We start from the raw sequence: 144179 nt of genomic DNA on the forward strand, positions 1-144179 counted from the left end.
GAATAAGGGACAATTAAAAAAAAAAAAATATATATATATATATATAAATAAATGGATAGGATAAGGATAAATTTAGTACAAATACAGGGACTCAACAATAAAATACAGTAATGGACAAAGGAAGACAATCAGTTATACAACACAGTGGGAAAAGCTAATAGGGAAAGTTAATACTTATCTGCTCCACTGATCTGTGCACAGAAGTTGTTCTCCCCGGCTGCAGGCTCCCTTCCCCACCGGCTGCTGGCTCCCTCCGGCCGCTGCTTCCTTCTGGCTGCTGGCTCTTCCTGGCTGCTGGCTTCCCCCTTGCTGCCGGCTTCTGGCTCCCCCGGCTTGCGGCTCTAGCACCTTGCCGCTCCGTCCTTGTGTGCGCCCTTATGTGTGCGCACCCAGCGTCACTTCCGGTTCCGGTCGCTCGATGCTCTATCTCAGTAATAGGTTTCTCATACATACTTGAAATGTATTTGTAGTTGATTACGTGCTCCTATTACTTATTATACTAATGTATATTGCCTGTGATTGCTGCATTTACTATAATTCTGTCAGTTTTTTCTGTCTATTCCGATCTTTAATGCTTGTACAAAGCAGGGTAGGGTCGGATTTTATGTCACTTTGACAACATTTAAAGTGATTACAGCACAATTTGTGTAGTACACTGTGCAAGTGTGTGATTATTTATCATGTCTAAGAGCAGCAAGGGTGAGGAAAATACACTCACAGCAGCACCAACACATATCATGTCTGTCATGCAAAACTGGGTTGAACTCTCAGGATCTAGTTCAGAATAGTTTGTGTGTACATTTTTTTAGCTTTCACCTAAGTATCTTGAAAAATCCAAGGAGGACACAGGTGCAGGTTGAATCACCATGGGCTACCTTTGTACAGGCATTATCCAGTATAGCTGAGTGGATAATTCCAACTCCTGTACCAGGGATAGGTTACACTATTAACCCTTACATGCAGCATTCCACCTGGGGTTTATCACATCCAGCAGGGGAAGCAGCAGCTTCTCAACAAAAACAGGCTGAAAGGCCAGTGGTAAGTAAAAGACATAGACATGAAACAACATCTTCACAGTCTACACATGTTTCAGATGAGGATTTGTTGGAGAATGAAGACTCATTACACTCCGGTTCTGCATATGAAGATGAGGAAGGAGGTCTCAGCTAAGTGGACATATCTGAGTTAATTTGTGATGAAAGCCATTCTATCCTTAGAAGAATCAGCAGAGCCTGTGTTAAAATCCAAGACATCTGTGTTTAAATGTCTCAAAACAGAACTGTGTTTTCTGGGTCAGAACAGCTGAAGGAAATTATAGAAGTGGCTTGGGCTACTCCCAGTAAGAAATGTAGAATTCCAGCAAAATGGAATTCCAATTATCCTCTTCAAGCTGAGGACTGTTTAAAGAGGGAGGTGTCTCCTAAAGTAGATACGCATGTCATTCTATTAGTGGGAATATCTATATTACCTCTGCCTTCAACATCATTAAATGTCATGGATAGGAGAGTTGATGGTTTTCTAAAAAAACATTTTTTCGCTGTCTGGGGCAATCATAAGACCAGTTATGGCTTCAGCCTGGCTGTCAAAAGCAGTGGCTGCCTGGGCTGATGCATTGGAAGGGGATCTTTCAATTGCATCTAGAGAGCAAAACTCTCATGTAGCACATATTAAACAGGCGGCTATGTTTTTGGAAGAAGCAGCCTTGAATATGGTCACAATTGCCTCTCAGGCATCAGCTTCAGCAGTAGCCGCTCGCAGAGTGGTTTGGCTACGTACATGGAAACCTGATTCAGAATCCAAAAAAGGTTTTGGAGTCTTTACCTTTTACTGGAGATATTCTTTTTGGTAAAGAATGAATCAGTATCTTGGAGTCAGAAGCAGACTCCAAAAAAGTGAAGTTTCCTTCCAAATACAATTCAAGCCTAAAGTTCTGGATTTTCAGCCCTTTCCATCTCAAGCAAAAACAAAAGGAAAAGGAGATGGCAAACAGTCCCAATACAAGAAGTCTGGTGTAAAAGCCTAATTATAATAAATAATAATAATAGAGAGTTCTCCATTGTGATGATATTCAGCATATAGAATTTATTATCAAAGAGGGAACCGCTCCCAATATTCTGCGCAGAGGAGCGTGGACCAAGACAGAATTCATCAATGAGCCTGTGTCTTTAGAACACTGACTTTACATTATTTATACCATAACATTATACAATTATTCAGAGCTTATTTACAAACAAGGCGTACATATAGATTAAATCATGGAGATACATTGGTTGATGAACAATAAGGGGAAATGCCAAATATGGTCAGATTAGCTAATTAAAGAGAGTGGTTTTATCCATAAGATGGCAGACTTGTCCATGAATCTTGAATCTCCTATATATAACAATTAGGTTCTCTGATAGGCTTCGTTGTCATAAAGGTCATTTTTGTTCATAATAACGTGTTGTCTAAAGTGAAGGTCCATCAGATATTCTATAATATGTCCTTGTTCTGCCACAAAGTCTCATACAATGTCATTGAGCACTCGTTATCTACACAAAGGCCTTGCTACTAGCCACATAAACACCTAATCAAATGATGCTCAAGGGTTGTGGGAGAATATTACTCTGTGCATAGTAACTCTATACTAAAAGAAAACACTGTTTAAGGGAACATTAGAATATCAAGAATCATAGCACAATTAATGAGACAATACAGGATATTTGATGTTACTTTAACATTCCACTGTTTTGTTTAATCTCTAAACAACTATCATATAATAAATCAAATACTCACCATGTGTAAATGATTTGTCTGGTGATGAGTGGAGTAGTGTGAGATGTGAGATAGAATAAGGAAAACCCGTTCTCTGGATACAATCGCTGGCACTAGTCCACTGAGTATCGATGCGAAAAGTCTCAACCCTCCCGAAAACTTGTGTAGATAAGAGAAATGGAAGAGATAGCGACAGAATATGTTCTGTTTCTTTACCCTGGCTATAGGTTGAGGTTCTTCTTGCTATGTGTGTGTATGAAGCAAAAGCATGTAAGCACCTATTAAGTGTATATTTCTGTCAGTGTGATCATGTGTGGGCTACCGCAGTGTAGGTAACCGGGGGCATCACCATAAGATTAGTTTTTGGGTTTCTTTGGGGTGTTAGTATTTTGCCACACTGTTGACCAAGGGCCGGAAGACATTTGATGCTTACATAGAGTATGAGAATTATAAAAATTATCATCATGACATTATGTAACACTTGATATAGCCACTTAGAAATACTAGCCCCCATCCATCCAAAAAGATCCCAATCAGCCGATTGGTTCATGTGTTCCTGTAAATCTTGTAGTAATTTAACCTTCTGTTCAATGGGATTGTAATTATCTGAGATATTAAAACACATTCCTTAAATTGTTCCCATCCGCTACCTTCTCTGAGCAGTAACTAATGGATGGCTACTGGATATTGAATCATACCTTCTCTAATGTCTCTCATTTCTTCATCAATGAGTCCTATAGAGGTGCTTGTAGCCTTTATATTTTTTAGCTAGTCCATAAAAGTAAAACTTCCTAGGTCTATCACAAGTCTATATAGTAAGCCAAAAGGCATATCAGTAAGGGTATTTTTTATAGTAAATTAATTGTAAATCATAGTATTTTAGCTCTATAACCACGAGATATAAATAGATACTTTCGGTAAGCATGTCTCAATTGATAAGTGATATATTTCTTCTTCTGCTCAAGTACATATTCATCAGTATCTTATCAAAACATCATTTTGTACATATTCCTAGTGTCATTATATCTTCATATGCCATGGTCAGTGTGGGGAACATACTATATGTTTATGTTATTTTCCTTAAGCCATTATGGCTCATGGTGTAGGGAAAGGTAAGAAAGAGAAGATTGTCTCTTTGTTGGCGCACTAAGATAGAGAGAAAATTATTAATTTGTATAAAATATAACTTTTAATGTTAATCATCCCCAATCGTAGTATATCAACTATCTCAGGTAATACCACCTATACAATTCTAGGTCCAACACATTACTGTGGGATAGATCACAATATTGAGCAAGTTATTCGGATCCCACAATATGTCCTAAATCCCTTACAGTATGTCTGTAATCATTGTTATATAACCTATAGTTGTATTAATGTACTGTAAGTCCAAACCCCTTGAGTAATGATCCCACAATCCCACACTTAATATATGAATTGACACAAGTAGAACCACCTATGCAGTTCTATGTTCAATAGAATATTGTGGGATGTCACAATGTTACATTTACTGTTATATCTCTTCCCTTAGGATTGGATTATAATATATCATTAGTACCTTGTGGTATACCTGTGGTCATTGTTTTATATATACCAAGGGGTGACAGTCACATTCATGTATGGTGTTTTACAGTATTGAGTGATTAATCCAGCCAAGTAGTTATCTATAGTCTCTTAATATTGGGGTATATTACCATTTCTCATTATGGGGTTCTCAACCTAATTGGTTGTCTGAACTGTTTAAATAAACAGCTCATAAGTCATTCTTAACATATCATTTCATTTGTGGATGACTCAAATCGTGAGATAGTGTAAATATAAATGAAGTGGACTTCCGGTTCCGGGACGCATGGAGTAGGAAGCTCACTGCAGGAGCTCCGTCCCCGCCGCCTGCTTTTAAACACCTTTACAAGGCTATTATAGCCTCTACACCGCCCGTGACACCCCCGCCGGCATTCGCGATCACAATGGACCGCTTTGTGACAGCCGTGACAGCAGCCCCACAGGATCCTGCAGCCGCGCCGAACAGGCAGGAGAAGCGCCGCGCGACAAGTGTCATGGCGCCGGACCTGAGGTGCTTTCCCCAGCTTCCAAAAAAGCTGCAGCAGAGGGCGCAGACAACACAGGCTCCCAGGTATGCCGTGACCCCACAGCCCCTGTCACATACGGAGACGTAGTGGCTGCAATCACTGCTACAATGGCACCTCTCCTGTCCCAAGCAGTAAGTGACATATCCAAACAATTGCAGCACCTGACACAGAGGGTTACCCGCACTGAAACACAACTTCAAGCAGCTACCCATGACATAGAAGGGCTTCACCATTCAGTAAAAAATCTCACTACAGAAAATTCCCAAATATGGAATAAATTAGACGATATTGAAAATCGTTCGAGAAGAAACAATATAAGATTAGTGGGACTGCCAGAATCTATTAAAGGCACGGCACTGGCACAATTTGTACGCACTACTCTTCCCTCTCTATTGGGAATTGATCGGGACTGTAGTGATCTCGTGATCGAGAGAGTCCACCGAGTAGGACCAGTTCCCACCCCCAACAGACTGCACCCACGTGTAACTTTGTTCCAATGTCTGAACTACCTTCATAAAATGATATTTTGGTCTGCTTCCCGTAAAGTGAAAGATTTACAATGGGAGGGTAACAAGCTTTACATATTTCAGGATTACTCAGTGGAACTGACCCGGGCCCGCAAGGCTTTTTCACCAATTTGCACGCAACTCGTGTCTGAGGGACGCAAGTTTGGTCTGCTCTACCCCGCACGCTTGCGCATTTATGAGGTTACCTCCCACAAGGACTTTTTGTCACCCGCTGATGCAGCAGCATATCTACGCAATGTTGCAAAAGAGGATAGCGTGGACATCACAGATCGCCCTTCACCGGCATTGTAATCTCATGATCTCACTCGGATACTCTCAAGCACCCCCCTCATGGGTAGTGCTCTCTTGACTCTGTCTGCAGACCGTTCAGTGACTGCCACTGCTGAACTCTGATTATACATATTCTCAGTTATATGCACCCATTTCTCTGTATTTTCTTCACACGATTGCATCTAGGAATATAGATAACTCAGCTCACTTAGATATGAGATTATCTCATACAGAGTGATGTACAATTTAGCTGGACATATTTCTAGTCTGCAGCGATAGCTGAAGTTATCTTTTGGTAATCCCCACTCCCTGATTGCCACTCGTGACATATTGCTCCTCACAGATTAGTTTATATATGGGGACTCTTCACTTTTCTTCTCGGGCGGGCATAGATACTTATGAGAGGACGGTGGGGGGGGAATCCTACCTCACTATTGCTTTCATGTCCTCTAATGCTCATACACGTGGCCACTGTTATTGGTCCTTGTATATGACCGTTAGCCGGAGGTCGCTGGTCAATGCTAAAATGGTTATTAGTACGGTAATGTTTATCATATTGTACGACCTGTTGTTTACTTTTTTCTTTTCTAATGCTTCCCCACCCCTTATATTGTCTCTATCCTCCCCCCTCTCAACTACCCCCCTCCCAGGATGTGACTGTCATTATCTGGATAAAGCTGATAGTGGTTGGTGCATATGTTTAATCTTTGACACGACAACATGCCTGACTTAGTAGTGGGAACTTGGAATGTAGGGGGATTTAACTCCCCAGAGAAGAGACGGAAAATAATCCTTTATCTCAACAAACAACGGATAGATCTGGCTTTCCTGCAGGAAACGCACCTCACACAGGAGGAGACGGTGAAATTGAACACCTTAAACTGGCAGGTACTGGGTTTTAGCTCATATAATTCTAAAGCTAGGGGTGTTGTCGTATTGGTAAAAAGTCATATTCTCACGGAGGTGGTTTCCACTTTAACTGACCCAGATGGTCGTTATGTTATATTATCTGCAAAGATTAATGGTAAAATGTACACCATATGCAACGTTTACGCTCCTAATGTTTATAACAAGATGTTTTTTCAGTCTCTACTAGCTAAATTGACCCCCTTTTTAACAGAACCTTTGCTCCTAGGTGGTGATTTTAACCTTATCTCTTCCTCCTATCTAGATAGGTCTCATCTTCCTGCGAGACATCTCACACTGCCCAAACTTGGAGTTCCCTTTTTAGCAGAAAGATTGCAAGCAGTAGATATCTGGAAGGCTCTGCACCCCACGGAAAAAGAATACACATGCCTCTCCGCTGCACATCACACACTATCCAGGATAGATTACATTTTATTATCCCATTCTTTACTTCCTCATGTGTCTGACTCCCAAATTGAGACCATAGCCCTCTCGAATCATGCCCTGGTAACTGCGACCCTTCACTTTCCAAATGTCTCCTCCCCATCTCCTAAATTATGCCGATTCCCGTCATATCTCGCAAACTCCCTAAAATTCTAACAGAAATTGGAATCCTCCTGGGAATCTTTTCTGAGACTAATAATGTATCCCATCTAGAAGAAGATCCTATATTGTTCTGGATGACTGTGAAATCAGTTCTCCGGGGTGATATCATATCATACGTCTCAGCTAATAATAAAAAATATGCCACTCAATATTTAGAGTTTCAGAGGCCCCTGTCAACAGCCTACCAGCAATACAAATCCTCCCCTACCCCACAAAACCGCCTCATTTATCTTAACTCTAAAACTAATTTTGACGAAATTCATGTCATCTATGGGAAGTAGATTCTCCTTTTCCGTAAATTATAAATTCTTTAAATTTGGCAATAGAACTGGAAAATGATTGACGACTTTACTAAATGGTTCTCGTCCTCCTATGGTCACGCACCCACTTCGCACATCCACTGGTGCGCTAACCACTACTAACCAAGAAATCTCTGACATTATGAGATCCTTTTATGAAGGCTTATACTCCCCAATTCCACCTCCTTTGCCCGAATCTCCCCCTACAGTCTCCCCATGGCCCTCTAACTTTTGGGACACTCTTCCTGTTCCACGATTACTCCCCAATATGGTTCAATCATTGCTAGATCCCATCACACTTGAAGAAGTCAGAAATGTCATTGGACAATTCGGCAGGGACAAGGCACAGGGTCCTGATGGCTTCAGTGCTGATTTTTATAAGATTCTTCTACCACGTTTTGGTGAGACTTTGGTGTCGTTCCTGAATGCGGTTTTGACCACTGACACTCTTCCCAGACATTTTAATACAGCCATTCTCAAGGTTCTTCCTAAACCCGGGAAGGACCTCTCTCAGCCGGGATCATACCGCCCAATCTCTTTACTGAATCTCAATTACAAGTTACTTACCAAAATATTAGCGGATCGGATTAAACATTTACTCCCTCATATTATACATAAGGACCAAACAGGATTTATCTGGCGAAGACACTCTGAGGTCAACGTACGACGGGTCCTGTCAGCTATGTATGCTTCCTCCTCCTCTTTTTCTCTCGCCACTCACCCAGTTATCCTATCTCTTGACGCAGAAAAAGCGTTCGATCTGGGTGACTGGGATCATCTTTTCTCTTCTCTTTCACTTTTTGGCTTTCCTGCCCCTTTTGTAAATCTCCTGAAACTCCTTTACACTACTCCTCGGACGCAGGTCTGGTGTAATGGAGTTCTATCCCCAGCTTTTGAGATACATAGAGGAACCAGACAGGGATGCCCCCTGTCACCCTTTCTCTTCGCCATAGCGCTGGAGCCTCTGGCGATAGCCTTACGACAATCCCCAAGATTTAAAGGAATCAAAATAGGGGACGTGGATCTCCGCCTGGCCCTTTTTGCTGATGACATTGTCTCAGACCCAGTGACCTCCATCCCAGAGATCCTGGACCTGATTCAGACATTTGGAAATTGGGCAGGATATAGGATTAATGTAGCTGAATCAGACATGTTACTCTTAGGCCCCACTACAAATGTCCTATCAGATCTCCTTTCATCACTTTCTTTCAAAATTGCCCCCACAAAAATCACATACCTAGGGATCCAAATCCCGGCGAATCTGTCTAGATTGTACGAGGAGAATTACTCCCCTAGCCTGACACGAGTAACAACACTTTTGGATAGTTGGAAATGACTTCCCTTGTCACTGTTGGGGAGGATAGCAGTGTTACAAAACATCATCTTCCCCAAACTGTTTTACCTTATGCAAATGCTCCCAATCCGACTTAATAATCGAGACATCCAATACCTACGGAAAATGATGTCAAAATTCTTGTGGAAAGGAAAAAAATCATTCATAGCTTTAGACAAGCTGATGGCTCCTAAGTTGGAGGGTGGGTTCGGGGTCCCTGATTACGCGTCTTATTCAATGGCTTCGCTGTTTCGTTGCGCTGCTGACTGGCTGTTTGATAGGGAACTCTTCACTGACTCCGCACTGGATGAGGCCTTGTTCGCTCCTTATTCCCCGGGAGCTCTGCTACTTTGAAACATAGAAACATAGAATTTGTCGGCAGATAAGAACCACTTGGCCCATCTAGTCTGCCCCTTATTTTTTTTTTTTATATTATTTTTTTATCACTAACCTTATTTGATCCTTATTTCTTTGTAAGGATATCCTTATGTCTATCCCATGCATGTTTAAATTGCTCTACTGTCTTAGCCTCTACCACCTCTGATGGGAGGCTATTCCACTTGTCCACTACCCTTTCTGTGAAATAATTTTTCCGCAAATTTCCCCTGAACCTCCCCCCCTCCAGTCTCAGTGCATGTCCTCGTGTCCTATTGCTTCTCTTCATTTGGTGAATTTTCCCTCCTGGACTTTGTTAATACCCTTCATATATTTGAAAATTTCTATCATGTCCCCCCTTTCCCTTCTCTGCTCCAAACTATACATATTGAGATTTCTTAGTCTTTCTGGGTATGTTTTGTGATGTAGGCCATGCACCATTTTAGTTGCCCTCCTTTGTACAGTTTCTAATGTATTAATATCCTTTTGAAGATATGGCCTCCAGAACTGAATACAGTATTCTAGAGGAGGCCGTACCAATGACCTATACAGTGGCATTATTACTTCTTTCTTTCTGCTGCTGATTCCTCTCCCAATGCAGCCAAGCATCTGACTAGCCTTCCTCATTGCCTTGTTACATTGCTTACCTGCTTTTAAGTCATCTGAAATAGTGACTCCTAGATCCCTTTCCTCCTCAGTAGTTTCCAGTATAGTGCCATTAATACTGTATTTAGCTTTAGGATTTTTGAGACCCAAGTGCATGATTTTGCATTTTTTGGCATTAAACTGTAACTGCCAGACTCTTGACCATTCCTCTAGTCTACCTAGATCCTCAATCATTTGTTTTACCCCACCTGGTGTGTCTACCTTACCTTACTTTGTAAACCTTCTTTGATCCCCTCATCGATTCGCAATAATCCCCTTTTCCATGATATCTATTATAACTGGCGCTCCCTACACAAAAAATTCAGGAGTAATCCAGAAATCTCACCATGCATCCCACTATGGGGCAACCCTGCATTTCCCCCATCTCTTATTAATCCTAATTACCGACTCTGGAAAGAGAAGGGTCCCTCTAACTCCTCCAGGGTCTTTGATCCGGGAGGCTCAATGCGGTCTTTTTCCTTCCTCCAAGAGAAGTTCAACCTACCTCACACCCACTTTTACATGTACCTACAAGTCAGACACTATTTAAACCCCACAAATCCCAAACATAACCACCCCCAAGACAACTCTTCTCTTTCCACCCCACTGTCACTTTCACTTGCTGCACACAGAGTTGGACCCACACGCATCAGACAGATATATAACATCCTGACTTCTAGATCAACAGAACACAGATGGAATAGATTATTAGACCAATGGCGAAAAGATATACCCAGTCTAACTTCCCATCAGCAACTCAGTGAGCCCTATATCTCCTCTCTGAAAGCCTTAGCCTCCCCGTATTTACAGGAGGTACATATTCGCACCCTACAGAGGGCATATATTTCCCCCACACAACATGCCCGATTTAATCCCACGGAATCTGGGGAATGTCCCAAATGTCATGTCAGTGTAGCCTCGTTTTATCACATGTTTTGGGAGTGTGGTCTGATCCGCCGCTTCTGGCATAAAGTAATGGCCTTTATTAACCAGCTATTACACATCCATGTGGAAGCGACGCCGCTATCTTGCCTGTGTGCAAATTTCTCAGAATGGGACTTAGGACCAGGGAGATGGAAAATACAACCATTTCTAACCATCCTAGTAACGGTATCAAAAAAAATTATCCTGTCTCACTGGCTCTTGTCCACATCCCCGACTCTGCCGGAGGTGCACAGTAAACTTTTGCAGATCTTATACTATGACAGAAAATCGGCCCAAATTAATATTGAATCAGGAATTAAAACCTTTTATAAAAAATGGGGTGTATATATTGATTCACGGGATCAGACCACACAGACTCAAATATTTAAGGTTTTTGAACACACAAAATGGTTCTTGCATAGGAAATTATTGGAAGACACCTTGCCGTGACACTCCACACTAATATCTACTAGTACCTTTGGGACACGAACACCATGTTTCCTATAATTGTGCTACTACATCAATTGCGATTCTTCTCACTATATATTTATAGATAGGACATCCTTATATTCCCCAATCATTCACCCTCATGTGTTACCCTCCTCTTCCCCTTCCCTCCTCTTTTGAGCACTCACTTTTTACTTCTCTTTCTTTTCTCTTTCCTCTGTTTAGTGTTATATATATGTCAGGATACCGAATTCCAAGAGAATGGAACCTCATTATTATGTTTATTGTTATTTAGGAAAAGGTAATCTGGTTATAGAGGTGTATACACCTTTCTTTATGATTCTGATGATAAAGCGTTGATGGAGACCCCTACGGTTTTGACCCCACAGTTTTGATGTACAAGACAGATTCACATAAACACTATATCCCTTGGTTAATGTTAGTTCAATAATCTTGTGACAAAATACGGATTATGGTTTGGAGTCCAGAAAGTCTAGATTCTACGGATTTGAACTGTCCCCCTCTTAACAGACTATAATGTATTTGTCAACTTTAGCCTTAACTTCATAATCTCCATTGTCTGCTACTTCGTTGTTTCATATTGAATTTATATTATGTGAAAATCCTAATAAACAGATTTAAAAAAAATATATATATATAAATGAAGTAGTAGAAGCACATATCATGTAAAAGCCTGTTATTGAAAGGTGGATTGAAAAGAACCTCACTGTAGCCGATTTATTTATACATTGGTGCTTATCCAATTGCTACATACTCTGACATTGATTGTAGCTGATACGGCTTAAATCCTTCCCTTCACAGAGGGAGAGCAGGCTGCGGTGTAACAAATTTGTTACAGTGTTGCTATGCAGTTCTCCTGCTGGCAGTACTGTAATGATGGGGTATATGTAATTGAGGTCGAATTGCCGCAAATGTCGAAAAACGGGGCATTTTAAATTCGACATTGCAATACAGTACTTTTCCACAAAAAAACGGACGTTTCAGATTCGACTTTTGGAAATTTGACAGTTCTTAAATTCAACATGTCTGCAGTGGTAAAAATGCTGCTTATCGACAAAAGTATATTCAATTGAAGAAAGTCGATTCGACAACAGTCCTTTTCTACAGTAATTTTGTCAATTTTATTCCGCCTTACTTTGCTGGTGGAATCTAATAAAAAATGTAAAAACATGTTTTTTTTGTGTTTTTTTTTTATTGCTAATAGCATATCTATTTATATTAGAATGGATTATGTACCTGGTTTGTCTATTAGGAGCCACAAGTATTATTTATATATTTTTTTAACTGACTAAAATAGAGAGAGCATGGTTTTCAGTGGGAAGGGGTGGGAATGGGTTAAAACCAAGAAAAAAAATGTGTGGGGTCCCCTCTCCTAAGCATAACCAGCCTCGGGCTCTTTGAGTCGGTCCTGGTTGTAAAAATACGGGGGGAAAATTGACAGGGGATCCCCCGTATTTTTAGAACCAGCACCGGGCTCTGCGTCCGGTCCTGGTGCAAAAAATACAGGGGACAAAAGATGTAGGGGCCCGCCGTATTTTTAACACCAGCACCGGGCTCCACTAGCTGGAGAGATAATGCCACAGCCAGGGGACACTTTTATATAGGTCCCTGCGGCCGTGGCATTAAATCCCCAACTAGTCACCCCTGGCTGGGGTACCCTGGAGGGTAAATCAAAGGTTCCCCCCTCCACCCGAGGGCCAGGGGTGAAGCCCGAGGCTGTTCCCCCCATCCATGGGCTGTGGTGGATGGGAGGCTGATAGCCAACTGACACAAAGAAAGAATATTGTTTTTTGTAGTAGAACTACAAGTCCTGGCAAGCCTCCCCCGCAAGCTGGTACTTGGAGAACCACAAGTACCAGCATGCGGGGGGGGGGGGGGGGAATGGGCCCGCTGGTACCGGTAGTTCTACTACAAAAAAAATACCCAAACAAAAACAGTACACGCACACCGTGCAAGTAAAACTTTATTACATACATGCTGACACACACATACTTACCTATGTTCACACGAGGCTCGGTCCACTTCTCCAAGTAGAATCCATGGTGTACCTGAAAATAAAATTATATTCACCAAAATCCAGTGTAGCATCTCATCTTCTTTTTTGTAATCTACGTACTTGGCAAAAAAACAAACCACATTTACCTGGACCACGCTCTGAAAGGGATTCCATGTTTACACATGGGACCCCTTTCCCCGAATTCTGAGACCCGCTCCATTATCCTCAATGGTGGGAACTTTGCGGTCAGCAGTGAGGTTACTCGCGCCTTCGATACAGTGCCTCACAGGAGACTGATCAAATTAAGGGAACTTGGTCTAGGATATACTATTTGTACATGGATAGGTAATTGGCTTTACAATAGAGTACAACGAGTAATGGTGAACGGGATGTTCTCCAGCTGGGCACCAGTAGTCAGCAGAATACCACAAGGGTCCGTACTTGGCACGATACTGTTCAATATATTTATCAACAATCTAGGAATAGTCCTGGAAAGCACAGTGTCAATCTTTATGGATGATACTAAACTGTGTAACGTAATTCATTCAGATAGCGATGTGGAGTCTCTACAGAATTACTTATTTATACTTGAAGCCTGGGCGTCTAAATGGGGAATGAGGTTCAATATAGAAAAATGCAAAATGATGCATTTTTGGAAAAAAACACACAAGTATCGTACACTCTAAATGGGGAAATTATAGGGTAACTGTGGTGGAAAAAGATTTGGGGGTGCTCATGGATAATAGGCTTACAGTACACAATGTCAAAATGCTGCAAAAAAGGCAAGGTGCTCGCATGCATAAAACGGGGCATTGAGACAAGGGACGAGGATGTAATCCTGCCACTGTACAAATCATTGGTACGTCTACACCTGGAATATTGTGTTCAGTTCTGGGCACCATATTATAAAACAGATATAGGAGAACTAGAAAGGGTTCAAAGGCGGGCTACTAAACTGATTAAAGGGTTAGAGACACTGGAGTACGAGGAAAGGCTTGCTAAGTTACATATGTATACACTAGAAAAGTGGTGACTAAGAGGTGACATTATTATCTTCAGATATGTAAAGGGTCAGCACAAGGAGCTAGCAGCGGATTTGTGTAGTAAAATAACCCTGTATGGGACACGTGGGCACTCGCTGAGGCTAGAGGAGAGGAAATTCCATATAGAACGTAGGAAAGGGTTATTCACGGTAAGAGCATTAAAAATTTGGAACTCCCTGCTGAAGCAGATAGTAATGGCAGACTCTGTAAATGTATTTAAAAACCGATTAGACAAATTCCTAACAGGAAAGGGTATCCAGGGTTATAGCATTTATCACAGTGACATTAAACTGGGAGTTGTAAGAATCATTGTTGTCAATTGGTACTAAGCCATTACATCAGCAGGTACATTATAATATGATCAGCTGATCACAGAATACAGGTTGAACCCGATGGGCATTTTGCCTCTTTTCAGCCTCACTAATTATGTAACTAGGTAACTATTACCTTATATAGGAGTTTAACCGTATTCAGACGCATAGCAAAAGAAACAACAGTAATAATTATTAGACTCGTATGCATCCGGCACTTATCCAACTATTCATACTCAAAAGGTAGATAGAGACTTAGTGCTGTATTACCCGGCTCAATAGAGTGGGATACAGAGAGACTCACCCCGCTTCCAGGACCGATAAATATGTTAGCAAACGCTGAGCGGATCCAGACGCTAATAGTGTAAACACTCGCCCCATGAACCTGCAGTGATCAGAGACGCACCAGTCACAGTCGCCTATGCTGCGACTGGGTCCTTTTAGATACACAGCGTCTCAGACAGAAGCGGGAAAACGGTTCATGGTGGGAGACTTGGAAGAAACTGGTCATGAATCAGGGGGAGGGGCGACCAGGGGCGCTTCTGACTCCCCACTACTGATACCAATACCAGGTATTGTGGCCTCATACTACCTCTGGAGCCTATGATCCCTAAGGCCTTGCGCTGGTGCACCCTAGGTGGCAGCCGTGTCAGTGACTGGTAGTCTCCTCCAAAACAGTGCGGCTTTGTCAGTGTTCCCCCGCTAAGAAGAACCCATGCCTTACCTTCTCCCCGTGCTCCGGCCACAGCCTGGTAACTTCTGCTGGACTTGCTAGTATATTCGACACAGACGCTCCCCAACAGTGCCGTAACTAGACATTTTAGTGATGTGTGCAAGAAACAGCATCGGCGCCCCACCCCTTAATGCAAACCAGCGGCAGTGCGCGTCGTAGGCGTGCGCAAAAAATATAGGGGCTGGGCTTCACGGGAAAGGGGTGTGGCCACAAAATACCACCAATTCACACACTGGTCTCCATTATTCAAATGACGCTGCACAGTAGTGCCCCTTTTTCACATTACGGCAGACAGATTCCCCTTTTTACACAATACGGCAGACAGCGTCCCCTTTTTTTTTTACACATTACGGCAGACAGCGTCCCCTTTTTGGCACATTACGGCAGACAGCGTCCCCTTTTTTACACATTACGGCAGCCAGCGTCCCCCTCTTTTACACATTGCGGCAGACAGTGTCCCCTTTTTCACATTACAGCAGACAGCGCCCCCTTTTTTACACAGTACGCCAGACAGCGTCCTCCTTTTTACACATTGTGGCAGCCAGTCCCCCTTTTTACACATTACAGCAGACAGCGTCCACCTTTTTAACACATTACGGCAGACAGCGCCCCCTTTTTACACATTACGGCAGACAGCATCCCCCATTTTACACATTACGGCAGACAGCATCCCCCATTTTACACATTACGGCAGCCAGTCCCCCTTTTTACACATTACGGCAGACAGCGTCCCCTTTTTACACATTACGGCAGACAGCATCCTCCTTTTTACACATTGCGGCAGCCAGTCCCCCCTTTATACACATTACGGCAGACAGCGTCCCCCTTTTTACACATAAGGGCAGACAGTGTCCCCCTTTTTACACATTACGGCAGACAGCATCCCCCTTTTTATACATTACGGCAGACAGCGTCCCCTGTTTTACACATTACAGCAGACAGCGCCCCCTTTTTTACACAGTACGGCAGACAGCGTCCTCCTTTTTACACATTGCGGCAGCCAGTCCTCCTTTTTACACATTACGGCAGACAGCATCCCCCTTTTTACACATTGCGGCAGACAGTCCCCCTTTTTACACATTACGGCAGAAAGGATAGAGAAAGAAAGAGAGAGATACTTACCATCTCCCCGCTGGCAGTCAGGCTCCTCGTGCTGGAAGCGTCCTCGGTGCAGGCAAGGGAGAAGGAGGGAGGGGGACTGAAGCCGCAGCAGCGCTATGTAATTGGTAGTAGCGCCGCTGCAGCAGTCCCCTCTCCTTCTGTAATTGCTGCCCAACGCCGCTTTGAATGCTGGGATGGAGGAACCGCATCCCAGCAGCGCAGGCAGCCAATACGGAAGGAGAGGGGGCTGCTGCAGCGGCACAACTACCAATTACATAGCGCTGCTGCGGCTCCAGTCTCCCTCCCTCCACCTCCTTCTCCACTGCCCGGCACTGATCTCTCCTCTCCAGTGCGGCGTACAGCACACAGCAGAGGCGGCATGTAATGGGTCAATTTGACTCATTACATGCCGCTGAGCCCTCAGGGCAACTGCGCTGTGTGCCAGGCACACCTGGCACACACGTAATTACACTCCTGCTCCCCAAAACAGCGCTGTACATGTGGGTAAGCGTTGTCACGACCCGGCAGGGAATTGTTGGAGAGACTCTTTCTAAGGTGCGTATAAGACACTTTTTAGAAAGATCACTCAAGAAAAATGGTCTATAAAAATAAAATAAGAAAGCTTATGGCTGATAAAAACCAGCAGCCCTCCTGACATGGACTGGCTCCTGCCACACACCAAACAAAAAACTGATGTGCCTGAGCCAGGAGGTGGGGATATAGGGACAGGCCCACTGCATGCTGGGAGGCCAAAAGCTTTGACCGCTGTCATGTCATCATATCCCAATGTTATCCTGTGGATATCCTGTGGACCCTGCAGGAGAAAAAACTTGCAGCTGCTGGGAGAGAGTTACATGAAATGAGGAGCTGGTGCAGCTGGTTAATAAGCTGGAGGAAATCACAGGAACTATACAGCAGCTGCAGCAAATAAAGAGTCAAAAGTTATCATAATGCTGATTCCATGGACCTGTGTGTGGCTGGCCGGGATGCTGATGCAAAGGAGATCAAAGCTGGTGGTGAAGGAAAACTGCAGAGTACCAGCTTAGATGTGGAGAGGTGGCTCTCTAGGAGAAGGTAGATCTGGTGGCGGGTAACAAAGTGCCAGATGTGGCAGCTTCTAGGTACACATTGTGGATCTGGTGGTGGCTGTGGTCTCTCAGGGTCTGGTCTAGGATTGGCCATCAACCATTGATGACCAGGAATCTTTGATGGTCTATACCTGATGATAACTAGATTTACCATCAAAGGAAGAGAGCCAGGTAGTTACCCACCATCGATAGTAGCTGTGAAGATACTAGGTTCCAAATCACTCAGGCACAGTGGTAGATGAAAAACCAACAGTGGTTTATTGAACAGAATGTATTATAAACAGCTCAGCACACCTCTGTAATCCAATTCCACATGACAATTCCCACCACAAACTGCTGACAGAACATTTATTTTTAGTCAAGGAGCATAGAATCTCTCTTTCAGCTCTCTGGTTAGCTCTACTTATACCCCCAGAAGCTTCATATTACATGGGGTGTGTGTGACTTCTTTGTCTAAGGATCTTACAGCATTGGAATACAATACATATTCTAATCAAGGTGATTACATCAGCCAGAGAGCAACCATGGCCCCCATTCCGAGTTGTTCGCTCGCAAGCTGCTTTTAGCAGCTTTGCACATGCTAAGCCGCCGCCTACTGGGAGTGAATCTTAGCTTCTTAAATTTGCGAACGACGGATTCGCAATATTGCGATTAGCACACTTCTTAGCAGTTTCTGAGTAGCTCGAGACTTACTCTGCCATTGCGATCAGTTCAGTCAGTATCGTTCCTGTTTGACGTCACAAATACGCCCAGCGTTCGCCCAGGCACTCCCCCGTTTCTCCAGCCACTCCCGCATTTTTCCAAAATACGTTAGCGTTTTTTCACACACCCATAAAACGCTCAGTTTCCGCCCAGTAACACCCACTTCCTGTCAATCACATTACGATCACCAGAACGGAGAAAAACCCTCGCAATGCCGTGAGTAAAATACCTAACTGCATAGCAAATTTACTTGGCGCAGTCGCACTGCGGACATTGTGCATGCGCAGTAAGCGGTAAATCGCAAAATAACGAAAATCGGCAACGAGCGAACAACTCGGAATGACCACCCATGTCTGGTCAGCTCACTGTTGGACAATAGGGAGTAAACAAAAAGGGACAATGGTACCTTATATGACTCACCCTTTGAGTGTCCACTGTGGTGGTAGTAAACAATAGAAAACTAGGTCTAACATGAATACATTATCCAAAGGGTAACAGATAAAGTAACACAATTGGATATATTAACAATATTAAGGTTGATTTAAACACAATATTGGGTGAGCAGTAATGGACATGTTATGGAGAATGAGGAAACAGATGAATGTATAGGGATATGGGGATAAAAAGTACATATCTGACATGAGAAATGAGGCATAGTTATATTGTCACAGACCTCTAATTTCCTCACAGTAGCCATGGGCCAGATGTTATTTCCCATCATTTACAGACTTCTGCCGCTGCACCGAGATGCTAGGCTGTCAGCCAGTAGCCCTGCACCGCTCCGGCTCTTACATATAGTGTGCTGTTCCAGCTGGGAATGGGATGCCCCATCCACCTCACTGACGATCATAATTCTTATCATATAGAACTAAAGAATACTTCGATATAGTGGCCAATATAAACTGCCAGACAACATTTGTGGTTTATGTAATCTCCTGCATTTGCGGTTGCCAATATGTCGGAAGAACAATACGCTCTCTAGGTTTTTAGAACATAGAAGATTAATTCTTAAAAAGTCAACTAAACACAGCGTACCTAGACATGTTTGCTCACTCCATGGAGGAGATTGTGGGGTTCTGTCCATACAGGGAGTTGAACATATAAAACAGACATTCCCAGGTGGGGATAGATATAACCTCCTCTGTAAGAGGGAAGCATACTGGATTTGTATGATAGATACTTTGTTCCCTCTAGGGCTCAACGAAAACATTGAGCTGAATAATATATGAATCAATATCTGTATGTTATTCTATTTTATCCTATAGCTTCCTTTTTTTTCTTCTTTCCTCCCCCTGTTTTCCATTGCTGTTTTCTTATCCTTCTGTTAAGAAACTTAGTATATACATACATACATATATATCCTTTGCGATATCTATGGAGTATATTATACACATGGTACTTTGTATCTATCTCTGGATTATTCTTTGTCTAGTGTGATATGAGCAACAATAGACTCATATATATATATATATATATAAACAAGGAAATCCCTCCAACAAGCCGATGCATTACCGGGTGGAAGAAAAGCAGGCGGCACTCCAAGGTCTTGCAAAATAATCTTTGTATTGAAGATTTACAACATGATGCAGTGGCAACGTTTCAAGACCATGCTGGTCTTTTCGTCAGGCTGTGCATTTTGAAAACAAAAACTAATACAATTGGCATAACAGTGATTAAAGTGCTTACCTGCCTTATGTACCAGTGTGCATGACATGCGGTGTCTCGCGGAGTCCCGGGCCGTCGGCTTCTGGGTGCGTCAGTCCGTCGCTCCGTTCATGACGTCACGGTTGCTGGGCAACCCTGTGAAGCCTCGGGTCCCGTCGCGCCGGGAGAGCTCGCAGTGCTAGAAGAATAATTAAATTGTGAATAATTGGTGCAGTGACATAAAATGATATAATGTCCTATGACAGTGGTGTGTAATATTATAACAATGTATATATTGAAGTGCAACATTGATTTTAACTAAATAAACGGTGCATTAAAAATCACAAGATAGTAGCTCTATCTAATTGACTAGTTAACGCATGCAAACGTTTTATTCTCTTAATGAAAACTGTTATGTATACCTCTGATGAATAATGATAATTATTATAAGTGCATGCTAATATATTATGTGATGAGCTATTATCAAGTTAAAAAGGTGTTCCAGGTGAATTTTTCATTTAGTCCATTTGGTGCAAGAGCTCCCAATAGGAATATCCATTTGGATTCACACTTGTTTAGAAGTTTCTGACGATCTCCTCCTCTTGTCAATGGTGGAATATGATCTATGATCTTGCATCGAAGATCTGATAGATGATGTCCCTGTTCACGGTAATGCCTTGCTACAGGTTGGTCTATATTCTTTCCTTCCAATGCTGCCTTAACCGCTGATCTATGTAGAGCCATACGATCACGTAGATTTCTTATAGTTTGTCCTACATAGATGAGTCCACATGGACACGTGATAGTGTACACTATAAAGGCTGTAGTGCACGTTACCACGTGTTTTATTTTATATTCTTGTCCTGTTAGTTTGTTAGCAAAAGAGTTTCCTGGTTCCATGTATTTGCAGGTAGTACATGATATACATTTATAACATCCTGGTTTTTTGGTCATGCCAAAAAGTGTGGTATTTGGTTTTGCAGTGACATAAGTTTTTACTAAGCGGTCCCGGATACTTCTGCCTCTTCTGTAGCTGGGCATGATGCGAGTATTCTTGAAAATTGGTAACTCATTGTCTCCTGTGACTATGGGCCACAGGGCTTTAGTAGCTTGTGGGATCACTGCACTGGCTGTGTTAAAGGTAGTTACAAATGGTATCTTGTTCTTAACTTCTTTGTTTTGTTTGTTCTTGGGTTGCAACAGATGTTCTCGTGACATTCGCTGTACTTGATTTTTTGTTTCTATTAATTCCTTATGATGGTACCCTCTGGAGGCAAATTTGTCCACCATGGTTAACAAGGCTTGTTCTAACTCTTTAGGGTCACTTGAAATCCGAGCTGCTCTGATCATTTGTGAGCGTGGCAGTCCTTTAATCAAGGCCGGTGGATGACAACTGCTGTGTAATAACATGGTGTTCCGGTCTGTGCTTTTGGTGTATAGGGAAGTTTTCAGTATTCCCTCTTTAATGCTTATAGTGACATCTAGATAATTAATGCTAGATGTACTAACTTGATGTGTGAATTTAATTGGATGATCCATTTGGTTGATATTGGAGATTAATGAAGTTAAAGTTAATAATGGGCCTGTCCATATTATCAGCAGGTCATCGATGTATCTAGTATACAATGATATATGTTTTGAAATTTCTGGATCCGAGAAGAAGAAAATTTGTTCTTGCTGAAACATATATACATTTGCAAATGACGGGGCCACATTGGACCCCATAGCGCAACCTTTGGTCTGAATGTAATATTGACCATTGTGTAAGAAATAATTTTTAACCAGGGTGCTTTGCAGCAACTCTAAAAATAGCGGAATAGGAATATCTGTGAACTTGTGTTTGTGTAGGAACAATTCCATGGCTATGAGTCCTTCTTGATGAGGGATCACCGTATATAGACTTTTTACGTCTAGTGTGCACAATATGGTGTTTTCTGGCAGTTGCGTTAGGGATTGTAACTTTAGTAAAAGTTGTGTGGTGTCCTTTAAGAAGGTAGATTGTTTGGAGATCAAAGGTTGAATAAGGCCATCTAGGAATTTGGATACTGGCTGCAACAAAGACCCTCTTGCTGAAATGATGGGGCGTGGGGGTGGGTTGTTCGCATCCTTGTGAAGTTTTGGTACTGTATATATTATAGGAGTAATAGGGTATTCTGTACTTAATGCTTTAAATGTTCTATTGTTGATTTGTTGTGTATCGTAGGCTTGTTTTAAAATGTCATCCAGTTGTGTTTTATACTTCTCAGTCGGGTTGTTGGACAATTTGCTGTAAGTGCTGGTGTCCAATAATAATTTGTCTATGTTGTTGATGTAGATGTCTGTGTCTTGCAGCACAATGCCTCCTCCTTTGTCCGCTGAGCGGATTGTGACGTTGTTTAGGGCCGACAGTTCTTTGAGAGCCAGGTGTTCTTGTTTGGTAAGATTCGAGCAAGTTTTGGGTTTTGCCCCTTGATATTTGCTTATTAACGTCACAATCCGCTCAGCGGACAAAGGAGGAGGCATTGTGCTGCAAGACACAGACATCTACATCAACAACATAGACAAATTATTATTGGACACCAGCACTTACAGCAAATTGTCCAACAACCCGACTGAGAAGTATAAAACACAACTGGATGACATTTTAAAACAAGCCTACGATACACAACAAATCAACAATAGAACATTTAAAGCATTAAGTACAGAATACCCTATTACTCCTATAATATATACAGTACCAAAACTTCACAAGGATGCGAACAACCCACCCCCACGCCCCATCATTTCAGCAAGAGGGTCTTTGTTGCAGCCAGTATCCAAATTCCTAGATGGCCTTATTCAACCTTTGATCTCCAAACAATCTACCTTCTTAAAGGACACCACACAACTTTTACTAAAGTTACAATCCCTAACGCAACTGCCAGAAAACACCATATTGTGCACACTAGACGTAAAAAGTCTATATACGGTGATCCCTCATCAAGAAGGACTCATAGCCATGGAATTGTTCCTACACAAACACAAGTTCACAGATATTCCTATTCCGCTATTTTTAGAGTTGCTGCAAAGCACCCTGGTTAAAAATTATTTCTTACACAATGGTCAATATTACATTCAGACCAAAGGTTGCGCTATGGGGTCCAATGTGGCCCCGTCATTTGCAAATGTATATATGTTTCAGCAAGAACAAATTTTCTTCTTCTCGGATCCAGAAATTTCAAAACATATATCATTGTATACTAGATACATCGATGACCTGCTGATAATATGGACAGGCCCATTATTAACTTTAACTTCATTAATCTCCAATATCAACCAAATGGATCATCCAATTAAATTCACACATCAAGTTAGTACATCTAGCATTAATTATCTAGATGTCACTATAAGCATTAAAGAGGGAATACTGAAAACTTCCCTATACACCAAAAGCACAGACCGGAACACCATGTTATTACACAGCAGTTGTCATCCACCGGCCTTGATTAAAGGACTGCCACGCTCACAAATGATCAGAGCAGCTCGGATTTCAAGTGACCCTAAAGAGTTAGAACAAGCCTTGTTAACCATGGTGGACAAATTTGCCTCCAGAGGGTACCATCATAAGGAATTAATAGAAACAAAAAATCAAGTACAGCGAATGTCACGAGAACATCTGTTGCAACCCAAGAACAAACAAAACAAAGAAGTTAAGAACAAGATACCATTTGTAACTACCTTTAACACAGCCAGTGCAGTGATCCCACAAGCTACTAAAGCCCTGTGGCCCATAGTCACAGGAGACAATGAGTTACCAATTTTCAAGAATACTCGCATCATGCCCAGCTACAGAAGAGGCAGAAGTATCCGGGACCGCTTAGTAAAAACTTATGTCACTGCAAAACCAAATACCACACTTTTTGGCATGACCAAAAAACCAGGATGTTATAAATGTATATCATGTACTACCTGCAAATACATGGAACCAGGAAACTCTTTTGCTAACAAACTAACAGGACAAGAATATAAAATAAAACACGTGGTAACGTGCACTACAGCCTTTATAGTGTACACTATCACGTGTCCATGTGGACTCATCTATGTAGGACAAACTATAAGAAATCTACGTGATCGTATGGCTCTACATAGATCAGCGGTTAAGGCAGCATTGGAAGGAAAGAATATAGACCAACCTGTAGCAAGGCATTACCGTGAACAGGGACATCATCTATCAGATCTTCGATGCAAGATCATAGATCATACTCCACCATTGACAAGAGGAGGAGATCGTCAGAAACTTCTAAACAAGTGTGAATCCAAATGGATATTCCTATTGGGAGCTCTTGCACCAAATGGACTAAATGAAAAATTCACCTGGAACACCTTTTTAACTTGATAATAGCTCATCACATAATATATTAGCATGCACTTATAATAATTATCATTATTCATCAGAGGTATACATAACAGTTTTCATTAAGAGAATAAAACGTTTGCATGCGTTAACTAGTCAATTAGATAGAGCTACTATCTTGTGATTTTTAATGCACCGTTTATTTAGTTAAAATCAATGTTGCACTTCAATGTATACATTGTTATAATATTACACACCACTGTCATAGGACATTATATCATTTTATGTCACTGCACCAATTATTCACAATTTAATTATTCTTCTAGCACTGCGAGCTCTCCCGGCGCGACGGGACCCGAGGCTTCACAGGGTTGCCCAGCAACCGTGACGTCATGAACGGAGCGACGGACTGACGCACCCAGAAGCCGACGGCCCGGGACTCCGCGAGACACCGCATGTCATGCACACTGGTACATAAGGCAGGTAAGCACTTTAATCACTGTTATGCCAATTGTATTAGTTTTTGTTTTCAAAATGCACAGCCTGACGAAAAGACCAGCATGGTCTTGAAACGTTGCCACTGCATCATGTTGTAAATCTTCAATACAAAGATTATTTTGCAAGACCTTGGAGTGCCGCCTGCTTTTCTTCCACCCGGTAATGCATCGGCTTGTTGGAGGGATTTCCTTGTTTGTATGCATAAATAGGAGGGCACCCGGGCACAACCAAGTCTATCATCCAGAGTGCCGGATAAATACAATCCTATATATATATATATATATATATTTTTTTTTTTACCAATTTACACTGAATATGACGATGCACATGGCTAACTCAGATGGTCTCTGTCACGACTGATGATTCAGAAAAGATTTTTCTGTTTAATTATTATTATTATCTGTATATCTTAGGAACATCTATTTGAATATTTTCTCTCCTACTATTTTGAATACAGTGGTTTGGTCCGATATGCTTTCGGTGGGTTATTACTTGTTTCTTGGAGCTTTCTAATTAAATTAATGGTTATACTCCTCAGAGATTCCTTTTTATATTGAATATATGTTTTCAGAAAGTGGTGGGAATAACTTGAAACACGAAACCCCTTCAAAGGAATAGAGAGGAGAATAAATATTCAAACTATATATAAAAATAATCTCTATAAAGCAAGACGTATTTAATGTCAAATTAATAAAGCAACATATTAGGTATCTGTATGTCCATTAGAAATTCTATCTGTATATACTTATATATGCGGATTAGTGTGTTCTTTGTTTTACCACCACTATCTACTATAAGTACTAATTTTATTGTTTAAGATTGATATTATCTGTATAGTTCCTTTTTCTTTTTAACAAAAGAGCATCTGTATTAATTACATCATGTGGATCAACTCTATACAAATTAAGCAACACCGAGCATTCACTCAGGTGTGCATATTACCATTCAAAAGCCAATTGGATACAAACGGTTTAAATACCCATTTACTTCTTCATTGGGTATTCATATCTCCTGAGAAAACCGCCGTTTGCCTGTGGCGGAGAAACGCGTTGAGTGTTGTAGCTACTGTCGGTCCATTGAAGGAGATTCATCCACTTCGTTTAACCCTGCTATAAACAATTTCATTGATCCTCACTGCTGTCACACGGGACAGAACGCTACCGCCCGCCCCAGTGGTGAGACACCGTCTGCAGACAGATCATCGGAGCTCGTGGCATCTCCCTCTGGTCCATCTGTGAGGGATACCTGCAGCCATTTGTAGCTCACACTGCACTTTGCTATTGACGGGAACCAGCGGAGATTACCAACATTGGGTGAGAACACTGACCTATAAGTGAGGATAATGAACTACTTAAATTATCCACTTTAATACCGTGGGATCCCTCTGGTATATACATAAATTGGAGAACTCCTACACTCTATTATGTTAATTAATGGACCGCAGTACTGCACATATCAGCTGATTCAGCTGCATTTAAATACAATCGATCTAATATGAGTGATTACAGCTGAATCTGTATACAGTTTATATACAATCAGAAATATTGTGGCTACATTTTATCTGGTTATTATTGGCATAACTGTTTTTATTGTGTTGAACTCTAATAAATATTAGAAATATTTTTATTTATATACCATCAGCGCTCTTTTATGTCTCTATTGAAACTTAAACAATCTATATCGTCTAAGGCATCCCGTTGCCGCATAGGAGCTGCTATCTAATAATCAATATTTGGTGCTCATTTAATACATGTAACATTGCATTAGCGCCTGATTTAGCTAGGTAATTATATCTTGCATTTTGTCACCTCACTGATGTGACAGGCTCAGCTGTCAGTGATGCAGCCCCACTGTGCCCACTCTCTCCGTACTCATACATACATACATGCCTTTCTGGGAGTGTCTCGTCCTGGTTGTCAGTGAGACAGTGTCTCTGGCACAGCTGTGTAATCATGATGTGAGTGTGTGTGCTGAGTAGCGAGTACTGCTAGCAGCAAGTCTCACAGCTTAACTGCAGTATAGCAGTGTGGTGGGGGTGGGGAGAAGGGGTTGCTACACCAATGAGTCAAGGAATGGAGGAGTTGGATGGGACTCACACAGCAGGTGGTGAAAAGCTTAAAAAGGAGGAGTGGTTGGAAGGGGAAGGAACTAGTAGGTTTAGAAGGGATTAGTGAGGGTAAGGACTCTCAAGGGAAATTGGAGTGGGATCCCACAGGTACCAAACTGGGTAAAGAGCAGCTTTTAGGAAGGAAATAGATGAGCCAGTCCCTGTGGTTGTCCCTTCTCTGCCTCATGCGGGGTGGATCCTTGGACTCTCCAGTTCCTCAGGAGGCTGTGGATTCTTCTTGCCCACTACCTGGTGGTTCTGTGGTCATCTCAGGCCATGAACCTCCCAGATGCCAGGCCTCCAGATAAACATGAAATGGTCATGGAGGTGGTCCTGGGCTCTGTAGAGGAGGAAGTGGAAAAAGCAAAGGAAAGTTGTGTCCCTTCTGAAGGGGCAATGGTGGACATTGTGAATGGTGAAGGGAAGGTTTTTGTGGGTGAAGAGGGAGTTATGCCATATATACCGTAAACATGGGTCTTCAGCCTATATGATGTGCCACCATTAATGTGGCTTCTGTCTTGTCCTACCAAGCTTGATTTATGGGCTTTGTCATTCTTATAAGCAGGATAAAGGCTGAGTTTTTTATTTCTGCAGTAGACTAGAATAAGCCCAGACAGTCCACTTCCATGATACCACCAGAATGTGACGGACAGTGACCGTCGTGCCATCACTTACCTGTATGCTTACACGAAACAGAATGATGGAAAACTTACACGGTTTCTTTACATCTTCTGGGGTCCACTCCGAGATTAGACATTATGGCATAATTACTCAGACGGGAATATAAAACAGAATAAAAATAAAAGCTTTAATGTAATAATTAGATGCAAACAAAAGCTTTTATTATGAAATCATACAGGGGAGTATCCGCACCATATAGATGTAACATACAACAAACCACCGCAGATGGAACCCGGGTGACTCTAATGCACATGGTAATATACAGGGTATATATGGACAGGATCTTGTATCAGAAAACACTCGACACTCCTGATCAAGATGAGTGTCTGCAACAAGTTAGGCAAACTAGAAGAAGTGAAAACACGTTCCAATGGCCGCCATATTGTCATGCAGCAATACAGATTGTGGAAACTGGCATTAGACACTCACATTTACACAAAGCACAAGATACAAAATAAACAGCAGAAAAAAGACCTAAGCATTTGGGATGTATTATTTAGGAAGTAAATAGAGGTACATTAATGAAAAGCGTGAGTAACAGTCATCAGCCTGCTTGTGAAGGTCTCTAGAGTGGAGGCCTCTTGGACTGTGCAAGGCAGTGAGTTCCATGGTCAAAGCTAAACGTTCAACCCATAAATGAATGACAGGAGATTCTTGGTACTGCTGGTAACAGTCCTTCATCTGTAGATGCCAGCAAGCAGGGCAGTAAGGAGGCAGAAGCTGCTTCTAGTACCTTGGACCATGTAATGCTGGGCTGGGAAGGTCATTTAGCTAATTATGAAATAGATTTGTCGTCTTACAGGCAGCCGGTGAAGGGAGTATAGAATGGGTGTTATGAGGCAGGAACGGGCTGGTTAGGTAACAGCTTGGCTGCTGCATTCTGTACTAGCTGCAAGCTCTGTCATTCTTTTGCTGGGTGACCCAGGTAGATGGCATTGCAGTAGTCTATGAACTTCTGAGTGAATCAAGTGCTTGATTCTGGCTATGGTCCACAGATGAAAGAATGAGGATTTGTATGTAGCGGATACCTGATGTATGTGTCAGCCACATACCAGGACAACACAAAGATTCAGCACATGTTCAGTATTTTGCAATTCTGAACACCAAAGCATAAATCCAGATGATTGGTAAAGCTGTAGTCTTGTCTTTTGTTGGTGAGCTTATATTATGTTTCACAAAGACTGAGTCACAGCCAACTGGCATCATCCACCCCTGGCGCTCAGCTAGACAACCATTTAGGATTGGTATTAGGTTCTCAGTACATGGAGCAAAAAGCAGGTCATCTGCATAGCAGTGGTAGACCAGGCCATGATGTCTGATTATATCACCCAGTGGTAGCATGTATATTTTATAAAGCATAAGAGATCGGATTCACCCTTGAGGAACATTGGACGGCAGTGATAATTATACTCCAGAAGACGTAAATGGTTCCGTACTTGGGTAATGTCTAATATGTTCAACAAGAGCAGATTTATTTCTCTCACAGCATGAAAATGGCTTCTCATCTGTGAAATCGCTGATGTTTGACAAGAACTGATGTCGATGAAAAACATTTCCCACACTCAGAACAGGAAAATGGCATCTCACCTGTGTGACTTCTCTGATGTATAACAAAATGTGATTTGTGTGCAAAACATTTCCCACACTCAGAACAGGAAAACGGCTTCTCACCTGTGTGACTCCTCTGATGTGCAACAAGAGCTGATTTCCATGCAAAACATTTCCCACACTCAGAACAGGAATATGGCTTCTCACCTGTGTGACTTCTCTGATGTATAACAAGATCTGGTTTCGATGAATAACATTTCCCACACTCAGAACAGGAATACGGCTTCTCACTGTGACTTCTCTGATGTATAACAAAATGTGATTTGTGTGCAAAACATTTCCCACACTCAGAACAGGAATACGGCTTCTCACCTGTGTGACTTCTCTGATGTATAACAAGAGCTGGTTTCCGTGCAAAACATTTCCTACACTCAGAACAGGAATATGGCTTCTCCCCTGTGTGACTTCTCTGATGACTAACAAGATGTGATTTCAATGAAAAACATTTCCCACACTCAGAACAGGAATATGGCTTCTCACCTGTGTGACTTCTCTGATGTGTAACAAGAGCTGATGTCTGTGCAAAACATTTCCCACACTCAGAACAGGAATACGGCTTCTCACCTGTGTGACTTCTCTGATGTGTAACAAGATCTGATTTATATGCGAAACATTTCCCACACTCAGAACAGGAATACGGCTTCTCACCTGTGTGACTTCTCTGATGTGTAACAAGAGCTGATGTCTGTGCAAAACATTTCCCACACTCAGAACAGGAATACGGCTTCTCACCTGTGTGACTTCTCTGATGTGTAATAAAAGCTGATTTATATGCGAAACATTTCCCACACTCAGAACAGGAATACGGCTTCTCACCTGTGTGACTTCTCTCATGTCTAACAAGATATGATTTATATGTAAAACATTTCCCACACTCAGAACATGGAAATGGCCTCTCACCTGCCTTAGCTGGCTGATGAGTAATACGGTTTGTGTTCTGTGTAAAACATGGTGCATCTATAGAACAAGGAAACACTGAATCTACTCTCAGAGCTGTAACAGATGCACCAATATCAGAGTGATCAGGAGAACATTTCCCAGGATCAGAGGGATCAGCTGATAGAGCTGGATGTATAATTGGGGTAATGGGGTTATCTCCTGGAGAATCCTGTCTACTGTCATTATCTTTTATGTCACAATCCGGGGATAACATTAGATGTCCTTCTGAGATATTCCTGCTTGTGTGTCCATCTCCTGGAAATAAAATACATTAATATATAAAATGAGTAGACAAGACCCAGGGTGTTACAGGATACAATATATAATTCTATAACTGACATTTTTACCTGTAATCATTGCTTTTATGTTTATTAAAAAACAAAAAAAGCTAGGATGCTTAGACTGGAGCTTGATCAACACTGAATGCTCATGTGGGATTACTAGAGGGGACGTGGACGCTCCTGTGGGATCACTAGAGGTGACGTGGACGCTCACGTGGAATTACTAGAGGTTACACGGACGCTCACGTGGGATTACTAGAGGTGACACGGACGCTCACGTGGGATTACTAGAGGTGACACGGGCGCTCACGTGGGATTACTAGAGGAGACAGGGACGCTCACGTGGGATTACTAGAGGAGACAGGGACGCTCACGTGGGATTACTAGAGGAGACAGGGACGCTCACGTGGGATTACTAGAGGTGACAGGGACGCTCACGTGGGATTACTAGAGGTGACAAGGACGCTCACGTGGGATTACTAGAGGTGACACGGACGCTCCCGTGGGATCACTAGAGGTGACACGGACGCTCCCGTGGAATTACTAGAGGTGACGTGGACGCTCCCGTGGAATTACTAGAGGTGACACGGGCGCTCCCGTGGAATTACTAGAGGTGACACGGGCGCTCCCGTGGAATTACTAGAGGTGACACGGGCGCTCCCGTGGAATTACTAGAGGTGACGTGGATGCTGACGTGGGATTACTAGAGGTGACATGGACGCTCACGTAGGATTACTAGAGGTGACACGGACGCTCATGTGGGATCACTAGAGGTGACACGGACGCTCATGTGGGATCACTAGAGGTGACACGGACACTCATGTGGGATCACTAGAGGTGACATGGACGCTCATGTGGGGTTACTAGAGGTGACATGGACGCTCATGTGGGGTTACTAGAGTTGACATGGACGCTAACGTGGGATTACTAGAGGTGACATGGGCATTCATGTGGGATTACTAGAGGTGACATGGCCACTCATGTGGGATTAGTAGAGGTGACATGGACGCTCATGTGGGATTACTAGGGGTGACATGGACGCTCATGTGGGATTAGTAGAGGTGACATGGACGCTCATGTGGATTACTAGAGGTGACACGGACGCACATGTGGGATTACTAGAGGTGACACGGACACTCATGTGGGATTACAAAAGGTGACATGGACGCTCACGTGGGATTACTGGAGGTGACATGGACGCTCATGTGGGATTACTATAGGTGACATGGACACTCATGTAGGATTACTAGAGGTGACATGGACGCTCATGTGGGATTACTAGAGGTGACATGGGCTTTGCAATAATAAAACAGCAAAGAAGAGAAAGTGCTGTCCTGTTTGCGCACTAATAAATAATATATAACCTTTATTAAGTACAGTAAAGTATGTAAGATAAATCAGTGATATATAAAACACAAAGGTAAATGTATAAAGGTGCATAAAGTAATCAAAAGACAATTGTATTTGTTGTTAAACATCGGCATGTATATTATATTGGGCGATAACTGATTCAGTGCTGGTAATCCTGTTCAGTAAGAATATATTAATATATTGCACCCATACGAGGATGGGATAAATTACACATTTAATAATATTGTGGCAGAGTTTCCTCCAGCGGTAATCTCAATGTAACATCATACTGTATGTATAAACATTTTATGGGGGGGGATTCAGTTCATCGCAAAAACTCCCTAACCAATTAGCCGCAAAAAGTTATTGGTGCAGCCGCCCAAGAAGAGCCCACCTTCCTTGTGGAGTGGGCTTTCACTGATTTTGGATGCGGCAATCCAGTCGCAGAATAAGCCTGCTGAATCATGTTACAGATCCAGCGAGCAATAGTTTGCTTTGAAGCAGGAGCACCCAGCTTGTTGGATGCATACAGGATAAACAGCGAGTCAATCTTTCTGACTCCAGCCGTTCTGGTTACATAAATCTTCAAAGCCCGGACTATGTCAAGTAACTTGGAATCCTCCAAGTCACGAGTAGCCGCAGGCACCACAATAGGTTGGTTCAAATGAAAAGATGACACCACCTTTGGCTGAAATTGCGGACGAGTCCGCAATTCTGCCCTGTCCATATGGAAAACCAGATAGGGGCTTTTACATGACAAAGCCGCCAATTCTGACACACGCCTAGCCGAAGCTAAGGCCAACAGCATGACCACTTTCCACATGAGATACCTTAGCTCCACGGTTTTAAGTGGCTCAAACCAGTGGGATTTCAGGAAACCCAACACCACGTTAAGATCCCAAGGTGCCACTGGTGGCACAAAAGGAGGCTGAATATGTAGCACTCCCTTAACAAACGTCTGAACCTCAGGCAGTGAAGCCAGTTCTTTTTGAAAGATAATGGATAGGGCCAAAATCTGGACCTTTATGGACCCAAATTTTTGGCCCATAGACACTCCTGACTGTAGGAAGTGCAGGAACCGGCCGAGCTGGAATTCCTCTGTAGGGGCCTTCCTGGCCTCACACCAAGTAACATATTTTCGCCATATACGGTGATAATGCTTTGCTGTCACGTCCTTCCTAGCCTTTATCAGCGTAGGAATAACTTCTCCAGAATGCCTTTTTCCGCTAGGATCCGGTGTTCAACCGCCATGCCGTCAAACGCAGCTGCGGTAAGTCTTGGAACAGACAGGGCCCCTGTTGCAACAGGTCCTGTCTGAGAGGCAGAGGCCATGGGTCCTCTGTGAGCATTTCTTGCAGTTCCGGGTACCAAGTCCTTCTTGGTCAATCCGGAACAATGAGTATTGTTCTCACTCCTCTTTCTTACAATTCTCAGCACCTTTGGTATGAGAGGAAGAGGAGGAAACGCATAGACCGACTGGAACACCCATGGTGTTACTAGTGCGTCCACAGCTATCGCCTGAGGGTCCCTTGACCTGGCGCAATACCCTTTTAGCTTTTTGTTGAGGCGGGACGCCATCATGTCCACCTGTGGCAGTTCCCATCGATTTACAATCTGCGTGAAGACTTCTTGATGAAGTCCCCACTCTCCCGGGTGGAGGTCGTGTCTGCTGAGGAAGTCTGCTTCCCAGTTGTCCACTCCCGGAATGAACACTGCTGACAGTGCTTGCACGTGATTCTCCGCCTAACGAAGAATCCTGGTGGCTTCCGCCATTGCACCCTGCTTCTTGTGCTGCCCTGGCGGTTAACATGGGCCACTGCGGTGATGTTGTCTGACTGAATCAGCACTGGTTGGTTTCAAAGCAGAGGCTCCGCTTGACTCAGGGCGTTGTATATGGCCCTTAGTTCCAGGATATTGATGTGCAGACAAGACTCCCGACTTGACCACAGCCCTTGGAAGTTTCTTCCCTGAGTGACTGCCCCCCATCCTCGGAGGCTTGCATCCGTGGTCACCAGGCCCCAGTCCTGTATGCCGAACCTGCGGCCTTCGAGGAGGTGAGCACTTTGCAGCCACCACAGAAGAGACACCCTGGCCCTGGGGGACAGGGTGATCAGCCGATGCATCTGAAGATGCGATCCAGACCACTTTTCCAACAGATCCCACTGAAAGATCCTCGCATGGAACCTGCCGAAGGGAATGGCTTTGTATGACGCCACCATCTTTCCCAGGACTCGCGTGCAGTTATGCACCGATACCTGTTTCGGTTTTAGGAGGTCTCTGACCAGAGTCACGAGCTCCTGAGCCTTCTCCGCCGGGAGAAACACCTTCTTCTGGTCTGTGTCCAGAATCATGCCCATGAAGGGCAGACGCGTCGTAGGGATCAGCTGCGACTTTGGAATATTCAGGATCCACCCGTGTTGTTGCAACACTTCCTGAGAGTGTGCTAGGCCGATCAGCAACTGCTCCCTGGACCTCGCCTTTATGAGGAGATTGTCCAAGTATGGGATAATTGTAACTCCTTGCTTTCGAAGGAGTACCATCATCTCCGCCATTACCTTGGTAAATATTCTCGGTGCTGTGGACAGGCCAAACGACAACGTCTGGAATTGGTAATGACAGTCCTGTACCACAAACTGAGGTACTCCTGATGAGGTGGATAAATGGGGACATGCAAGTAAGCATCCTTGATGTCCAGCGACACCATAAAATCCCCCTCTTCCAGGCTTGCAATGACCGCTCTGTGCGATTCCATTTTGAACTTGAATTTCTTCAGATAAATGGTCAGGGATTTTAAATTCAAAATGGGTCTGACCGGACCGTCCGGTTTCGACACCACAAACATTGTGGAATAGTAGCCCCATCCCTTTTGAAGAAGGGGAACCTTCACCACCACCTGCTGGAGATATAACTTGTGAATTGCCGCCAACACTACCTCCCTTTCCATGGGAGAAGCCGGCAGGGACGATTTTAGGTAACGGTGAGGGGGCGTCACTTCGAATTCCAGCTTGTATCCCTGAGACACAATTTGTATAGCCCAAGGATCCACCCGTGAGCGAACCCACTGGTGGCTGAAATTTAGGAGACGTGCCCCCACCGCTCCTGACAGCGTCACGCGGTGGATTTAGTGGAGGCTTTTTTTGAATGAAAGAACTGCATTTGGTAATACGGTGCTTTGGCTGTGAGGGAACATATGGCAAAAAATTCGACTTCCCAGCCGTTGCTGTGGAAACCAGGTCCGAGAGACCGTTCCCAAACAATTCCTCACCCCTGTAAGGTAAAACCTCCATGTGTTTTTTAGAGTCGGCATCACCAGTCCACTGCCGAGTCCACAGGACCCTTCTGGCAGAAATCGACATTGCGTTTACTCTAGAGCCCAGTAGGCAAATTTCCCTCTGGGCATCCCTCATATATAAGACAGTGTCTTTGATATGTCCCAGGGTCAGTAAAATAGTCTCCCTGTCCAGGGTATCTATCCCCTCAGACAGAGTATCTGTCCATGCTGCTACAGCACTACACATCCAGGCCGAAGCAGTTGCTGGCCTCAGTAGAGTACCAGAATGTGTATAAACAGACTTCAGGATACCTTCCTGCTTTCTATCCGCAGGATCCTTTAGGGCGGCCTGTGACGGCAGGGCCACCTTCTTAGATAAGCGTGTCAACGCCTTATCTACCCTAGGGGAGGATTCCCAGCGTAACCTGTCGGTTGGCGGGAAAGGGTACGCCATAAGCAATCTTTTGGAAATTACTACTTTCCTATCAGGGGAATACCACGCTTTTTCACATAATTCATTTAATTCATGTGAAGGGGGAAAAGTCACTTCTTGCTTTTTCTCCCCATACATATAAACCCTCTTGTCAGGGACAGGGTTTTCCTCTGATATGTGCAACACATCCTTCATTGCTATAATCATGTAGCGGATGGCTTTAGTCAATTTAGGCTGCAACTTAGCATCATCGTCATCGACACTGGAGTCAGAATCCGTGTCGATATCTGTGTCAACAATCTGGGATAGTGGGCGTTTTTGAGACCCTGACGGTCTCTGCGCTGTAGGATCAGGCATGGGCTGAGACCCTGACTGTCCCAAGGCTTCAGCTTTATACAACCTCTTATGCAAGGAGCTTACGTTATCATTTAACACCTTCCACATATCCATCCAATCAGGTGTCGGCGCCGTCGGCGGCGACCCCACATATCATCACTTGTTCAGCCTCCACGTATCCTTCCTCGTCAAACATGTCGACACAAACGTACCGACACACTGCACACAACCAGGGAATGCTCACTTTAGGACAGGACCCCCACAAAGGCCTTTTGGGGACACAGAGAGTATGCCAGCACACACCCCAGCGCTATATAACCCCAGGGATTACACAGTAATTTAGTGTTTACCCAGTAGCTGCTGTTTATGACAATTTGCGCCTAAATTTATGTGCCCCCCCCTCTCTTTTTACGCTTTTTCTACCTGGATACTGCAGGGGAGAGCCTGGGGAGCTTCCTCTCAGCGGAGCTGTGGAGAGAAAATGGCGCTGGTGAGTGCTGAGGAAGAAGGCCCCGCCCCCTCAGCAACGGGCTTCTGTCCCGGGTCTGTGTAAATAAAATGGCGGGGGCTCGTACATATATACAGTGCCCGGCTGTATATATGTGTCTTTTTGCCAAGAGGTATCCTAATTGCTGCCCAGGGCCCCCCCCCCCTGCGCCCTGCACCCTACAGTGACCAGAGTGTGTGGGTAGTGTGGGCGCTACCTCATGTGAAGACAGGAGTCTTCTGCCACCGATTTCGATGTCTTCTTGCGTCTGCCGGCTTCTGACTTTGCGAGGGGGACGGCGGCGCGGCTCCGGGAACGTACGACCAACGTACCTGTGTTCGATCCCTCTGGAGCTAATGGTGTCCAGTAGCCTAAGAAGCGCAACCTAGCTTCAGTGAGTAGGTTTGCTTCTCTTCCCTCAGTCCCTCGTAGCAGAGAGTCTGTTGTCAGCAGAAGCTCTCTGAAAATAAAAAACCTAACTAAAATACTTTCTTATTAGCAAGCTCAGGAGAGCTCACTAAAATGCACCCATCTCTGGCCGGGCACAGATTCTAAATGAGGTCTGGAGGAGGGGCATAGAGGGAGGAGCCAGTGCACACCAGTAGTACTAATTCTTTCTTAGAGTGCCCAGTCTCCTGCGGAGCCCATCTCTTCACCATGGTCTTTACGGAGTCCCCAGCATCCACTAGGACGTTAGAGAAAATTTGATTTACCTGCGGTAGCTGTGGAAACCAGGTCCGTCAGCCCATCCCCAAACAATACGTCTCCCTTATAGGGTAGGACTTCCATATGTTTTTTGGAATCCGCATCACCCGTCCATTGGCGAGTCCATAAGAATCGTCTCGCCGAGATAGACATGGCATTGGCCCTAGAAGCCAGCAATCCAATATCCCTTTGAGCAGCTCTCATAAATAAGACTGCACCTTTAATATGGGCTAGAATTAACAATACAGTATCTCTATCCATGGTATCAAATTCAGCCGTCAGATCATCTGTCCATGCTGAAATTGCGCTACATACCCATGCCGACGCAATAGTCGGTCTTAGCACAGCTCCAGTATGCGAATAAATAGACTTTAAAGTAGTCTCCTGCCTGCGATCCGCAGGATCCTTGAGGGCCGCTGTGTCTGGAGACGGTAGCGCCACTTTCTTGGACAGGCGCGTTAAGGCCTTGTCCACAGTGGGAGGTGATTCCCAACGTACCCTGTCCTGTTTAGGGAAGGGGTATGCCATATAAATAATTTTTGGGATCTGCGGTCTCTTCTCCGGAACTCCCAAGCTTTTCCAAAGAACTTATTTAGTTAATGAGATGTGGGAAAATAAATAATCTGTTTCTTACCCTTAAACATGTGTACCCTTGTGTCGGGGACCGAGGGTTCATCCTCAATATGCAACACATCCCTTATTGCCACAATCATACACTGAATGCTTTTTGTCACCTTAGGTTGCAATTTCACTTCATCATAGTCGACACTGGAATCAAAGTCCGTGTCGGTAGTAATGTCCACAATTTGTGCTAAGGGACGTTTTTGAGACCCCGACGGGCCCTGTGAGTCGGTCCAATCCGAGGATTGACCTCTTGATGCCTCCCTGGATTCAGCCTTATCAAGCCTCTTATGTAAAGATGCCACACTTGCATTCAACATATGCCACATGTCCATCCATTCCTGAGTCGGCACTACCGACGGGGACACACCACTCATTTGCTCCACCTCCTCCTTGGAGAATCATTCCGCCTCAGACATGTCGACACGCACGTACCGACACCCCACACACACAGGGATAAACCTATAAGGGGACAAAACCCCAACCAGGTCCTTAGGAGAGACAGAGAGAGAGTATGCCAGCACACACCCAGCGCCTAAATAACACCGGAAAAAATAAATGACCAGATTGGTATATATATATATATATATATATATACCAAACAAAAAACCCAGCACTCTCCTAAGCAGCTTCATTCACCTTAGGAGAGTGCTGGGTTTTTTGTTTGGTATATTTGAGTTTGGTGGTCACAGCCCACCGCACCCCAACCCCTGGGAATGGCGAGTGCAGTGGTTCCTCGTGTTTGTTTGTATATATATATATATATATATATATATATATATATATATACACACACAATTCCCACTCACTGCGTTACCAATGTGCCCCCCTCCTCTTTTTCCAGCCTGTGAAAGTGTTCAGCAGGGAGAGAGACCGGGGAGCCAGCGTCCTCATGCAGCTTCTGTGGAGAAAATGGCGCTGGTTAGTGGTGAGGATCAAGCTCCGCCCACCCGACGGCGGGCTTCGGTCCCAGTGCAATTGTAATAAAATGGCGGGGGATCTGTGATTTACTGCCTCCGCAGCCTAATCCTACTCTTTGTGCATCAAACTTTGAGGATTATTGCTGCCCAGGGTGCCCCCCCGCCCCCCCTCCCCCCTGCACCCATCAGTGCTGCCTCTGTGTGTTGTGTCTGGGAGCAATGGCCTTACCTCAAGAAGATCTGAAGTCTTCTGCCACCTGAGATGTCTTCTATCTTCTCATACTCGCCCGGCTTCTATCTTCCAGCATCTGTGAGGAGGACGGCTGCACGGCTGCGGGACGAACCCCAGGGCGAGACCTGTGTTCCGACTCCATCTGGACCTAATGGTGTCCAGTAGCCTAAGAAGCAGAGCCTATCAGTTAAGTAGGTCTGCTTCTCTCCCCCCAGTCCCACGATGCAGGGAGTCTGTTGCCAGCAGTGCTCCCTGAAAATAAAAAACTAACAAAATTCTTTTTCTACAGAAAACTCAGGAGAGCTCTCTGCAGTGCACTCATTCTCCTCTGGGCACAGAATCTAACTGAGGTCTGGAGGAGGGGCATAGAGGGAGGAGCCAGTGCCCACCGATAGGAAAAGTTCTTTTTAGGTGCCCATGTCTCCTGCGGAGCCCGTCTATAACCCATGGTCCTTACGGAGTCCCCAGCATCTTCTAGGATGTAAGAGAAAAAGGCTTTGTAGATGTTTACTACTGTATTGTCTTACTGACCTATAGTTTCCTACTGTATTGTCTTACTGACCTATAGTTTCTTACTGTATTGTTTTACGGACCTAGTTTCCCACTGTATTGTCTTACTGACCTACAGTTTCCTTTTGTATTGTCTTACTGGCCTATAGTTTCCTACTGTATTGTCTTCCTGACCTATAGTTTCCTACTGTATTGTCTTACTGACCTACAGTTTCCTACTGTATTGTCTTACTGACCTATAGTTTCCTTCTGTATTGTCTTACTGACCTATAGTTGCTTCTGTATTGTCTTACTGACCTATAGTTTCCTACTGTATTGTCTTACTGACCTATAGCTTCCTTCTGTATTGTCTTACTTACCTATAGTTTCCTACTGTATTGTCTTACTGACCTATAGTTTCCTTCTGCATTGTTTTACTGACCTATAGTTTCCTTCTCTATTCTTACTGACCTATAGTTTCTTCTGTATTGTCTTACTCATCTAGTTGCCTTCTACATTGTCTTACTGACCTATAGTTTCCTACTGTATCACTGTCTTACTGACCTATAGTTTCCTGTCTTACTGACCTATAGTTTCCTACTGTATTGTCTTACTGACCTAAAGTTTCTTCTGTATTGTCTTACTGACCTATAGTTTCCTACTGTATTGTCTTACTGACCTATTGTTTCTTCTGTATTGTCTTACTGACCTATAGTTTCTTACTGTATTGTCTTAGGGCCCTACACACTAAAAGATTATCTGTCCAATCTGGCAATGTCTGGGAGCAAATGGCAATTTACTATTTGCTCTCAAAGATTGGAAAACAGACAAAAATGGACTTTCAGACAAATTGGTTACATTTGTTTCATTAAACCAATTTATCTGAACTGTGTTTGTCCATTTTCTTGATTTTGGGAGCAAATGGTTGATTGTCATTTGCTCCCAGACATCGCCAGATTTTCTTTCCAATCAGCCAGATTGGACAGATAATCTTTAAGTGTGTAGGGCCCTTTACTGACCTATAGTTTCTGACTGTATTGTCTTACTGACCTATAGTTTCTGACTGTATTGTCTTACTGACCTATAGTTTCTGACTGTATTGTCTTACTGACCTATAGTTTCCTACTGTATTGTCTTACTGACCTATAGTTTTTTACTGTATGGTCTTACTGACGTATCATGGCTTACTGTAGTCTTACTGGTCTATAGTTTCCTTATTTATTGTCTTGCTGACCTATAGTTTCTTCTGTAATGTCTTACTGACCTATAGTTTCTTCTGTATTGTCTTACTGACCTATAGTTTCCTTCTGTATTGTCTTACAGACCTATAGTTTCCTATATACATAGTTTTCCTGTCTATGTATGGTAGGTATGGAAGGGAGACCTACCATACATAGACAGTATATATAAGCCTCAGCCTCTCCCTTCTGAAAATGATAATGAATAAGGTGTATGTGTGGATACCATGCACATGTAACTGATTCTATTTACAGGAAACAATAGGGAGAGCCCACGGCTGTCTGGCAGTGTTCTAGATGGTTAAGTATGAATATATTTCTTCTAAATAAAATATTTTTCACCCTGATTGATATAATACTGATAGTAAGACAATTCAGTCAATAGTAATCTTTCTTTTAAATAAGTAAGATCCATATATATGAATTTTTAGTGAATAGTTATTAAAGGTTATATTTTAATTGCAATTAAGTTAACAAGAGTGCTCCCAAAAAGGAAGTTTACTTCTTTCTTTCCGGACCGCTCTTCTATGCAGAAGGGAAATATCTGCTGTTTATTGAGAGATGCTCCCTGTAAGGAATTTACCACTTGCAGCTGAAATTGCAAAAGACCCCACCCCTTGCATCAGGTAAATTAATGTCTCCTATGATTATGACTTCTCCCTTTAAAGCCATTTTAGTGATGTCCAACAATAGATTCCTGTCCAAATCCTGCCCCAGGCCACGTGGTCTAGAGATCACCCCAATATGAATAATGTCCTTTTTCCCGGTTTCTGTGGTGACCAAAGGGGCCTCAGATTTGTCTTCAATATTTTGTATTAATTGAAGTAGCATTTATGCTTTTTTCCCACATACATTGCTACGCTTCCTCCTACACTGACCATTCTATCCTTCCTAAATAAATTGTATCCTGGTATAGCTATGTCCCAGTCATGATTCTCATTGCACTATGACTCTGTAATTGCCACAATATCCAGGTTATCCCTGGTCATTATCACAATTAGCTCTGGAATTTTGTCTCCTAATCTCCTAGCATTTGCACACATAGCTTTAAGAATTATGTCTGTGCATCTGTTATTAGTAGCCATGTCCAGACAGTACAAAATAAATGACAAGTTTAAAGTTGAAATTACCTGTTTGGTGATGTTGTTCAGTATTTGGTATTTGTTTTTTTAACTAATCAGGAATCACAAACTGTCCTTTACACCACGACTACACCTCACTAAATGAAAAGATATAGTAAACATGACCACAAATGGCCAAATAGGTCTACTATATACAAGGAGTTATTTAATACCTGCATCATCTAACAAAATGAAGGTTATTTAATAAATGGTTGCTAAACTGAGAAATTTAGATCCCATACAAATTACACACTACTACTTATATATGATCCCTAAAAACTTCTGCTTGTTACTTTTAATAACATTATAGTGTTGTGTGTAATAACTCTCTTCATCTGATGTTTGTCATGGATAACCTTGTGTTATAAACACCCAACTGAGAACTGGGATGATGGCAGAGGATGGTGTAGAATAAGAGATTGCTGTAGTGACTGAGCAATGAGAATATGTTACTTCTGTAATAAGTGTTTATTACTCACCTGTGCTGATATCTGTAGGGATCTCCTCCTCCTTACACTGCTGATCACCCCTCACATACGTTTCTTCTTCTCCCTCTGTATCTTCTGTCATCATATCAGTCGCATACGTCTCTTCTTCTCCCTCTGTATCTTCTGCCTTTATATCAGTCACATACGTCTCTTCTTCTTCCTCTGTATCTTTTGCCTTTATATCAGTCACATACATCTCTTCTTCTCCCTCTATATCTTCTTCCTTTATATCAGTCACATACGTGTCTTCTTCTTCCTCTATATCTTCTGCCTTCATATCAGTCACATACGTCTCTTCTTCTCCCTCTATATCTTCTGCCTTTATATCAGTCACATACGTCTCTTCTTCTCCCTCTATATCTTCTGCCTTCATATCAGTCGCATATGTCTCCTCTTCTCCCTCTATATCTCCTGCCTTTATATCAGTCACATACATCTCTTCTTCTCCCTCTATATCTTTTGCCTTTATATCAGTCACATATGTCTCTTCTTCTTCCTCTATATCTTCTGCCTTTATATCAGTCACATATGTCTCTTCTTCTCTCCTTATATCTTCTGCCTTTATACAAGAAAGACGTTCTACCTAAATAACCCAAAAAAAGATGATTTTGGTACTTACCGATAAATCCATTTCTCTGAATCCTCTAGGGGACACTGGAGTCTTATACAGTAGGTGTGTGAAGCTTGCAACCGGAGGTGTGGCACAATCTAAAATTAGCATTGTCTGCACAGCCGGCTCCTCCCCCTTCACATCCCTCCTCCCTCAGTTTGGAAAACGTGACTGAGAGAATAGGACATGATACTATAGCACTTGGCGAGGAACCGAACCGTACAACAAAGCAACAGCATCCAAGAAACTCTTAACAGAAAAACCAACGCTGTTTGCACGAACTGTTTGAACAAGAACTTTGAACACAGCAGGTTGACAGCACTGAGGCGGGCATCCAGTGTCCCCTAGAGGATTCAGAGAAATGGATTTATCGGTAAGTACCAAAATCATCTTTTATCTTTCATCCACTAGGGGACACTGGAGTCTTATACAGTAGGGGACGTCCCAAAGTTATCCCCAAGGGAGGGAGTGCTGTCGATGGCCTGCAAAACTAAACGTCCGAACTTAGAATTTCCGGACGCCAAGGTATCAAACCTGTAAAAGTTTGCGAATGTGTGGGCTGAGACCACGTTCTCGCTCTGCAAAATTGAGTAGTGGAAGCACCTCGAATAGCCGCCCATGAGGCACCCACTGATCTGGTATTATGAGCACCAGTCTGAACCGGAAACTGCTTACCACAGGAAATATTAGCTTGCCGATTGGCAAAGCTATTCCATCTAAACAAAGACTGCCTAGATGCTGGCCAACCATTCTTTGGACCAAACAAAATGGTCCGACCTTCTAAAGGACGACGTAACTTGTAGTATATTCGTAAGCTCGGACAACATCCAAAGACACGTCCCCTTCTGCGAATCCCTGAAAGGATGGGACCACAATCGGTTGGTTTACCTGAAACCCCGAAACAACCTTAGGAAGGAAATCCGCTCATGTACGGAGTTTGGCCTTATCCTTCTGGAAAATTAACAAAGGACTCTAACCTGATAGGGCTCCTTACACCGAAACCCTTCCAGCCGAAGCCAAGGCAAGTAATAACGTGACCTTCCAAGAGAGATATTGCAGGTCTGTTCTTTCCAACGGCTCAAAAGATGGTGATCTCAAAAATTCCAACTACAAATCTAAGTCCCACTGCGCAGTGGGAGGACGGAAAGGAGGTTGTATCCTCAGAACCCCCTGTAAAAAGGTTTGAACCTCTTGTAAGGACGCTAACCGCTGTTGAAATAGGATGGAGAGAGCCGAAACTTGAACCTTCAAGGAACCTAGTCTTAGTCCTTCATCTAGACCAGCTGGAGTGAAAAGTAGAAGTCTGGGTAAGTGGACGTTCGTCTAATTCTACCCATGTTCCTAACACCAGTCCATGTACTTCTTCTAATGTCTGCAGTCGTACATGGGTGTCACCGGCTTTTGAGCAGCGATCATCTTTAGGAATAGCCATTCTTGGTATACCTCTCACTCTTAAGATCCGGGTCTCAACAGCCACGCCATTAAACGTAGCCTGTTCAGGTCTGAGTGGAGGAACGGCCCCTGATATAGCCGGTCCTCCCTTCGAGGTAACTGCCAAGGGTCCTCCGCTAGTATCCCCCGTAAGTCCGAGTACCAACCTCTACGGGGCCAACTTGGTGCTATGAGAATTGCCCATACTCGCTCTCGTATTACCCCTTTTTGGAGAATTCGGGGTATGAGTGTGAAAGGCGGAAAAATGTAAACCCTTCTGTAACACCAAGGAAGTGTCAGCGTGTCCACTTCCTCTGCTGCTGGATCTCTTCTTCTGGACACATACCTGGGCAGCTAATGATTTTGTCGAGATGCCATCAGGTCCACCTGAGGTAGACACCATCTACTCACCATCATGTCGAAGATCTGTGTAAGCACCGCTCGCCTGGATGCAGTCCTGGCGACTGTGATAATCTGCTTTCCGGTTCACTGTTGACCATTGACTATATCTTCGGCTAAGAGAAGCGAATTGTAAACTGCTTCTCAGTTCGAGAATGGTTATTGGTAACCCTCTCTCCAGTAAAGTCCATTTGCCCTGAAAGTGGTGGGACTCTAGGACAGCTTCCCCAACCTCTGAGACTGGCATTTGTTATGAGAATCCTATAATCCAAATTATTATAAATTCCAAATTCTTGCCTGCTGCAAGGGTCTCTATAACCGCTTCTATAAGGGAATCTAAACTCCTGATCTAAGGCAGACTTCAGTATCTTGCCTCTTTATCTATAATAAGACCTTCTTCCTCCTTCGTGTAAGATGAGGATGGTTCTCTTAATCGACTTGTTCGCATTTCTTTATGCTTGCGCAGGAGGGATTAATTTAAATCAGAAATTCCTCCATAGTCTTTGAGAATCCCTCAGTCCTTTCCGACTGCTGTTTGCGGGATTCTGACATTTCCTTTGAAATACCTGTTAGGGCTTGCTCCCATGACCTTGGCGGAGCCTTCCTCCCGTGCTGGACGCCCTTAACTAGACAGGCAACGCATACCCAGGAGCCGCTCACCCTTGCTCATCTTACTACATTTTGTGGAAACATAATAAGTCTTAGTGTTGGCGACATTTGAAGCCGTACCCCATAGAGCGCTCCTCAGTGCTTCCCCCCCTTTATAATAGGAACAGAAAGACGGTAATGGGTGATGGGAGTAAAGGTACACTGGATCCCCCTAGCTGGATCTTTCTAAACACTACACACAAAACAAAAAATAACAATTTATAATAATAATATCACCAGCCTCGTTGCAACCCTCACACACCCAACTGTATTTCAGTTCTGAGGTCGGGGTTGTGATCCAGTCGTTCCCATCATTTCATCGGGATCTTTTGTTTAGAAGTCCCTTGAAAATCTAAAGCATAAAAATGCCTGTCAGAATCCATTGAAAATCCATTGCAGCAGAGTCCTAAATACAAATGTCCAGTAGAGGGAGCAGTTGCTCTATTATAATAACCCGTCCCTCTGCTCTGACCGGCCAGGAAGCCTGTCTATTCTAATGGTAATAACGCCTGAGAGAGTCCTAAATACAAATGTCCAGTAGAGGGAGCAGTTGCTCTATTATAATAACCCCTCCCTCTGCTCTGACCGGCCAGGAAGCCCATCTATTCTAAAGGTATGTCGAAGTCAGAAAAATGTCTCAATGCACACTGCCATATTTGCACCGCACACTGGTCCGTGCTGCGCGTGCGTACGCTCTCCCGTGGAGGCGCATACCCGCAATAGCGTGCACACGCAGGCGCGGTATGCGCATTTACGGTAGAGTTTATGTGATCGTAGCGTGCGACTCATTCGTTACAAATGTTCACAATTAATGTAGTTTATAGATTATGGTCCCTTTGATAGATTCTGAAAGTTTGGTTAAAATAGAACGTCCCTGAGCCGAGGAATCCCTCTTTACATCGTACGAAGGGTCTAACAGGAATCATACAGCAGTGTTTGGTACCCATCGGAAGAGTATTTAATCAGCAATATTCCGGTGTTGGTTTGGAGCGGATTAATCGCTCGTGCGAATAGTTATGGACATAACAAGTTATGTCTATTTTCTATTATCATTTGTTCTTACTTAGTCATGCATCAGTGGGTCTCAAATGGCTCTTTGACCTCAGAGATCCCCCAAACAATAGTTTGCATGTTAAGAGGGCCTCATATCTACACATGCATAAGGTAATCACAAGAATAGTAATTGAAGATCAATTGTACTCCAAATCAGTATCTTTCCCGCAGACGGAGTGCAATAGCCTTTAATTACATTGAGCTTTGAGACTCAATGGAGAAGACCAACACCTGTGTTTACAAATGGGGCTGGATTTGTATACAGGAAAATAAGGGCTGAGACGTCATTGTCTCAATTGAAAGTGGACATCATGAATATAGAGCAGAACCCAGACAGGATTCTGTTTTGTATTCGTCAAACAATAAGCTCTCCAGAAGACAGGAATGTGCTGGTCATCACCCATTGTGTTACCTAACTTAGGCCACTGATACAAGACAGTTTACCTGTATGAATCAACCTATGACCTTTGTTATAATGTGAAGCCGAATTCCTGCGTCCAATGGACAGTGAGACTGTAGGGACCATTAGATTGCATTGTGTGTGGGGCATAAATAGGCAGGCCGACCATATCCAAAGGCACTTCTCTTCAAACTGTTATCATTGCTGATAATCGGGAAGCTGGCTGTCCAGAGGCGCTTGCGATCGTTACCCTTTGTGCGTAAGTTCTCTCCATAATCATTGTCTTTCTGTGAGCCAATCTCTCTCTCTCTCTCTCTATCTCTCTCTCTCCTCTTTTCTCTTATATACCTCATAGTATTATAGTATTGTATTGTATTGCATTTAGGTCAGCGTAGTATTGTCTTTTTTGTATTTATTGTTTAGTTCTGTGGTTAGGAAGTCTTTGTTATATTGTAGTGTATCATATGTACTGTTTCCCCTTTTACAAGTATATTAGATATAATACAGTTAATAGGCCTTGGAACCTAAACCAGTATCTGTGTATTTTCTATAGTGTTAAGTGTTCACTTGAGCGTCGGTGACGCACAAGCAGCTTTGTAGATAGTCAGGTTACACAAGGTTGCACTTACACCCTGTACTCACATTAAGGTATTCTGTGTATTTCATCGGTATAAGGTTTTAACATAAAGGTATAGTGTTGTAAGCGTCTGCATCGCTGGTGACCTCCTCGTGGTCTCGAGCGTAAGCTACGCTACAGCGAATCATTTCCCTAGACATAACCAATAACGTGTCCTGTGATCACTGGGCCGCGAGCGAACGTGACGCTTGAGCGTCTCGCCTACGGCTGAGCGATCGTTACGCAAATAGCGTACCATTACGGTACTTCTTAAGTAAACAGCGTACAGTGTTCTTAGCTTCATAAAGGGTTGATTATTCGACAAAAGAATTTAGCATTGTCAATTGGGGGCGTGTCCTATCCTTCTCATATCTGCACTGGGTAGATCAGCAGACATTATCCCTCCAGCAAAGGGTGGGAGGTTGTCTCGCAGTTGCTGACGGGATAAGCGTCTGCTTTCGCTTAGATTAAGAGTGCTGAAGGAATCCGGGACCGGAAGTAAGAACAAAACGCTTGTGTCTTTTAAAACTGTTTATTTCTCTTCTGTCTTGTGTACACACGCACGCATACATATATCTGCATTTCTTTTTCAAAATTTCGTATATCACTATTCCTGTTTGCCAATTTTATAGTTGATAGGAAGTGCTAAAAGAGATTTGCTGTTATTTCATAGTAGAGGTAATAGTTAAAGTATAGACAAACACACAGCTTGTCAGTGTGGTGCGCGGTAGATGATAAAGGTAAATAACGCAAGGCGATAAATAACACAAATTGATTTCAGCTTTCCAAAACTTAGTTTAAATACCTTGTTTTACTGTAATACCTCTGGGGAGAGCTATCAGACTACGGGAAATGATTTTTCTGATCAGAAAACTATAAGAATGATATTGGGTTGAAAACGGTATGAGTGTATTGAATCCCGCTTTGTGGACTTTGTGATCTATGTGATAATCCCGCTTTGTGAACTTTGTGATCTATGTGGAATGTGATGAGCACGATCTGAGTGAAAACGTGCAACAGAGTGTGATAAAGTTTTCATTGTATTACGCTCTGGCTGTTTTGGAGCACAGTAGGGAGACTCCAATGATCCTACCATTTATGGGCAACAAGTGTCTATAAGTGGTACGATTGGACCGCACGGTTGTATGTGTGACCAATAACGCAACGGGATATGAGGTCGTATATCCATGCGTAAATCTTGCCCTCATACGTGTTGTAGGGAGCACATGCAAGCGTGATTTGTGTAAAGAAAAAGGAAGGGAATTTTCTCAGGAAAATCTCTAGAGATAGGGCCTGCAACGGCTACACGTATCTGCTAGAAGGCGGAACGGAGATACCCGGAGCAGAAGAAGTTCAGTGGAAGAGCTTTAAGGATTTCCAACGAAGTTCTGTGTTTGGTGCATTTTAGGAAGTTTTTTCTGTGTTAAAAAGGTCCACAATGGCAGCCAAGTGCACAATACAGAGACGGTCGGAGGTCAGGATTCAGACTCCAGAGGCTTGCAGACCCCGAGGGTCTGCTCGGTTAGTAATGTGGGGGAAATATGGTCCCCACTCTGAGACCTTTTGTGATGAATGGACACGAATGACTGCGGGGGATAAGGCACCATTTCCCGGGATAGGTAGTTTTGACTCAGAGGTGTTGCATAATTTAAGGCGAAGGATATGTCTCATCAAATCAGCAAAGAGACGAATCAAGCATTATGATTGTTTACAAATATGGCAACAGGAGAGTGAAATGCAAAGAAATATAACTTACTTACCTAACTTTCATCTTGAGAGAGGAGAGGTGGCAATGGAGGGGATTGTGGTTGCGGAGAGAAGCACAAGGGTGAACAATAAAAATGCTCTTAGCAACAGTAGTACAGATAATAAGAATAAGTGTAATAAATGTAACAAAGATAATTGTAATACTGTTGAATGTACAACTATTAACCCATGCAAGTCGCACCCCATGTTAAACTTTCCTCAGGAACACCAACCAGAAAGTGAACCAAGAACGATGTCGGCACCTCTTTCAGAAGCCATCACACAAGACGTCCAGGTGGACACGACCCAGTCGGTAAAAACTGTAATCAAACCCCCTAATGGAGGGTCAGGTGAGGTCGTGTTCACAGGTATGTATGGTAATATACATCACACACAAACAAATGTACCTTATATCCTAGAATCAATTCAGAATGACATTACTGGACTTAATCCTGTTAGGGTAATTGCAGTACCAAATGGGGAAACTGACTCTTCAGGAATCACTCCTGTCAGGAACATCGCCATGTACTGCCCTTTTTCCCGAACAGAATTAAGAGCAATTCTGTCTGAATTTCCTGATCCCAGGAAAGACTTAGTTGCTTGTCAAAGGTACATTAAAGTGCTAGGACATACTGCAGAGCCAAGTAACAAAGATTGGAGGACAGTTTTGAGGGCATGTTTACCCCCCGATGTTGATTCATTGAAATTTATCACTGATTGTAAGCTAGATGAGGAAGTGCCACTAACAAACAAGTATAACCAAGATAATATAAAAAGAATCAATCTACAGTTGAAAGAATATTTTCCTACAGTAGCAAAGTGGAATAAAATCTATACAATAAGACAAAAAGAAAGTGAATCCGCAGAAGAGTATTTTCACCGGGCTCTGCAGGATATGGCTAGGTACACTGGTATAGATGACATTGAAACTAATGTACACCACAGAGAGGTAGCTGTGTCCGTATTAGCGAGCAACTTGAAAGACACACTAAAAATTAGGGTACAAACTTCAATACCTCATTGGAGAGGTATCTCGGTGGCGGCATTAAGAGAGTCCGCTATCGAGCATGACCGAAATATCCAAAGAACCAGGGAAGCGCAGGGAGAGCGGTTGATGACACTGAACATCCAAGCACTAGAGGATGCATCAAGTCGACCGGAACCCCAGGCCCCTAGCACATGGAGAAGGCCAAGGATTTGTTACCATTGTAGAAGAGAAGGGCATTATGCCAACGACTGTAATAACCCACATAAAGTCAGACCCCCTAGACCAAGAAATGAGCAAAGTTACAACATACACCATTATAATCAGGGATCATATAGGAAGAATTTTGGGCCACACCCATAAAATATAGTCAAGAAAGGTGATCATTAGGACTGATGGTAAGCCTGAGGTAACGATTAATAAAGTGGGAGGTCATTCACTAAAGACACAGGGATGACCAGGTGAAACGTTGTAAATGTATTTGTGAAAAATGTTTTTTTCTCTCTCTCTCTCTATCCCCATCTATGACGAGTATTGGTAAGAATTCACACATTGCATATCAACTTGGTCCTTGCAGAAGTCTACCAAACCCCAGCATAACCTCCGCCACAATGTATTTCTGGCCAGATACAGACAATGGAGTAATGCAGGAGCTGGTGGGGAGGGACTGCTCAAGGAAACCATTAGACACATAGATATGACAGCCTAATAAGTCTGACAATGTTTTTCTAATGCTAACAATGTTTTCTTAATGTTGACAATGTTTAAAAATGCTTTGTTTCTCTTTTCTTATTGGTGGTTATTGTCGGGTTATGTAATGTATATATGCACATGAATTGTTCTCTATCTCTTTTGTTTTTTTATTTTCTCTCTCTTCTCACTCATGTTTCCATGGTTTAAAGATGCTATGTCACCCCTAAGTGTTAACCAATGGTAATGCCAGATTTTTGCTCCACACAGAAAGATCGCTAGTTAGGAAGAAAGATTACATCACCAGAAGGTTCATTCGGAAGACTGAAGAGACAGCACCTTTTGAGAGGACAGCAGAACAAGAAGAACAACAAGACGAGAGAACTTATTATCGTAACGAGTTCTCTCCCCCTCAAACTGATTTTCTTATACCCCATTTACAAATTTCTTCTTTTCTCCTCCTGTAAGATGGACTTGCCCCAAGAGACTGTGATATGGATTTTTCCCGTTAACCATGATGTTGACCAGAGCAGTCTGTTTCGGTGAGAGTACCAGTGAGGTCGAGAAAGGATCCAGAAAGGTCCTGATGACTGAGACGGAGGTGTAAATTTCCAATAGCAACCCAATCACCAAGCAAAGGCGAGTACCGGGCACGATCTAACAACCATGTTATTTGTAAACAACTGTGAAGGAATGTTAGTTCAAAAAGAAAGTTGTATCTGTAGGCTCTGTAACAAAGAAATGCCAATCTAGTTTTAATATCCATATGGACCGGCATCCATTGAGTGACTATCACTCCTTAGTGGGTAACGTATTAAACAAGACCGATTGTTGGGTATGCTCTCAAGTACCTCAGGGTCACAGCAAATCAGGGCTAGTACCATTTCCTTTAACGGTAGGGGAGGTACTTGAGCTAAAGGGTGGGAGTCCGGTGGACCGGAGGTTTAATATCTCCAGCCCTCCTAGTTTGAAGCTCCACCAGTACCATGTGGATAGGTCCCTCTTATGTTTTAACATCTCCAATCCTAGAAAACCGGGAAATTGGGAAGTGTCATGGAGCAACCAAACCATGACCTTTTCACATAAGAGCAGATAGAATGCCTACAGATACAGAACTCGTACGCCACATAGCCAGTAGAGGAAAATCTTTCCGGTATCGATATACCTTAGGAAATAGGATTACTAAAGTTGGAGAGGTATCACCAGGATACTGTGCACATATCGTACAAACTGATACGTGCATTAGACAGATGGAAGAATTAGGGTCAGGAGATTTCACCTGGAAGGTTTGTAACATGGTCATGTCCTTCTCCGTCCCATATGTTCTCCCCGATGATGCATATTTCATATGCGGGAGAAAGGCGTACAAGTGGCTTGCCCCAAACTCTGAAGGATTGTGTTATATTGGAAAAGTATTGCCTGAAGTGATGACTGTTACACATGACAAAATGAAGGACATACACCGTGGTGCCCAAGCTCCTTATACTCACACTCATTACGAGCACCGGGTTAAAAGACAACTGTCAGAAAGGTTAGAGCATCCGGCCTCTGATCTTACCCATGAATCCACCAGGATTCAGGTTCTGGTAGCGTTAGATTTCACTCGTACCGCTCGAGGAGTGATGAATTATAGATACATTTCCGCACTCGCCAATTTGTTAGATAATATCACTGAAATGTATGATGACACGTTTAGATACACTGGAAGAGAACTTCAAGCTTACAAAACAGAACTAGTTCAGCATAGGATGGTTCTTAATTACCTTACAGCAGTAACAGGCGGATATTGTGTTACTTTGGCAACACAGTACGGTATAAAGTGTTGCACGTATATCACAAATAGCACCGAGGATCCGGTAGAGGTCATAGACCAAAAGATGGACGACATTCTGCAATTAAAATGGGAATTTCGTCGAAAACACAATCTCACCCTTGCTGCTGTAGGTAATGAGCTGACTGGTTGGGTGTCATGGTTGAACCCGCGAAATTGGTTCTCCGGTTTGGGAGACTGGGCTCAAGGAGTCATAATGGATGTTGGAAAGTTTCTGCTATGTATCTTGGGTGTCGTTATATCGATTGGATTGATATTTAGATGCGGGCAGGCTTTAATGAGGTGCAAACAAAGTACAAGAGTGATGAGCTTGAGGAGTGAGGAAACTGTAATTAACCTGGATTTGATTTATGACCCAATGCTAGAAACCATGACGTAATGATGTAATGAGTATACGGTCCGTCTTTCACCCATTTCTATGTTTTCCTCCGAGGTACAAAGACCCACGTAGACGAAGGATTTGATGAGCCAAGGGGCCGACAACGGAAAGATGGAAAGAAGAAGAGCAGACGACCTGATATACAAGATTTTGATGGACAATGCCATGGGTACCCCAGTTTCCCTAGGAACTTTAAAATCACGCTAGCCCAACATTTTTTGTAAATCCATGGACGTTGTTTGCTTTACTCACGATTTATGAGCAAAAGCACAAAGAAGAAGACTCCAATCAACCGACACCAATCAAGACCTCAATCGACGAACGTACATTAACCTGACATAGAATATCATTGCATTTTCCGTAAGTGTTCTTTATCTTCATCTCTACAACCCTCAGGTAATGACACACATAGTCGATAGGGAATACAGGCACAGATATCAGCAACCACATACCTCCCCCATTCATGTATCATCAACTAAAATGTGCATCCCCATTTTGTTACAACTGTAAGCCGAAATGAGCTCGGTAGAGTTTGACAGCCCATCCACAGACCCTTAGTACGGGATAAGAAGGAATTCAAATGTATACTTCGCAATACCTCGAAGCTTGATTTACCACACGTACGGCACGATGATACATGACCCTCCAAACATGGACTCATACACACACGCTTCTACTCTCTCACTAGGTCATACCCTTTTCACACCTACTCCTCTCTCCTTCCTTACCCCACCATGGAAATCAATTAACCCCTGACTTACATTTTTCTCCTTAAAAGTTTTGTGGCAGTTATTATTGACTGCCAAAGGGTAGACTGTCGAAGTCAGAAAAATGTCTCAATGCACACTGCCATATTTGCACCGCACACTGGTCCGTGCTGCGCGTGCGTACGCTCTCCCGTGGAGGCGCATACCCGCAATAGCGTGCACACGCAGGCGCGGTATGCGCATTTACGGTAGAGTTTATGTGATCGTAGCGTGCGACTCATTCGTTACAAATGTTCACAATTAATGTAGTTTATAGATTATGGTCCCTTTGATAGATTCTGAAAGTTTGGTTAAAATAGAACGTCCCTGAGCCGAGGAATCCCTCTTTACATCGTACGAAGGGTCTAACAGGAATCATACAGCAGTGTTTGGTACCCATCGGAAGAGTATTTAATCAGCAATATTCCGGTGTTGGTTTGGAGCGGATTAATCGCTCGTGCGAATAGTTATGGACATAACAAGTTATGTCTATTTTCTATTATCATTTGTTCTTACTTAGTCATGCATCAGTGGGTCTCAAATGGCTCTTTGACCTCAGAGATCCCCCAAACAATAGTTTGCATGTTAAGAGGGCCTCATATCTACACATGCATAAGGTAATCACAAGAATAGTAATTGAAGATCAATTGTACTCCAAATCAGTATCTTTCCCGCAGACGGAGTGCAATAGCCTTTAATTACATTGAGCTTTGAGACTCAATGGAGAAGACCAACACCTGTGTTTACAAATGGGGCTGGATTTGTATACAGGAAAATAAGGGCTGAGACGTCATTGTCTCAATTGAAAGTGGACATCATGAATATAGAGCAGAACCCAGACAGGATTCTGTTTTGTATTCGTCAAACAATAAGCTCTCCAGAAGACAGGAATGTGCTGGTCATCACCCATTGTGTTACCTAACTTAGGCCACTGATACAAGACAGTTTACCTGTATGAATCAACCTATGACCTTTGTTATAATGTGAAGCCGAATTCCTGCGTCCAATGGACAGTGAGACTGTAGGGACCATTAGATTGCATTGTGTGTGGGGCATAAATAGGCAGGCCGACCATATCCAAAGGCACTTCTCTTCAAACTGTTATCATTGCTGATAATCGGGAAGCTGGCTGTCCAGAGGCGCTTGCGATCGTTACCCTTTGTGCGTAAGTTCTCTCCATAATCATTGTCTTTCTGTGAGCCAATCTCTCTCTCTCTCTCTCTATCTCTCTCTCTCCTCTTTTCTCTTATATACCTCATAGTATTATAGTATTGTATTGTATTGCATTTAGGTCAGCGTAGTATTGTCTTTTTTGTATTTATTGTTTAGTTCTGTGGTTAGGAAGTCTTTGTTATATTGTAGTGTATCATATGTACTGTTTCCCCTTTTACAAGTATATTAGATATAATACAGTTAATAGGCCTTGGAACCTAAACCAGTATCTGTGTATTTTCTATAGTGTTAAGTGTTCACTTGAGCGTCGGTGACGCACAAGCAGCTTTGTAGATAGTCAGGTTACACAAGGTTGCACTTACACCCTGTACTCACATTAAGGTATTCTGTGTATTTCATCGGTATAAGGTTTTAACATAAAGGTATAGTGTTGTAAGCGTCTGCATCGCTGGTGACCTCCTCGTGGTCTCGAGCGTAAGCTACGCTACAGCGAATCATTTCCCTAGACATAACCAATAACGTGTCCTGTGATCACTGGGCCGCGAGCGAACGTGACGCTTGAGCGTCTCGCCTACGGCTGAGCGATCGTTACGCAAATAGCGTACCATTACGGTACTTCTTAAGTAAACAGCGTACAGTGTTCTTAGCTTCATAAAGGGTTGATTATTCGACAAAAGAATTTAGCATTGTCAGGTAATAACGCCTGAGAGAGTCCTAAATACAAATGTCCAGTAGAGGGAGCAGTTGCTCTATTATAATAACCCCTCCCTCTGCTCTGTCCGGCCAGGAAGCCTGTCTATTCTAAAGGTAATAACGCCTGAGAGAGTCCTAAATACAAATGTCCAGTAGAGGGAGCAGTTGCTCTATTATAATAACCCCTCCCTCTGCTCTGACCGGCCAGGAAGCCCGTCTATTCTAAAGGTAATAACGCCTGAGAGAGTCCTAAATACAAATGTCCAGTAGAGGGAGCAGTTGCTCTATTATAATAACCCGTCCCTCTGCTCTGACCGCCCAGGGAGCCCGTCTATTCTAAAGGTAATAACGCCTGAGAGAGTCCTAAATACAAATGTCCAGTAGAGGGAGCAGTTGCTCTATTATAATAACCCCTCCCTCTGCTCTGACCGGCCAGGAAGCCTGTCTATTCTAATGGTAATAACGCCTGAGAGAGTCCTAAATACAAATGTCCAGTAGAGGGAGCAGTTGCTCTATTATAATAACCCGTCCCTCTGCTCTGACCGCCCAGGGAGCCCGTCTATTCTAAAGGTAATAACGCCTGAGAGAGTCCTAAATACAAATGTCCAGTAGAGGGAGCAGTTGCTCTATTATAATAACCCGTCCCTCTGCTCTGACCGGCCAGGAAGCCTGTCTATTCTAAAGGTAATAACGCCTGAGAGAGTCCTAAATACAAATGTCCAGTAGAGGGAGCAGTTGCTCTATTATAATAACCCGTCCCTCTGCTCTGACCGGCCAGGAAGCCCGTCTATTCTAAAGGTAATAACGCCTGAGAGAGTCCTTTTGGCGCCTCTATTCATTTAAAAATGGCCGCCATTTATTTAATAAATATATATTACTAAGGCTCTCTGGGTCCTTCCTAGGGTCACTCTACCTCCTTAACGGCTGCCCCAGGCCGGACTTACTAGCAAGAGGGTCAGTTTCTATTAATTTCCCCCTTTGTCGTCACACTCAGCCCTCCGCTGGCGGCGGGAAGGGACGAGAGATCATCTAACCGGGCGGTGGACGCACTTCCCAAGCGGCCGTAGTGTGTGTGATGCTGCTACTGACAGGCGCGCTGTGTCTCCCTCCGCTGGCGGTGGGAGAGAGCTAGAGACCATTTCAGCGTGTGGCGGGAGGTCAGTGCGCGTCCCCGCTGTATGTGAGGATGCCGCCGCTGACAGCCGCGATGCGTCTCCCTCCGATGTAGAGGGGGGGGGGGGGAGCTGACATGCAGCGGGAGAAGAAGCCGGCCAGGGAGTGTTTGAGCATGCGCTGTGTGTATAAAAGAAGTCGGGCGGCGGGGGAGCTGCGCTGCTAGTCTGCCAGGACTTAAGTTACAGGAAGCCTGGAGGCAGCAGCGTGCACACTGGCCAGATAATAATAATAATAATCATTTTTTAAACCTCAAGTTGTGGGAATTGGAAGGAGTCTGCTAATAGCCTCTGCCTTTCTATCTAAGGCCCATATTACCCACCAGTACTCACTGCCCATGGAAATGCTGACTCTGTGCTCCGGACTTTCCATAGAGAGATGCAGATCCCTTTATATGGGATCATTGTCTCTCTAATTCAAAGGCTTTTGTCCCCCTTTTCATTAGGTTGACGCAGCCTGAGTTTTCTGTAATGTTACCGCCTAGGCACAATTTTTCAAACTGAGGGAGGAGGGATGTGAAGGGGGAGGAGCCGGCTGTGCAGACAATGCTAATTTTACATTGTGCCACACCTCCGGTTGCAAGCTTTAGACCCCTACTGTATAAGACTCCAGTGTCCCCTAGTGGATGAAAGAGAAATACAATGGCATTTGCATACAGTCAGATTAGACTGAGGTGAATCAGTATAATGTCAGTGTATAAGACACACAGCTCCTCTACACATTATATAGTGACAGTCACTTTGGTATATTGGATGAGACCCTAAATACCGCCTACCTGATCCTCCTGTGGGATCCTGTGATACTCCTCTGTACAATCCTGGGAATACAGAGGACGGGGACATCTCTCTGGGGTATCTCTGTTACTGGGCCCATCTGTAGGAGACACACAGTGACTGAGTACAGTGTATATATGTGATTATCAGATGATGTGTGTATATAGGGGGCCCCATACCTGCTCTCCCCTGTACAATACATGACAGTCTCCTCTTACCCAGTGATGTGAGGGGCCGGTGATTCTCCATCATGACGTCCTTGTACAGACCCCTGTGTTCCTCTATATACTCCCCCTCCTGCATGGAGACATAGACAGTGACATCCTGACACCTTATAGGAACCTGACACACACAGTGATACAGTCATCACCCAGACACGTCCACTGGTGTTACTGTATAATGTCCCATTCCCAGCAGTCACCTCTCCAGTCATCACCCGGACAAATCACCTTGTGTTACTGTATAATGCCCCATTCCCAGCAGTCACCTCTCCAGTCATCGCCCAGACACATCCCCTGGTGTTACTGTATAATGTCCCATTCCCAGCAGTCACCTCTCCAGTCATCACCCAGACACATCCCCTGGTGTTACTGTATAATGCCCCATTCCCAGCAGTCACCTCTCCAGTCATCACCCAGACACGTCCCCTGGTGTTACTGTATAATGTCCCATTCCCAGCAGTCACCTCTCCAGTCATCACCAATACACATCCACTGGTGTTACTGTATAATGCCCCATTCCCAGCAGTCACCTCTCCAGTCATCGCCCAGACACATCCCCTGGTGTTACTGTATAATGTCCCATTCCCAGCAGTCACCTCTCCAGTCATCACCCAGACACGTCCCCTGGTGTTACTGTATAATGCCCCTTTCCCAGCAGTCACCTCTCCAGTCATCACCCAGACACGTCCCCCGTTGTTACTGTATAATGCCCCATTCCCAGCAGTCACCTCTCCAGTCAGCAGCTGAATGATCTTGTTGGCGAGTTCCAGGATCTTCTTGTCATTGTGTCTCTCATGTGTCAGTGAGTGAGGTGGAGGCACCGTGATTGGGCTCTGGGTTCTTCTCAGTCCTCCTGATACATGGGGATGGCTGCTGGGTGTCTCACACCCATTGGATGTCTTCTTCACTATTGTGTAATCCTGTGTAAAGGTGGAGACATCAAATATCAATATATACACTCCCAGATCCCCTCACCTCCCCAGTCATGTCCCTGTATTATTACTATAGATATAAGTGACGTCACTATGAAGCTCCAAGATCCCTTAACCTCCTCAGTCGTGTCCCTGTATTATTACTATAGATATAAGTGATGTCACTGTGAGGCTCCAAGACCCCCTCACCTCCCCAGTCACATCACTGTATTATTACTATAGATGTAAGTGATGTCACTGTGATGATCCCAGATCAATTCACCTCCCCAGTCATGTCACTGAATTATTACTAAAGATATAAGTGATGTCACTGTGACACTCCCAGATTCACTCACTTCCCCAGTCATGTCCCTGTTTTATTACTATAGACAAAAGTAACATCACTGTGACGCTCCCAAACCCCTCACCTCCGCAGTTATGTCCCTGTATTAATACTATAGATATATGTGACGTCAAAGTGATGCTCCCAGATCCCTTCACCTCCCCAGTCATGTCCTTGTATTATTACTATAGATATAAGTGATGTCACTGTGACACTCCCAGATCACCTCCCGTCATGTCCATGTGTTATTACTATAGATATGTGACATCACTGCGTCGCTACCAGATCCCCTTCCCTCCCCAGTCATGTCCCTGTATTTACTATAGATATGTGATGCCACTGTGACGATCCCAGATCCCCTTACCTCCCCAGTCATGCCCCTGTGTTATTGCTATAGATATGTGACATCACTGCGCCACTCCCAGATCCCCCCACCTCCGTTGTCAAGTCCCTGTATTTACTATAGATATAAGTTACTTATCAGTAACGCTTCAAAATCCTCTCACCTCCCCAGTCATGTCCCTGTATTATTACTATAGATGAGTGACGTCACTATGAAGCTCCAAGATTCCATCGCCTCCCAAGTCAAGTCCCTGTATTATTACTATAGATATACGTGATGTCACTGTGATGCTCCCAGATCCCCTCACCTCCCCAGTGACATCCCTGTATTATTACTATAGACATGTGACCTCACTGTGATGCTCTGATTCCCTCACCTCCCCAGTCATATCCCTGTATTATGACTATAGATATTAAAGATGTCACAGTGACGCACTCAGATCCCCTCACCTCCCCAGTCATGTCCCTGTATTATTACTATAGATATAAGGTCACATTGATGCTTCCAGATCCTATCACCTCCCCAGTCATGTCCCTGTATAATTACTATAGATATAAGTGATGTCACGGTGACACTCCTAGATCCCCTCACCTCCCCAGTCATGTTCCTGTATTATTACTATAGATATAAGGTCACAGTGATGCTCCCAGATCTCCTCACCTCCCCAGTCATGTCCTTGTATTATTACTATAGATATAAGGTCACAGTGATGCTCCCAGATCTCCTCACCTCCCCAGTCATGTCCCTGTATTATTACTATAGATATAAGGCCACAGTGATGCTCCCAGATCCCCTCACCTTCCCAGTCATGTCCCTGTATTATCACTATAGATATAAGGTCACTGTGACGCTCCCATATCCCTTCACCTCCCCAGTCATGTCCTTGTATTATTACTATAGATATAAGTAGTCACAGTGATCCTCCCAGATCCCCTCACCTCCCCAGTCATATCCCTGTATTATTACTATAGATATAAGGTCAATGTGATGCTCCCAGATCCACTCACCTCCCCAGTCAGCAGGTAGATGATCTCCAGGGTGATATTTATTATCCTCTCAGTCCTGTGACTCCTGTCCTTGTCCATCCTCGGTGAATCAGAGAGAATACAGAACGTGTGATGTGTAATAAAGTGTCCGTTCCCCACAGCTGGAGTTCCTTGGAATAAATATAATACATAAAACATATTGCACATGTAACATAGTAAATATGGAATAGAGTGGCCATTAAGTCTCCTTTTTCCCCACAGCCATAGAGTCCTGGTCAGTGTCTCCGAGGTTCCTGTGACCCAGCCCCATAAGGCTGTACTGCATAGTGGGCCTGATCTAGAGTGTAGCGCTATTGTGGGTGGAGTCACAATGAGCTGATGTTCGGTACACCGCTCATGTGCACGACCCATACGGAGCATGTGCTCTATGTGTCCTGAGTTGTCAGACGAGTATGGCTGCAGCCATGAAGAGGTGTAAGGGTGAGAATTGGTTGTGAAGGGACAGGGTCTCCTGAGGGAAATTTCATGGCCTCATTCATGGAGCTGCAGCGTACAGTCTCTGTGACCTCAGGTTTCACACATCCAGCCGATGGTGTAGCAGAGGTGGCAGGAGACAGGCAAGGGGGTGGCAGAAGACCGGCAGGGGAAAAGTGGCAGGAGACAGGCATGGGAAAGGTTGCAGGCGACAGGCAGGGAAAAAGTTGCAGGTGACAGGCAAGGGAAAGGCTGCAGGAGACAGGCAAGGGAAAGGTTGCAGGAGACACACAAGGGAAAAGGCGGCAAGAGACAGGCAGGGCAAAGGCGGCAAGAGACAGGCAGGGGAAAGGCGGCAGGAGACAGCCAGGGGGAAGGTGGCAGACATTATTTGTTCTCAGGAGATTGCATAATTTCTTAATCATTTGTAATAAAAGTTAAGTTTTATTTTTTGAGAATATCTCATTATTTCTTCACAAGAGTGCGCCCACAATGAAGTCTACTTTCTTTCTCTTGTCACTGTGGCACTCCCAGGTCCCCCTCACCTCCCCAATGATGTCCCTCTATTATTACTATAGATATTAATGATGTCACTGTGACATTCCCAGATCCCCTTACCTTCCCAGTCATGTCCCTTTATTACTATAGATATAAGTGATGCCACAGTGATGCTCCCAGATTCCCTCACCTGCCCAGTCATATCCCTGTATTATTACTATATATATAAGTGATGTTAAAGTGACACTCCCAGACCCCCTCACCTCCCCAGTCATGTCCCAGTATTACTACAGATATAAGTGATGTCAAAGTGACGCTCCCAGATCCCCTCACCTCCGCAGTCATGTCCCCGTCTTATTTCTATATATATAAGTGACGTCAGAGTGACTATCCCAGACCTCATAACCTCCGCAGTCATGTCCCTGTATTATTTATATATATATATGTGACATCAGAGTGACTATCCCAGACCTTCTCACCTCCCTGTATTATTACTATAGATAAGTGATGTCACAGTGACACTTCCAGGAGTGTGATATACATTTGCTTCATACTGCTCTAATTATCATCAGTTACACATGCCAGGGATATTATGGTCCTTGCTTTAATATATCCTAGAATTTGAGCAATATTTTCAATCCCCACAATTACATATAATAAAATTAATAATAATAATAATAATAATAATAATAATAATAATAATAATAATAATAATAATAACGACACTAAAGGCTGCACCCCAGTATAAAAATAATAACATGTCTTTATTAACAGGACACCACAGGTTGCTCCTCCTGTATAATAATAATAATAATAGTAAAAGGACACCACAGGCTACTCCCCCTGTATTATAATATAGTGTTCACTCTAGGATATTTTTAGGGCAGGGTGCTGAGCATTGAAGAGGGCACATTTTTGTTTTGAAGGGCACATTATTGATGTGACACTTTGCACACAAAGCATAGCGTATATGTTTATAGTTTTTGTACATACATTTTGCCTTTAGTAAATCATATACCCATACATACATACATACATATAAGACCCCTAACATCTATACTGAGAAACATACTGTATATGTCCAGTCTTCTATGTGTTATAAAACAGAAAAATTAAACAATGGGTTAAAATATATAGGAAAAAAATAAGTCTGTTCTACTCGGGAAATACTGTAAGCAGAACATGCTCACTGCTTTCCCTGTTCTTTTCCTCTTTATCAGAGTGCTGTGTTATTACAGTGCCTCCTCTGCCATCCAGTTCACTAAGGATAGAAATTGTATTCCAATGTCAGAGGTGGGCAAGGAGTAGACGACAACATTGTAACCTGCATTCTGACTGCTGCATTCTGTATACAAGGGGGCGATTTATGGTCCTGCAGGGTGCACCGAGACAGGGCAGGGGGCAGCACCCTGCTGAGACAGCCTAGAAGGAACACTATAATAACAGGACACCACAGGCTGCTCCATCTGTATAATAATAACAGGACACTGCAGGCTGCTCACCCTGTATAATAATAACAGGACACCACAGGCCGCTCACCCTGTATAATAATAACAGGACACCACAGGCTGCTCACCCTGTATAATAATAACAGGACACCACAGGCTGCTCACCCTGTATAATAATAACAGGACACCACAGGCTGCTCACCCTGTATTATAATAACAGGACACCACAGGCTGCTCACCCTGTATAATAATAACAGGACACCACAGGCCGCTCACCCTGTATAATAATAACAGGACACCACAGGCTGCTCACCCTGTATAATAATAATAATAATAATAATAATAATAATAATTACAGGACACCACAGGCTGCTACTCCTGTATAATAATAATAATAATAATAATAATAATAATTACAGGATACCACAGGCTGCTCATCCTGTATAATAATAATAATTACAGGACACCACAGGCTGCTCATCCTGTATAATAATAATAATAATAATAATAACAACAATAACAGGACACCACAGGCTGCTACTCCTGTATTATAATAATAACAGGACACCGCAGGCTGCTACTCCTGTATTATAATAATAACAGGACACCACAGGCTGCTCACCCTGTATAATAATAACAGGACACCACAGGCTGCTCACCCTGTATAATAATAACAGGACACCACAGGCTGCTCCATCTGTATAATAATAACAGGACACCACAGGCTGCTACTCCTGTATAATAATAATAATAATAATAATAATAACAACAACAACAACAACAGGACACCACAGGCTGCTACTCCTGTATTATAATAATAACAGGACACCACAGGCTGCTCACCCTGTATAATAATAACAGGACACCACAGGCTGCTCACCCTGTATAATAACAGGACACCACAGGCTGCTCTCCCTGTATAATAATAACAGGACACCACAGGCTGCTACTCCTGTATAATAATAACAGGACAGCACAGGCTGCTCACCCTGTATAATAATAATAATAATAATAATAATAATAATAATAATAACAACAACAACAGGACACCACAGGCTGCTACTCCTGTATAATAATAATAATAATAATAATAATTACAGGACACCACAGGCCGCTCACCCTGTATAATAATAACAACAACAACAACAACAACAGGACACTATAGGCTGCTCCCCTGTATAATAATAATAACAACAACAACAACAACAACAACAACAGGACACCACAGGCTGCTCCCTCTGTATAGTAATAACAACAACAGGACACTACAGGCTGTTCCCCTTGTATAATATTATTATTATTATTATTATTATTATTATTATTATTATTATACAAGGGGATCAGTCTGTAGTGTCCTGTTGTTGTTATTACTATACAGCGGGAGCAGTCCTGTTATTATTATTATTATTAACAGGACACCACAGGCTGCTCCCTCTGTATAAAATTAATAACAGGACACCACAGTCCGCTCCCTCTGTATTATAATAATAATAATAGGATTTTAATACATACCAGTAAATCCTTTTCTCTTAGTCCATAGAGGATGCTGGGGACTCCGTCAGGACCATGGGGTATAGACGGGATCCGCAGGAGACATGGGCACACTATAAGACTTTGAATGGGTGTGAACTGGCTCCTCCCTCTATGCCCCTCCTCCAGACCTCAGTTAGAAAACTATGCCCAGGGAGACGGACATTTCGAGGAAAGAATTTATTGTGTAAACACGGCGAGTGTCATACCAGCTCACACCATGAACATACCGCAGAACGTGGCATTCAATAGAACACCAGCCAACGGCATGAACAATACACAGCCACATGCTGAGAGAATATGTAACACAACCAGTGTGTCAACACAACCAATAATAAGACCCCGCATGCCATGGCATGCACAACGTCAGCAACAGCCTGACAGAAAAGAAACACCACAAGAGTGTAACCATAACCAATAACTGCAGAGACAGTACGCACTGGGATGGGCGCCCAGCATCCTCTACAGACTAAGAGAAAAGGATTTACCGGTAGGTATTAAAATCCTATTTTCCCATACATCCTAGAGGATGCTGGAGACTCCGTAAGGGCCATGGGGTTTATACTAAAGCTCCAGACCGGGCGGGAGAGTGCGGACGACTCTGCAGCACCGATTGAGCAAACATGAGGTCCCCATCAGCCAGGGTATCAAACTTGTAGAGCTTAGCAAGTGTTTGAACCCGACCAAGTATCCGCTCGGCAAAGTTGAACCGCCGAGACTCCTCGGGCATCCGCCCAAGAAGAGCCCACCTTCCTAGTAGAATGGGTCACCACCGAATTCGGTAACGGCAATCCACCCATAGAACGAGCACGCCGAATCGGATCATAGATCTAGTGTGTAACCGACTGCAGAGACGCAGGCGCCCCAATCACGCTGGGAGCATACCGGACAAACAGAGCCTCTGTTTCCCCAATCTGAGCCAAATTGGCGACATAAATATTCAAAGCCCTGACTACATCGAGAGACCTTGAATCAGCCAATGCTTAAGTAACCACAGGCATCAAATAGGCTGGTTTCTGCGAAACACTGAAACCACTTTTGGCAGAACTATTATCCGAGTTCTCAATTCTGCTCTATCCACCTGGAAGATCAAACAGGGGCTCTTGTGAGACCCAGCCGCTACTTCCGACACCCGCCTTGCGGACGCCAAAGCCAAAAGCATGACCACTCTCCAAGAAATAAATTTTAACACAACCTTTCATAAACGTTCCAATCATTGTGACACAAGAAAATGCAACACCACGTCAAGGTCCCACGGTGCCAATGGGGGCACAAATGGAGGTTGGATGTGCAGTACTCCTTCCACGAACGTCCGAACTTCCAGAAAGGTCGCCAGTTCTTTCTTGAAAGAAAATGCATAAGGTCAAAGCCTCACTTGAATGGAGCCTAACTCTAGGCCTGCACCCACACCTGCTTGCAAAGAATGGAGAAGAACGACCCAGCTGAAGCTTCCGTAGTAGCTTTCTTGGATTCACACCAAGACACATATTTTCTCCAAACACGGTGGTAAGGCTTTGCTTCTTTTCTAGCCTGAAGAAGATTGGCAATGACGTCACTGGGAATCCCCTTTCTGGCAAGGATATGGCATTGAATCGCCACGCCGTCAAACGCAGCCACTGTAAGTCTTGATACACGCCCGGATCTTGCTGTAACAGTTCCTCACGTAGAGGAAGAGGCCAGGGATCTTCTATGAGTAAATCTTGAAGAACTGGATACCAAGCCCTCCTTGTTTAGACTGTAACGATGAGGATCGCCTGAACCTTTGTTCTTATTACGTTTATCACCTTCAGAAGAGTGATAACGGACGGGACACATAGACCGACTGAAAAAACCCAAGGTGTCCCGAGGACGTCCACTGCTATAGCTTGATTGTCCTCTGACCTGGAACAATATACCTGAGGTCTCTCGATGAGGTGAGATGCCAACATGTCCAAGTGAGGCACTCCTCAAAGACTTGTCGCTTCAGCGAAACTTCTCGATGACGACAGTATTTCTCCCGGATGGAGATCGCGTCTGCAGAGGAAACTATTTCTCCATCGTTCACATCCGGAACTAAGACTGCTAATATAGCATTTACCAGTCTTTTCACCCAGCAGAAAACTTTTACGGCATCTGCCATTGCTGCTTTGCTCCTTGTTCCGCCCTAGCGGCTTACTAACACCACTGCTGTCAAGTCGTCCAACAGAATTAACACGTGCAGATAACTAAGCATATGTTCACTGAAAATAGCTCTTAATTCAAGAAAGCTTATTGCAGACAAGCTTCCCAGCTTGACCTTTTCCTCTGGAAATATTTCCCTTGCAAGGACTGCTCCCCAGTCTCGGAGATCTGCATGCATGGACACCAGGATCTCATCCTGGATTCCGAACCTTCGTCTCTCTAGGAGGTGAGAACTGAGCAGACACCACAGGAGCGATATCCTGGCCATTAGGATTATATTCCGGCGCATGTGCAGGTGAGATTCAGACCACATTTCCAACTGGCCCCGTGAAAACCACTCTGGCATTTGACCTGCTCACCGAAAAGCCTCTTAGGCTGCACCATCTTCTTCATCAACGGAACATATTGATGGATTGTCACTGCAAATCTGACCCGACTCCGGATCCTCAGACCTCTTTCCACAGGAACACACAGAACTTCAACCGTTCAGTATCTACTCTGATTCCCACCTCTGACGTCTGAGTCGTTGGGAAAACAGCCATTCCCTGTGTTGAAGAACACTCAGAGAGAAACAACGATCTGCACTTGTGTCTTGACCTCGTCTTAATCAGGAGAGTGTCCCAGTACAGAATAACAATGGCTCTCACTAGTGAAAGAATACCATCCTACTGCCATCACTCCGGTGAAATGGCAAAGACAGTCCTGGATATCAACCCAGGTAAGCTAAATGTGGAGAACAATGCATTTAACCCCTTTCTACCTTTACGCACTGGAGCTCCCTGGCCTGAGAGATTCCATCCTGTAGTTCAACTTCGTAAGGAGAAATCTCTGTTTTCCCCCTTTTTTTTTTTACCAGGAACTGCAGGACAATGCCCTGACCTTGAAGCAACTCTGGTATGGCGTCGCATACTACCTCCCCTTCCAGAGGGGAAACGTCAAGATCTATTTGAAAAATCAGTGAGGGAAACCATCTGTAAATGCCAGTATGTCCCCCTTTGGATTCCATTATTAACTCACAGGTCCAAGTCCATTCCCGGACTGACTGAGGAGTAGTAGATGAGTTCCACCGGAGTGGCCTCCAGCCAGATAGACCCAGCGACATGCGGTGGATGTGGTAGAAACAGAAAACGACATCCGCTTCTGCGAACCTAACAAGGCTGCAGAACTCTAACCTTTTCATCGTCCACTATCTGCCCAGAAAGGGAAAAAAGAACGGTATCGAACCAGTTGAAATGACTGCATCCCACAGCAGAATGCGTCACCAACCGTTGTGAGGGAATCGAACTCACGAAGTTACACTTACCAGTGGTATCCACCGAGATTGACTGAGGCCTCCCCAAACAGCGGTACACCGTCCCAGGGAAACACTGCAGTATCTCTCGGAGTCAGCCTCAGCATTTCTACTGCAGTCGCACGGCAGCCTGCCGCCATGTTATAGAGCAGAATCAACATAAGACACACCCCCTCTCTCTATAGGGTAATTCTATCGGATGCCTTTCCGAATATAAACACTCCCCCATGTGCATGAAATGCAAATAACTCCAAAGCATAGAATAAAATATCACTTAGCTTCCTGCGTACGATCCTTTGTGACAGGGCCCCGTGCAGACCAGGAGTTGACTTTCACAGTATTCTATCCGCAGCGGGAAAATAATAAACATTCGGACTCCTTGTGAGGATCTGAGACCAACTCGTCACGGCCGACCTAGAGCTTTATCAACAGAGCGACCAGCACATGAGAAGGATTACTTTTACTTCAGCACTCATTAGAAATCATAATATGAATATACATAATGTAATATATATACATAATGTAATATATATATATATATATATATATATATATATATATATATATATACACATAATGTAATATATATATATAATGTAATATATATATATATATATATATATATATACACACACACACACACACACACACACACACACCATACATATAAGTGGATTGTCCGGAACCATTGGGTCCCTAGTGACATCAATGTGTTCTGAATGTGTATGACCATGTACTGAATGCCCCAGTTGTGGATCTGACAGGAAACCTTATGGTCGACAGAAAACCTAGCAATCGTCGACAGCAGGGAGAAGAAACCAGGCAAAATAACATTCTTGCGACCCCTGAGGGGTCCGAGGGAAGTATACGTATATAATTTTAACAACACTCCCCCACAAATAATACCATGTCTGTGCTCGAGGTACAGGCCCATGGAACAGTACCACACATATACATATAAATATATATACAGGTTAGTTACAGCATGTTAATTTCTCTGACGTCCTAGTGGATGCTGGGAACTCCGTAAGGACCATGGGGAATAGCGGGCTCCGAAGGAGGCTGGGCACTCTAGAAAGATCTTAGACTACCTGGTGTGCACTGGCTCCTCCCACTATGACCCTCCTCCAAGCCTCAATTAGATTTCGTGCCCGGCCGAGGTTGGATGCACACTAGGGGCTCTCCTGAGCTCTTAGAAAGTTATAGTCTTAGAAAAGCGTGGGCTTCCCCTGATAAGAAATTGGTAATTCCTAAGAAGCTACTAATGGCGTTCCCTTTCCCGCCAGAGGATAGGTTACGTTGGGAAACACCCCCGAGGGTGGATAAAGCGCTCACACGTTTGTCTAAAAAGGTGGCACTACCGTCCCAGGATACGGCCGCCCTTAAGGAACCTGCTGATAGAAAGCAGGAGGCGATCCTGAAGTCTGTATATACACACTCAGGCATTATACTTAGACCAGCTATTGCGTCAGCATGGATGTGCAGTGCTGCCGCTGCGTGGTCAGATAAACTGTCAGAAAATATTGACACATTAGACAGAGACACGATTCTGCTAACCATAGACCATATCAAAGACTCAGTCTTATACATGAGAGATGCACAGAGGGAAATCTGCCGGCTGGCATCTAAAGTAAGTGCAATATCCATTTCTGCTAGGAGATGCTTATGGACTCGCCAGTGGACTGGAGATGCAGATTCCAAAAGGCACATGGAAGTTTTGCCTTATAAGGGGGAGGAATTATTTGGGGATGGTCTCTCCGACCTAGTTTCCACAGCAACGTCTGGGAAGTCAGCATTTTTACCCCATGTCCCCTCACAGCCTAAGAAGGCGCCATTTTATCAGGTTCAGTCCTTTCGGTCCCAGAAAAACAAGCGGGGAAAAGGAGGGTCTTTTCTGTCAAGAGGCAGAGGCAGGGGAAAAAGGCTGCAGCAAACAGCAGGTTCCCAGGAACAAAAGTCCTCCCCCGCTTCCTCTTCCAAGTCCGCCGCATGACGGTGGGGCTCCACAGGCGGAGCCAGGTACAGTGGGGGCCCGCCTCAGGAATTTCAGCGATCAGTGGGCTCGCTCACAGGTGGATCCCTGGATCCTTCAAATAGTATCTCAGGGATACAGGCTGGAATTCGAGGCGACTCCACCCCGCCGTTTCCTAAAATCCGCCTTGCCGATTGCTCCCTCAGACAGGGAGGCGGTGCTAGCAGCGATTCACAAGCTGTATTCCCAGCAGGTGATAATCAAGGTACCCCTACTTCAACAAGGCCGGGGTTACTATTCCACACTATTTGTGGTGCCGAAACCGGACGGTTCGGTGAGACCCATTTTAAATTTGAAATCCTTGAACACATACATAAAAAAATTCAAGTTCAAGATGGAATCGCTCAGGGCGGTTATTGCAACCCTGGACGAGGGGGATTACATGGTATCCCTGGACATCAAGGATGCTTACCTGCATGTCCCCATTTACAATTCTCACCAGGAGTACCTCAGATTTGTGGTACAGGATTGCCATTACCAATTCCAGACGCTGCCGTTTGGACTCTCCACGGCACCGAGGGTATTTACCAAGGTTATGGCGGAAATGATGATACTCCTTCGAAAAAAGGGAGTTTTAATTATCCCATACTTGGACGATCTCCTAATAAAGGCACGATCCAAGGAACAGTTGTTAGTGGGAGTAGCACTATCTCAGGAAGTGCTGAGCCAGCACGGCTGGATTCTGAATATCCCAAAGTCACAGCTGGTCCCCACGACACGTCTAATGTTCCTGGGAATGATTCTGGACACGGCCCAGAAAAGAGAGTGTTTCTCCCGGAGGAGAAAGCCAAGGAGTTGTCTTCTCTAGTCAGAGACCTCCTAAAACCAAAACAGGTATCGGTGCATCACTGCACGCGGGTCCTGGGAAAGATGGTAGCTTCTTACGAAGCAATTCCATTTGGCAGGTTCCATGCCAGAATTTTTCAGTGGGACCTGTTGGACAAGTGGTCCGGATCGCATCTTCAGATGCATCGTTTAATAACCCTGTCTCCGCGAACCAGGGTGTCTCTTCTGTGGTGGCTGCACAGTGCTCATCTTCTGGAGGGCCGCAGATTCGGCATACAGGACTGGGTCCTGGTCACCACGGATGCCAGCCTACGAGGCTGGGGGGCAGTCACAAAGGGAAGAAACTTCCAGGGACTATGGTCAAGTCAGGAGACTGCCCTTCACATAAATATTCTGGAACTAAGGGCCATTTACAATGCCCTAAGTCAAGCAAAATCCCTGCTCCTACACCAGCCGGTGCTGATCCAGTCAGACAACATCACGGCAGTCGCCCATGTGAATCGACAGGGCGGCACAAGAAGCAGGATGGCGATGGCAGAAGCCACAAAAATTCTCCGATGGGCGGAGAATCATGTACTAGCACTGTCAGCAGTGTTCATCCCGGGAGTAGACAACTGGGAAGCAGACTTTCTCAGCAGGCACGACCTCCACCCGGGAGAGTGGGGACTTCATCCAGAAGTCTTCCAAATGATTGTAAATCAATGGGGTCGTCCACAGGTGGACATGATGGCGTCCCGCCTAAACAAAAAACTAGAGAGGTATTGCGCCAGGTCAAGAGACCCTCAGGCGATAGCTGTGGACGCTCTAGTGACACCGTGGGTGTACCGGTCAGTTTATGTGTTCCCTCCTCTACCTCTCATACCAAAGGTATTGAGAATAATAAGAAAGCGAGGAGTAAACACAATTCTCGTGGTTCCGGATTGGCCAAGAAGAGCGTGGTATCCGGAACTTCAAGAGATGATCTCAGAGGACCCGTGGCCTCTGCCGCTCAGACAAGACCTGCTACAGCAGGGGCCCTGTCTGTTCCAAGACTTACCGCGGCTGCGTTTGACGGCATGGCGGTTGAACGTTGGATCCTGAAGGAAAAGGGCATTCCGGAGGAAGTCATTCCTACGCTTATTAAAGCTAGGAAGGAGGTTACAGCAAACCATTATCACCGCATATGGCAGAAATATGTTGCATGGTGTGAGGCCAAAAAGGCCCCAACAGAGGAATTTCAACTAGGTCGATTTCTGCATTTCCTGCAAGCAGGAGTGAATATGGGCCTAAAACTGGGCTCCATTAAGGTACAGATCTCGGCTCTGTCGATTTTCTTTCAGAAAGAACTAGCTTCAGTACCTGAAGTTCAGACATTTGTAAAGGGAGTGCTGCATATTCAGCCCCCGTTTGTGCCTCCTGTGGCAACTTGGGATCTCAACGTGGTGTTGAGTTTCTCAAAATCACATTGGTTTGAACCACTAAAAACCGTGGATCTGAAATATCTCACGTGGAAGGTGGTTATGTTATTGGTCTTGGCTTCTGCCAGGCGAGTATCAGAATTGGCGGCTTTGTCTTGTAAAAGCCCTTATTTGATTTTCCATATGGATAGGGCAGAATTGAGGACTCGTCCCCAGTTTCTCCCAAAGGTGGTGTCAGCGTTTCACCTGAACCAGTCTATTGTGGTGCCTGCGGCTACTAGGGACTTGGAGGACTCCAAGTTGCTAGACGTTGTCAGGGCCCTGAAAAAATAAGAATTTACTTACCGATAATTCTATTTCTCGTAGTCCGTAGTGGATGCTGGGAACTCCGTAAGGACCATGGGGAATAGCGGCTCCGCAGGAGTCTGGGCACATCTAAAGAAAGCTTTAGGATCACCTGGTGTGCACTGGCTCCTCCCCCTATGACCCTCCTCCAAGCCTCAGTTAGGATACTGTGCCCGGACGAGCGTACACAATAAGGAAGGATTTTGAATCCCGGGTAAGACTCATACCAGCCACACCAATCACACTGTACAACTTGTGATCTGAACCCAGTTAACAGCATGATAATAGAGGAGCCTCTAGAAAAGATGGCTCACTACAACAATAACCCAAATTTTTTTGGTAACAATAATTATGTACCAGTATTGCAGACAATCCGCACTTGGGATGGGCGCCCAGCATCCACTACGGACTACGAGAAATAGAATTATCGGTAAGTAAATTCTTATTTTCTCTGACGTCCTTGTGGATGCTGGGGACTCCGTAAGGACCATGGGGATTATACCAAAGCTCCCAAACGGGCGGGAGAGTGCGGATGACTCTGCAGCACCGAATGAGAGAACTCCAGGTCCTCCTCAGCCAGGGTATCAAATTTGTAGAATTTTACAAACGTATTTGTTCCTGACCAAGTAACTGCTCGGCAAAGTTGTAAAGCCGAGACCCCTCGGGCAGCTGCCCAAGATGAGCCCACCTTCCTTGTGGAGTGGGCATTTACAGATTTTTGGCTGTGGCAGGCCTGCCACAGAATGTGCAAGCTGAATTGTACTACAAATCCAACGAGCAATAGTCTGCTTAGAAGCAGGAGCACCCAGCTAGTTGGGTGCATACAGGATAAACAGCGAGTCAGATTTCCTGACTCCAGCAGTCCTGGAAACATATATTTTCCGGGTCCTGACAACGTCTAGCAACTTGGAGTCCTCCAAGTCCCTAGTAGCCGCAGGCACCACAATAGGTTTGGTTCAGGTGAACGCTGAAACCACCTTAGGGAGAAACTGAGGACGAGTCCTCAATTCCGCCCTGTCCGAATGGAAAATCAGATAAGGGCTTTTACAGGATAAAGCCGCCAATTCTGACACGCGCCTGGCCCAGGCCAGAGCCAACAGCATGACCACTTTTTCTGTGAGATATTTTAACTCCACAGATTTAAGTGGGTCAAACCAATGTGACTTTTGGAACCCAAAAACCCCCTTGAGATCCCAAAGTGCCACTGAAGGCACAAAAGGAGGCTGTATATGCAGTACCCCTTTAACAAACGTCTGAACCTCAGGGACTGAAGCTAGTTCTTTTTTGGAAGAAAATTGACAGAGCCGAAATTTGAACCTTAATGGACCCCAATTTCAGGCCCATAGATACTCCTGTTTGCAGGAAATGTAGGAATCGACCCAGTTGAATTTCCTCCGTCGAGCCTTACTGGCCTCGCACCACGCAACATATTTTCGCCAAATGCGGTGATAAGGTTTTGCGGTTACATCCTTCCTGGCTTTGATCAGGATAGGGATGACTTCATCCGGAATGCCTTTTCCCTTCAGGATCCGGCGTTCAACCGCCATGCCGTCAACGCAGCCGCGGTAAGTCTTGGAACAGACAAGGTCCTTGCTGGAGCAGCTCCCTTCTTAGAGAGGTAGAGGCCACGGATCCTCCGTGAGCATCTCTTGAAGTTCCGGTTACCAAGTCCTTCTTGGCCAATCCGGAGCCACGAATATAGTGCTTACTCCTCTCCATCTTATCAATCTCAGTACCTTGGGTATGAGAGGCAGAGGAGGGAACCCATACACTGATTGGTACACCCACGGTGTTACCAGAGCATCTACAGCTATTGCCTGAGGGTCCCTTGACCTGGCGCAATACCTGTCGAGTTTTTACCAACGGTTTATAATCATGTGGAAGACTTCTGGGTGAAGTCCCTACTCTCCCGGGTGGAGGTCGTGCTGAGGAAATCTGCTTCCCAGTTGTCCACTCCCGGAATGAAAACTGCTGACAGTGCTATCACATGGTTTTTCGCCCAGCGAAGAATCCTTGCAGCTTCTGCCATTGCCCTCCTGCTTCTTGTGGCACCCTGTCTGTTTACGTGGGTGACTGCCGTAATGTTGTCCGACTGGATCAACACCGGCTGACCTTGAAGCAGAGGTCTTGCTAAGCTTAGAGCATTGTAAATGGCCCTTAGCTTTAGGATATTTATGTGAAGTGATGTCTCCAGGCTTGACCATAAGCCCTGGATATTCCTTCCCTGTGTGACTGCTCCCCAGCCTCGCAGGCTGGCATCCGTGGTCACCAGGACCCAGTCCTGAATGCCGAATCTGCGGCCCTCTAGAAGATGAGCACTCTGCAACCACCACAGGAGGGATACCCTTGTCCCTGGTGACAGGGTTATCCGCTGATGCATCTGAAGATGCGACCCGGACCATTTGTCCAGTAGATCCCATTGGAAAGTCTTGCGTGGAATCTGCCGAATGGGATTGCTTCGTAGGAAGCCACCATTTTTTACCCAGAACCCTTGTGCATTGATGCACTGAGACTTGGTTCGGTTTTAGGAGGTTCCTGACTAGCTCGGATAACTCCCTGGCTTTCTCCTCCGGGAGAAACACCTTCTTTCTGGACTGTGTCCAGGATCATTCCTAGGAACAGAAGACAAGTCGTCGGAACCAGCTGCAATTTTGGAATATTGAGAATCCAATCGTGCTGCCGCAACACTACCTGAGATAGTGCTACACCGACCTCCAACTGTTCCCTGGATCTTACCCTTATCAGGGAATCGTCCAAGTAAAGGATAACTAAAATTCCCTTCCTTCGAAGGAATATCATCATTTCGGTCATTACTTTAGTAAAGACCCGGGGTGCCGTGGACCAGCCCTACGGCAGCGTCTGAACTGATAGTGACAGTTCTGTACCATAACCTGAGGTACCCTTGGTGAGAAGGGTAAATTTTGACATGAAGGTAAGCATCCTTGATGTCCCGAGACATCATGTAGTCCCCTTCTTCCAGGTTCGCAATCACTGCTCTGAGTGACTCCATCTTGAATTTGAACCTCTGTATGTAAGTGTTCAAAGATTTTAGATTTAGAATCGGTCTCACCGAGCCGTCTGGCTTCGGTACCACAATAATGTGGAATAATACCCCGTTCCCTGTTGCAGGAGGGGTACCTTGATTATCACCTGCTGGGAATACAGCTTGTGAATGGCTTCCAAAACTGCCTCCCTGTCAGAGGGAGACGTCGGTAAAACCGACTTTTGGAAACGGCGAGGGGGATACGTCTCGAATTCCAATTTGTACCCCTGAAATATTACCTGAAGGATCCAGGGGTCTACTTGCGAGTGAGCCCACTGCGCACGGAAATTCATTGAGAACGGGCCCCCACCGTGCCTGAGCTTGTAAAGCCCTAGCGTCATACTGAGGGCTTGGCAGAGGCGGGAAAGGGTTTCTGTTCCTGGGAACTGGCTGATCTCTGCAGCCTTTTTCCTCTCCCTCTGTCACGAGCAGAAAAGAGGAACCTTTTGTCCGCTTGCCAACAAGGACTGCGCCTGATAATACATTGTCTTATTTTGAGAGGCGACCTGTGGTACAAACGTGGATATCCCAGCTGTTGCCGTGGCCCCCAGGTCTGAAAGACCGACCCCAAATGTCCCCTTTTTTAAGGCAATACTTCCAAATGCCGTTTGGAATCCGCATCACCTGACCACTTTACTGGCAGAAATGGACAACGCACTTATACTTGATGCCAGTCGGCAAATATTCCGCTGTGCATCACGCATATATAGAAATGCATCTTTTAAATGCTCTATAGGCAATAATATACTGTCCTTATCTAGGATATCAATATTTCCAGTCAGGGAATCCGACCACGCCAACCCAGCACTGCACCTCCAGGCTGAGGCGATTGCTGGTCGCAGTATAACACCAGTATGTGTGTAAATACATTTTAGGATACCCTCCTGCTTTCTATCAGCAGGATCCTTAAGGGCGGCCATCTCAGGAGAGGGTAGAGCCCTTGTTCTTACAAGCGTGTGAGCGCCTTATCCACCCTAGGGGGTGTCTCCCAACGCACCCTAACCTCTGGCGGGAAAAGGTATACTGCCAATAACTTTTTAGAAATGATCAATTGTTATCGGGGGGAAACCCACGCATCATCACACACCTCATTTTATTTCTCAGATTCAGGAAAACTACAGGTAGTTTTTCCTCACCAAACATAATACCCCTTTTTGGTGGTACTCGTATTATCAGAAATGTGTAAACATTTTCCATTGCCTCAATCATGCAACGTGTGGCCCTATTGGAAAACACGGTTATCTACAGGAGTCAGTATCCGTGTCAGCGTCTGTATCTGCCATCTGAGGTAACGGACGCTTTAGAGCCCCTGACGGCCTACGAGACGTCTGGACAGGCACAAGCTGAGTAGCCGGCTGTCTCATGTCAACCACTGTCTTTTATACAGAGCTGACACTGTCACGTAATTTTCAACAGTACATCCACTCAGGTGTCGACCCCCTAGGGGGTGACATCACTATTACAGACAATCTGCTCCGTCTCCACATCATTTTTCTCCTCACACATGTCGACACAAACGTACCGACACACAGCACACACACAGGGAATGCTCTGATAGAGGACAGGACCCCACGAGCCCTTTGGGGAGACAGAGGGAGAGTTTGCCAGCACACACCAGAGCGCTATATATATATATATATATATATACAGGGATAACCTTATATAAGTGTTTTTCCCTTTATAGCTGCTGTATGTTTTAATACTGCGCCTAATTAGTGCCCCCCTCTCTTTTTTTAACCCTTTCTGTAGTGTAGTGACTGCAGGGGAGAGCCAGGGAGCTTCCCTCCAACTGAGCTGTGAGGGAAAATGGCGCCAGTGTGCTGAGGAGATAGGCTCCGCCCCCTTTTCGGCGGCCTTATCTTCCGTTTTTCTGTATGTTCTAGCAGGGGTTAAATGCATCCATATAGCCCAGGAGCTATATGTGATGTATTTTTTGCCATGTAAGGTATTTGTTTTATTGCGTCTCAGGGCGCCCCCCCCAGCGCCCTGCACCCTCAGTGACCGGAGTGTGAAGTGTGCTGAGAGCAATGGCGCACAGCTGCGGTGCTGTGCGCTACCTTATTGAAGACAGGAACGTCTTCTGCCGCCGATTTTTCCGGACCTCTTCGCTCTTCTGGCTCTGTAAGGGGGCCGGCGGCGCGGCTCCGGGACCCATCCAGGCTGGACCTGTGATCGTCCCTCTGGAGCTAATGTCGAGTAGCCAAGAAGCCCAATCCACTCTGCAAGCAGGTGAGTTCGCTTCTTCTCCCCTTAGTCCCTCGATGCAGTGAGCCTGTTGCCAGCAGGACTCACTGAAAATAAAAAACCTAAACTAAAACTTTCACCAAGAAGCTCAGGAGAGCCCCTAGTGTGCACCCTTCTCGTTCGGGCACAGAGATCTAACTGAGGCTTGGAGGAGGGTCATAGGGGGAGGAGCCAGTGCACACCAGGTAGTCCTAAAGCTTTCTTTAGATGTGCCCAGACTCCTGCGGAGCCGCTATCCCCCCCATGGTCCTTACGGAGTTCCCAGCATCCACTAGGACGTCAGAGAAGCTACGGGTAGTTTTTTCTCACCAAACATAATACCCTTTTTAGTGGTACCTGGGGTAATGTCAGTAATGTGTAAAACATTTTTCATTGCCTCAATCATGTAACCGGTGGCCCTATTGGAAGTTACATTAGTCTCCTCGTCGTCGACACTGGAGTCGGTATAAGTGTCGACGTCTGTATCTGCCATCTGAGGTAGCGGGCGTTTTAGAGCCCCTGATGGCCTTTGAGACGCCTGGACAGGCACAAGCTGAGTAGCCGGCTGTCCCATGTCGTCAAACCTTTTGTGTAAGGAGTTGACACTTTCACGTAATTCCTTCCATAAGTCCATCCACTCAGGTGTCGACCCCGCAGGGGGTGACATCACATTTACAGGCATTTGCTCCGCCTCCACATAATTCTCCTCATCATACATGTCGACACAGCCATACCGACACACAGCACACACACCGGGAATGCTCTGATAGAGGACAGGACCCCACTAGCCCTTTGGAGAGACAGAGGGAGAGTATGCCAGCACACACCAGAGCGCTATATATACTGGGATATCACTATACAGAGTGTTTTCCCTTATAGCTGCTTTTATATCATACACTGCGCCTAAATTGAGTGCCCCCCCCTCTCTTTTTTACCCTTTCTGTAGTGCAGGACTGCAGGGGAGAGCCAGGGAGCGATCCTTCCAGCGGAGCTGTGAGGGAAAATGGCGCCGGTGTGCTGAGGGAGATAGCTCCGCCCCTTTCTCGGCTGACTTTCCCCCGCTTTTTCTGGAAATCTGGCAGGGGTTAATTTACACCTATATAGCCCTTTGGACTATATATGGTGTATATTTGCCAGCCAAGGTGTGTTATTGCTGCTCAGGGCGACCCCCCCCAGCGCCCTGCACCCGTCAGTGACCGCAGTGTGAGGTGTGCATGAGGAGCAATGGCGCACAGCTGCAGTGCTGTGCACTACCTTGATGAAGACTGATGTCTTCTGCCGCCGATTTTCTGGACCACTTCTTGCTTCTGGCTCTGTAAGGAGGACGGTGGCGCGGCTCCGGGACCGGACGACAGAGTTTAGGCCTGTGTTCGATCCCTCTGGAGCTAATGGTGTCCAGTAGCCTAAGAAGCCCAAGCTAGCTGCAAGCAGGTAGGTTCGCTTCTTCTCCCCTCAGTCCCTCGTAGCAGTGAGCCTGTTGCCAGCAGGTCTCACTGAAAATAAAAAAACCTAAATCTAACTTTCTTTCTAGGAGCTCAGGAGAGCCCCTAGTGTGCATCCAGCTCAGCCGGGCACAAAGATCTAACTGAGGTCTGGAGGAGGGTCATAGGGGAGGAGCCAGTGCACACCAGGTAGTCCTAAAGCTTTCTTATTTGTGCCCAGTCTCCTGCGGAGCCGCTATTCCCCATGGTCCTTACGGAGTTCCCAGCATCCACTAGGACGTCAGAGAAATATGTACTAGTGGCCCCACATGGGCAGCACCAGAGGTGTAAGGTGTAGCCATGGGCCAGGGCAGCAGCACCCTCCCCCCAAGACTTTCCAGATAGTGGGCATGTCCAGCATCAAGGGGGAAGTTAAAAATAAATAAAATTACATATTATGAGCACATTATATGGTACACCTTCAGAATTTAGGAAACTATATAATTCTTTAGGTAGATATATTTTCTTGCTTATTACACCAACCGTATCCCAATCACTATTCACTCAATCTTATATGTCAGCCAAGCAGACAGACAGAGCATACACTAGATCATCTGCAATCACAGGCTAAGTGGCAAAGTCATTTTCATATATGCAAATTATTCTGTATCTTATTCGTTATGTCTATAAAAAGGACCACATGTCCTCAAACAAAACAGGCCCCACAGGTGCGTCGGCCTACCGGGAATCTTCCTTGCAAGCCCTATGGCCAATCCGCCTCTGCCCACAGGTGCACCATGCTCCAAGCAGGGGCCAGGGAAGATTTCTTCCAGTTGATGAGCCACCCGTGGGCTTGCAGAAACTGGATAGTCAGATGCAGATGGCGTAGGAGAGTTTCTGGGGAATTTGCCAGGATCAACAAGTCGTCCAGGTACGGTACGATCCTGACCCCTTGACGGCGGAGCACAGCCGTCATGACCACCAGAACCTTGGTGAAGACTTGTGGAGCCGTGGTCAAACCAAAGGGTAACGCCCAAAATTGGTAATGGAGGTTGCCAACCGCAAACCTCAGGTATTGCTGATGCGACATTGCAATGGGAATATGCAGGTAAGCATCCTGTATGTCCAGGGAGACCATATAATCCCCAGGTTCCAATGCCAGAACAATAGAGCGAAGAGTTTCCATACGAAACTTGGAGACCTTCACAAATTTGTTCAAGGACTTGAGGTTGAGAATGGGCCGGGAAGACCCATTCGGTTTCGGGACTAGGAACAGCGGTGAATAGTACCCCTTGCCTCTCTGAGCCAGAGGCACCTGTACTACCACTCCTGTGTCCAGTAGGGACTGTACCACCGAATGAAGAGTTTTTGCCTTTACCTGATCCGAAGGGATGTCTATCAGGCAAAATCTATGAGAGGGGCGATTTTTGAAAGATACGGTGTAACCTCAAGTGACGACTTCCCGTACCCAGGCATCGGAAGTGGTCTTCAACCATTCCTGGGTATACCCTAGAAGTCGCCCCCCCACCCTAGGATCCCCCATGCGGCAGGCAATTTAGTTTTGGAAGCAGGCTGACGGGTAGCCCAGGCCAGTTTGTGCTTATTTGGTTTGGAAGTGCGTACCTGTTTCGAGTACGCCTGACCCTTTGCTTACCCTGAAGGACAAGGGAGTACTCTTAGCCTTCGGCAACGAAGGGGCAATACTAGGTAAACACATTGTTTTAGCAGAAGCTAAGTCAGCCACTATCTTATTGAGGTCTTCTCCGAAAAGAATGTCTCCCTTAAATGGGAGTACCTCCAGGGTTTTCTTAGAAGACAGATCCACAGACAAGGACTGCAACCATAGAATCCGGCGAGCCAGTATGGACGTAGTAGAAACCTTGGCCGCCAGAATACCTGTATCCGAAGCCGCCTCCTTAATGTAATGACACGCTGTGACAATATATGACAAGCATTGTCTAGCATGATCAGAAGCGTTGGACGGCAACTCCGCCTCCAGCTCCTGAGCCCACGCTTCCACAGCTTCTGCAGCCCATGTCGCGGCAATGGTGGGCCTATGTGCAGCACCGGTTAGGGTGTAAATTGCCTTTAAACAACCCTCCACACGCTTATCCGTCGGCTCTCTCAGGGACGTGACAATAGTTACGGGCAGAGCTGAGGATACCACCAGCTGCGCCACCTGCGAATCCACTGGCGGGTGTGATTCCCAATTTTTACTTAGCTCCGCAGCGAGGGGGTAGCGAGCCAGCATCTTCTTGTGAGGCATGAATTTCTTTAAAAAGCTATTTCCTGGGGCTGCAGCACCCGTGTTGTATGCCTGCTTACTGCATGGCACCAACTACAAAACTGAGCTCCTGTGCACAAAGGTGGGGTTATAGAGGAATGGCGCTATGCATTCTGGGAAGAAGGTCAAAGCTTTGAGCCTGTTGGTGCATCGGATCAAGAGCCTACTCTACATCCCAATGTCATTCCCTGTGGAGCCCAGTGTACCCCGCAGCAGAAATACATATTCCACATTAGTCTGTACTGACAGAGGAGGGTGTAGGATAAGAGATTGCTGTAGTGACTGAGGAAGGAGAATATGTGACTTCTGTAATAAGTGTTTATTACTCACCTGTGCTGATATCTGTAGGGATCTCCTCCTCCTTACACTGCTGATCACCCCTCACATACGTCTCTTCTTCTCCCTCTGTATCTTCTGCCTTTATATCAGTCACATACGTCTCTTCTTCTCCCTCTATATCTTCTGCCTTTATATCAGTCACATACGTCTCTTCTTCTCCCTCTATATCTTCTGCCTTTATATCAGTCACATACGTCTCTTCTTCTCCCTCTGTATCTTCTGTTTTAATATTAGACAGACGTTCTACCTACAAATAAAATAACAAAACCTATAATGACATTTGCATACAGTCAGGTTAAACTGAGGTGAAACAATATAATATCAGTGTATAAGACGCACAGCTCCTCTACAGATCATATAGTGACAGTCACTTTGGTATATTGGGGAGACCCTAAATACCGCCTACCTGATCCTCCTGTGGGATCCTGTGATTCTCCTCTGTACAATCCTCGGAATACAGAGGACGGGGACATCTCTCTGGGGTATCTCTGTTACTGGGCCCATCTGTAGGAGACACACAGTGACTGAGTACAGTGTATATATGCGATTATCAGATGATGTGTGTATATAGGGGGCCCCCATACCTGCTCTCCCCTGTACAATACATGACAGTCTCCTCTTACCCAGTGATGTGAGGGGCCGGTGATTCTCCATCATCACGTCCATGTAAAGACCCTTGTGTTCCTCTATATACTCCACCTCCTGCATGGAGACATAGACAGTGACATCCTGACACCTTATAGGAACCTGACACACACAGTGATACAGTCATCACCCAGACACATCCCCTGGTGTTACTGTATAATGCCCCATTCCCAGCAGTCACCTCTCCAGTCATCACCCAGACACGTCCCCTGGTGTTACTGTATAATGCCCCATTCCCAGCAGTCACCTCTCCAGTCATCACCCAGACACATCCCCTGGTGTTACTGTATAATGCTCCATTCCCAGCAGTCACCTCTCCAGTCATCACCCAGACACATCCCCTGGTGTTACTGTATAATGTCCCATTCCCAGCAGTCACCTCTCTAGTCATCACCCAGACACATCCCCTGGTGTTACTGTATAATGCCCCATTGCCAGCAGTCACCTCTCCAGTCATCACCCAGACACATCCCTCGTGTTACTGTATAATGCCCCATTCCCTGCAGTCACCTCTCCAGTCATCACCCAGACACATCCCCTGGTGTTACTGTATAATGTCCCATTCCCAGCAGTCACCTCTCCAGTCATCACCCGGACACATCCCCCGGTGTTACTGTATAATGCCCCATTGCCAGCAGTCACCTCTCCAGTCATCACCCAGACACGTCCCCTGGTGTTACTGTATAATGCCCCATTCCCAGCAGTCACCTCTCCAGTCATCACCCAGAAACATCCCCCCGGTGTTACTGTATAATGTCCCATTCCCAGCAGTCACCACCCAGACACATCCCCTGGTGTTACTGTACAATGCCCCATTCCCAGCAGTCACCTCTCCTGTCATAACCTGGACACATCCCCTGGTGTTTCTGTATAATGCCCCATTCCCAGCAGTCACCTCTCCAGTCCTCACCCAGACACATTCCCTGGTGTTACTGTATAATGTCCCATTCCCAGCAGTCACCTCTCCAGTCATCACCCAGACACATCCCCTGGTGTTACTATATAATGTCCCATTCCCAGCAGTCACCTCTCCAGTCATCACCCAGACACGTCCCCTGGTGTTACTGTATAATGTCCCATTCCCAGCAGTCACCTCTCCAGTCAGCAGCTGAATGATCTTGTTGGTGAGTTCCAGGATCTTCTGGTCACTGTGTCTCTCATGTATCAGTGAGTGAGGTGGAGGCACTGTGATGGGGCTGTGGGTCGTGCTTAGTCCGCCTGACACACGAGGATGGCTGCTGGGTGTCTCACACTCACCAGATATCTTCTTCACTACTGTGTAACCCTGCAAAATGGGGAGACATCAATATAGCTGCAAATACTCCCAGATCCCCTCACTTCCCCAGTCACGTCCCTGTATTATTACTAGAGATATAAGTTATGTCACGGTGATGCTCACAGATCCCCTCTCCTCCCCAGTGATATTTCTGTATTATAGCTATAGATATAAGTGATGTCATAGTGACACTCCCAGATCCCTTCACCTCCCCAGTCATGTACCTGTACTACAACTATAGATATAAGTGACATCACTGTGATGGTCCCAGATCCCATCACCTACCCAGTCATATTCCTGTATTATTACTATAGATATAAGTAATGTAAATGTGACGCTCCCAGATCCCCTCACCTCCCCAGTCATGTCCCTGTATTATTACTATAGATATAAGTGATGTCACTATGATGCTCCCAGATTCCCTCACCTCCCCAGTCATGTCCCTGTATTATTACTATAGATATAAGTGATGTCACTGTGATATTCCCAGATGCCCTCACCTCCCCAGTCATGTCCCTGTATTATTACTATAGATATAAGTGATGTCACTGTGATACTCCCAGATCCCCTCAGCTCCCCAGTCATGTTCCTGTATTATTATTATTAGTATTATAGATATAAGTGATGTCACTGTGATATTCCCAGATTCCCTCACCTCCCCAGTCATGTTCCTGTATTATTATTATTATTAGTATTATAGATATAAGTGATGTCACTGTGCTATTCCCAGATGCCCTCACCTCCCCAGTCATGTTCCTGTATTATTATTATAGATATGTTATGTCACTGTGACACTCCCAGGAGTCTGATATACATTTACTTCATACTGCTCCAATTATCAGCTGATACACATGCCAGGGATATTACGGTCTCTGCTTTAATACATCCTAGATTTTGAGCAATATTTCCAATCCCCACAGTATCCCTTATCCAAAATGCTTGGGACCAGAGGTATTTTGGATATTGGATTATTCCGTATTTTGGAATAAATTGCATACCATAATGAGATATCATGGTGATGGAACCCAAGTCTAAGCACAGAACGCATTTATGTTACATATACACCTTATACACACAGCCGGAAGGTAATTTTAGCCAATATTTTTTTATAACTTTGTGCATTGAACAAAGTTTGTGTACATTGAGCCATCAAAAAACAAAGGTTTCACTATCTCACTCAAAAAAGTCTGTATTTCGGAATATTTGGATATGGGATAATCAACCTGTAGTAATAATAATAACGACACTAAAGGCTGCACCCCAGTATAACAATAATAACAGATGTATTTAAAAGCAGGACACCACAGACCATTCCTCCTGTATTGTAGGAAATCACCATCACTCCCAATGTATAATAATAATACCAGGACACCACAAGCTGCTGTCCCTGTATAATAATAACCGTACACAAAAACTTGCTCACTCTGTATAACACTAAAAACAACAGCACACCCCATTCTGCTCTCCCTTTATATTAATAATAAAATCACACAATAGGCTGTTCCCCCAGAAAAAATATAATAGGACACTACAAGTCGCTCCCCCTGTATAATAATAACAGGACACCACATGCTGCTCCTCTGTATAATAATAATAACAGGACACCACAAGCTGCTCCCCCTGTATAATAATAATAATAATAATAATAATAACAGGACACCACAGGCTGCTCCCCCTGTATAATAATAATAACAGGACACCACAGGCTGCTCCCCCTGTATAATAATAATAACAGGACACCACAGGCTGCTCCCCCTGTATAATAATAATAATAACAACAGGACACCACAGGCTGCTCCCCCTGTATAATAATAATAACAGGACACCACAAGCTGCTCCCCCTGAATAATAATAACAGGACACCACAGGCTGCTCCCCCTGTATAATAATAATAACAGGACACCACAGGCTGCTCCCCCTGTATAGTAATAATATCAGGACACCACAGGCTGCTCCCCCTGTATAGTAATAATATCAGGGCACCACAGGCTGCTCCCCCTGTATAGTAAGACGCCATTACCTGATCTCCACGGACACTGCGAGGCAGCAAGCAGTCGATGAAAACTCACTTCCTGTATGTGGAACGCACAGTCCGGAAGTAAGGTGGAACGCACAGTCAGGAAGTAGGGCATGATTGGCAAAGGCTGCTTTCTGGTTATTGGCCCCTCCCCTCTACACCACGCCTGCACCTCCGCCCCCAGTAATATTTAAACCATAAAAGTCCTCAGTGCAGGAGGCCGGCGGCCATTTTCTTGTAGACCAGTCCGGCAGCAGCAATAAGAACAAACCGCAATAGATTCCCTGACGGTCTAGTGACGTCAGGAGCGGCGGCCATTTTCCCCTGGTCTGAGCTCCGCCTTCCTTCTATCATTCCCACAAGGCAGCAGGAGCAGAGAGCAGCCATTGCTGTGTCTGGCAGCAGGTAAAGATATTATTATTATTATTCTATAGGCTGAGCAGCTCTGGTGTCAGGTTCTGTACTACAGGGGGAGCAGCCTCTGGTGCCTTGTTATAGTGCAGCTGGAGCAGCCTCTGGTGCTGCATTATCCCTGTACAGGTGGCTGACACTCTAGTGTCCTATTACTGTAATACAGGTGACGCAGACCCCGCCGTTACCGTGATACAGGTGGAGCAGACCCCGCCGTTACCGTAATACAGGTGGTGCAGACCCCGCCATTACCGCAATACAGGAGGTGCAGACCCCGCCGTTACCGTAATACAGGTGGCGCAGACCCCGCCGTTACCGTAATACAGGTGGCGCAGACCCCGCCGTTACCGTAATACAGGTGGAGCAGACCTCGCCGTTACCGTAATACAGGTGACGCAGACCCCGCCGTTACCGTAATACAGGTGGAGCAGACCCCGCCGTTACCTTAATACAGGTGACGCAGACCCCGGCGCTAACGTAATACAGGTGGTGCAGACCCCGACGTTACCGTAATACAGGTGGCGCAGACCCCGCCGTTACCGTATTACAGTGGCGCAGACCCCATAGTTACCGTAATACAGGTGGCGTAGACCCCGTAGTTACCATAATACAGGTGGCGCAGACCCCGTAGTTACCATAATACAGGTGGCGCAGACCCCGCCGTTACCGTAATACAGGCGTCGCAGACCCCGCCGTTACCGTAATACAGGCGTCACAGACCCCACCGTTACCGTAATAAAGGTGGCGCAGACCCCGCCGTTACCGTAATACAGGTGGAGCAGACCCCGCCATTACCGCAATACAGGAGGTGCAGACCCCGCCGTTACCGTAATACAGGTGGCGCAGACCCCGCCGTTACCGTAATACAGGTGGCGCAGACCCCGCCGTTACCATAATACAGGTGGCGCAGACGCCGCCGTTACCGTAATACAGGTGGAGCAGACCCCGCCGTTACCGTAATACAGGTGTCGCAGACCTCGCCGTTACCGTAATACAGGTGACGCAGACCCCGCCGTTACCGTAATACAGGTGGAGCAGACCCCGCCGTTACCTTAATACAGGTGACGCAGACCCCGGCGCTAACGTAATACAGGTGGTGCAGACCCCGACGTTACCGTAATACAGGTGGCGCAGACCCCGCCGTTACCGTATTACAGTGGCGCAGACCCCATAGTTACCGTAATACAGGTGGCGTAGACCCCGTAGTTACCATAATACAGGTGGCACAGACCCCGTAGTTACCATAATACAGGTGGCGCAGACCCCGCCGTTACCGTAATACAGGCGTCGCAGACCCCGCCGTTACCGTAATACAGGCGTCACAGACCCCGCCGTTACCGTAATACAGGCGTCACAGACCCCGCCGTTACCGTAATAAAGGTGGCGCAGCCCCTGCCGTTACCGTAATACAGGTGGCGCAGACCCCGCCGTTACCGTAATACAGTGGCGCAGACCCCGCCGTTACCTTAATACAGGTGACGCAGACCCCGGCGCTAACGTAATACAGGTGGTGCAGACCCCGACGTTACCGTAATACAGGTGGCGTAGACCCCGTAGTTACCATAATACAGGTGGCGCAGACCCCGTAGTTATCATAATACAGGTGGCGCAGACCCCGCCGTTACCGTAATACAGGTGGTGCAGACCCTGCCGTTACCGTAATACAGGAGGTGCAGACCCCGCCGTTACCGTAATACAGGTGGTGCAGACCCCGGCGTTACCGTAATACAGGTGGTGCAGACCCCGGCGTTACCGTAATAAAAGCGGCTTAGACCCCGGAGTTAAAGACCCCGGCGTTACCGTAATACAGGTGGTGCAGACTCCGGCGTTACAGTAATACAAGCGGAGCAGACCCCGGAGTTTAAGACCCCGGCGTTACCGTAATACAGGTGGCGCAGGCCCCGCCGTTACCGTAATACAGGTGGCGCAGAGCCCGCCGTTACCGTAATACAGGTGACACAGACCCCGCCGTTACCGTAATACAGATGGCGCAGACCACGCCGTTGCCGTAATACGGGTGGAGCAGACCCTGCCGTTACCGTAATACGGGTGGCGCAGACCCCACCGTTACTGTATTTCCATAAATGGAGCATTACAGGTGTTGTGTGTTGTGTCCTTTGGCATTGTACTATACAGGGGGAGCGACCTGTGTTGTATTAATATTCAGGGGAGCAGCATGTGTTGTCATAATATACAGGGGTAGCGGCCTGTACTGTCATAATATACAGGTGGAGGGTCCTGTGGTGTCTTATTATTATTATATAGGGTGAGCGGCATGTATTGGCTTTCTATATTAGCATCCTGTGCTGTCCTAGTATACAGGGGGAGCGGCCTGTGTTGTCTTAATATACAGGGATAGCATCCTGTGCTGTCATAGTATACAGCGGGAGCGGCCTGTGTTGTCATAATATACAGGGGTAGCATCCTGTGCTGTCATCGTATACAGGGGGAGCGGCCTGTATTGTCATAATATACAGGGGTAGCATCCTGTGCTGTCATATTATACAGGAGGAGCGGCCTGTGTTGTCATCCTGTGCTGTCATAGTATACAGGGGGAGCGGCCTGTATTGTCATAATATACAGGGATAGCATCCTGTGCCGTCATTGTATACAGGGGAGCGGCCTGTTCTGTCATAGTATACAGGGGCAGTGGCCTGTGTTGTCATAATATACAGGGATAGCATCCTGTGCTGTCATACTATACAGGGGGAGCGGCCTGTGTTGTCATAATATACAGGGGTAGCATCCTGTGCTGTCATCGTAAACGGGGGGAGCGGCCTGTATTGTCATAATATACAGGGGGAGCATCCTGTGCTGTCATAGTATACAGGAGGAGCGGCCTGTGTTGTCATCCTGTGCTGTCATATTATACAGGGGGAGTGGCCTGTGTTGCTATAATTTACAGGGGTAGCATCATGTGCTGTCATGGTATACAGGGGGAGCGGCCTGTGTTTTCATTATATACAGGGGTAGCATCCTGTGTTGTCATAGTATACAGGGGGAGCGACCTGTGTTTTCATAATATACAAGGGTAGCATAATGTGCTGTCATAGTATACAGGGGGAGCGGCCTGTATTGTCATAATATACAGGGGTATCATTCTGTGCCGTCATTGAATACAGATGGAGCGGCCTGTGCTGTCATAGTATACAGGGGGAGGGGCCTGTGGTGTCTTGTTACTATTATTATATAGGGAGAGCAGCATGTATTGGCTTTCTATACAGAAGGAGTGGCCTGTGCTGTCATTGTATACAGGGGTAGCATCCTGTGCTGGCATAGTATACAGGGGGAGCGACCTGTGTTTTCATAATATACAAGGGTAGCATCCTGTGCCGTCATAGTATACAGGGGGAGCGGCCTGTGTTGTCATAGTATACAGGAGGAGCGGCCTGTGTTTTCATAATATACAAGGGTAGCATCCTGTGCCGTCATAGTATACAGGGGGAGCGGCCTGTGTTGTCATAGTATACAGGAGGAGCGGCCTGTGTTTTCATAATATACAAGGGTAGCATCCTGTGCCGTCATAGTATACAGGGGGAGCGGCCTGTGTTGTCATAGTATACAGGAGGAGCGGTCTGTATTAACATAATATACAGGGGTAGCATCATGTGCTGTCATAGTATACAGGGGGAGTGGCCTGTGTTTACATAATATACAGGGGTAGCATCATGTGCCGTCATAGTATACAGGGGTAGCATCCTGTGTTGTCATAGTATACAGGAGGAGCGGCCTGTGTTTTCATAATATACAAGGGTAGCATCCTGTGCTGTCATAGTATACAGGGGGAGCGGTCTGTATTAACATAATATACAGGGGTAGCATCATGTGCTGTCATAGTATACAGGGGGAGTGGCCTGTGTTGTCATAATATACAGGGGGAGCGGTCTGTGTTGTCATAGTATACAGGAGGAGCGGCCTGTGTTGCTGTAATATACAGGGGTAGCATCCTGTGCTGTCATAGTATACAGGAGGAGCGGCCTGTGTTTTCATAATATACAGGGGTAGCATCCTGTGCTGTCATAGTATACAGGGGGAGTGGCCTGTGTTGTCATAATATACAGGGGTAGCATCCTGTGTCGTCATTGTATACAGGGGTAGTAGCATAATATACAGGGGCAGCGTCCTGTACTTTCATAGTATACAGGAGGAGCGACCTGTGTTGTCATAATATGCAGGCGGAGAGGCCTGTGGTGTCTTGTTACTATTATTATATAGGGAAAGCAGCATGTATTGGCTTTCTATACAGAAGGAGCGGCCTGTATTGTCATAATATACAGGGGTAGCATCCTGTGCCGTCATTGTATACAGGGGGAGCGGCCTGTGCTGTCATAGTATACAAGGGGAGCAGCCTGTGTTGTCATAGTATACAGGGGGAGCAGCCTGTGTTGTCATAGTATACAGGGGGAGCAGCCTGTGGTGTCTTGATACTGTTATTATATAGGGTGAGCAGCATATTTTGGCTTTCTATACAGAAGGAGTGGCCTGTGTTGTCATAATGTGCTGTCATATTATACAGGGGGAGTGGCCTGTGTTGCTATAATTTACAGGGGTAGCATCATGTGCTGTCATGGTATACAGGGGGAGCGGCCTGTGTTTTCATTATATACAGGGGTAGCATCCTGTGTTGTCATAGTATACAGGGGGAGCGACCTGTGTTTTCATAATATACAAGGGTAGCATAATGTGCTGTCATAGTATACAGGGGGAGCGGCCTGTATTGTCATAATATACAGGGGTATCATTCTGTGCCGTCATTGAATACAGATGGAGCGGCCTGTGCTGTCATAGTATACAGGGGGAGGGGCCTGTGGTGTCTTGTTACTATTATTATATAGGGTGAGCAGCATGTATTGGCTTTCTATACAGAAGGAGTGGCCTGTGTTGTCATAATATACAGGGGAAGTATCCTGTGCCGTCATTGTATACAGGGGGAGCGGCCTGTGCTGTCATAGTATAGAGGGGGAGGGTCCTGTGCTGTCATAATATACAGGAGGAGCGGCCTGTGTTGCTGTAATATACAGGGGTAGCATCCTGTGCTTTCATAGTGTACAGGGGGAGCGGCCTGTGTTTTCATAATATACAGGGGTAGCATCCTGTGCTGTCATAGTATACAGGAGGAGCGGCCTGTGTTGCTGTAATATACAGGGGTAGCATCCTGTGCTTTCATAGTATACAGGAGGAGCAGCCTGTGTTTTCATAATATACAGGGGGAGCATCCTGTGTTGTCATAGTGTACAGGGGTAGCATCCTGTGCTGTCATAGTATACAGGGGGAGCGGCCTGTATTGTCATAATATAGAGGGATATCATCCTGTGCCATCATTGGATACAGGGGGAGCAGCCTGTGCTGTCATAGTATACAGGGGGAGGGGCCTGTGGCGTCTTGTTACTATTATTATATAGGGTGAGCAGCATGTATTGGCTTTCTATACAGAAGAAGTGGTCTGTGCTGTCATAGTATACAGGGGTTGCATCCTGTGCTGTCATAGTATACAGGGGGAGCGACCTGTGTTGTCATAATATACATGGGTAGCATCCTGTGCTGTCAAAGTATACAGTGGGAGCGGCCTGTGTTGTCATAATATACAGGTCTAGCATCCTGTGTCGTCATTGTATACAGGGGTAGTGGCATAACTATAGTTTTTTCATTGGTATGCTACACTGGGCTTTCTGGCTTATGCTGGTGTTTTGGGGTGCCACACCCTGCACCTAGATATAGCGCTAGGGACCCCAAATATACAGAGACTCCTTGATGCGGCTTTGGGGCTTATTCACACATTTGCGCAAATATGTGTAACGAAGATCTCTGAATTCTATTATCATGTGGGATTTATATCTGTTTACGGTTATCATTCAGGGTACTGGGGGAAACCAATTGCCTTTCTTTCTTGCTCAGAAATACCCCTCCCTTTCGAGCACCTGAATGATATCACTAAGCTAATTGAGCATCTACCAATATATATGTTTGTAGTGGCATAATATACAGGGGTATCGTCCGGTACTGTCATAGTATACAGGAGGAGCGACCTGTGTTGCCATAATATACAGGTGGAGGGGCCTGTGGTTTCTTGTTCCTATTATTATATAGGGTGAGCGGCATGTATTGTCTTTCTATACAGAAGGAGTGGCGTGTGTTGTCATAATATACAGGGGTAGCATCCTGTGCTGTCATAGTATACAAGGGGAGCGGCCTGTGTTGCTATAATATACAGGGGTAGCATCCTGTGCTGTCATAGTATACAGTGGGAGCGGCCTATGTTGCTATAATATACAGGTGTAGCATCCTGTGCTGTCATAGTATATAGGGGAGCGGCCTGTGTTGCTATAATATACAGGGGTAGCATCCTGTGCTGTCATAGTATACAGTGGGAGCGGCCTGTGTTGTCATAATATACAGGTCTAGCATCCTGTGTCGTCATTGTATACAGGGGTAGTGGCATAACTATAGTTTTTTCACTGGTATGCTACGCTGGGCTTTCTGGCTTATGCTGGTGTTTTGGGATGCCACACCCTGCACCTAGATATAGCGCTAGGGACCCCAAATATACAGAGACTCCTTGATGCGGCTTTGGGGCTTATTCACACATTTGCTCAAATATGTGTAACGAAGATCTCTGAATTCTATTATCATGTGGGATTTAGATCTGGTTATGGTTATCATTCAGGGTACTGGGGGAAACCAATTGCCTTTCTTTCTTGCTCAGAAATACCCCTCCCTTTCGAGCACCTGAATGATATCACTAAGCTAATTGAGCATCTACCAATATATATGTTTGTAGTGGCATAATATACAGGGGTATCGTCCTGTACTGTCATAGTATACAGGAGGAGCGACCTGTGTTGCCATAATATACAGGCGGAGGGGCCTGTGGTTTCTTGTTCCTATTATTACATAGGGTGAGCGGCATGTATTTTCTTTCTATACAGAAGGAGTGGCGTGTGTTGTCATAATATACAGGGGTAGCATCCTGTGCTGTCATAGTATACAAGGGGAGCGGCCTGTGTTGCTATAATATACAGGGGTAGCATCCTGTGCTGTCATAGTATACAGTGGGAGCGGCCTGTGTTGTCATAATATACAGGTCTAGCATCCTGTGTCGTCATTGTATACAGGGGTAGTGGCATAAGTATAGTGTTTTCACTGGTATGCTACTCTGGGCTTTCTGGCTTATGCTGGTGTTTTGGGGTGCCACACCCTGCACCTAGATATAGCGCTAGGGACCCCAAATATACAGAGACTCCTTGATGCGGCTTTGGGGCTTATTCACACATTTGCTCAAATATGTGTAACGAAGATCTCTGAATTCTATTATCATGTGGGATTTATATCTGTTTACAGTTATCATTCAGGGTACTGGGGGAAACCAATTGCCTTTCTTTCTTGCTCAGAAATACCCCTCCCTTTCGAGCACCTGAATGATATCACTAAGCTAATTGAGCATCTACCAATATATATGTTTGTAGTGGCATAATATACAGGGGTATCGTCCTGTACTGTCATAGTATACAGGAGGAGCGACCTGTGTTGCCATAATATACAGGCGGAGGGGCCTGTGGTTTCTTGTTCCTATTATTACATAGGGTGAGCGGCATGTATTTTCTTTCTATACAGAAGGAGTGGCGTGTGTTGTCATAATATACAGGGGTAGCATCCTGTGCTGTCATAGTATACAAGGGGAGCGGCCTGTGTTGCTATAATATACAGGGGTAGCATCCTGTGCTGTCATAGTATACAAGGGGAGCGGCCTGTGTTGCTATAATATACAGGTGTAGCATCCTGTGCTGTCATAGTATATAGGGGAGCGGCCTGTGTTGTCATAATATACAGAAGGAGCGACCTGTGTTGTCATAATATACAGGGATAGCATCCTGTACTGTGATAGTATACAGGGGGAGCGGCCTGTGTTGCTATAATATACAGGGGTAGCATCCTGTGCTGTCATAGTATATAGGGGAGCGGCCTGTGTTGTCATAATATACAGAGGGAGCGGCCTGTGTTGTCATAATATACAGGGGTAGCATCCTGTGCTGTCATAGTATATAGGGGAGCGGCCTGTGTTGTCATAATATACAGGGATAGCATCCTGTACTGTGATAGTATACAGGGGGAGCGGCCTGTGTTGCTATAATATACAGGGGTAGCATCCTGTGCTGTCATAGTATATAGGGGAGCGGCCTGTGTTGTCATAATATACAGAGGGAGCGGCCTGTGTTGTCATAATATACAGGGGTAGCATCCTGTGTCATAGTATATAGGGGAGCGGCCTGTGCTGTCATAGTATACAGGGGAGCGGCCTGTGTTGTCATAATATACAGGGATAGCATCCTGTACTGTCATAGTATACAGGGGGAGCGGCCTGTGTTGTCATAATATACAGGGCTAGCTTCCTGTGTTGTCATAGTATACAGGGGCAGCGGCCTGTGTTGTATTTATTTTAATATTTATTTATTAGCAGTTTCTTATATAGCGCAGCATATTCCGTTGCACTTTACAATTAAAACAACAGTAATAGAACAAAACTGGGTAAAAACAGACAGACATAGACGTAGGAAGGCCCTGCTCGCAAGCTTACAATCTATAGGGAAATAGGCATTGATACACAAGGATAGATGCTACCTGTTGCATAATGGTCCACCAGCTTGCCAGTTTCTTAATGGGTTGTATGATATGATCACCCAGCAATAAAATGAGGTATAGATTGAGAACAGCAGAGGATCCCAGTCTGAGCCTTGCGGTGCTCCAACTGGTAGAGGTAGAGAAGAAGAGATAGAATCAGAGAAGTGACCACTGAAAGAGCGATTAGATAGGTAGGATGAGAACCAGGAGAGGGCTGTGTCCTGAAGACCTAGAGATTTTAGTGTTTGTATGAGAAGAGAGTGGTCAGCAGTGTCATAAGCAGCAGAGAGATCTAGAAGAATGTGTAGTGTGTAATGGCCTTTAGATCTAGCAGTGACTAGATCATTCACTACTTTGGTCAGTTCCGTCTCTGTGGAGTGTTGGGCATGAAAGCCTGACTGAAGTGGGTCCAATAAGTTGTGGGCGTTAAGAATGTGTGTAAGGCGAGTGTAGGCAAGTCTCTCAAGTAGCTTGGAGGGACCTGGTAGCTGAGAAATTGACGGTAGTTAGAGAGTGTGTTTGGGTCAGAGTTGTGTTTGTTTAGAATGGGAGTAATCACTGCATGCTTATACAGAGAAGGAAAGATACCAGTAGAGAGAGAGAGATTACAGATTTTAGTTAAGGTTGGGATAAGCACAGGAGACAAAGTTTTACTGACCTGTGAGGGTATAGGATCAAGAGGAGAATGTTGATACTTCATCTTCACTTGTGGGATCAAATGAAGAGAAAGTGCCAGAGGGTTCAGGTAGGGAATTGAGCAGGTCACTGGCTGAGGAAGAGCGTACCATTGCATCTCAGATTTTATCACTCTTATCCTTGAAGTAGGAGGCAAGTTCTTGTGCACTGATAGTAGCTAGTGGGGGAGGTGAGGGAGGGTAAAGAAGTGATTTATATGTATTAGAAAGTCGCTTGTGGTTGGTGACATGAGGAGAGATGAAAGATTGGACGTATGTTTGGCAGTGTCCAGAGCCTGATGATAGGAGTGGTAGGTGGTCTTATATGTGAGGAAGTCACTTGGATTCTGAGATTTACGCCACTGACGTTCTACTTTACGTGACAGTTTTTGTAGGTGTCTTGATGATTTAGAGTGCCATGGTTGGCATCTAAGCCTACGTGGAGTGTGATGGGTAGCTGGAGCCACTTCATCAAGGGCACTCTCAAGGGTCTTGTGCAGGGGGGATACAGCAGTGTCAGGTGTGGTAAATGTAGAGATTGGTGAGCGCAGTTGTTGCAGAGAAGTGGAAAGTTGGTGAAAATGTATATTGTTAGTATTTCTGCGGGTTAGAGGAGGCTTGCTAGGTTTTAGTGTCATAGAATTTAGAGTAATAGAAGAGATTGTGAAGGTGATCAGGATGTGATCAGAGAGAGGGAAAGGAGTGTTAATGAATTCAGAAACTGAGCAGAGCCTGGTGAACACAAGATCAAGGCAGTGGCCTTCCTGGTGTGTAGAGGAGTCGGACCATTGGGTGAGGCCAAGAGAGGAGGTTAGAGAGAGGAGTTTGGGGGCATGAACAGTTTGTGGAGTGTCAAGAGCTATATTGATATTGACCCATAATGATGGTGGAGATGTCAGAGGATAAGATGTGTGGGAGCCAGGCAGAAAAATCTTCTAGAAATTATTGTTTGGGTTGCCCAGGAGGGCGATAGATAGCTGCAACACCCAGAGAGAAGGAAGTGAAAATCCTGATAGAGTGAACTTCAAATTATGTGAATGCGAGTGATGGAACCTGAGGTAGAACAGTGTATGTCAAAAGTTGGGACAGTAAGATTCCAACCCCACCACCTTTACCATTACCAGGCCTGGGGGGGGGGGGGTGAAGTGAAAACCACTGTGTGACAGTGCACGGGAGGCCGTGTCTGATTGTGTGAGCCAGGTTTCTGTTATAGCCAGCAGATTAAAGTTGTGAGATATGAAGAGGTCATGGATGGATGTTAATTTGTTACAAACAGAGCGTGCATTCCATAAGCCACATTTTAGTGACTTGGAGGGGGATGGGAGACACGTGATATTTATGAGGTTAGATGGAGTTCTATGTTGTTTTGAGACAGCTGAGTGTGAAAGGGACAGGTGGTTGGGGCCTGGATTTGGTGATATGGCACCAGCTAATAAAAGCAGAAGAGTGAGATAAATATTGGTGGATGTTTGCGAGTGTTTATTCTGGGGCCAATTGTGGTTGTCAAAGTACTTGCAGAGAAGTAAGTATAAAGCTCATGAGTGTTTAGAAGAGGGGAGTGGAGAATAGAAGCTGTAATGTGCACAGAGGGGAGAGTTTTATGGTGAGTGGAGAATGTGTTACATTTGGTGAGAATTTAATGAATTGAAATAAGAAACAGTAGTGTGATGAACATGCTGTGGTTGTTTGTGAGATAATTTTGGGTTAAGTGGTTTAAGTAAGTTACCTTTCCTTGTTGGTGCTCAATGTTTGTTCAGCTGTTTTTTTAACTGTTTGGATAACACACTTCTTAATTCCACACTTATTAAATTCCCCAGCAAGCTGACCCCTTGACACAGTGACATCGGGGGACGTGTCTGGGTGATGACTGGAGAGGTGACTGCTGGGATTGGCGCATTATACAGTAACACCAGGGGATGTGTCTGGGTGATGACTGGAGAGGTGACTGCTGGAAATGGGACATTATACAGTAACACCAGGGGGCGTGTCTGGGTGATGACTGGAGAGGTGACTGCTGGGAATGGGGCATTATACAGTAACACCAGGGGACGTGTCTGGGTGATGACTGGAGAGGTGACTGCTGGGAATGGGACATTATACAGTAACACCAGGGGACGTGTCTGGGTGATGACTGGAGAGGTGACTGCTGGGAATGGGACATTATACAGTAACACCAGGGAACGTGTCTGGGTGATGACTGGAGAGGTGACTGCTGGGAATGGGGCATTATACAGTAACACCAGGGGATGTGTCTGGGTGATGACTGGAGAGGTGACTGCTGGGAATGGGGCATTATACAGTAACACCAGGGGACGTGTCTGGGTGATGACTGGAGAGGTGACTGCTGGGAATGGGGCATTATACAGTAACACCAGGGGACGTGTCTGGGTGATGACTGGAGAGGTGACTGCTGGGAATGGGACATTATACAGTAACACCAGGGAACGTGTCTGGGTGATGACTGGAGAGGTGACTGCTGGGAATGGGGCATTATACAGTAACACCAGGGGACGTGTCTGGGTGATGACTGGAGAGGTGACTACTGGGAATGGGACATTATACAGTAACATCGGGGGGCGTGTCTGGGTGATGACTGGAGAGGTGACTGCTGGGAATGGGACATTACACAGTAACACCGGGGGACATGTCTGGGTGATGACTGGAGAGGTGACTGCTAAGAATGGGACGTTATACAGTAACACCAGGGGACGTGTCTGGGTGATGACTGGAGAGGTGACTGCTGGGAATGGGACATTATACAGTAACACCAGGGGATGTGTCTGGGTGATGACTGGAGAGATGACTGCTGGGAATGGGGCATTATACAGTAACACCAGGGGACGTGTCTGGGTGATGACTGGAGAGGTGACTACTGGGAATGGGACATTATACAGTAACATCGGGGGGCGTGTCTGGGTGATGACTGGAGAGGTGACTGCTGGGAATGGGACATTACACAGTAACACCGGGGGACATGTCTGGGTGATGACTGGAGAGGTGACTGCTAAGAATGGGACGTTATACAGTAACACCAGGGGATGTGTCTGGGTGATGACTGGAGAGGTGACTGCTGGGAATGGGGCATTATACAGTAACACCAGGGGATGTGTCTGGGTGATGACTGGAGAGGTGACTGCTGGGAATGGGACATTATACAGTAACACCAGGGGACGTGTCTGGGTGATGACTGGAGAGGTGACTACTGGGAATGGGACATTATACAGTAACATCGGGGGGCGTGTCTGGGTGATGACTGGAGAGGTGACTGCTGGGAATGGGACATTACACAGTAACACCACGGGACGTGTCTGGGTGATGACTGGAGAGGTGACTGCTGGGAAAGGGGACATTATACAGTAACACCGGGGGATGTGTCCGGGTGATGACTGTGGAAGTGACTACTGGGAATAGGGCATTATACAGTAACACCAGGGGATGTGTCTGGGTGATGACTGGAGAGGTGACTGCTGGAAATGGGCCATTATACAAAAACATCAGGGGATGTGTCCGGGTGATAACTGTGGAAGTAAATGCTGGGAATAGGGCATTATACAGTAACACCGGGGGATGTGTCTGGGTGATGACTGGAGAGGTGACTGCTGGGAATGGGACATTGTACAGTAACGCCAGGGGACGTGTCTGGGTGATGATTGGAGAGGTAACTGCTGGGAATGGGACATTATACAGTAACACCGGGAGAGGTGTCTGGGTGATGACTGGAGAGGTGACTGCTGGGAATGGGACATTATACAGTACCACCAGGGGATGTGTCCGGGTGATGACTGGAGAGGTGACTGCTGGGAATGGGGCATTATACAGTAACACAGGGGGATGTGTCTGGGTGATGACTGGAGAGGTGACTGCTGGGAATGGGGCATTATACAGTAACACCAGGGGATGTGTCTGTGTGATGACTGGAGAGGTGACTGCTGGGAATGGGACATTATACAGTAACACCAGGGGATGTGTACGGGTGATGACTGTGGAAGTAAATGCTGGGAATAAGACATTATACAGTAACACCGGGGGATGTGTCTGGGTGATGACTGGAGAGGTGACTGCTGGGAATGGGACATTGTACAGTAACGCCAGGAGACGTGTCTGGGTGATGACTGGAGAGGTGACTGCTGGGAATGGGACATTATACAGTAACACCGGGGGATGTGTCTGGGTGATGACTGGAGAGGTTACTGCTGGGAATGGGACATTATACAGTAACACAGAGGAACGTGACTGGGTGATGATTGGAGAGGTGACTTCTGGGAATGGGACATTATATTGTAACACCGGGGGAGGTGTCTGGGTGATGACTGGAGAGGTGCCTGCTGGGAATGGGGCATTATACAGAAACACCGGGGGATGTGTCTGGGTGATGACTGGGGAGTTAACTGCCGTGAATGGGTCATTATACAGTAACACCGGTGAACGTGTCTGGGTGATGACTGGAGAGTAGACTGCCGGGAATGAGACATTATACAGTAACACCAGGGGATGTGTCCGGGTGATGACTGGAGAGGTGACTGCTGGGAATGGGGCATTATACAGTAACACCAGGAGACGTGTCTGGGTGATGACTGGAGAGGTGACTGCTGGGAATGGAACATTATACAGTAACACCAGGGGATGTGTCTGGGTGATGACTGGAGAGGTGACTGCTGGGAAAGGGACATTATACAGAAACACCAGGGGATGTGTCCGGGTGATGACTGGAGAGGTGACTGCTGGGAATGGGGCATTATACAGTAACACCGGGGGATGTGTCTGGGTGATGACTGGAGAGGTGACTGCTGGGAATGGGGAATGGGGCATTATACAGTAACACCATGGGATGTGTCTGGGTGATGACTGGAGAGGTGACTGCTGTGAATGGGACATTATACAGTAACACCAGGAGACGTGTCTGGGTGATGACTGGAGAGGTGACTGCTGGGAATGGCGCATTATACATGTCACGATCCGGGTATCTGGACGCCATTACTTACCCTTCAGATGCCTCCTAAGGCGGGCTCAGTGTTCCAGGACCGGATTCCGCTGTTCCTGAGTTTCCACATGCAGAGTGTCAGAGTGGTGTTTTCATCAGCCGCGGCCTCCGCTGTGCCCGCGTGGTTAAATGTGCATCTATCAGCCTGGCGTCTCCTGTCTCCGGTGGCCGGCGCCGCCATTACTGTTTCCCAGACCACATGGATTACAAACCAAACTTCCCTCCAAGTGTCTGCATGGGCGCAGCCATCTTGGATTCTGTCATCTGATCATTTCCACCAATCTGCTGTCTGTATTGTTGATTTGCATAATTGCCTAGCCAACCCCTTCCTTGCTGCAGGTATAAGTAAGCTGTACCTGAGCAAGGAAGACGTCAGTGCTTTGGTTGTCAAACCTAGTTCCTGTTTGTCTCTCTCCTGTGATTGTCTTCCAGGTTCCAGCTCCTGTCTCAAGACTTCCACCATAGAGACCCGCACCAGCATTCCACCTGCGGTTTAGCCTGACTCTCCAATCCATTGTGGATTCATCTGTTTCCAGCTACAACATTACCTGCTTCCAGCTCAGCTTCCAGCAGAGTACAGCTTCCCTTAAAGGGCCGGTGTCCTTTCTACACTTTACCACTCTCCACCGGTATTATTATTTCTCCGCTCTCAAGTTCTACATTTCAGTTCATATTTCATCGCTCCCAAGTTCATTTATTATTTAACTGGTTCCAGCCAGTATCCACTCCGTGCTAACAACAGTCTGGTTCCAGCCAGTATCCACAGCAGCTGTTTTACCTTCAGCAACCCAGCTTTTCCTGGAACACCAGCTGGCACAATCCTGGGTTATCTCCATTGCTACAGTCGGGCCTGGTAAGGACTTTCCATCTAGAAGATCATAAGAACTATCTCACACTACCAGTGCCCTGTGGCTCCTGCCATCCTGTAGTACTCAGGAACTGTATTTATTCTTTGCTGACTTTTACGTTTTCTTTTACTGCTGCTGTGTTGCGGAGTTGTCATAATAAACATCATTGACTTTTATCCAAGTTGTCGTGGTCACGCCTTCGGGCAGTTATTATTCATGTTACTTACATGTCCAGGGGTCTGATACAACCTCCCAGGTTCCGGTACATCTCAGCCCCTACAACTGAGGCTGCCTCCCGTCAGCTCAGGCCCTCAGTTGTGACCTAATGAATCCAGCCGGAGACCAGGATCAAGCGGCCAGGCCGATGCAAGAACTGGCAGCCCGACTAGAACATCAGGAGGCTGCACAGGGCCACATCATCCGCTGTCTCCAGGATCGCTCTACTCGGCTGGATGGGATTCAGACAACTCTCCGTGGATCAGGCGCGTCTGGTGCGTCAACCACAGTGACTCCAGCTATAACCCCACCCACCTTACCCATTTCTGCTCCACGTCTTCATCTTCCAACGCCAGCAAAATTTGACGGATCTCCAAGATTCTGCAGGGGATTTCTCAACCAGTGTGAGATTCAGTTTGAGCTACAACCTGGCAATTTTCCCAGTGACCGTACAAAAATTGCCTACATTATTTCTCTTCTCAGTGGCTCAGCCCTTGATTGGGCATCACCGTTATGGAAGAGGTCCGACACCCTGCTATCTTCTTACACTGCATTCGTGTCAACATTCAGGCGCATCTTCGACGAGCCAGGCCGGGTAACTTCAGCTTCGTCTGAGATTCTCCGTTTACGCCAGGGATCACGTACTGTAGGACAATATCTTATACAGTTCCAGATCCTGGCATCCGAACTGGCATGGAACGACGAGGCCCTGTATGCTGCATTCTGGCATGGTTTATCCGAGCGTATTAAAGATGAGTTAGCTACCAGAGACTTACCCTCCAAGTTAGATGAGCTAATCTCACTTTGTACGAAAGTTGACTTACGTTTCAGAGAGAGAGCAACTGAGCGTGGAAGATCATCTGCTCCAAAATCTTCTGCTCCTCCTCCTCGCCAACTGTCACCAACTAAAGATGAACCCATGCAAATTGGCCGTTCCCGTTTAACTCCTGCTGAGCGCCGAAGACGTCTCTCCGAGTTTCTCTGTCTGTATTGTGCAGCTCCGTCTCACACCATTAATGCCTGTCCCAAACGTCCGGGAAACTCCAAATCCTAGCTCGCCAAGGAGAGGGCCGGCTAGGAGTAATGATCTCCTCTCCATCTTCTCAAGATTGTAACCTCCCAGTCTCGCTTCAAGTTGCTCAACGTTATCAGAACGTCATTGCCCTCCTGGATTCCGGAGCAGCTGGGAACTTTATTACCGAAGCCTATGTTAAACGGTGGTCCCTACCCACCGAGAGACTTCCTTCGTCCTTTTCCTTAACTGCTGTGGATGGCAGTAAAATTTTTGATACAGTTATTTCTCTAAGGACTCTACCAGTTCGTCTGAGAGTGGGAGTTCTTCATTCCGAACTTATTTCACTTTTAGTGATTCCAAGAGCCACACATCCTGTGGTCCTGGGCCTTCCATGGCTCCGTCTTCACAATCCTACAATTGATTGGACGACTACGCAAATCCTGGCATGGGGTTCCTCCTGTACTAAGACATGTTTGTTTAAAGTGTTGCCTGTCTGTTCTTCCTCCCCCAGGTCGTCTGATGTTCCACCTCCTCCATATCAAGATTTCACGGATGTGTTCAGTAAAGCTTCTGCTGATATCCTTCCTCCTCATAGAGAATGGGACTGCCCGATTGATCTCGTTCCAGGGAAGGTTCCACCTCGAGGCCGAACTTATCCGTTGTCTCTCCCCGAGACGCATTCTATGGAGGAATACATTAAAGAGAACCTAGCAAAGGGGTTCATTCGACCTTCTTCTTCTCCAGCCGGCGCAGGCTTCTTTTTTGTAAAGAAGAAAGATGGTGGTCTGCGGCCGTGCATCGACTACAGAGGTTTGAATGACATTACCATCAAGAACCGCTATCCTTTACCCCTGATTACTGAGCTCTTTGACAGAGTTAGCGGAGCTACCATCTTTACAAAGCTGGACCTGAGAGGTGCATACAATCTCATCCGGATCCGTGAGGGTGACGAGTGGAAGACCGCATTTAACACCCGTGACGGACATTATGAGTACCTCGTCATGCCCTTCGGATTGAGCAATGCTCCAGCTGTCTTCCAGCATTTCGTCAATGAGATCTTCAGAGACATTCTATACCGTCATGTCGTGGTCTATCTAGATGATATCCTCATTTTTGCCAACGATTTAGAGGAACATCGTTTCTGGGTAAAGGAGGTTCTGTCCCGTCTCCGTGTCAATCATCTCTACTGCAAATTAGAGAAATGCGTCTTTGAAGTCAAGTCCATTCCGTTTCTAGGGTACATTGTGTCCGGTTCCGGACTAGAGATGGATCCTGAGAAACTACAAGCAATCCAGAATTGGCCGGTACCCTTAACCCTCAAAGGGGTCCAGAGGTTCTTAGGGTTCGCCAATTATTACCGAAAGTTTATACGAGACTTTTCCACCATTGTGGCGCCTATTACTGCTTTCACCAAGAAGGGTGCTAACCCGTCCAAGTGGTCTGAAGAAGCCATGCAAGCTTTTCATCTTTTAAAACAGAGGTTCATCTCTGCACCTGTCCTGAAACAGCCTGACATCGACTCTCCTTTCATCTTAGAGGTGGATGCCTCCTCCGTTGGAGTAGGAGCGGTGTTATCTCAGAGGGCTAAAGATGGTCATTTACATCCTTGCAGTTTCTTCTCACGGAAGTTCTCCCCAGCGGAGCGCAACTATGCCATTGGCGACCAGGAGTTGCTAGCCATCAAGCTTGCTCTAGAGGAGTGGAGATATCTGTTGGAGGGAGCTTCTCATTCAATCACCATCCTTACAGACCACAAGAACCTTCTATATCTAAAAGGCGCACAATGTCTCAACCCTCGTCAGGCCAGATGGGCACTTTTCTTTTCCAGGTTCGACTTTAAACTCCAGTTCTGTCCGGGCTCTCAGAATCGCAAGGCTGATGCCCTTTCCCGCTCATGGGAGCAAGAAAATGAGTCAGAGTCTTCAGACAAGCATCCTATTATAAATCCGTTGGCATTCTCCACGGTAGGGATGGACTCTACGCCCCCATCAGGGAAAAGTTTTGTGAAGCCGACACTAAGGAAGAAGCTCATGCATTGGGCCCATGCTTCCCGTTTTGCCGGACATACAGGTATCCAAAAAACCCTGGAGTTTATCTCTAGGTCCTATTGGTGGCCAACTCTGAAAAAGGACGTTTTGGAGTTTATTGCATCTTGCCCAAAGTGTGCTCAACATAAAGTATCCCGCCAGTTCCACTATCTGTTCCCCGTCGACCATGGACCCATTTGTCGATGGATTTTATTACAGATTTGCCCATGTGCAACAAGTTCAATACCATCTGGGTGGTAGTTGACCGGTTCACCAAGATGGCACACTTCATTCCTCTCACCGGTCTTCCGTCAGCTTCCAAGTTGGCTCAAGTATTCATACAAGAGATCTTCCGACTCCACGGTCTTCCAGAAGAAATTATCTCAGATCGAGGAGTTCAATTCACAGCCAAATTCTGGCGAAGTTTATGTCAAGTCCTCCAAGTCAAGTTAAAGTTTTCCACGGCTTACCATCCTCAGACCAATGGTCAAACTGAGAGGGTGAATCAGGACTTGGAGGCCTTCCTCCGCATCTATGTGTCCTACTGTCAAGATGACTGGGTTCAATTACTTCCCTGGGCCGAGTTCTGTCATAACAACCAGTATCATTCTTCATCTTCTTCAACACCATTCTTCACCAACTTTGGATTCCACCCTAAAGTCCCTGAGTTCCAACCGCTTCCAGCAACTTCTGTTCCCGCAGTGGATATCACCTTGCATCAGTTTGCCAATATCTGGAAGAGCGTACGATCAGCTCTGCTCAAGGCATCGTTCAGGTACAAGAAGTTTGCGGATAAGAAGCGTCGAGCAGTTCCTGCTCTCAAGGTGGGTGATCGGGTATGGTTATCCACGAAGAATTTGAGGTTAAGAGTTCCCAGTATGAAGTTTGCACCTCGCTACATCGGTCCTTTTAAAATTGATCAAGTCATCAATCCTGTTGCTTACAGACTCCAGTTACCTCCCTTCTTAAAAATACCCAGGACATTCCATGTTTCCCTGTTGAAACCGCTAATCTTGAATCGGTTTCATTCCTCACTTCCACCAACTCCGAAAGTCCAAACTCAACGAGGCGTTGAGTATGAAGTGGCCAATATTCTGGACTCACGTCACCGTTACGGTCAACTTCAGTATCTCATTGACTGGAAGGGCTATGGTCCTGAAGAACGCTCTTGGACCAATGCCTCTGATGTCCATGCTCCTGCCTTGGTCCGAAATTTCCACGCAAAGTTTCCTTTAAAGCCTAAGAAGTGTCCTGGGGCCACTCCTAAAAGGGGGGGTGCTGTCACGATCCGGGTATCTGGACGCCATTACTTACCCTTCAGATGCCTCCTAAGGCGGGCTCAGTGTTCCAGGACCGGATTCCGCTGTTCCTGAGTTTCCACATGCAGAGTGTCAGAGTGGTGTTTTCATCAGCCGCGGCCTCCGCTGTGCCCGCGTGGTTAAATGTGCATCTATCAGCCTGGCGTCTCCTGTCTCCGGTGGCCGGCGCCGCCATTACTGTTTCCCAGACCACATGGATTACAAACCAAACTTCCCTCCAAGTGTCTGCATGGGCGCAGCCATCTTGGATTCTGTCATCTGATCATTTCCACCAATCTGCTGTCTGTATTGTTGATTTGCATAATTGCCTAGCCAACCCCTTCCTTGCTGCAGGTATAAGTAAGCTGTACCTGAGCAAGGAAGACGTCAGTGCTTTGGTTGTCAAACCTAGTTCCTGTTTGTCTCTCTCCTGTGATTGTCTTCCAGGTTCCAGCTCCTGTCTCAAGACTTCCACCATAGAGACCCGCACCAGCATTCCACCTGCGGTGTAGCCTGACTCTCCAATCCATTGTGGATTCATCTGTTTCCAGCTACAACATTACCTGCTTCCAGCTCAGCTTCCAGCAGAGTACAGCTTCCCTTAAAGGGCCGGTGTCCTTTCTACACTTTACCACTCTCCACCGGTATTATTATTTCTCCGCTCTCAAGTTCTACATTTCAGTTCATATTTCATCGCTCCCAAGTTCATTTATTATTTAACTGGTTCCAGCCAGTATCCACTCCGTGCTAACAACAGTCTGGTTCCAGCCAGTATCCACAGCAGCTGTTTTACCTTCAGCAACCCAGCTTTTCCTGGAACACCAGCTGGCACAATCCTGGGTTATCTCCATTGCTACAGTCGGGCCTGGTAAGGACTTTCCATCTAGAAGATCATAAGAACTATCTCACACTACCAGTGCCCTGTGGCTCCTGCCATCCTGTAGTACTCAGGAACTGTATTTATTCTTTGCTGACTTTTACGTTTTCTTTTACTGCTGCTGTGTTGCGGAGTTGTCATAATAAACATCATTGACTTTTATCCAAGTTGTCGTGGTCACGCCTTCGGGCAGTTATTATTCATGTTACTTACATGTCCAGGGGTCTGATACAACCTCCCAGGTTCCGGTACATCTCAGCCCCTACAACTGAGGCTGCCTCCCGTCAGCTCAGGCCCTCAGTTGTGACAATACAGTAACACCGGGGAACGTGTCTGGGTGATGACTGGAGAGTAGACTGCCGGGAATGAGACATTATACAGTACCACCAGGGAATGTGTCCGGGTGATGACTGGAGAGGTGACTGCTGGGAATGGGGCATTATACAGTAACACAGGGGGATGTGTCTGGGTGATGACTGGAGAGGTGACTGCTGGGAATGGAGCATTATACAGTAACACCAGGGGATGTGTCTGTGTGATGACTGGAGAGGTGACTGCTGGGAAGGGGACATTATACAGTAACACCAGGGGATGTGTACGGGTGATGACTGTGGAAGTAAATGCTGGGAATAAGACATTATACAGTAACACCGGGGGATGTGTCTGGGTGATGACTGGAGAGGTGACTGCTGGGAATGGGACATTGTACAGTAACGCCAGGGGACGTGTCTGGGTGATGACTGGAGAGGTGACTGCTGGGAATGGGACATTATACAGTAACACCGGGGGATGTGTCTGGGTGATGATTGGAGAGGTGACTTCTGGGAATGGGACATTATATAGTAACACCGGGGGAGGTGTCTGGGTGATGACTGGAGAGGTGCCTGCTGGGAATGGGGCATTATACAGTAACACCGGGGGATGTGTCTGGGTGATGACTGGGGAGTTAACTGCCGTGAATGGGTAATTATACAGTAACACCGGGGAACGTGTCTGGGTGATGACTGGAGAGTATACTGCCGGGAATGAGACATTATACAGTAACACCAGGGGATGTGTCCGGGTGATGACTGAAGAGGTGACTGCTGGGAATGGGGCATTATACAGTAACACCGGGGGATGTGTCTGGGTGATGACTGGAGAGGTGACTGCTGGGAATGGGACATTATACAGTAACACCAGGAGACGTGTCTGGGTGATGACTGGAGAGGTGACTGCTGGGAATGGAACATTATACAGTAACACCAGGGGATGTGTCTGGGTGATGACTGGAGAGGTGACTGCTGTGAATGGGGCATTATACAGTAACACCAGGGGATGTGTCTGGGTGATGACTGGAGAGGTGACTGCTGGGAATGGGGCATTATACAGTAACACCGGGGGATGTGTCTGGGTGATGACTGGAGAGGTGACTGCTGGGAATGGGGAATGGGGCATTATACAGTAACACCAGGGGATGTGTCTGGGTGATGACTGGAGAGGTGACTGCTGGGAATGGGACATTATACAGTAACACCAGGAGACGTGTCTGGGTGATGACTGGAGAGGTGACTGCTGGGAAAGGGACATTATACAGAAACACCAGGGGATGTGTCCGGGTGATGACTGTGGAAGTGACTGCTGGGAATTGGGCATTATACAGTAACACCACGTGATGTGTCTGGGTGATGACTGGAGAGGTAACTGCTGGGAAAGGGACAATTATACAGAAACACCAGGGGATGTGTCCGGGTGTTGACTGTGGAAGTAAATGCTGGTAATAGGGCATTATACAGTAACACCGGGAGAGGTGTCTGGGTGATGACTGGAGAGGTGACTGCTGGGAATGGGGCATTATACAGTAACACCGGGGGACGTGTCTGGGTGATGACTGGAGAGTAGACTGCCGGGAATGAGACATTATACAGTAACACCAGGGGATGTGTCCGGGTGATGACTGGAGAGGTGACTGCTGGGAAAGGGACATTATACAGAAACACCAGGGGATGTGTCCAGGTGATGACTGTGGAAGTAAATGCTGGGAATAGGGCATTATACAGTAACACCGGGGGATGTGTCTGGGTGATGACTGGAGAGGTGACTGCTGGGAATGGGACATTGTACAGTAACACCAGGGGACGTGTCTGGGTGATGACTGGAGAGGTGACTGCTGGGAATGGGACATTATACAGTAACACCGGGGATGTGTCTGGTTGATGACTGGATAGATGACTGCTGGGAAAGGGACATTATACAGAAACACCAGGGGATGTGTCCTGGTGATGACTGTGGAAGTGACTGCTGGGAATAGGGCATTATACAGTAACACCAGGGGATCTGTCTGGGTGATAACTGGAGAGGTGACTGCTGGGAATGGGACATTGTACAGTAACACCAGGGGACGTGTCTGGGTGATGACTGGAGAGGTGACTGCTGGGAATGGGACATTATACAGTAACACCGGGAGAGGTGTCTGGGTGATGACTGGAGAGGTGACTGCTGGGAATGGGGCATTATACAGTAACACCGGGGGACGTGTCTGGGTGATGACTGGAGAGTAGACTGCCGGGAATGAGACATTATACAGTAACACCAGGGGATGTGTCCGGGTGATGACTGGAGAGGTGACTGCTGGGAAAGGGACATTATACAGAAACACCAGGGGATGTGTCCAGGTGTTGACTGTGGAAGTAAATGCTGGGAATAGGGCATTATACAGTAACACCGGGGGATGTGTCTGGGTGATGACTGGAGAGGTGACTGCTGGGAATGGGACATTGTACAGTAACACCAGGGGACGTGTCTGGGTGATGACTGGAGAGGTGACTGCTGGGAATGGGACATTATACAGTAACACCGGGGGATGTGTCTGGTTGATGACTGGATAGATGACTGCTGGGAAAGGGACATTATACAGAAACACCAGGGGATGTGTCCTGGTGATGACTGTGGAAGTGACTGCTGGGAATAGGGCATTATACAGTAACACCAAGGGATGTGTCCGGGTGATGACTGTGGAAGTAAATGCTGGGAATAAGGCATTATACAGTAACACCGGGGGACGTGTCTGGGTGATGACTGGAGAGGTGACTGCTGGGAATGGGACATTATACAGTAACACCGGGGGATGTGTCTGGGTGATGACTGGAGAGGTGACTGCTGGGAATGGGACATTATACAGTAACACAGAGGGACGTGTCTGGGTGATGATTGGAGAGGTGACTGCTGGGAATGGGACATTATATAGTAACACCGGGGGAGGTGTATGGGTGATGACTGGAGAGGTGACTGCTGGGAATGGGGCATTATACAGTAACACCGGGGGATGTGTCTGGGTGATGACTGGAGAGTAGACTGCCGGGAATGAGACATTATACAGTAACACCAGGGGATATGTCCGGGTGATGACTGGAGAGGTGACTGCTGGGAATGGGGCATTATACAGTAACACCTGGGGGATGTGTCTGGGTGATGACTGGAGAGGTGACTGCTGTGAATGGGACATTATACAGTAACACCAGGAGACGTGTCTGGGTGATGACTGGAGAGGTGACTGCTGGGAATGGGACATTATACAGTAACACCAGGGGATGTGTCTGGGTGATGACTGGAGAGGTGACTGCTGTGAATGAGGCATTATACAGTAACACCAGGGGATGTGTCTGGGTGATGACTGGAGAGGTGACTGCTGGGAAAGGGACATTATACAGAAACACCAGGGGATGTGTCCGGGTGATGAATGGAGAGGTGACTGCTGGGAATGGGGAATTATACAGTAACACCGGGGGATGTGTCTGGGTGATGACTGGAGAGGTGACTGCTGGGAATGGGGAATGGGACATTATACAGTAACACCAGGGGATGTGGCTGGGTGATGACTGGAGAGGTGACTGCTGTGAATGGACATTATACAGTAACACCAGGAGACGTGTCTGGGTGATGACTGGAGAGGTGACTGCTGGGAATGGGACATTATACAGTAACACCGGGGGATGTGTCTGGGTGATGACTGGAGAGGTGACTGCTGGGAAAGGGACATTATACAGAAACACCAGGGGATGTGTCCGGGTGATTACTGTGGAAGTGACTGCTGGGAATAGGGAATTATACAGTAACACCAGGGGATGTGTCTGGGTGATGACTGGAGAGGTGACTGCTGGGAATGGGACATTATACAGAAACACCAGGGGATGTGTCCGGGTGATGACTGGAAGTAAATGCTGGGAATAGGGCATTATACAGTAACACCGGGGGATGTGTCTGGGTGATGACTGGAGAGTAGACTGCCGGGAATGAGACATTATACAGTAACACCAGGGGATGTGTCCGGGTGATGACTGGAGAGGTGACTGCTGGGAATGGGGCATTATACAGTAACACCGGGGGATGTGTCTGGGTGATGACTGGAGAGGTGACTGCTGGGAATGGGACATTATACAGTAACACAGAGGGACGTGTCTGGGTGATGATTGGAGAGGTGACTGCTGGGAATGGGACATTATACAGTAACACCGGGAGAGGTGTCTGGGTGATGACTGGAGAGGTGACTGCTGGGAATGGGGCATTATATAGTAACACCGGGGGATGTGTCTGGGTGATGACTGGGGAGTTAACTGCCGTGAATGGGTCATTATACAGTAACACCGGGGAACGTGTCTGGGTGATGACTGGAGAGTAGACTGCCGGGAATGAGACATTATACAGTAACACCAGGGGATGTGTCCGGGTGATGACTGCAGAGGTGACTGCTGGGAATGGGACATTATACAGTAACACGGGGGATGTGTCTGGGTGATGACTGGAGAGGTGAGTGCTGGGAATGGGGCATTATACAGTAACACCAGGGGACGTGTCTGGGTGATGACTGGAGAGGTGACTGCTGGGAAGGGGACATTATACAGTAACACCAGGGGATGTGTCTGGGTGATGAGTGGAGAGGTGACTGCTGGGAAGGGGACATTATACAGTAACACCAGGGGATGTGTCTGGGTGATGACTGGAGAGGTGACTGCTGGGAATGGGACATTATACAGTAACACCAGGGGACGTGTCTGAGTGATGACTGGAGAGGTGACTGCTAGGAATGGGACATTATACAGTAACACCAGGGTATGTGTCTGGGTGATGACTGGAGAGGTGACTGCTGGGAATGGGGCATTATACAGTAATACCAGGGTATGTGTCTGGGTGATGACTAGAGAGGTGACTGCTGGGAATGGGGCATTATACAGTAACACCAGGGGACGTGTCTGGGTGATGACTGGAGAGGTGACTGCTGGGAATGGGACATTATACAGTTACACCAGGGGATGTGTCTGGGTGATGACTGTATCACTGTTTGTGTCAGGTTCCTATATAATGTGTCAAGATGTCACTGTCTATGTCTCCATGCAGAAGGGGGAGTATATAGAGGAACACAGGGGTCTGTACAAGGACGTGATGATGGAGAATCACCGACCCCTCACATCACTGGGTAAGAGGAGACTGTCATGTATTGTACAGGGGAGAGCAGGTATGGGGACCCCCTATATACACACATCACCTGATAATCACATATATACACTGTACTCAGTCACTGTGTGTCTCCTACAGATGGGCCCAGTAACAGAGATACCCCAGAGAGATGTCCCCGTCCTCTGTATTCCGAGGATTGTACAGAGGAGAATCACAGGATCCCACAGGAGGATCAGGTAGGTGGAATTTTGGGTCTCCCCAATATACCAAAGTGACTGTCACTATATGATCTGTAGAGGAGCTGTGTGTATTATACACTGATATTATACTGTTTCACCTCAGTTTAATCTAACACTATGCAAATGCCATTTTATTTGTTTTTTGGGTTATTTAGGAAGAACGTCTGTCTGATATAAAGTCAGAAGATGTAGAGGGAGAAGAAGAGACGTATGTGGCTGATATAAAGGCAGAAGATACAGAGGGAGAAGAAGAGACGTATTTGACTGATATAAAGGCAGAAGATATAGAGGAAGAAGAAGAGACGTATGTGACTGATATAAAGGCAGAAGATACAGAAGGAGAAGAAGAGACGTATGTGACTGATATAAAGGCAGAAGATACAGAGGGAGAAGAAGAGACGTATGTGGCTGATATAAAGGCAGAAGATACAGAGGGAGAAGAAGAGACGTATGTGACTGATATAAAGGCAGAAGATACAGAGGGAGAAGAAGAGACGTATGTGACTGATATAAAGGCAGAAGATACAGAGGGAAAAGAAGAGACGTATATGACTGATATGAAGACAGAAGATATAGAGGGAGAAGAAGAGACGTATGTGAGGGGTGATCAGCAGTGTAAGGAGGAGGAGATCCCTACAGATATCAGCACAGGTGAGTAATAAACACTTATTACAGAAGTCACATATTCTCATTGCTCAGTCACTACAGCAATCTCTTATCCTACACCTTCCTCCGCCATCAGCCCTGTTCTCAGTTGGGTGTTTATAACACAAGGCTATCCATGGCAAACATCACATGTAGAGAGATATTACACACAACAGTATTACAAATAACAAGCAGAAGTTTATTATTAGTGATTATATATAAATGTGTATATATGTATGTATGTATGTATATACAGGTTGAGTCTCCCTTATTCAAAATGCTTGGGACCGGAAGTATTTTGGATATGGGATTTTTCCGTATTTTGGAATAATTGCATACCATAATGAGATATCATGGCTATGGGACCTAAATCTAAGCACAGAATGTATTTATGTTTCATATACACCTTATACACACAGCCTGAAGGTAATTGTAGCCAATATTTTTTATAACTTTGTGCATTAAACAAAGTGTATCTACATTCACACAATTCATTTATGTTTCATATACACCTTATACATACAGTCTGAAGGTCATTTAATACAATATTTTTAATAACTTTGTGTATTAAACAAAGTTTGTGTACATTGAGCCATCAAAAAACAAAGGTTTCACTATCTCACTCTCACTCAAAAAAGTCCGTATTTCGGAATATTCCGTATTTCGGAATATTTGGATATGGGATACTCAACCTGTAATATAATTAGTATTGTTTTTTGTGGAGTTCCCAATTTATATGCATTTTGTTGGATGATACAGTTATGATACATTTCCTGCTATACAGTAGACCTGAGATCACCAAATACAATTCGTATAAGATTGAGAAATAAAATGAAATTTGAATCTAGAACTTCAAGTAAAACAGATTAAAAGCTTATCACAAGTACACATCTGTATAATCATAAGACAAGCGTTTTGCACTTGTTGTCACCCTTGCATGGGCGTGCTTGTTCTTATTCACTCCAATTCACTCTAAATCCAAATTGCGTGTCTTCCAACGCGTTTCGTCAATAGTGACTTCTTCAGGGGTGTTTTCTGTTAAAGGCTTTATTCTCAAATATCAGTTGTGTAGACTTGAAATAATTGTGTAACCTTCAGACAGTAATTGTGGACTTGTTCATGATGAACACATTCCTAATTACTTGTGAATAATAGTTCCTGCTCTGTGCAGTTCTGAGGTTATGACTTTAGGGAATGTAATGGCCAGATCCAATATTGCTCAATCTAAGGTCTCCCAGTAGCCTTACTACATACATAAATGTGTCTTGCACTCACTATTTTAACTAACAATAATAAACAGTGGAGTTTTAGTTCATGTATTGCTCAGTGCATTTAAGCCTGCAGCCCCTGACAAGTGACCCCATTATACTGCAGGTCCTACTCTATGGCTCAAAATAATTACCATAAAAACAGCTATCGCATTAGTGTTAACCTTTATGTATGCTCTCAGCGGCAAAACAGTGGCCAAAAGGCTTGGATTGGTTTTCAGAGCACCAGTCTGATGTGCCACATCTCACGTGGCCCTCCAATTCACCAGATCTGGGACTGTGGGACTGTTTGGCTGGGTCCGGCATTGTACTGTTGGAGCAGTTCCTGATGGGTTTGTAACGATTGGTGGTTGCTAGGCGCCCTAAATGCCTGTGGTCCCGATTTGTCATGATCTGCTTTCGCCCACTGTTCCGCCGCTGAGATTCTTGGGGGTATATGCAATTGCTGTCAAATTCCGAAATTGGCGAAAAACTGGACTTTTTTGCCAAAAAAAAATAATTAGTCAATGCAATTCAGTACTTTCCGTCAAAAAAACGGACTTTCAAAATTCAACTTTTTGAAATTCGACTTTTGACAAATTCGACTTTTTTGCATTGATACAAATGCTGCAATTCAACCAAAGTATATTCAATTGAAGTTTGCAAATTTGACAACAGTGCTTTTAGACAGTAAATTCGTCATTTTCAATCCGCCACACTTTGGTGGGAGAAACTAATAAAAAAAAATTGAAACATTTTTTTTTTGTGTTTATTTTTTGGGTAATAGCATATCTATTTATATTAGAAGGGACTAGGTACTTGGTTTGTCTCTTTTGGAGGCACAAGTATTTTTAAAGATGGAATGGCAAAATCCCGGAAAAAATTGGCGTGGGGTCCCCCCTCCAAAGCATAACCAGCCTCGGGCTCTTCGAGCCGGTCCTGGTTCTAAAAATCCGGGGGGGAAATTGACAGGGGAACCCCCGTATTTTTAAAACCAGCACCGGGCTCTGCGCCTGGTGCTGGTGCAAAAAATACGGGGGACAAAAAGAGTAAGGGTCCCCCGTATTTTTTACACCAGCATCGGGCTCCACTAGCTGGACAGATAATGCCACAGCCGGGGGTCACTTTTATACGGTGCCCTGCGGCCGTGGCATTAAATATCCAACTAGTCACCCCTGGCCGGGGTACCCTGGGGGAGTGGGGACCCCTTCAATCAAGGGGTCCCCCCCCCCAGCCACCCAAGGGCCAGGGGTGAAGCCCGAGGCTGTCCCCCCCCCCATCCGCGGGACTGTCGAATCCGTTTTCCATTGAATATGGTGAATTTCTGCAACCACTTGCCGAAATTGGACAGTCGAATTGTGTCGAATTTAAAAACGGCGATAATTTGCCGCGATTCACCGCTAATTGCATATACCCCTTGGTGTCCATGCTTCTTCCACTGTAGCTGGATACTACTCACTGTCTACAAGGGATCATCAACAAACAAATGCCGGTCTCGGCCAAAACCAATGGCTCCCTTTTGCCAGTTGCATCACGTGCACGACCCATGGTTCCATCTGAAAAAGAAACGATGGCCCTCATTCCGAGTCGTTCGCTCGTTCTTTTTCATCGCATCGCAGTGAAAATCTGCTTAGTACGCATGCGCAACGTTCGCACTGCGACTGCGTCAAGTAATTTTGCTATGAAGAAAGGATTTTTACTCACGGCTTTTTCTTTGCTCCGGCGATCGTAGTGTGATTGACAGGAAATGGGTGTTACTGGGCGGAAACACAGCGTTTTATGGGCGTGTGGTTGAAAGCGCTACCGTTTCCGGAAAAAACGCAGGAGTGGCCGGAGAAATGGGGGAGTGTCTGGGCGAACGCTGGGTGTGTTTATGACGTCAAACCAGGAACGACAAGCACTGAACTGATCGCACAGGCAGAGTAAGTGTGGAGCTACTCTAAAACTGCTAAGTAGTTTGTGATCGCAATATTGCGAATACTTTGGTCGCAATTTTAAGAAGCTAAGATACACTCCCAGTAGGCGGCGGCGGCTTAGCGTGTGTAACTCTGCTAATTCGCCTTGCGACCGATCAACTCGGAATGAGGGCCAATATCTCAACAAATTTGCATTGTATCAATACCTCAGACATTCACAATGATCACCCAGTAACTTTAGTGTCACCATCTACACGCATGTGCACGTCAGTTTTTTGTTTGGTGCGGCAGGAGCCAGACCACGGTCAGAGGGCTGCTGTTTTTTAGCAGCCATAAGTTTTCTTATTTCTCTTACGTCCTAGAGTATGCTGGGGTCACTTCAGAACCATGGGGTATAGACGGATTTTAAGGAGACATGGGCACTTTCAGACTTTTCCAGAGTGAGTGTGAACTGGCTCCTCCCTCTATGCCTCTCCTCCAGACCTCAGTTTAGAATCTGTGCCCAGGCAGACTGGATGCACTCCAGGGGAGCTCTACTGAGTTTCTCGGGAAAAGACTTATGTTAGGTTTTTCATTTTCAGGGAGCACTGCTGGCAACAGCCTCCCTGCTTCGTGGGACCTAGGGGAGGAAGTAGGAACCAACTTCTGTGAGTTTCATGGCTCTGCTTCTAAGCTGACAGGACACCATTAGATCCTGAGGGGTACTGAATGCTAGCTGCGGCTATGTGCTCACTCCCACAGCCTGCTGTCACCCCCCCGCCAGAAGTCAGAAGACAGAGTGTAAGAGGAAAAGACTCTTCAACATCGGGACGGCTGGAAAGGTACTGCACAGCGGGGGGGGGGGGGGGGGGACGCTGCGCGCCATGCTCCCACACACACAGGTACTGCAGGGTGCAGGGGGGGAGGGGGCGCCCTGGGCAGCATGAACCCTTATAGGACTGGCAGATTAGGGGCATAAGTTGCTGCGACACAGTCCTACCCCCGCCAGTATAAACATGAGTCTCTCTAAGTCTGAGTGAAAGCGCGCCATTACGGGGGTGGGGCTTCTTCCTCAGACAGACAGCACACTGCTCAGCGCCATTTTCTCTCCCTCCAGGCTGCAGAGAAGACCGCTGGTCCTCTTCCACTGCTGAAACAAGTATCAGGGTGCAAAATGGGGGGGGGGGGGGGCGCTGTGAAATTTGGTGCTATGTACATTGTGTAATTAGAAAGGCGCTGCAGCTCTGTAGGCATTTTGTGTTTCACAGACAATTTATTACTGGCGCTGAGTTGTGAGCTGGCAATTCCTTCCATTTTACTGTGGGTCTGTCCCCTATAAGCCCCGGAGTGTCTGTGGTGTGGTGTACACGTGTGTGGCATGTCTGAGGCAGGGAGCTCTTCCCCTGAGGAAGCCATTATGGGGACACAGAGTTGTAATGTGGTGGTGCTACCGGCACACCATGAGCCTGAATGGGTGAAAGAGTTACGTGATAGTGTGAATCATATCAGTAAGAGATTGGATAAGTCTGAGTCTCATGCAGAAACTTGGAGAAAGTCTGTGGAAGATGTGATTTGTCAAAACTCTGTGTTTTCATCCACAGGGGATCCCTCTGGGTCCCATAAGAGGTCATTTGCTCAGGTTATACAGACCGACACGGACGCTGATTCCTGTGTCGACACTGGTGATTCCAGGGCAATAGATCCAAAATTAGCTAAAAACATTCAGTACATGATTGTGGCTATAAAGAAGGTGTTAGAGGTTACGGAGATCCCTTCTTTACCTCAGCAGAAGGCTTACCTTTATAAAGAAAAGAAAACTAATGTAACGTTTCCTCCTTCTCATGAACTGAACACTCTCTTTGAGGGTGTCTGGGCACACCCTGAAAAGAAATTTCAGATCCCCAAAAGAATTCAGGCTACTTATCCTTTCCCGGTAGAGGACAGGACAAAGTGGGAGTCACCCCCCGTTTTAGACAGGGCCCTGTCACGGTTAACAAAAAAGGTGATTCTCCCTGCACCTGGGACGGCTGCTCTCAAGGAGCCGGCAGAACAAAAGTTGGAGACTACATTAAAGTTTTTATGTGGCCAATGGGACACTACTCATGGCCTACCATTGCCTGTGCGTGGGTGAGTAGTGATATTGAAAAGTGGTCAGATAACTTGTCTTCTGAAATTGACACAATAGATAGAGATGAGGTTCTCCTTACGTTGGGTCATATAAAAGACGCAGCATACATGTGTGAAGCTATGAGAGATATTGGGCTCTTGGGATCAAGAGCATCTACCATGGCAGTCTCGGCACGGAGGGCGTTGTGGATTCGCCAGTGGAATGCTGACGCAGATTCCAAAAGAAATATGGAGTCTCTCCCTTATAATGGAGAGGCCTTGTTTGGTGATGGGCTAGATGCTTTAGTTTCTGCGGCTAACGCAGGTAAATCAACTTTTTTGCCTTATGCTCCTACGTCGGCAAAGAAACCTCATCACTTTCAGATGCAGTCCTTTCGGCCCAATAGATACAAAAAGGCTAAAGGTTCCCCTTTCTTGGCAGGTAGAGGAAGGGGATGAGGAAAAAGGTCCTCAGCGTCCCCAGGATCACAGGAGCAGAAATCACCTGCTTCTGCCAAGTCTACAACATGACGCTGGGGCTCGTCTGCAGCTTTTCAGTCAGTTCTGGGTTCATTCTGGCCTAGACCCGTGGGTCTTACAAATTGTGTCCCACGGGTACAAACTGGAGTTTCAAGGCTTTCCCGCTTTTAGAAATCGGCCAAACTAGTTTCTCTCCCCGACAGGGAGGTGGTAACTGTAGCAATACAAAAATTGTGTCAGGATCAAGTCATTGTCCTGGTTCCCTTCTCACAACAGGGAGAAGGTTTTTATTCAAGCCTCTTCATAGTTCCGAAGCCGGACGGCTCGGTCAGACCGATCCTGAACCTAAAATCTCTGAATCAATACCTGAAAAGGTTCAAATTCAAGATAGAATCTCTGACAGCAGTGATCTCCAGTCTGGAGGAAGGGGATTTCATGGTATCCGTGGACATAAAAGATGCCTACTTACATGTTCCCATTTATATTCCGCATCAAGTTTATCTGAGATTCGCGGTACAGGATTGTCATTACTAATTTCAGACGTTGCCGTTTGGACTCTCCACGGCACCGAGGGTCTTCACCAAGGTGATGGCGAAGATGATGGTCCTCCTTCGTCAGAAAGGAGTCATTATAATTCCCTACCTGGACGATCTCCTAATAAAAGCGAGGTCCAGGTAACGGTTGGTGCAGAACATTGCACTCTCCCTGACAGTGCTTCAACAACACGGTTGGATCATAAACATTCCAAAATCACAATTGGAACCTACAACAAAGTTATCCTTTCTGGGAATGATTCTGGACACAAAAGTACAGAGGGTATTTCTTCCAGTGGAAAAGGCTCTGGAAATCGCTCCTGTGGTGGCTACACAGTGCTCACCTACTGCAGGGTCGCAGGTTCGGGATTCAGGGTGGTTGGGATTCAGGACTTGGTCCTGGTAACCACGGATACAAGTCTCCAAGGCTGGGGGGCAGTCACACGGAGTAAGCTTCCAAGGAAGATGGTCAAGTGAGGAATCTTGTCTTCACATAAACGTTCTGGAGTTGAGAGCCATTTACAACGGCCGTCTACAAGCGGAGCATCTTCTTCAAGATCTACCCATACAGATCCATTCCGACAATGTAACAGCAGTGGCGTACATAAACAGTCAGGGCAGAATGAAAAGCGGAGCGGCGATGGCAGAGGCGACAAGAATCCTCCTCTGGGCGGAAAAACATGCAAGCACTCTCTGCAATTTTCATTCCGGGAGTGGACAACTGGGAAGCAGACTTTCTCAGCAGACACGATCTCCATCCAGAAGAATGGGGCCTCCACCCACACGTCTTCGCAGAGGTGACAGATCTTTGGTGAGTCCCTCAAGTAGACATGATGGCATCTCGTCTCAACAAGAAGCTTCAGAGATATTATTCCAGGTCGAGTGACCCTCAAGCAATAGCAGTGGATGCACTGGTGACACAGTGGGTGTTTCAGTCGGTGTATGTCTTCCCTCCACTTCCACTGATTCCAAAAGTTCTCAAGATTGTTAGAAGAATAAGGGTTCAGGCGATCCTCATTGTCCCAGACTTGCCAAGGAGGGCTTGGTATCCAGATCTTCAAGAGTTAATCATAGAAAATCCTCAACCTCTTCGCGAGGACCTGCTGCAGCAGGGGCCGTGCGTGTATCAAGACTTATCGCGGCTACGTTTGACGGCATGGCTGAACGCCAGATCCTAGCCCGAAAGGGTATTCCAGAAGAAGTCATTCCCACTTTCATTCAGGCCAGGAAAGGAGTAACGTCTAAACATTACCACCGTATTTGGAGAAAATATGTATCTTGGTGTGAATCCAAGAAGTCTCCAACGGAACAGTTTCACTTGGGACGTTTTTCTCCTATTTCTACAGGCGGGTGTGGATGCGGGTCTGAAATTGGGCTCCATTAAGGTCCAGATTTCGGCCTTATCAATTTTCTTTCAGAAACAACTCCCTTCCAGAAGTTCAGACGTTCGTGAAAGGGGTTTTGCACAATTAACTTCCATTTGTGCCTCCAGTGGCACTGTGGAATCTTAACGTGGTGTTGCAGTTCCTTCAATCACATTGGTTTGAACCTCTACAGGAGATAGAGTTAAAATTTCTCACTTGGAAAGTGGTCATACTGTTGGCCTTAGCATCCGCAAGGAGGGTGTCTGAGTTAGCGGCCTTGTCTCACAAGAGCCCTTACTTGATCTTCCATGAAGATAGGGTGGAGTTAAGAACTCAACAGCAATTTCTTCCGAAGGTGGTTTACTCTTTCCATATAAACCAGCCTATTGTGGTGCCAGTGGCTACTGACACCTTCTCTGCATCAAAGTCCCTAGATGTGGTCAGGGCTTTGAAAATTTATGTCGCAAGGACAGCTCAAATTTGGAAACCAGAGGCTCTGTTTGTCCTGTATGCTCCCAACAAGATTGGGTATCCTGCTTCTAAGCAGACCATTGCGCGCTGGATCAGAGGTACGATTCAGCATGCTCATTCCACGGCAGGATTGCCGTTACTGAGTTCGGTGAATGCCCATTCTACTGGAAAGGTGGGCTCTTCCTGGGCAGCTGCCTGGGGTGTCTCGGCGTTGCAACTTTGCAACCACGGGGGCAAACACGTTTGCCAAGTTTTACAGGTTTGATACCGTGGCCGATGATGACCTCAAGTTTGGTCAATCAGGGTCATCCGCACTTTCCTTCCCGTTCTGGAGCTTTGTTATAACCCCATGGTTCTGAAGTGACCCCAGCATCCTCTAGAACGTATGAAAAAATAGGATTTTAATACCTACCGGTAAATCCTTTTCTCCTAGTCCGTAGAGGATGCTGGGTGCCTGGCCCAGTGCGTACCTTACCTGCAGTTGTTAGTTGTTGTTACACAAGAGTTGTGTTACATTTCTTTTCAGCATGTTGCTGTGCATTTGTTCATGCCGTTGACATGTGTAACGTTGAATGCCCTGTTGTACGGCATGGTTGAAGTGTGCGCTGATATGACTCTCACTGTTAACTTTACAATAAATAATTTCCTCGAAATGTCCGTCTCCCTGGGCACAGTTCCTATACTGAAGTCTGGAGGAGGGGCATAGAGGGAGTAGCCAGTTCACACTCTGGAAAAGTCTTAAAGTGCCCATGTCTCCTGCGGATCAGTCTATACCCCATGGTTCTGAAGTGACCCCAGCATCCTCCTACGGACTAGGAGAAAAGGATTTACTGGTAGGTATTTAAATCCTATTTTTATAGTATTACTATTTTTTTTGAGTGATCTTTCTAAAAAGCATCTTATACGCACCTTAGAGTCGCTCCAACAACTCCCCGCTGGGTCGCGACAAAACGTGTACAGTGAGGCAGGCACAGGTTCTGGTGAACCTTCATGGGCTACTTTGCACAGACATTATCCAATGTAGCTGAGCAGTTTATACCAGCTCCTATACCAGTGATAGGTTTCCCTATTAACTCTTACATGCAACATTCATTCTGAGGTTTATACACCTAGGGAATTGTTAGCCTCTCAAAAAAGCAGGCTGAAAGGCTGGTGGTAAGTAAATCACATAGACATGATACAACATCTTCACAGTCTACACATGTTTTAGATGAGGATTCGTTGGAGGATGAGGACTCATTGCACTTCGGAAGGTCTCAGCTCAGTGGACATTCCTGATCTAATTAGTGCTATGTAAGCCATTCTATCCTTAGAAGAGGCAGCAGAGCCTGTGTTAAAAACTAAGGCAACTGTGTTTAAACATCCCAAAACAGCTGATGGAAATTTTATGTTTACGCCCAGTAGGAAGTTAGAATTCCAAGAAATGGAATTCCAATTATCCTCCTCCAGCTGGGGAATGTTTAAAAAAAAAAGGGAGGTGGCTCCCAAAGTAGATTCGCAGGTCTTAGATTGGTGCAAAAATCTACATTACTTCTATTTTCAACATCAATAAATGATGTCACGGGGGAGGGGGGGTGACTGGAAAGGCAGCAGGAAGCAGGATAAAGGAGCTCCTGCTTATATAGGTCCTTTCTGCCTTTTACAGCTGTCTTACGGGCTCTTTCAGGCCCTTTCTTGCCCCTCTGTGTGTTTTGTAGGTTGCGGAGCCATTCATTTGGATTTTGCAGGTTGCGGCGTACTCCCGGATCCGAAGCCGCGGACTGAAGTTGTGCAGTGATCCCACCGCGGACCGGACCTCAGCGAGGTAGCGCTGCTACTCACCGAGGGTTGTGTGCCCTGTCCACTCTTGTGCCTAGCCGTGCTGTTGGAGTCGTGTGGAGAGGCTGACTGGGGATCAGCGGTGACCGCGGTGGGAGACACAGAGCGGAGCTGCTCTCCCGGGATCAGCGGTGACCGCGGTGGGAGACACAGAGCGGAGCTGCTCTCCCGGCATCTGATGCAGTGCATACTACGGGGATTGGTGGCCTCAGCAGGGATGCATCAGGTTAGTCAGCTCACCCGCCCGCAGCCTGCCTTCTCCTACTGTCCGGCCGTTGAAGCCCTGAGTTGTGGCAGCGGGAAATACATGGAGCGCTTGCCTGTCCTCTCTTCAGCAGTGTCCCGGCATCTCCCCTCTCCTCGTAACCCATGGTGCTATGGGGAAATCTGGTGGAGCTGTGAATTATAGAGGACATACAGGTGTGGTTTCTGTGCAGCCAAATACGCTACCCTGTGCCCCTGCATCCTGGAACCTCTCCTCTCCTGCCTTATTACTGACCTGGTTCTCCCACCATAGCCGGCCAGTTTCTTCTGATCTGGGCTTCCCTGCCAGAAGTGGCCATCTTGAAAACTGGCAATTTAGCCACATGAAACCAGCCGCTTCTCTGAGAGCTACAGACACTGCCAGCCCATGATCAGTGCCCTTCACTACAGCCTCAGTGATTTCTGGCAGGGACTTCTACCGCTGCGGCCCTACCTGGCCAATAAGTGGTCGCCTGAACTGCTTTTATTATTATTATTGCCGGGCCTCCACTCCTGCTCTGTCGACTCCCTCTGGTGGCAGACTGTGCTGACTATATCCTCCATACTGTTTGACTGCTGCTGGGTTTTTTTTCCCTCCTGCTCTTATCAATCCCTGTGAGATCCAATTAGAGCTCTTGGGGCATCAGTATAGCTACGGCGTAACAGTCCATGTGTCCAGGACAGTAGCAGGCTCCAGTTGCTGGCTCCTATAAATTACTTTACCGCTCAAGGATGGCATCTTCTTGCTATTACCCATAACAACTGACCTCACAATGTTTCTGTAACCGATGGCCACTGGGGGTCTATGCTCACTGATGTCTCCCTATTTCCACACTTTAATACTTCTGCTATGTCGCTACTGGCCTCCTGACCTTGTTCTCTAATCTCCGTAATGTTATGCTGAAGAATAGGCAGAACTGGAAAATCATCTCATAAGAAAGGTAAACCTCATCCTCAACAGGAAACCACTCAAACTGACTTGAGACCTTTTCTTCTTCCTAATCAACTAACATTGAGCCCCAGTCCTGATCATTCAGAATCTTCTCCCATTCCGTCTTCTCCAAGTCCTTCCATGATGGCTTAAACCCATTGTTTAAATCCAAGGCAAGCCAGGTGGGCTCCCTTCTTCTCTCGGTTCTCCTTTAAACTATTAACCACCCAGGAACCTTAAATCAAAGAGCAGATGCACTTTCTCGTTCTTTTCAAACGGATGATTCACTCAACTCCTCTGAGAAACAATTTATTCTGAATCTGGCTTCATTTGCTTCAACTCGTACTGTTCCTCTACCTCCTCCGGGGAGAACTTCTGTAGCACCAAAATTTTGCAGGAAATTGCTTACTTGGGCTCATTCTTTATCTTTCATGGGTCATACCGGTGGTCTTAAGACTCTCAAGTTCATTCAGCGATTCTACTGGTAGCCTCATCTTAAAACAGATGTCTTTGAATTTGAAGCAGTCTGTTCCAAGTGTGTTCAACAAAAGGTCCATGAACATCTCCCTCGGGTCTTCTTCATCCACTTTCAACACCTCAAAAGCTTTGGACTCGCATCTTTATGGATTTCATAACCGATATGACAGTCTCCAGAAGGCACAACACCATTTGTGTCATTGTGGAATGATTTTCAAAGATGGCTCACTTCATACCCCTCACCGGTCTTCCCTCTGCTCCTCAGCTATCCAAATTGTTTTTCTCATAGATTTTTCATTTGCATGGCCTTCCAAAGGAAATAGTTTCTGATTGGGGTCCTCAATTCCTCGCCAAATTCTAGAAAGCTCTCTGCTCTGTCCTAGGAATCAAGTTGAACTTCTGTTCAGCCCACCATCCCCAGACTGACAGACCGACTGAAAGAGTCAACCAGTATCTGGAAACTTTCTTACGGATGTTCATGTCCCCTGCTCAGTAAGACTGGATGGATTACCTCCCATTTGCTGAGTTTGCATACAATAACCTATATCATTCTTCTACCAATTCCACTCCTTTCTTCATTAACTATAGTTTTCATCCACGAGTTCCTTCCTTCTAATCTCTCCCACCTCTTGAGGTTCCTGCTACTGAATCCGGTCTTCGTCAGCTCACTAAAATTTGGAGTCAAATTCATAAGGCGCTACTTGAGACTTCCCAGAAATAAAAGACCTATGCTGATCGGAAACATAGGGCTGTTCCTAGTCTCAAAGTGGGAGATCGTGTTTGGATATCCACCAGAGACCTCAGACTCAAAGTTCCTACCAAAATGTTTGCTCCAAGATTCATCGGTCCGTATCCTATTACGAGTGTTGAATCCTGTTTCTTACAAGGTGAAACTGCCTCCCTATTTGAAAATTCCCAATGCCTTCCACATTTCTCTGCTAAAGCCTCTTGTACTAAATCATTTTCGGGCATCTTTCCCTTAACCTCCCAAGGTTCAAGCTGCTCAAAATGAGGAATTTGAGGTTCATAAGTTTCTTGACTTCCGCAAGAGGTATGGTCGTCTCCAGTATCTCATAGATTGGAGAGGATATGGTCTGGAGGAAAGATCTTGGGTGGCTGCAGAGGATGTTCATGCTCCAAGACTGGGTTGTGCCTTTCATGCCAAGAATCCCACTAAGCAGCGTGGGTGTTCGGAGACCACCCTAAAACTACAACTCCGCAAGCAGGAAGTGAAAATCATTCTATACTTGGACGATCTCCTCATAATGGCTATATTCAGAGCACTTGATGGAAAAGATCAGCCTTCAAACACGACTACTCACGGTTCATGGGTGGATTCTCAATCTGCAGAAATCCCACCTAGGACCTACGCAGAGGCTTCAGTTCCTGGTAATGATATTGGACACGGTGTCTCAGAAGGTGTTCCATCCTATGGACAAGGCAAAGATAATTCAGACGATGGTATGTTCCATTTTGAAGCTGAACAAAATCTCGGTACATCTTTGCATAAGCTTACTGGGAAAGATAATGGCCTCCTACGACGCATTTCGGTAAGGAAGATTCCATGCATGACTAATCCAGCTGGATCTGCTGGACAAATGGTCTGGGTCACATCTGCACATACGCCAGATGATATGCCTTTCACTAAACGCCAGGATTTCCCTCTTATGGTGGTTGCTTATCTCCCTCCTGGAGGGTCGACACTTCAGAATTTAGGATTGGATTCTGTTGACAACTGATGCAAGCCTCCATGGTTGGGGTGCAGTGACCCTAGGGGCTCGGTTCCAATGAAGGTGGTCTGACCAAGAGGCTTCCCTTCCGATAAAAGTTTTGGAACTCAGGGCGATTTACAATGCCCTTCTGCTGACCTCTTTTATATCCTTCAGTATCAGGCCATACAGGTATGGTTGGAAAATGCACCAACTGTGGCATACATAAACCAACAAGGAGGTCCAAACAGCAGAACTGCAATGAGGGAGGTGTCACAGATACTCCTCTGGATGGAGCGGAATCCCAAGGCCATTTCCGCCATTTAATTCTGGGAGTAGACAATTGGGGAGCAGACTTCCTCAGTAGACACGATCTGCACCTGGGGGAATGGGGCCTCTACCTGCAAGTGTTTCAGCAGATATTTCATCGGTGTGGCTACCCGCAAATCAACTTGTTGGTTTCTCAGCTTACCAAGAAGCTTCTGTGTTACTGTTCTGGGACAAGGGATCCACAGGCCGCAGCAGTGGACGCTCTGGCGACACCGTGGATTTACCGGTTGGTGTACTTGTTCCCTCCAGTTCCTGTAATTCCAAGAGTTCTCAAAGGACTTAAGGGGACAGGGTTCAGGCAATTCTGATTGCCCCAGACTGGCCCCGCAGGGCATGTTATGTAGACATTCTAGCCTTATTACTCGTAGGCCCCTGGCCTCTGCCAATTCGGGATGATCGTCTTACACAAGGGCCGTTAGTCTATCCAGACTTATCACGGCTACGTTTGATGCAATGGAAGTATATTGGGAGGATTTTTGCCAGGAAAGAGATTCCGGGCAAGGTTATCTCGACTATGCTCCAAGCCGGCCAGATGGTCACATCAAAACATTACCCTCGCATATGGAAGAAATGTGTCTCTTAGTGTGAGGGTCAACAGTATTCTGCTGTGGATTTTCATTTGGGACATTTCTTGCACTTCCTGCAGGTTGTTGTGGATGTGGGCCTACGTTTAGGCTCCATAAAAGTTCAAATCTCAGCCTTGTCTTTTTTTCTTCCAGGGAAGTAGATTATAGTGGTACTATATAAATAGAAGGTAGTTTCACCTCCAGGCAAATGCTGCAATTTAGTGTAGTGACCCCGGTCCAGCTGTCAGGACACTTATTTATATTAAACCTTATTGAAGGCTGAAGGCAAAGCATGCGATGGCCACGCACCAGGTTCCAAAATGGCAGTCATCTCCCTCCCCAATATCACCGCTGGGCTCCAGTGACTGTGGGCAGCCCGTTCTGTTCCCAGCAGTAGCGGGAGCTATGCACCTGTGTTATCTGGAGAGCAAGTACTCGCGCATGAGCCAAAAGCGCCTTCAAGTCAGGTATCCGGAGCGTGCAGGAAAGACTGGGCGCACATAGCTCCAGAATACAGCCCATGGCTTCATAGGCGTCATTAGGCTGCGGCAGTGAACAGTGCCCGTATGGGCGGAGCGAGCCGCTATAGGGCAGTAGGAGTGGGGGACTTAATAGATTGCGTCTTGGTTCCAGCGGTGGCTGAGAGCTATCAGGTAGGGTAGATAAGAAGTCACTTAGTGAGGAGAGCTCCAGAAAGAACGTCTGGATGGACCACGCTCCTCTTATTTATTATTTTATATACTAACAGGGGTGACAGGTGTGGTACATCCCTGCAAAGGCAGATCCACTTTCTCATCGCACTCTGCTGTCTTCCCTGCACTCACTCAGATGTTCACTGCTGCCAGTAACACACGTATGAGAAGCAGAAGTATGGCGGCAGCTGTATAGATTCTGATATGTAATTCTCTATATCATACTTACCGTACACACATCATCCTTATTACTTTTGAGAGAATAGAGGTAAGACACTGATGATGGTGTCCTTTTCTCGTAGTCTGTTGGGGATGCTGGGGTCCATTTAGTACCATGGGGTCTAGACGGGTCCTTTGGGATCCACTGGCACTTTGAGAGTTTAATAGTGTAGGCTGGCCCCTCCCTCTATGCCCCTCCTACTAGACTTAGTCTAAAAACTGTGCCCGAGGAGACGGACATACTTCGAGAGAAGGAATTACACAGATAGTGGTGAGATTCACACAAGCTCAAACATAACAAAAGGCCAAACTAGCCAACTTGGAACAATTCAGCAACGGCTGAACCAACAATACTGAACCAAGTAACAATGCAGTAATACGAAGCACAGGGCGGGCACCCAGCATCCTCTATGGACTACGAGAAAAGGATTTATCGGTAGGTAATTAAAATCCTATTTTCTATTACGTCCTAGAGGATGCTGGGATCCATTTAGTACCATGGGGATGTACCAAAGCTCCCAGTACAGGAGTGAGAGTACTGAGGTTCCTGCAGAACTGATTGGCCTCTGAGGACCTCAAGTTTGGTCAAAGTATAGAACTTGTAAAACCTAGCAAACGTGTTCGACCCTGACCAAATATCTGCTCAGCAAAGCTGAATAGCCGAGACACCCTGGGCAGCTGCCCAGGAAGAACCCACTTTACGGGTAGAGTGGGCCTGAACAGATTTTGGAATTGTCAATCCTGCCGTGGAATAAGCATGCTGGATAGTAAGCCTGATCCAGCGTGAAATTGTCTGCTTAGAAGCAGGACACCCAATCTTGTTGGGTTCATAAAGTACAAATAGTGCGTCTGACTTCCTGTGACGAGTAGTTCTCTTCACATAGATTTCAAAGCCCGCACGACATCCACGGACTTTGAGGTAATTGAGGTGTCAGTAGCCACTGGCACCACAATAGGTTGGTTGATATGAAAAGCTGACACAACCTTAGGGAGAAATTGCTGACGTGTTCTGAGCTCTGCTCTATACCCATGGAAAATCAAGTAGGGGCTCTTGTGCGAAAATGCACCCAATTCTGACAGACATCTGGCAGAAGCCAATGCCAACAACGTGACCGCATTCCAAATAAGAAAGTTTACGTCCACCTCCTGTAAAGGTTTGAACCAATCCGATTGCAGGAACTGCAGCACAACATTAAGATCCCAAGGTGCCATAAGAGGCACAAAGGGTGGTTGGATGTGCAGAATTCCTTTCAAGAAAGTCTGAACCTCAGGGATAGCAGCCAATTGTTTCTGGAAGAAAATAGACAAGGCCAAAATCTGGAACTTGATGGAGCCCAGGCGTAGGCCAACATCCACACCCGCTTGCAGAAAGAGGAGAAAATGTCCCAGTTGAAACTCCACCGTAGGAAACTTCTTGGATTCATACTAAAACACATACTTTTTCCAAATACGATGGTAATGCTTAGACGTTACCCCCTTCCTAACTTGGATCAGAGTAGGAAAAACTTTATTCGGAATGCCCTTCCGAGCTAAGATCGGGCATTCAACCTCCATGCCATCAAACGTAGCCGCGGTAAGTCGTGATAGGCGAACGGCCCCTGCAGTAGAAGGTCCCCGCGAAGAGGAAGAGGCCTCGGAAGATCTGCGTGCCAAGCATGCCTTGGCCAGTCAAGAGCAATGAGGATCGCCGGAACTGTTTATCTCTTTATTAGTTTTAGAATCCTTGGGTTGAGTGGAAGTGGAGGGAACACATACTCTGACTGGAACACCCAAGGAGTCACCAGGGCGTCCACCGCCACTACCTGTGGGTCTCGTGACCTGTAACAGTACCTCCGTAGCGTCTTGTTGAGGCGAGAGGCCATCATGTCTATCTGAGGTACACTCCATCGGCGTGTTACCTCTGTGAATACCTCTGGGTGGAGGCCCCATTCTCCTGGAAGGAGATTGTGTCTGCTGAGGAATGAACGCCTACAGAGCCAGAGCGAGTTGTTCTACCCAGGGGAGAATTCTTGTTACCTCTGACATTGCAGCCCTGCTCTTTGTTCCACCCTGCCTGTTTATGTAGGACACCGCTGTGATGTTGACCGACTGAACCTGCATGACTCGATATTGCAGAAGATGAGCCACTTTTAGAAGGCCATTGTATATGGCTCTTAGTTCCAGAATGTTTATTGGAAGGACCAGTTTCCCGGCTTGACCGCTTTCCTTGGAAGTTTTCCCCCTGGGTGACTGTTCCCCAACCTTTGAGGCTTGCATCCTTGGTTAGAAGAATCCAATTCTGAATCCTGAACCTGCGGCCCTCGAGCAGGTGAGAAGTTTGCAGCCACCAGAGTAGTGAAATTCTGGCATTCGGTGACAGGCATATCCGTTGGTGCATGTGAAGATGCAATCCTGACCAGTTGTCCAGGAGATCCAGCTGGATGAAGCATGCATGGAATCTTCCGTATTGTAGAGCCTCGTAGGAGGATACCATCTTCCCCAGAAGCCGAATGCACCAATGAACCGATACCCGGGGAGGTTTCAAGACATCCCGGACCATTGATTTGATCACCAAAGCTTTCTCCACCGGTAGAAACACCCTCTGCACTTCCGTGTTGAGTATCCTCTCCAGGAAGGGCAGTCTCCTTGTCGGTTCCAAATGTGACTTTGGAAGGTTCAGGATCCACCCATGATCCCAGAGTAGTTGAGTTGAGAGCGCAATACTCTGCAACAGCTTCTCCTTGGAAGATGCCTCTATCAGACTATCATCCAGATATGGAATTATGTTCACTCCCTGTTGCGTAGGAGTAGCATCATCTCTGCCATGACCATGGTGAACACCCTCGGTGCTGTGGAGAGGCCAGATGGCAATGTTTGGAACGGATAGTGACAGTCCTGTAGTGCAAACCGTAAATAGGCCTGGTGAGGCGGCCAGATCGGAATGTGAAGGTACGCATCCTTGATATCCAGGGATACTAGGAATTCCCCCTCCTCCAGACCTGAGATCACCGCTTTCAGAGACTCCATCTTGAATTAGAAAACCCTTAAGTAGGGGTTTAACGCCTTCAGGTTCAATATAGGCCTTACCGAACCATTTGGTTTTGGTACCACAAACAAGTTTGAGTAACCCTTGATTTTTGGGTGAGGTGGAACTGGAACAATAACATTTGTTCGTACCAGTTTTTTAATGGCTTCCTGTAGAATAGCACTTTCTGTCTGCGAACCTGGTAAGCCTGATTTGAAGAATCTGTGAGGTGGGAGTACCTGAAACTCCAGTCTGTACCCCTGGGTAACAATATCCATCACCCAGGGGTCAAGGCATGATGACGCCCAGACGTGACTGAAATCTTTTAGTCTCGCTCCCACCTGTCTGATCTCCAGGCTGAGAGGTCCACCATCATGCTGAATATTTGGAGGAAGCAGAACATGGATTCTGTCCCCGGGAACCTGTTGGTGCAGGTTTTTTGGATCTTCCCCGACCTCCTCTAAAGAAGGTGGGAGGGGGTTTGGAATTTTTAAATTTTGAGGTCCAAAAGGACTGCAGTGTAGGTGTAGGATAATATTTTCTACCTGGGGCTGCTGCAGAGGGAAGAAATGTTGTCTTACCCGCAGTCGCCGTGGAAATCCACAAATCCAATGCGTCCCCAAACAGTGCCTGACCTTGAATGGCAGGTTCTCCACACTTTTCTTGGATACTGCATCCGCAGTCCATTGGCGTATCCTGAGTCCTCTGCGTGCCGAGACAGCCATGGAAGTAGCAGGCCAATGTCCTTCATGGCCTCCACCATGAAACCTGCAGAATCCTGTATGTGACGAAAAAACAAGTTAATGTCACTCCTATCCATAGTATCTAAGTTCTCTAGTAAGGTGCCTGACGATTTTGCTATGGCTTTAGAAATCCATGCACAAGCAATAGTGGGCCTTAAAGCCATGCTTTTAGCAGTGTATAGTGATTTGAGCGTAGTCTTAATCTTGCGGTCAGCCGGCTACTTTATGGCGGTTGAACCAGGGATAGGTAAAACCACCTTTTCAGACAGCCTAGATACAGAAGCATCTACTATAGGTGGGTTTTCCCACTTCTTCCTATTCTCTTCAGGGAAAGGCAAAGCAATGAGAATTATTTTAGGGATCTGGAATTTTTCTCTGGGTTTTCCCAAGATTTTTCAAACAAGGGGGTATATTTACTAAGCTCCCGATTTTGACCGAGATGCCGTTTTTTCATCAAAGTGTCATCTCGGTAAATCTCGGTCATTTACTAAACACTCATAATTCGTAATTTTTTGCTAGTTCAGGTAAAAAATTACGAATGAATACACCATCGGTCAAAACGCGGCTGTTTAAGTATGAATCTCGGTCATTTACTAAGAAGTGCAAAGCAAAAAAACACAAAACACTGCCGTGAAAAATTACAACTCGTAAAAAAGTCCTAAAAAAAAACAGACCTGCTCTTTTTATCCGTGATTTGAGATGCATGCAGGGATCCATGAGATCCGTGCATGTATATCAGTGGGAAGGGGTGGGAAAGTGCTTATTTTTGCAAAAAAAAATTGCGTGGGGTCCCCCCTCCTAAGCATAACCAGCCTCGGGCTCTTTGAGCCGATCCTGGTTGCCGAAATATGGGAAAAAAAATGACAGGGGTTCCCCCATATTTAAGCAACCAGCATCGGGCTCTGCGCCTGGTCCTGGTCCCAAAAATACGGGGGACAAAAAGAGTAGGGGTCCCCCGTATTTTTAAAACCAGCACCGGGCTCCACTAGCTGGACAGATAATGCCACAGCCGGGGGTCACTTTTATACAGCGCCCTGCGGCCGTGGCATCAAATATCCAACTAGTCACCCCTGGCCGGGGTACCCTGGGGGAGTGGGGACCCCTTCAATCAAGGGGTCCCCCCCCCCAGCCACCCAAGGGCCAGGGGTGAAGCCCGAGGCTGTCCCCCCCCCATCCAATGGGCTGCGGATGGGAGGGCTGATAGCCTTTGTTGTAAAATAAAAGATATTGTTTTTAGTAGCAGTACTACAAGTCCCAGCAAGCTTCCCCCGCATGCTGGTACTTGGAGAACCACAAGTACCAGCATGCGGCGGAAAAACGGGCCCGCTGGTACCTGTAGTACTACTACTAAAAAAATACCCAAAAAAAGACAAGATACACACACCGTGAAAGTATAATTTTATTACATACATACACACATACATACATACTTACCTATGGCCCCACGCAGGTCGGTCCTCTTGTCCAGTAGAATCCAAGGGTACCTGTTGAAAAAATTATACTCACGAGATCCAGGGGTCCAGGCTCCTCGGCAAATCCAGGGTTAATCCACGTACTTGTTAAAAATAAAAAAACGGTGTCCCGACCACGAACTGAAAGGGGACCCATGTTTGCACATGGGTCACCTTTCCCCGAATGCAAGAAACCCACTTTGCCTTCTGGCTAAGTGGGTTTCTTCAGCCTATCAGGGAGCGCCACGTTGTGGCACCCTCCTGATCAGCTGTGTGCTCCTGTCCTCACTGACAGGCAGCACACGGCAGTGTTACAATGTAGCGCCTATGCGCTACATTGTAACCAATGATGGGAACTTTCTGCCCTGCGGTTGACCTAAAGTGACGTCACCGCTGAGCAGAAAGTTCCCATCATTGGTTACAATGTAGCGCATAGGCGCTACATTGTAACACTGCCTTGTGCTGCCTGTCAGTGAAGACAGGAGCACACAGCTGATCAGAAGAGTGCTACAACGTGGCGCTCCCTGATTGGCTGAAGAAACCCACTTAGCCAGAAGGCAAAGTGGGTTTCTTGCATTCGGGGAAAGGTGACCCATGTGCAAACATGGGTCCCCTTTCAGTTCGTGGTCGGGATACCGTTTTTTTATTTTTAACAAGTACGTGGATTAACCCTGGATTTGCCGAGGAGCCTGGACCCCTGGATCTCGTGAGTATAATTTTTTCAACAGGTACCCCTTGGATTCTACTGGACAAGAGGACCGACCTGCGTGGGGCCATAGGTAAGTATGTATGTATGTGTGTATGTATGTAATAAAATTATACTTTCACGGTGTGTGTGTCTTGTCTTTTTTTGGGTATTTTTTTAGTAGTAGTACTACAGGTACCAGCGGGCCCGTTTTTCCGCCGCATGCTGGTACTTGTGGTTCTCCAAGTACCAGCATGCGGGGGAGGCTTGCTGGGACTTGTAGTACTGCTACTAAAAACAATATCTTTTATTTTACAACAAAGGCTATCAGCCCTCCCATCCGCAGCCCATTGGATGGGGGGGGACAGCCTCGGGCTTCACCCCTGGCCCTTGGGTGGCTGGGGGGGGGGGGCACCCCTTGATTGAAGGGGTCCCCACTCCCCCAGGGTACCCCGGCCAGGGGTGACTAGTTGGATATTTGATGCCACGGCCGCAGGGCGCTGTATAAAAGTGACCCCCGGCTGTGGCATTATCTGTCCAGCTAGTGGTGCCCGGTGCTGGTTTTAAAAATACGGGGGACCCCTACTCTTTTTGTCCCCCGTATTTTTGGGACCAGGACCAGGCGCAGAGCCCGATGCTGGTTGCTTAAATATGGGGGAACCCCTGTCAATTTTTTTCCCATATTTTTGCAACCAGGATCGGCTCAAAGAGCCCGAGGCTGGTTATGCTTAGGAGGGGGGACCCCACGCATTTTTTTTTTTAAATTTACATTGTTTACTTAAAAAAAAAAAAAAAACCCCAGCACGGATCACACAAATCCGGCCGAGATTGATTGTAAAAAAAAACGGCAGTGTTTTGCTAATCACTGCCGTAAAATTAGGTAAAAAAACACGAATGACATCGACATCGGAAGAAAAGAAAAACCCGAATACGACAGCTTAGTAAATTAGTCGTAATCAATTCAAAAAGTTGCAGTTTTACACTGTCGATGTCATTCGTGATTGAACTTTGACCTTTTTACGGAAATTACGAATCTTAGTAAATAAACCCCAAGGAGTTTTAACTCCTTAGAAGCAGGGAAGGTAAACGAGGACTTCTTATTTACTGTAAAATAAGATTCCTCTACTTGTTCCGGAACCTTCTCAGAAATATGCAAAACATCCCTAATGGCTTCAATCATTAGCTGCATTAGCTATGTAGGTGGGGTTTTAGATGAAGTAGTGGGAGCTGAATACTTCAAACCCACTACAGATTGTCTCAAAAACTGCGTCTCTTTCTCTGTGTGTGACATCCTTGTTGAAATCTGGGATATCATTCCCCTTAAAGAATCGGATTCAGAAGGCTGAGACAGCACATTGCAGTCCTGAGTACATGGAATAGACTCCTCAGGAGAAGATACACACTCTGCAGCACAGGACACAGAGTCCTTAGACATGGTAATATGGATATACACACTTACACACACACAGGAAAATGTCAGACACAGTTTCCCCCAGAGTACCTTCAGAGAGTCACAGAGTATAAGGAGCCAGCCACACAGCGCCCCTGTAGGCAGTTATTATGATAAAAGCCCGTCACTGACTGACCTTAATAGGGAGGGCAGCGCTCCCTGTCAATGTCCTAGTTCCTATGATCTGCAGGGAGAAAATGGCGCTGGTGAGTGCTGGATCCGCTGAGAGGAAGCCCCGCCCCTTGTAATGGCGCACGGTTTCCTGCACTAATTGTTTATACTGGCCTGAGGATTTTAGCGCTAACAGGTATATTAGCCCCTGTTATCTGCGTGACCAGTGTAGGGTTTATCTGCACTGGCTCAGGACGCTCCTCAAAGCTCCTACACTGTGTTGCTGAGCCTTCCTGGAGCGTAGCCTGTCAGAGCTGTGCTTCCACCCTCGCGCCGGCAACCCGCTAACCGGGACGCCGGCGCTGTACTCACCACTTTCTTCTGGCTTTGTTAGAGGTTGGCGGCCGTGCTGCGGGAGAGAGCAGTTGCTTCGTGGGCTTGCGATCAGCAACCTCAGGAGCTCAGTGTCCTGTCAGCGGAGTAGAGAACCATTAACTCTTCAGTAGTGATGAGCGGGTTTGGTTTCTCGGAATCTGAACCCCCCCAAACTTCACCCATTTTACACGGTTCCGAGGCAGACTCGGATCCTCCCGCCTTGCCCGGTTAACCCGAGCGTGCCCGAACGTCATCATCCCGCTGTCAGATTCTTGCGAGATTCGGATTCTATATAAGGAGCCGCGCGTCGCCGCCATTTTCACTCGTGCATTGGAGATGATAGGGAGAGGACGTGCAGCGTTCTCTCAGTTTCTGTGTTCAGTGTGCTGAAAATATCTACGTTCTCTGCCTGAAAAACGCTCCATATCTGTGCTGCATTGTAGTATTGGAGGACAGTGCAGAATTTTGCTGACCACCAGTATATAATATATAGCAGTACGGTACAGTAGTCCACTGCTCTACCTACCTCTGTGTCATCAAGTATACTATCCATCCATACCTGTGGTGCATTTTAGTTGAGCACAGTATATATAGTAGGAGGACAGTGCTGAATTTTGCTGACCGCCAGTATATAATATATAGCAATACGGTACAGTAGTCCACTGCTCTACCTACCTCTGTGTCGTCAAGTATACTATCCATCCATACTTGTGGTGCATTTTAGTTGTGCGCAGTATTATATAGTAGGACAGTGCAGAATTTTGCTGACCACCAGTATATAATATATAGCAGTACGGTACAGTAGTCCACTGCTCTACCAACCTCTGTGTCGTCAAGTATACTATCCATCCATACCTGTGGTGCATTTTAGTTGTGCGCAGTATATATAGTAGGAGGACAGTGCAGAATTTTGCTGACCACCAGTATATAATATATAGCAGTACGGTACAGTAGTCCATTGCTCTACCTACCTCTGTGTCATCAAGTATACTATCCATCCATACCTGTGGTGCATTTTAGTTGAGCACAGTATATATAGTAGGAGGACAGTGCTGAATTTTGCTGACCGCCAGTATATATATATATAGCAGTACGGTACAGTAGTCCATTGCTCTACCTCTGTGTCGTCAAGTATACTACAAAAGTTCAGTAAAATGACCCAAAAATCTAAATCAAAAGCATCTCATGAGGAGCGTAAACTTGCCAATATGCCATTTACGACACGGAGTGTCAAGGAACGGCCTATGTTCATGGCTAGTGGTTCAGATTCACATGAGGATGGAAGCACTCATCCTCTCGCTAGAAAACTGCAGTGCCACTCTTAGGTGGGCCAGGTGTTTGTGTCGGCCACTTGAGTCGCTTAGCTTAGCCATCCAGCGACCTTGGTGCACCTCTTTTTTTCTTTGCATCATGTGCTGTTTGAGGACTATTTTTTAAATCGGCCATCCTGTCTGACACTGCAGTGCCACTCCTAGATGGGCCAGGTGTTTGTGTCGGCCACTTAGGTCGCTTAGCTTAGCCATCCAGCGACCTCGGTGCAAATTTTAGGACTAAAAATAATATTGTAAGGTGTTCAGAATAGACTGGAAATGAGTGGAAATTATGGTTATTGAGGTTAATAATACTATAGGATCAAAATAACCCCCAAATTCTATGATTTAATGTTACGTTCTTGGTGCTCTGAACAAAGAGGTATTCCGTAGAAAGTCCAGACCACAAGAACGTGACGCTGAAATGATGGCAAGGTGTAATGGTAACCCCTAGCAACCTACCTCTGTTGTTTCACCCGCATGGTCAGTTTATGCCTGCGAGACTATGGTTTCTTGGGCCCACGGCAGCCGCGTTTGAAGGGCGGATTATGTCTGCCCAACTCTGATGCCCCCAGGTCTTAATGTGAGACAACGCGTAAACCGAGATGGGATGATAACAAGGGGACCTCTAAGTAAACCAAACAGAGAGCTAGGGGCTACAAAGAGACTTAAAGCTAAACGTATATGCGGCACAGCCGCCAGGATAAACAACAACAAAGGAAATGCTGTCCACACGCCGACACAATACTGTTGTGTACCGGCGGTGACGGCATATGCAGAACCCTCTGCAAAACACTAGTAACAAATATAACTAAAGAATACAGCGGCCTAGGCCGACGGACGCGGCAGAGCCGCTATTCACGGAACCGGTACGGATACTGGCAAACGGACAGGAACCTCCAATGATGCCGGCACAGACTCTCAGAACTGGAGGACAGGCAGAATCCCAAACGACAGACCGGTGGACACCAAGAAGCCAGATACTCGACCAGGCACAGACAAAGCCACAGGACTTCTGGACAGGAGCGCTTCACGGCAGGACACTGGATCAGACACTGGAACAGACACTGGATCAAGGCTGGAAGCAGCTAGACAGAAGCTCAGAAACTCAGGAACTAGCAGGAACTATCACCGGCGTCTGTGTATTGCACTGAGCCAGAATATAACAGGGAGCCCTAATTAATTATGTTGTGCAGCTGCCCTGCTACACGACACCAAACTGACAGGTGCAATTAACAGACAGGTGAGGCCAAACACATGGAAACAGGCTGCAATTACACAGACTCGCCACCGGCAGCAAACAAGAGTCTTCTAACCCAGAGCAAAGGGAAAGCCTGGCCTGCTAGAGAACTATAACATAAAATACATAAACGGAAAAATAAGAATTTACTTACCGATAATTCTATTTCTCGGAGTCCGTAGTGGATGCTGGGGTTCCTGAAAGGACCATGGGGAATAGCGGCTCCGCAGGAGACAGGGCACAAAAAAGTAAAGCTTTACTAGGTCAGGTGGTGTGCACTGGCTCCTCCCCCTATGACCCTCCTCCAGACTCCAGTTAGGTACTGTGCCCGGACGAGCATACACAATAAGGGAGGCATTTTGAATCCCGGGTAAGACTCATACCAGCCACACCAATCACACCGTACAACTTGTGATCTAAACCCAGTTAACAGTATGACAACAGAAAGGGCCTCTTAAAGATGGCTCCTTAACAATAACCCGAATTAGTTAACAATAACTATGTACAAGTATTGCAGATAATCCGCACTTGGGATGGGCGCCCAGCATCCACTACGGACTCCGAGAAATAGAATTATCGGTAAGTAAATTCTTATTTTCTCTATCGTCCTAAGTGGATGCTGGGGTTCCTGAAAGGACCATGGGGATTATACCAAAGCTCCCAAACGGGCGGGAGAGTGCGGATGACTCTGCAGCACCGAATGAGAGAACTCCAGGTCCTCCTTTGCCAGGGTATCAAATTTGTAAAATTTTACAAACGTGTTCTCCCCCGACCACGTAGCTGCTCGGCAGAGTTGTAATGCCGAGACCCCTCGGGCAGCCGCCCAAGATGAGCCCACCTTCCTTGTGGAGTGGGCTTTTACAGTTTTAGGCTGTGGCAGGCCTGCCACAGAATGTGCAAGTTGAATTGTGTTACAAATCCAACGAGCAATCGACTGCTTAGAAGCAGGTGCGCCCAACTTGTTGGGTGCATACAATATAAACAGCGAGTCAGATTTTCTGACTCCAGCCGTCCTTGCAATGTATATTTTTAAGGCTCTGACAACGTCCAACAACTTGGAGTCCTCCAAGTCGCTAGTGGCCGCAGGCACCACAATAGGTTGGTTCAGATGAAATGCTGATACCACTTTAGGGAGAAAATGCGGACGAGTCCGCAGTTCTGCCCTATCCGAATGGAAGATTAGATAAGGACTTTTATAAGATAAAGCCGCCAATCCAGATACTCTCCTGGCAGAGGCCAGGGCTAGTAACATAGTCACTTTCAATGTGAGATATTTCAAATCCACCTTTTTCAATGGTTCAAACCAATGGGATTTGAGGAAATCTAAAACTACATTTAGATCCCACGGTGCCACCGGAGGCACCACAGGAGGCTGTATATGCAGTACTCCCTTGACAAAAGTCTGGACCTCAGGGACAGAGGCCAATTCTTTTTGGAAGAATATTGACAGGGCCGAAATTTGAACCTTAATGGATCCCAATTTGAGACCCATAGATAATCCTGATTGCAGGAAATGTAGGAAACGACCCAGTTGGAATTCCTCCGTCGGAACCCTCCGATCCTCGCACCACGCTACATATTTTCGCCAAATGCGGTGATAATGTTTCACGGTGACTTCCTTCCGTGCCTTAATCAAGGTAGGAATGACTTCTTCTGGAATGCCTTTCCCTTTTAGGATCTGGCGTCCAACCGCCATGCCGTCAAACGCAGCCGCGGTAAGTCTTGAAAAAGACAGGGACCCTGCTGTAGCAGGTCCCTTCTCAGAGGTAGAGGCCACGGTTCGTCCGTGAGCATCTCTTGAAGTTCCGGATACCAAGTCCTTCTCGGCCAATCCGGAACCACTAGTATTGTTCTTACTCTTCTTTGCCGTATGATCTTCAATACCTTTGGTATGAGCGGCAGAGGAGGAAACACATACACTGACTGGTACACCCAAGGAGTTACCAGTGCGTCCACAGCTATTGCCTGTGGATCTCTTGACCTGGCGCAATATTTGTCCAGTTTCTTGTTGAGGCGAGACGCCATCATGTCTACAATTGGTCTTTCCCAACGGTCTATTAACATGTTGAAGACTTCTGGATGTAGACCCCACTCTCCCGGATGAAGATCGTGTCTGCTGAGGAAGTCTGCTTCCCAGTTGTCCACGCCCGGGATGAACACTGCTGACAGTGCTATCACGTGATTCTCCGCCCAGCGAAGAATCTTGGCAGCTTCTGCCATTGCACTCCTGCTTCTTGTGCCGCCCTGCCTGTTTACATGGGCGACCGCCGTGATGTTGTCCGACTGAATCAACACCGGCTTTCCTTGCAGGAGAAGTTCCGCCTGGCTTAGAGCATTGTAGATTGCTCTTAGTTCCAGAATGTTTATGTGAAGAGACTTTTCCAGACTCGTCCATACTCCCTGGAAGTTTCTTCCTTGTGTGACTGCTCCCCAGCCTCTCAGGCTGGCGTCCGTGGTCACCAGGATCCAATCCTGAATGCCGAATCTGCGGCCTTCTAATAGGTGAGCCTTCTGCAACCACCACAGAAGTGACACCCTTGTCTTTGGTGACAGGGTTATTCGCAGGTGCATCTGCAGATGCGACCCTGACCATTTGTCCAACAGATCCCTTTGGAATATTCTTGCATGGAATCTGCCGAATGGAATTGCTTCGTAAGAAGCCACCATTTTTCCCAGGACTCTTGTGCATTGATGTACTGACACTTTTCCTGGTTTTAGGAGGTTCCTGACCAGATCGGATAACTCCTTGGCTTTTTCCTCTGGAAGGAAAACCTTTTTCTGAACCGTGTCCAGAATCATTCTTAGGAACAGCAGACGAGTTGTCGGGATTAAATGGGATTTTGGAATATTCAGAATCCACCCGTGTTGTCTTAGCACCTCTTGAGATAGTGCTAAAGCTGTCTCCAGCTGTTCTCTGGACCTTGCCCTTATTAGGAGATCGTCCAAGTATGGGATAACTAATACGCCTTTTCTTCGAAGAAGAATCATCATCTCGGCCATTACCTTGGTAAAGACCCGAGGCGCCGTGGACAATCCGAACGGCAGCGTCTGAAACTGATAGTGACAGTTTTGAACAATGAACCTGAGGTACCCCTGGTGTGCGGGGTAAATCGGAACGCGTACAGCTTGTGAATGGCTTCCAACACCCTCTCCCTTTCGGAAGAGACGGTTGGTAAGGCAGACTTCAGGAAACGATGAGGAGGATCCGTCTCTAATTCCAACCTGTACCCCTGAGATATTATCTGCAGGATCCAGGGGTCTACCTGCGAGTGAGCCCACTGCGCGCTGTAATTTTTGAGACGGCCCCCCACTGTCCCCGAGTCCGCTTGAGAGGCCCCAGCGTCATGCTGAGGTTTTTGCAGGAGCCGGGGAGGGCTTCTGTTCCTGGGAAGGAGCTGCCTGTTGGTGTCTCTTCCCTCTTCCTCTGCCTCGTGGCAGGTACGACAAGCCCTTTGCTCTCTTATTTTTGTAGGAGCGAAAAGGCTGCGGTTGAAAGGTCGGTGCCTTTCTCTGTTGGGGAGTGACTTGAGGTAAAAAAGTGGATTTCCCGGCAGTAGCCGTGGCCACCAAGTCTGATAGACCAACTCCAAATAACTCCTCCCCTTTATACGGCAAAACCTCCATGTGACGTTTTGAATCCGCATCGCCTGTCCACTGTCGTGTCCATAAGGCTCTTCTGGCTGAAATGGACATAGCACTCACCCGAGATGCCAGTGTGCAAATATCCCTCTGTGCATCACGCATATAGATAAATGCATCCTTTATTTGTTCTAACGACAGTAAAACATTGTCCCTATCTAGGGTATCAATATTTTCAATCAGGGATTCTGACCAAACTACTCCAGCACTGCACATCCAGGCAGTTGCTATAGCTGGTCGTAGTATAACACCTGCATGTGTGTATATATTCTTTTGAATAACTTCCATCTTTCTATCTGATGGATCCTTAAGTGCGGCCGTCTCAGGAGAGGGTAACGCCACTTGTTTGGATAAGCGTGTGAGCGCCTTGTCCACCTTAGGGGGTGTTTCCCAGCGCGCCCTAACCTCTGGCGGGAAAGGGTATAATGCCAATAACTTTTTTGAAATTATCAACTTTTTATCAGGAGCAACCCACGCTTCATCACACACGTCATTTAATTCTTCTGATTCAGGAAAAACTGTTTGTAGTTTTTTCACACCATACATAATACCCTGTTTTACGGTATCTGTAGTATCAGCTAAATGTAACGTCTCCTTCATTGCCAAAATCATATAACGTGTGGCCCTACTGGAAAATACGTTTGAATTTCTACCGTCGTCACTGGAATCAGTGCCCGTGTCTGGGTCTGTGTCGACCGACTGAGGCAAAGGGCGTTTTACAGCCCCTGACGGTGTTTGAGGCGCCTGGACAGGCATTAATTGATTGTCCGGCCGCCTCATGTCCTCAACTGACTGTTTAAGGGAAGATAAACCATCACGTAATTCCACAAATAAAGGCATCCATTCTGGTGTCGACCCCCTGGGGGGTGACATCTGCATATTTGGCAATTTCTCCGCCTCCACACCAATATCGTCCTCATACATGTCGACACCACGTACCGACACACACCGCAAACTCACAGGGAATGCTCTAATGAAGACAGGACCCACTAGCCCTTTTGGGGAGACAGAGGGAGAGTCTGCCAGCACACACCACAAAGCGCTATATATACAAGGGATATCCTTATATTAAGTGCTCCCTTATAGCTGCTTTAATATATATATATATAGCCATTAATGTGCCCCCCCTCTCTGTTTTACCCTGTTTCTGTAGTGCAGTGCAGGGGAGAGACCTGGGAGCCGTTCTGACCAGCGGAGCTGTGACAGAAAATGGCGCCGTGTGCTGAGGAGATAGGCCCCGCCCCTTTTTCGGCGGGTTCTTCTCCCGCTATTTTTCCAGTCAGGCAGGGGTTAAATATCTCCATATAGCCCCTATGGGCTATATGTGAGGTATTTTTAGCCTTGTATAAGGTTTATATTTGCCTCTCAGAGCGCCCCCCCCCAGCGCTCTGCACCCTCAGTGACTGCCCAGTGAAGTGTGCTGAGAGGAAAATGGCGCACAGCTGCAGTGCTGTGCGCTACCTTATGAAGACTGAGGAGTCTTCAGCCGCCGGTTTCCGGACCTCTTCACGCTTCAGCATCTGCAAGGGGGTCGGCGGCGCGGCTCCGGGACCGGACTCCACGGCTGGGCCTGTGTTCGATCCCTCTGGAGCTAATGGTGTCCAGTAGCCAAGCAGCAAATCCACTCTGCATGCAGGTGAGTTTACTACTTTCCCCCTAAGTCCCACGTTGCAGTGATCCTGTTGCCAGCAGGACTCACTGTAAAGAAAAAAACCTAAACTAAACTTTCTCTAAGCAGCTCTTTAGGAGAGCCACCTAGATTGCACCCTTCTCGTTCGGGCACAAAATCTAACTGGAGTCTGGAGGAGGGTCATAGGGGGAGGAGCCAGTGCACACCACCTGACCTAGTAAAGCTTTACTTTTTTGTGCCCTGTCTCCTGCGGAGCCGCTATTCCCCATGGTCCTTTCAGGAACCCCAGCATCCACTTAGGACGATAGAGAAACAGGAATGAACCACTACCTGTGGTTCATAACAGTACCCTCTCCTTAAGGGTGGGCTCCGAACACCCCATGACACCCACGGGGAACAGAAACAGAAGTATAACATAAAATACATAACCAAAATAATAAAACAGGAATGAGCCACTGCCGTGGCTCATAACATTTAAGCTGTTTTTGAGTTTTTTTTGTAAAAAAACAAAAACAAATCCAAAACACACCTGAATCCGAAAAAAAAAATTGAGGGAGGTTTTGCCAAAATGCGTCCGCAGAACCGAATCCAAAACCAAGACACAAAACCCGAAAAATTTCCGGTGCACATCACTACTCTTCAGGAAGTTAGTTTCAACCCCCCCTTCCCCCCTTCCCCCTAAGTCCCATGAAGCAGGGAGGCTGTTGCCAGCAGCCTTCCTGTAACCTATCTCTAGAAAATAAAAAGCTAAAATAAACTCCTAGGAGCTCCCCTAGCTGTGACCGGCTCCTCCGGGCACATTTTCTAAACTGAGTCTGGTAGGAGGGGCAACGAGGGAGGGGCCAGCCCACACTATTAAACTTTTATAGTGCCAGTGGCTCCCAAAGGA

General features: G+C 46.1%; 1 protein-coding gene across 1 annotated transcript; it reads right to left on the reverse strand.

The window, feature by feature from the left end:
- Nucleotides 1-27564: 27564 nt before the first annotated feature.
- Nucleotides 27565-85382, reverse strand: LOC134984665 (oocyte zinc finger protein XlCOF7.1-like). The gene is made up of 11 exons (XM_063950193.1): nucleotides 85295-85382; nucleotides 83092-83283; nucleotides 81977-82055; nucleotides 81760-81857; nucleotides 81345-81600; nucleotides 60104-60252; nucleotides 58228-58419; nucleotides 57497-57575; nucleotides 57281-57378; nucleotides 41924-42515; nucleotides 27565-30215 (listed from the first exon to the last, which is right to left on the reverse strand). Exons 3-11 carry the CDS (start codon nucleotides 82017-82019, stop codon nucleotides 28915-28917), a joined length of 2808 nt encoding a protein of 935 aa, XP_063806263.1. The 5' UTR covers nucleotides 82020-82055; nucleotides 83092-83283; nucleotides 85295-85382; the 3' UTR covers nucleotides 27565-28914.
- Nucleotides 85383-144179: the final 58797 nt, after the last annotated feature.

This window comes from Pseudophryne corroboree (genome assembly GCF_028390025.1).
Source record: "Pseudophryne corroboree isolate aPseCor3 chromosome 3 unlocalized genomic scaffold, aPseCor3.hap2 SUPER_3_unloc_70, whole genome shotgun sequence".
Lineage (NCBI taxonomy): Eukaryota > Metazoa > Chordata > Amphibia > Anura > Myobatrachidae > Pseudophryne > Pseudophryne corroboree.

Excerpts from the sequence above, each read along its gene's own strand:
- LOC134984665 (XM_063950193.1), bottom strand. The coding sequence starts at position 82,019 with ATGGACGTGATGATGGAGAATCACCGGCCCCTCACATCACTGG. Across the intron at positions 60,253-81,344 it reads CCCTACAGATATCAGCACAG|GAACTCCAGCTGTGGGGAAC; the intron begins GTGAGTAATAAA and ends ATTTATTCCAAG. Across the intron at positions 57,576-58,227 it reads TTCAGCTGCTGACTGGAGAG|GAGGGGGAGTATATAGAGGA; the intron begins GTGACTGCTGGG and ends GTCTCCATGCAG.